The following is a 121,896-nucleotide window of genomic DNA, read 5'->3' as shown; positions in this document are numbered from 1 at the left end:
CTCACAAGAAAACGTCCGGCAAACCCACATTAAGGATCATTGTACAAAATAACCAATCAGTACTGTTCACAGTGCCAAGGTCTTGAAAGACTAGCTGTCACAGACTGGAAGAGACAAAGGAGGCATTAACGACTAAATAAATGAATGCAGTGTGGTGTCCAGGACTGCTCCTAGAACAGCAGAAAGACAGTAGTGGAAAACAGAAACCAAATAAAGTCCGTAGTAGACATAGTTAACAGAACTGTCCCAAGGTTAATTTCTGAATTTTGACAAATAAATGCCACAGTTTACATAAGGTGTTAACTTTAAGGGAAGCGTGGGGAAGGGTAGAAGAAACATCTCTGGACTCTCTGCAACTTTCCTATAAATCTGAAATTATTCTGAAGTAAAAAGGTCATGAAAAAAACATGTAGGAAAGCCACAGCACTGAAAGCACTTAGCACTGAGGTGCTGTATTTAATACTGAGAAAGGGACTTACAGATTATATACACATGTCCACAGTAAGTTGATCAACACCACAGTTTATTGTAAACATATTATAAGGTGTCAATAATCAAATTGACAACACTTTATACATTTTGTTGTATAATATTAACATCATACCAGAAAACAGTCCACTGTACTCACTTACAGTTTTGGTACTTTAAGATCTTTAAATACAAACTGTATTTGAAACACTGAACATAAAATAGAAACATGAATGGCAGAGAATATTGAATACATCAAGTAAAAGAAAAGTGATACTCCCCCCCAGAAAACAAATACAAAATCATCTGATTACATACTTAAAATGAAAGAAAGAAAGGAATCAAGAAAACCTGGTATGTTTGTAAATGACATAAAGTTGTATTTCTTTAGACCCACCTGAGAGGTTAATCTGGACCATGCTAAATTCTATGTCCTCTGTGACTTCGTTTTCTCTTGGTTTCTAAAGAACGTTTCCCATGGTTTAAGCTACATTAAGGGGGGAATCGAATGGGGAGGTAGCACAAAGCCAAATGAAATTACTTTAGAATTCTTTCATAAGTCTTCTTTGGCAAATAATAAAGTCTGTATTTAAAATTTAACATGTTGCTGAACTGGATCAAAACTTGTAAGATTTAGGAGATGCATCTTTACATGAGTTAACATATGAATGAAACAAAGCCAAGTTCATAAAGCAAAGCACAAAAGCAGCTTTCACATTTTACTAACAGCTCTACGAAGCAGATTCTCCCTCCTTAAACATATGAGAGGTTTCCAGCTGGGAATCAGAACTTTCTCCATTCACCGGAGAAACCAGAGTTGTCCACATGTTTTCCAGTATTTTAAAATTCATGATCACTGTTAGGTTCTATTTCTTCCTCTATTATCTCTCAAAGGTAATATAGCAGCAAATCACTCCCATATTTTAAGTTTTCAATTAACCACCGACTGGGTTCACTGCCAACAACTACAAATTATTCGATTCTTTATTAGTGTACATGTCATTACAGTAGGCTTAGATTGTTAATACAGGAATAAATAAAATAACTACAGTTAATATAAACAAAGCAAATGAAAATGAGATTAAAGAGCCCTGATCAAATGAAACACTTACAACTTTCAGTTGAAAAACTGTAAGTTACATACATACCTAATAGCACTAGGAATGTACAATATCAATTATTGGAAAAATAAATGAGTGATTCACAGTCATAAGAAATTATTTTAATATTAGTATGTATTTTTCCTTTTATAGACAAACATTTATAACATACACTTGATTTCTACCTCATATAAGACAAAGTAGAAAACTAAACGTTACTGCACTTACCCCAAACACAGCACTGACCATGTGCCACAGGTAACCTGCTCCAAGATATTCGATTCTATAGGTAGGCCATGGTATTGAATGCATGGTTATGTTAACAGTTTTAAGAAAGGCATATATTTCCAGAAGTATGTTAAATACACAAATATCAGTTCTATAAATGACAAAAAATTATCAGCAAAAATGTTTAGGTTATAACATTCCCAAATTTTCTAATGCTTTAAGTGTTTTTAGATATATGTTGTTTGACCAGTTAGTTTGGTTACAGTTTTAAACAAGCAAACCGTTATCCTATGAGAAGAGCTACACTAAACTAGAACACTGCACAAACTTCCCAAGGAAGGCAACTTAAAAAATCTAGAAAGTGATTCCAATTATTCTAATTAACATTTGAGATCTAAAAGAATTAATGATTCGAGAAACATTTTGAAATTGCTCAATTTTTCTTTATCAGTCCCTCCAAAACTATTCACATAAATTTAAGGTCCAGATTGCCTAAGAATGTCTTCAAAGTAGGTTTATCCCCAAGTGTTTTGATCAGAAGACATATAGCCTTAATGCCTCTAAATATGTAATTCTAACCTAAAATCACAATCCTTGGTTTTTAAACACCAAATTCGATTTCATAACAATTCATTGGTAAAGCTACTAAACAAAAAATAAATGAGGGTAAAAACGTGCAGCAGCCACAGTTACAACAGTGGAAAACAAATTCTATTTTTCCATAAAGACTCTATGAAAATATAAAGCCCAAAGTGAGTGACGACAGAAGTCCACATATAAATGTTGTTTAAAAATAGAATGTTTTCCAAAGCTTCTCATGAGATGTCAATGTATAGTCAGAGTCTGAGTTAAGACCTTATAAATCAAGGTTAGGTTATACATAACTATGCTGATTTACATACCTTCAACAATGTTCAACTCATATACATAATTTACAGACATCCACAGAAATTCTTAATGCCCCATCATATCATCTCTCAAAACTGGATGTTTATTGTTTTATAGTTTTGCTACTTTTAAGTACCAAGAAGCCTTTTCAGAGGAAGAGTTCCACCTCTTCCTGTGATCCCCTAAAGAGTAGGTAACAAAATATAAAATTAAACAAGATTTATGTTTGATAAACTAACATATAAAATTACCACTGCAATATTCATAGTGACTGCTTATAAACGTAACAGTCATCATAAAGCCTATAAAGTATATCCTCAGTTTTATAAAAGAAATGCAGATTGTCTCAAGGTAAAAAATACAGTGCAGGCTGCTAAAAAGCTCTTTGTTGCATTAGGAGGTGCAATAATGAGGAAAACTTTAGAAAACATGAACATGTTCCCCAATCTCTTCACATCAGTTAAGCATGAAGTGCACTGTAGCAGCAGGGTGCTTCTTAGTGGCGGGCACTATAAAGCTACGTTAAGAAAGAAAAAAAGGCAGAAAGTGTGAGCAATGCATGGTGGAACGAAATTATTGCAAATGGAGATTAGCAACAAGAAGTGAGGAAGGTGACCGTCCACTCCACTCTGATAAGACACCATCTTTAAATATTAAGTTCTTTGCAGGAAGCGGAACTCCCGTGTCGGCACAGGAGGACTGTGAAGGCACACTGGAAAAGCTGGCCTCTGTGTGAACATCCAGTGTGGAAGCACCTTCCTAGAAGACCAAGGAAGAGAAAAAATCCCATATTCGACACTTTACCAAACCACGGAACATAGCTAGTTACAAATACAGGCTTTGACTGCCCGAGAAATGTTTCTGGGATGCAAAGCACTGTGGGAGATGCCAAGATCTACGTCATAATCCCCAATAATCAATCAGGGGAATTATTGTATGCGGTAATGACTGACACAAGTCACACCACGATAAGCGCTTAGAAATAAACAAAAATAGGCTAGGAGGCCAGAGGACAAGAAAAAAGTTAATTCTTAAGCAATCTCTAAAAACCCCTCACGTAACATTAAGCACCCGGAACACTCCATGCGCTCCCAAGGCTCTCAGATTCCCGTCACCTAGCACAGACCTCTCCCCAGGACTCCAGGCTCAAACATGCACCGAGCTGACATCTGCTCCTGGGTGTTTCGCCACACGTTCCACACTTACCATGTCCGTGACCTTAATTCTCCAATTCCTCACCAGCCTTCCCTACTCCACACACGAAGCTAGTCCAGAAACAGGAGACTCATTCTTGAGTCTTCCCTTCCTCACCACACCCTCAATCTTTTCCTCACATTGAGTTAATCAGGTCAATCCGTCTACATCCAACGTGTATCCCAAACTGCTTGATACAGTCACCAGAACCCGCCACCCAGTCTGGGCCAGTGGTCTCCAAAGTTGGGTACTCACTCCAAAGCAGGGCACGGGACTGTCAAAATCTTACAAATGCTCTATCGACTATTACATCCTCACAAAATTTCTATTTTTGTGTATGTTTTATAATATCATTTGTTGATATAACAGTATATATGTGCAATCAACCTTTATTATGGACACATGCAAACTTTGGGGCTATTTTTAATGAAAAGGGGAGCTCAGCTACCAAAAATTCTCACCTGGGCTATTGTAACATTCTCTGAACTAGTCTTGTTTTTATGCTTGTCCCTTTTTCATCTGCTTTCTGAACAGTAACTAATTTTTTAAAACAGGCAATCAGAAATAATGTCATTCCTATTTAAAAGTCTTTAACAACTGGGGCGCCTGGGTGGCCCAGTTGGTTGAGCATCTGACTTCGGCTCAGGTCATGATCTCACAGTTCATGAGTTCAAGCCCCGCATCCAGCTGGCTGCTGTCAGCACAGAGCCTGCTTTGGATCCTCTGTCCAGCCCCCCCTTCTGCCCCTCCCCCGCTCGCAAGCCCCATCAGTTAAAAGTCTTTAAATAACATCTCTTTGCACTCTTTGCACTTGAGCATGACATGGAACTGCTCTGCATCCTATAAAGCTCTATGCAAATACCATTTGGATTTTTTGGGTTTTGTTACCTGGAATGAGTGAACAAAGTTAAGGACTTGTAGAGAGAGTTTTCTACTGGAATGTAAGAGGTTCTGAAGGCTGAAAAAAAAGGAAATTTTAAGACAAATATAATTTTAATGGCAAGAACTAATATCTCACAATAATTTCAGCAATTTAAATGCATTTATATGTGTAAATACATTCTGCTTAATCACATAAAAAATTAAAACATTTTTCAGTGGTTCTCATCCGTGAAATTTCTGCCAGTTTTAAGAGTAGGGAGTTTAACAGTGCATAAAAAGACCATTCTGAAATAAAAAACCATGTATAAAACGAAAACTGAGAAGTTATTGTCAGGAAGAGTTTAAACTATTAGCAAATATAAATGTTAAATGAAAGAAAATTTTTAAAACGAAAATTCAGGCAGGAATGACAATTATGATACAAACTTCAAATACCCAATGTAATTTTAAAATACATCCTGATAAAAAGCCTGAGAGATTTCATACACATCAACCCACCTAAATCAAATATTTTTCAAATATGCAAACTGGTAACAATCATGGTGGCCATCTTTAAAGCTGTTATTAGTGTTTCTACTTTTTACTCATGTATGTTACTTTCAGAGAATTGCTGAAATTATTTGTTGACTGAGCACCTTTAATCTTCTGATAAACTATATTAAGCCAATTAAATGAATTACTTCTACAACTTTGTTTTCTAAAAGAAGTCAAGGAGACCTGTGGACATCAGCTCTCTCAGCCACCCTACCAAGACAATGAGACTGAGGAATATTCCCATATGCTCCAAAGTCGCAGAACTTTCACAACACTGCCTCTTAGCAACTGCTCCCAACAGATCAGAGTAGGCATGGGAAACAAAACCTACAGACCATCTCTGAGAAGTAATACGTGCTCATTTTAGAAAACATGGAAATTTGAACAAAATTTAGAAATTCAGCTATAATTCCACCGTAATAGATAACCACTATTTACATGACATAATTTGAACGTGTGTTTGCTAAGAGTGACAGAAGTGCACAAGGGAAATGTTCTAGACACATACATATTACAAACACTAGGTTTATCATCTCATATACCTCGCCAGACCTGGTAATTCAGTTAACATAACTAAAATTAACCAAAACATGTGTCCCAAATGTTTGCATATGTCAGATTTTTGAGGTGCTGAAGTTTAATTTTGAAAAATATAGCAAAATCCTTAATTAGCAATCTCTATTCAATCAACAAATATACTCAAGGCAATTACCATGCTCATGTGTGAAATAAAAGAAAATAAGATGTAGCAACTGAGAGCCTAGAAGTCTCACAAATGAAAAGATGACAATGAATATAAACCCTCACCTCTCTTTTCTGCAAAGGCCATGTGTCGCAATTTTTCTACAAACTTTCCGGTTTAATTCAGAACTAAACAATGGAATTCCAAAGCACAGCTCAAGAGGAACCCAATCCGCTTCTGTTGTGGCAGCTACAAAGGGCACACAGCTGTTAGTCACATAGGTAGTCATATATATTATGACTGACCAGGGTTTCTTAACTGAGGCTCATAAATTTTCAGATTCCTCCCACCCCTGCGGTATCCAGCAACGGGCTTAACAGGGGAGAGGATTCAGAGAGGTCAGTGAATCTCTGAAACAGGAAAGAATCTTTCTTGAGTATGTACATGCTTCTGGGGAGAAGGTACAAAGCTTTCATCAGATGTTCAAAATGGTCTTTTCCCCCCAAAAAAGATATCGTAAGACAACTACGGATGAAAGAATTTAACATAGGAAAAACGCAACTGAAGTCATTCTCAGATCATGTTTTTATAATACTTTAATTGTTATTCTAAACATAAAAAAATGTTTCCTGGTAAATGCTTACTAAAAGGCCCATTGTGGATAAACAGAGTAGACAAATGCCATCCAAATGATGTAACAGAAGAGTTAAACATCAGAAACTAGTCTAAAGCTACAAATTAATTCTTAAAACCTTACCAGAGTTGTGTTTTGTTGCCGAGTCTAGAGTTGCTTCCTCAATGACCATTTCAAATGACTCTGTGCTCCCATTTACATCTGAGCCAGAAGCCAAATCAGGGTCTCCTTGTAATTAAAGGACACACACAATATTAGGGTTTAGTAGTCGGCACAAGTCAGTAAATCGGTTCTAACGGAAGAGAAGACTCCAGGAACAGGAATGACAATGGAGGATAATGAACAGTCTTCAGCCTAAAGCAGTTCCCAAGGAGGGGGCAATTTTGTCCCCCAAGAGACCTCTGACGATGTCTGGAGACCTATGCGGTTGTCGTGAATGGGGACAGGGATGCTACTGATATCTAGGGATGCTAAACATCCTACAATGCACAGGACAGTCCTCCAAAACAAACAATTATCCTGCTCAAAATATAAATGGCGCTGAGGTTGTAAAACCCTGGCCAAAGGAAACAAGGACTCAAAAGGCAGAACATAAGTTTATTAGACTTTCACTTAGATCTTTACCAAAGTCGCTTCTACCCCCATGGAAATACGCAATCTGATTATGTTATTCCTCTTCAAAATTCTTTGACTCTTCGTATCTTCCAGCACTGAAGATCCTCCAAGATCTCCTGATCTTACCAACTTCTTTACTCTCATTTTCTACTACTTTTCAACAAATTCTTTCTTTTTGCCAAGATGAGCTTACTCTACTGCTTGATTCCCTCTGCCTGAAAGGCTGCTACCCTTCAAATACACAGCAACCATCTTTTACGTACCCAAATCCTCACTTTTCAAGACTTACTTCAGGCTTTACCTGCTCTAAGAGGCCTTTTCTGATAGCTCAGTTGGCCTGAGATATGCCTTCTCGGCCCTACGTCAGCACATGGAGCCGATGCCAAGCTTTGGCACAGATTTTAACACTATGCGGCAGGCTGACTCACCTGCTTGTCTCCCTTTCTAGGGTTTCATTCCTTAGGTCTTACTAATTTCTATCTTTCTAGCACCTCGGCAGGTACTCCATAAATGCTGGTGGAATGAAAAAATAAAACATGGAAATGCCCCTGTGATACGTGGCAGTCAACTGTTAAAATTTACTCACATCTTCTGGCCAAACGTAAAGGATATTTGCGGTGGATATTTAACTCAGAGGGAGCCAATCCGATCCACTGGATGGCTAGCACATCAATCATATCTACTCAGGATGGCACACTAAAAGGCTCAGGGAATACAGTCAATCAATGACAGACGTTTGAATTGAAATGTTTTCTAGAGTCATGGACCAGAGCTGGCACTATGGCCACCAAAGCCACATACAAGCCAAAACTAGGCCAGAGTGGAAACAATCAGTGAGCATGAGAAGGTGACATGCAAATAAATTCTTTAATTAAAAAAGTAAAGGAAAACACTAACTGTTGACAATGTGCAAGATGGGCTGGAGACAGAGGAGAATGAGGCCAGGAAGGCTAGGCAGGAAATGGCTGCAGTGATCCAGGATTACAGTATTGAGACGCAGGTTAGAAGGACAGTTACAGAGAATTTCAAAAGAAATGACAAGAGAAGAAAGGATATGAGAGACACTTCTAAAGACTAATTCCCCAGAACGTGGAAACAAAGTGGACAGCGTGAAAAAAGAAGGAAGAGGCAAAGACAAGATTTTAGGCCTGGGTCATTGAGACAGTGGTGCCTTTGACAGAAAAAGAAAGGCTGAATGGGGAAAAAAAAAAAACTGTTAATTCTACTTTGGAAACCTCTTTACAAAGAGACTCAAGTTCTGAAGCCATCACGTCACAGAGGAACTTAATTTAAAGCCTATTACCACAGAGCCAACAGTAAAGAAAGGGCTAAAACCTAAAAACCACTCCGTACTCTAACCCCAGGTCAGTACTTCTGTATTTTCTCCATCTGAACAACTGATATTAGTCCAAATGATGTCACAGAATATTTTCTCACCTTAGTGAAAAAACACTAAGTATTACATAATTCGACATCCCCACAAGAGTCCCTGCTTCTTAAAATACTAAGATTACAATAAACTCAGTACAACCACCTTAATTCAGAGAACCCAACCACTGGCTGACCTCTCTCATCAGAAGCGTCACTGAGTTTTCTGTGTGCAAGGCGGCTCGAAGCATTCAACACGGTGACATAGCCACAAAAATGCTGCAGATCCACTTTGTTCCTTAATATCTGCAAGGCTTTGTGAACACTCATGTTGACGCGAGTGAACTCTAAGAACAAAGGGGTGACGTTACACTGTAAGTACATAGTTTTGTAACATAAAACAACATCAAAAATGTAAATATACCTTTATTGAACAATTCTCAGAACTCCTTTTATACTTGAATCTATCAACACTGATTCCAACAAAAACCTACTTGTGAATGGAAAAGGCTGGCATACACAGATTTATTTATAGCCTCCAGGAGGCATTTACGGTATCAGAACAAACTATGTGCTAAGCAAGCAAACAGGGCCCGGTCAGGGGCACCTGGGTGGCTCAGTTGGTTGAGTGTCCAACGTCAGCTCAGGTCATGATCTCACAGTTCGTGGGTTCAAGTCTCACATCGGGCTCTGTGCTGATAGCACAGAGCCTGGAGCCTGCTTCAGATTCTGTGTCTCCCTCCCACTCATGCTCTGCCTCTCTCTCTCAAAAATAAATAAACATTAAAAAAAATATATTTTTTTAATAAAAAAATAAAATAAAAAGTTGGGCTGGTCAGTGGCAAATTCTCTAGACTTCTCTTCGTGGTTCTATTCTGCCTCAAATGCTTCCTTGTTGGGCTTCTATGTACTACATACACATTACATTTTTGAAATGTATTAAATACACATTATATTTTTGAAAACCTTTTTAAAGTAAAATTATTCCTATTTAGACTAACGCCAAAAAGGACTTGAAATTATATCCTTAATAAATTATTTAAATACCAGTGCAAGTTTTATAAATACATGAACTTCTATAACAGAAATATGCTCTATACTCAGATATGAAGATTCTTTTATAATTGACACAATCTCTCAAGGCAAGAGAGCTATTAATCAGTTTTTGAGATTTTGTATAAATTTTAAGATCCTGTTGTCACTAGCCTGTATCTTCAGGTGAACTAATACTTTTCCACAGAATTTATTTTTGTAAAATGTTTATTTTTGAGAGAGACAGACAGAGAGAGAGAGAGAGAGAGAGAGAGAGGGAATGTGTGCAAACAAGGGAGGAGCAGAGAGAGAGAGGGAGACAGAGGGTCGGAAGCAGGCTTTGCACTCTCAGTGCAGCCTGATGTGGGGCTCGAACTCACGAACCATGAGATCATGACCTGAGCCTAGGTCGGATGCTTAATCGACTGAACCACCTAGGCGCCCCTCCACAGAATTTATAAAGTATCAGAGGATTAAATAGCAAAGTTTAATTGCAGAGAAGTACTTATTGAAAAGGGGCTATTTTTTGGAAGAGAAAACTCTTCTCTAAACTTTGTACACATTTATTCACAACAGGCAAGAGAGAGAACTTAATTTCAAACATGAGGCTTCCGCAGTCTGGCTATGTGAAAAGGAAAAAGATATTTTAAAAATCTTCCTTTCCCCCACTCTATTATTTTGGGAGAACATTAAGTTCTTATATAAACTAACAAAAATTAGATTACTTGAACCATTCACTGCTCTCTAAAAATTCAAGCAAGGTGGCTCTAAGAACCAGAAAAATAAGATTATACAACAGCAATTTTACATGGAGTAGTGCTATATAGATATATGTTAAGTTTTAATCGTATTATTTTTCTTTTGAACATATATACCTTCCTAATATTTGACAGAGAAAGGGTCATCTCCTATATTAAACAAAAGGAAGAATAAATTTGCTTTTAACAGATATTCTCTGAACATCTTATACCAAATGTACTTAGTTCACATCCAATTCTAGAAAGAGAACACTTTAAACGGGTTTTCCCCCTGCCCTTGATTCTAACTAGCTTTATTTAGTTCAAACTCTATAATCCACTCAAATCCTAATTGCAAAAAGTAACATTTAACAACAAAATCAAATGCTGAAAGAGGAAATACGTGCAGGTACTCTGTAAACCGTAAAGTATTATACCCATATTCAATGGCATGTATTTCTAAATCACCTAAAAAAGCTCCTGGGTTGGAAGAGGGAGGCAAATAGTATGTAACACTGGGAAAGAAAAAATTGGCTTTCTAAGGGTAAAAAAATTCCCTATGAATTCTTCTCCCCCAGCCTCCAAATAAATAATAAAAGAAAAGTAAAAGGCTAAACAGAGAGGAAAATCTAGTCTTTCACCTAAACAGAGACCTACTGATTCTCTTCATCTCCAAGGCAAACTAGTATTCCTTCAAAGGTCCTAAATAAGTCTTATTCTACTAGTTCTTTATGGGAAAAGGCACATGACAGAAAACGACCTTTGCTGTTGGGATGAGCACTGGGTGTTGTATGTAAGCGATGAACCACGGGAATCTACCCCCAAAACCAAGAGCACACTTTATACATTGTATGTTAGCCAATTTGCCAATAAATTATACTAAAAAGAAAGAAAGAAAGAAAACTACCTTTGCCAATACTCTTTAAAAGTGGCAACGATAAGACCCTAGAACTAGGGTGTCTAGGTGGCCCAGTAAGTTGAGTGTCTGACTTCGGTTCGGGTCATGATCTCATGGTTCATGGGTTCGAGCCCCACCGTCAGGCTCTGTGCTGACAACTCAGAGCCTGAGACCTTTCAATTCTGTGTCTCCCTCTCTCTCTGCCCCTCCCCAACTTATGGGCCTGAGCTTTCTCTCTCTCTCTCTCAAAAATTAATGAACATTAAAAAAAAAATTTTTTTAAAGACCCTTGAACTCAAAGTTTTAAGAATTCACTTCCTGCTATGTTTTCTACCAAACTGTTGACAAAGATTAATGATAAAGAACTCGGATATAATTTAAAAGCAAGATACCTCCTTGTAGTTCTGTTTCATCAAATGGAAAAGGTATGTGGACAGTTTCTCCTATCCCATGCAAACCATGTCCCTAAACATGAAGAAACACAGTTGAAAGTTATACAAGAAATCTGTATTTCCAGTAACAGTCAAACAATAAATAAGACTGTGCCATGTGATGGCATATTCTACACTAACATACCATCAAAAATCTTTCAACAATTTTTAATTTTTCTCAGCAAGCAAAGACCTTAAGTGTGTATTAACTTATAGGACAATGTGTCTCTAAATGAACGTACGGCTAACGAGAAAGAGAGGCCGACTGAACAGGTACATCAGGTGTGAGACAACTGAAGACTGAAATCAGGCACACTCATACAAGGGTTAGCTGCAGGTCCAAGAGAAGAAAAGTGGTGAAGGAATCCCATCATCAGTCACCTGGCATATCATGAACTAGGAATGCAAAACTCAAACACCTGTACTTAGTGACATATTCAAAATTATATGATTATGAATGCCCCCAACTGTGGTTAAACAAATCAACGTATGTATTTTCAATGCAGCTACCAAAAAAAAAAAAAAAAAAAAAGGAAGCTCCCTATGAACGGAAATGGAAAGGTCTCCAGTTGCTAAGTGAAAAAAGCATGGGGATATAGCACTGTGTGTTGGCTTGCATCTGCATAAAGAAATTCTAGAAGAGTACAGCAGAAACTAAAAATGTATCTGGTTAGGAAAAGAAATGGGGAGAACTGGGCAGATAGTGTTGGAAGGGTAGTGATACTTTCCTCCATGCATCTTTTAACAGTGTTTTATTTCTGAATCATGCGAAGGTTCTATCAACTCAAAAACTGAATTAAAAAAATCTGAGTCTAACCACCCCACTCCCATGCTACAAATAATAATTTAGTTTTATCTATTACTTTCAATTAATGTTCATTTCAATTTTGTTAGTTTTAAAGGGTTCTTTTTTTTTTTAAATTTAAATCCCCAGGTTTATTTTGGTTTTATAACTGTTTAAGAATAATAAGAATGAAGAACTTAATTTTATGTTTATGTGTATTTAGTATCGCTACAAGAGAAAATTTAACACTGGGGATCTATACATTTTTCCATTGAAAAAACCCTTTGCATTATTTAAATTCAAAGTACTCTGATACACAAGAAAAAAATTATTTCAGAGAAAAACTGCACTCATTTCAATGGTGCGTATAACAACCCGAATGTATTTCTTCTGGCAGCCCACTTTTACCTCATCGGTACCATTATGATTTATACCCCAATCAAGGCCGTTACAATGAAAGCGTGGTTTTAATCAAAATTGTGTTTTAAGTTCCAGCAAGATGAATTTCTCCCACAAAACTTAAAATAAAAGAGGCATTCTTTTTTAGCAAAAACAAAACTCCTCATAAACACGTTAAAACTGGGCCACATCTGCTACCACTACCGCCACACGGCTAACGCCTTCTGGGACCGTCCCGTGTGCTAGGCACAGGTACAGGCATTTTATGTAGATGGTGCAATTCGGTCATTCATTTCAACGACCTTAGGAACCATTATCTTTAGTTTGCAGGTGAAGGAATTCAAGATTATTTAATTTGCCCAAGATTCCTAATAAATGGTGGAATCAAGATTTTAACTTAGGCAGACTGACTCGAGCCCACGTCTCACCCATCCTATGAGGTCATCTGCCACCACTACCCCTGCTAGGTGTCCCCCCTGCTGGCGAACGCACCCTGTTCTTCGTGCTTTCAACTACCTCCACGTGCTGATGCGGACACTCAAGTCAATGCTTCCTGTTCAACTCTCGTCTGGATTTCAAAATGTTTTCCATTACCGACTAGATAGCCCTACCACCCAAATGTCCCACAGGCACCTTAGACTCAGCCTGCCCCAAACACAACACACATCATCTGACCCCCATCAACCGGCTCTTCCTCCTCTGTTTGCTCAAGCAGGGATATCACCATTCTTCCACCTTCACAAGCCAATCCCCCAGGAATCCTACCCTTCCTCTTCTCATAGCCTTCTCAGACATCTGATCAATTCTATTAATTTTAATTTGTAAGAATTATTGAACCCAGTTCCTCCTTTCAGTACTTATTCTTCTAATCTAGGCTGACTTCCCCTCTTATCGGGACTCCTACACCAAATGCTAATTGGTCCTCTTGCTTCAAGAATCTTACCTTACCCAACCCTTCTCAGCATACTCTCCAAGCCGATCTTCCCAAGACACACTGACCACATAAATCCCCTGCTCAGCACCCTTTGCTCTCTTTCATCAATCTATAGGGTACAGCCAAAGCTCGGCAGCAAAAGGGTCAAGGCACACTACTCTCCAGGGCCTGCCTACATCAAAACACTCGCAAGTAGCTACTCTGAGCCAGGTGCTGTTGTAGGTACTAGGGAAATAGCAGTGGAGGAAAAGAAAAACATCTCTGCCCACAGGTTTATTCATGCTAACCCCTGTGCCTGACCTGGCTCTCTTCTGTATCATCCTTCTGTATGCAGCCTGAGTCTCATTTTCTCTGAGCCTTTCTCCTTGCCTCAAGGCTGAACTAGGTACTTCTCTCTAATGCTTGCAGCGTAGATAATTCTATTCAGCACTCAGCAAAAAACGGAAACTGGCTGCTTATGCAACTTTTCCCACCAGACTTAAATCCCTTGAACACAGGGACCGTGACTTATTTGTGTATCCACGTTAATTAGCACAGAATATGGCACATAACGATTGATAGTTGAATAAACCACTGAAATCTTTATCGAGAACCTATTATGAAACAGAAAGTGTGACGCACACTTCAGCACATTCTTAATTCATTCTCTCAACAATCCTAGAACTATAAATTGCTTATCTCGCCATTAGCTGCTACATTATTTTTTGTTGCTATACAGTAAATGTCACCATCTCCGTTTCATGGGTGGGAAACTAACAGAAGTATCTTCAAAATGTCACACAGCTCATTAGCATGTGAAAAGAGGGCCCCACCACCAGGCATCAAGAAAACACAAATCAAAACCACTATGAGATACCATTCACACCCACCAGGTGGGTTCTAACTTAAAAAGTCAGATAATACCAAGTGCTGGTGGGAATGGAAAGTGGTGCAGCAACTCTGGAAAACAGCCTGGAAGTTCCTTAAACAGTTACACACAGAATCGCCATATGATGCAGCATTTCCACTCTTAACCACATACCTAAGAGAAATGACAATACGGCCACACAAAAACCTATAAATGAACAGTTGTAACAGTGATTACTATGATTCTTAATAGCCAAAAGGTGGAAACAACCCAAGTGTCCGTCAACAATGAATGGGAGAAACAGATCGTGGTATATTCGTACAAGGGACTTCTTATTTGGCCATGAAAAGGAACGCAGTAATGACTCATGATGGACTGGTAACACGCTACAACATGATGAAGCTCAAAAACATTCTGCCAAGTAAAAGAGACCGGTGACAAAAGACCACACATTACGTGACTGTGTGTGTGTGAAATGCCCAGAAGAAGCATTCTAGAGAAAGAGCGAGTAGGTTAGTGTTGTTTGGGGCTGGGGACTAGGGGACTGAGAACTAAAGGTTCGGGAGTTCTTTTTGAGGTAATGAAAATGTTCTAAAATCGAGCTTGATGACGGCTGTGGATACCTGCAACTACACTAAAAAACACTGAAGTGGTTTTTGTTCACCAATTTAAATTGGTGAACCGTACACTACGTGAATTATACCTCGACAGAGCGATTACATGTATCAAACAATTACGGCCACGCAGGTAGCAAATGTGAAGCTGGAATTCAAGTCTGGGTCTCACTACAAAATCCATGTGGTTTCTGGGATTCCCACGCTGCCGGACAAAGGCCAGGGCAAAAATCCGTATCTCATCTCTTATGTTTCAGCTTTACAAATTTCAAATCACCGACATCTGACTGTGACTTAACAAATTAGAATCTTTAAAAATAAAAATCCAAAACCGGTTGTTTCAAACAAAGCAACTGTACCTGAATCAAAACTGCCGAATGTGTTAAAGCGTCATTCAGCATCGTGAGCACGTTGGACGTAGGGACTACCCCAGGGTCATGACCCCAAGATGTTATTAGTAATCGATCATAACCCTACGGAAAAGAAATGAATGAAGATAAAATGGCATTTAGAAATTTTAAAAAACAAACAAAAACTAAGAAGATCTCAGTTTATATACAATGCTATAATGCTGCTTACCAATCTCTACCCTCCTCAAAACCAACCAGAGAAACAAACCTCACACAACATACCTGGAATATATCTGGCAGTTTTCGAAGTCTTGTACCTTTGGACAGTAAAAGAGATGGTGGTCCTTGCCCAGTGATGTAATAAATGTATAGTTTAAACCAGACAGAACTGACTTCTGGGATAGCTGGTCCAATATGCTGTAATCGTAAAACGAGTAAGATAAAGTTATAATACTTCTCAAAAGCAGCCAAATTTCACAAGGGACCAAGGATGGTCTTACAAACAGCTAATGCCTCACATAAATGTTCACTGCTATTGTTCTTATGAAAATAAATTTTAAACACTCCATCCAAGAGGTTTCCATGTTATTCCAGAATTGAGAAAGCACGTCTTATCACCGTAATTGGGAGATGGACCCTGAAGGAAAACACCAAGGTCTGAATCTTGGCCTCGCCCCCCTCGGCTGTATCACCTTAAGAAGGTTACTTCTTTGCTTTTCTGTAATGTGGTGACAAAATATCTACCCTGTAAAGACATTGTACGCTTGCTCAAAAGGGTTTAAAACAGTGCCTGTCAAATAATAAGCTCTATTTCAAAGTTAGTTATTGTCATTAGTCACATGCAATTCCTCACAAAGGGACTATCTAACCTTCCATCCATCTTACCATTCCTTCAGTTCATGGATTCCTACTGTGCCTAGAAATCGTGTTACAGAACAGGAGGAAATGTGTATATGGGATAGGGTTGGGGGGACACACAAAGAATTATGAAAAAAAAAAAAAAAGTTGGTCAATGTAAAATCTGTAACCACTCCTACCGAACAGAGGAAGAATTTGGAGGTGAGGGAGGTGTGCTCATGAGGGCAGCTAGAACAGCACAGCAACGAAATCAACCTTATACAAGGATCCCTTCCTTTCTTCTACACCATTAACCTTGCATATCTAGGAAACCAGGCAGGATGCAGCACTGAAGAACAGCTATGTGATCCCGCCTCTTTGAAATGGCATCCTTGCAAAGTACACAGATACACAACTGATTACACTGAAAAAGTAAAAGAGCAGCAGTAATTTTCACAAGTCAGTTTCAGAGATAACTAAAGTTCTAGCTTTCAAGCGCAATCTTTCCCGTTTATTTACCATCATAGCCCTACTTCTAAAACATTTCATTTTTCCTAATTGACTTGATCCCTCAAGGCGATCCAGGCTTCCTTCCTAGAGCATCCAAAACATTCTCTTTAAAATACTGCATTCATCAAGAAAACTTCAATGTGGCACCAATCACGAGATGATACATGAATAAAATGCACCAACTCTACCCAACGAACTGAACTTCTTACAACAGCATAAAATACAAAGCTGCTTCCTGATCCCTGATCTTCATATTTGGTATCAGCAAATTGAGATAACACAATCAAACCGGAAAGCCTCTTCTTCAAGTCACCACGAGCAAGTCTGAAATGCCACGGCTAGTGACACTCCAGGTGGCTCTTTACCTGAGGGGTGCAGCTGCTCACAGGCCGGATTTCGTTGGTGAGAGGAGCCATGGAGACGAGTAGTGTGTAATTTTTGTTCAGAACTCTGCTACAAGTTGCAGGGTCCAAACCAAGAAGGCTTTCACAGCGTAAGAGATCCAGAGGAAAACCTGAATTATGATCAAGCATACACATAGAGTGAAAGACTGACAATGTGAAGCAAAAATGTCCAAGACAAAATATTGGTAAAATATTTAAATATTGTAAATGTCTAAAATAAAATATTGCCTTGATATTTAAACATTGTTTTCACAGAGTTATCTCTATTAAAAATGCCCAATTTCCTTGGAGACCACTAAGACACTTTAAGACTTAAAACTAAGGGTCTTTATTCCCTGGTCTAGAAAGATTAATGGTCCACTGGTGTTTTGTGAGGCCACCTCTTCCCTTAAAAGTATGTGCTTGCTCCACGTTGCCTCCTCTCCATCCCCAGCCACGCCAGGGCAATGGCATATCATGAAGACCTAAGCGCCACAAAAAAAGCTGTCACCTTGCCTCCCCCAATTTCTGATTTCTACAAAGAGCTTCAAGACCAAGTTCTGAGTATGGCATAGGAACGAGTTCCTCAGCTAACAATATGTACCCAAGACTGCCGGTCCGTAAAGCATAAACTCACTCAGCACGCAACAGATTTTAAGTGTTCCCATTCTTAATCCTTTCGGAAAGTACCAATTCTGTTTGCCCTCTAAAAAGAGATATTTAAGGCTGAAAGAAACTTTGGAAGGTCAAGTTGGCCCATCTCTCACTCAAGCCAAGAATGAATCAAAAAACACATGGCCTGCTGGAAGGGCACAGAAGTACTGAGCACAACTAGCACCAGGACCTTGGTCTTTAATATCATACCCTAGTATGAGAAACCAGGCTCCTAAGAGAAAAGGCTGATTCCAGGAATGGGACAGAAGTACAAGAGAAGATAACACTGTTTTGCCAGAGAGAAAACAACTGCGACAAAAGTAAAAAAAAAAAAAAAAAAAAAAAAAAAAAAAATTAAAGGATGGAGGCATGGCACAAGAAAACAGGAGGCAGCTTGAAGGGGAACCCACTGGCAAAATCTGAGACAACTGCAGCATACGAATTAAGAGAGCAATGACTGATTATAAGCCACTGAAAAAAACAGGAATTCATCAATCCATACTGAGAATATAAAAGAATGCCTAGTCCCAGCTGTTACTGGAAGAAGTGCTGGAATTGGAAAAAAGTTATCAATCTGCAGCCATCACAGTAAAGAATGGTTCAGACAGGACCATCACTGGATGCTCAATCTGAGAGGAAATACTGATGAGGAGTAGGATACGTGCATGGTCTTCAAGTATTTGCCCACACATTACTTAGTAGTTGAGGGTGGGGAGAATAATTAACTGTACAGTGGAAATATCAGAAAACACATTAACTGGGTGATCAAAATTACCATCACAATGGGGGACAGATGGAAATCACATGCATCCAGATGTCATACCCTTAGGACATGACATTACTTACATGATACTCTAGACTTGAGCGCACAACCTGAATCTACTAATCACAATGAAACATCATCTACACCCCAGGTGAGAACCTTTCTGGCAAAACCAACAAAAAGGGACTATATTCTTAAAAAAGAATGTTCTAATGGACTAAAAAGGTTACAGATTTGTTCCAGAATAAAGGAGATAGAGGAGACATAACAATTTCATGCAGATCTGATCTTAAAACAGATCCTGCACTTGAAGGGCGAAAATGCTATGAAGGACATGATTAGGTCAACTGATAAACTGGAATACAAATGGTAGATTACCGTATCAACATTACATTTTCTGAAGTTGATGTGAGGGCATAGCCCTATTCTTAGGAAACATACCCTGAGAGGAGGCGCCTGGGTGGCTCAGTCGGTTAAGTGTCTGACTTTGGCTCAGATCACGATCTCACGGTTCGTGAGTTCGAGCCCCTCGACAGGCTCTGTGCTGACAGCTCAGCCTGAAGCCTGTTTCTGATTCTGTCTCCCTTTCCCTCGGCCCCTCCCCCGCTTGCACTGTCTGTCTCAAAAATAAACACTGAAAAAAATAGAAAAGAAACATACCCTGAAAAATTTAGTGGAGTTAACACCATGATACTTCACTTACTCCCAAATTCTGGGCTCAAAGTAATTATACTACTTTTATTTGTTTTAGTAAATTTAAAATATTTCCAAATAGGATGTTTTAAAAAAAAAAAAAAAACGCAGGGAGTCTGTGATTTAATGTTAATGGAGGAGAGAGAGTCCTACAGATGTCAGGAAGAACATCGGGTCCACACCTCTGGCAAACAAAGTAAAGACAGAGAACCGAAAGCAGCTATAAGACAAGACTGGCTGGACCCAGATGTGATGTTCATTTTGAAGTACAATGAGAGGTGAGCAGTTGGCTTAGGAAAAGGAGAGAAGGGGAAAAGTTCTATAAAGAGTAGAGAAACTTATGTTTGATTAAGTACAACAATTCAAGAGCAAATTTAATAAAATGGAGGAATCACAGCCACGAGTGAAAAAAATGATAAAAAAATCTGAGAGAGGAGAGACTAAACAACAAAAGCTTTAACTGGTACCCAAAACCCGTCAAGTATCAAGCCAACCTCCGAGGTTAGAAAAATAAACTTAACTACTTTCACACAGATAAGGTTTAGGTTTTCCCTTTAACATACATTCTGGTACATAAATGATTAATGGTGAAAAAGTTTAGTCCAGATTACTAAGTGAGAGGTCGTTTATGAATAAATCAATAAAAAGCTTAGTGCCTGGGGTACCTGGGTGGCTCAGTTGGTTGAGCATCCGATTTCAGCTCAGGTCACGATCTTGTGGTTTGTGGGTTTGAGCCCCGTGTTGAGTTCTGTGCTGACAGCTCAGAGCCTGGAGCCTGCTTTGGATTCTATCTCTCCCTCTCTCTCTGCCCCTCCCCCCCACTCATGCTCTGTCTCTCTCTCTCACTCTCTCTCAAAAATAAATAACATTAAAAAAATTAAAAAAAAAAAAAAAGGCTGGTGCTCAAGAGAAGTTAATAAAAGGGACAGAGCCAAAAAAAAAAAAAAAAAAAAATTCAAGAGACATGGATTTAAGTCCCATTTCTTCCACTGACTGATCATACAGACCATAATGATTATATGGGCAGGAAATCTGACTGAGACAACCTTCAATTTCTTTATCTATAAAATGAGTTAAACTTGCCTGGCCACTAGCACCAACATTCCTGCATTCTATCATGAGCACGGAAGGATGATTTATTTTAAGATGGTTATAGCAGAGTATTTCAAATACTCTAACCTGTTATTTCCGTAAGTCACTAAAAAGTCCCGGTAACTTTTACGTACAAAGACATCTTCAAGATTGTGCTGCTCATCGCTTAGGTCACATGATCTAACATTTGGTAGCCAAAAAATGGTTACTATTAACAAACACTTATGAGTAAGTGCTTTGGTCTCTTGGCATTTGATTTAATATTCTCAGTTTTAACTATTTACGAACAATCTCAAAAAGAGCCCCAGCATGGGACCATTCCTCTTTCTGCTCATGTCTGTCTCTGCACCCGACACGCAAAGGTTGCAGAGCCCAGTCACAGGAAACTGAGCGTGTCCAGCCTCACTCAGCTCAACCACCTGGCAGCTTTGCAGTCACCTCCACAATCACTTTTGTGAAGTGACAACTGATTCCGTCCTTAAATTTTTTTAATTTTTTTTTTTCTTAATGTTTTTTATTTATTTTTGAGACAGAGAGAGACAGAGCATGAGCGGGGAAGGGACAGAGAGAGAGGGAGACACAGAATCCAAAACAGGCTCCAGGCTCTGAGCCGTCAGCACAGAGACCGATGCGGGGCTCGAACTCACAGAGTGTGAGATCATGACCTGCCGAAGTCGGACGCTCAACCGACTGAGCCACCCAGGCGCCCCCGTCCTTAAATTTTTAAATGGAGTTGAAAGCCAGATGCTAGTGAAAGAAGTAGAATGAAAATGGATGTCACTAAGAAACTCGACGGTTCTTGGCCAGAAAACAGGACTATCAAGTGAATGAAAGAATGAGTGAGAGTAAATATTATCGTGGTGCCAAGATTTCACAGACTTCCGAGATGCAGCTCCTGCGAATGTCTGAGGACCTGAGCCAAATGCTCTTCACTGGTGCCCAGGCCACGTCATCTTTTCAAAACATATATTCCTGGATGGCGCTGCACAACGCAGGACCTACCATCCACTGACCCCCAGTTTGGGAACCCTCGTCTATCCCAACACTGACAGCGCATGCCAGGTGATCGCCACAGTAGGGCTCATCACAGATTACAAGTGTCACTACCTCTTTTACTCTTTAAAAAGAGGTTCTCCGTCCTCTTTTTTATTTGTTAAAGTAAAATACTTTAGTAAATATTACAGCAGCATTTCAACAGGAAACTCCTGTTTATTATTTTTATACAATGGAATCTTTCACTCATGAAATTTTATGCTTCTTAAAACAACTACATTTTGGCACTTGTTCACCCCTCAAACTGAGGCCTGTTCTAAATTCCGTCCAGCCACTTAAACAAATTAAACACTCCAACCCTTCTTATAGGTACTGAACAGACTTAACTGCTACAAATACTACAGTGGCACATAAGAAAGGAGAAAGAGTAAAATCAGGTAAGAAAGAGTTCACGAGCAAAGAACTTCACAAAACAAGCCTTTAGTTGCAAACTCGACATGCCATCTACACAAAATGTATTAAATAAGTGAGCGTGACCTGTTTAATTTCTTAAAGAAGTTCCATAGGATCATGTCTTCAAAATCAAGTACATTTATCATACCATAATTGGGCTGGTCTGGCTGTGCAGTTTGTGCAACTAGATCTTTATTATGACGCAGAAACAATATTGTGTTTCTCAGAGTAAGTGCATGATCAAAATATCTCTGTGCTTCTCCTTCACCAGTGCTCTGAACCTAAACCAAGAGAAAATAAGTTTTGCAGTACCACTCTCAAACCATTCATCCTAATACGTAACCATACAGTAGAGATATTAAGACATTAAGAATCAATAAACCACAAATTTGCCCAGGCAATACTGAAACAAACATTAGCTTAAATCTCAGTTGAGTTTCTATTTGAATACATCCTTGAAGATGATAGAAATTATCCCAGCAAGTAAAACTAACACACCAAATAATGTTAAATTACACCATTATATAAGTTGTATGTCTCACGTATGATTCAAATGGAGTGCTTAAAAAAACTCTAAGATCCACATTCTACATTCTGCTTCTTCCAGAAGAGTACTCCAATCCATGGTCACCAATTACGCCCCTAATTCTCATCACCGTGTCCACAGTTCTGTATCACTGGCTGCAAGGCTCAGCGGAGTATGTGATTCAACACGGCTGTTTCAACACTACTAAATATACAGCTTAAATTCATTCAACGAGGATTCACTGAGTTCCTACTATGTGCTATGGATGACCTGTCTAGGATGTATGGATTGAATAGTGGACAAAACCGCTGTGCTCACTGGACTTCATTTTAACGCATGTTCTTCTGACACTGAGTCAGGTACTTGTTCAATACGTAAAAACACATATATCCCAGAAACAACACACAAAATGGAAAGACAGGTCTATAGGGGAAAATGACTAAATTAGATCTGCATTAAAAAATAAGATAACCACTTAAGCCTCATCAAGATGAAGCTTCTTAAAAAATAGCTAAGAAACTATTTTTAAAAACTAGACTTCAGACTAAAAGGCCTTCCCAAAAATAACTATGTGATATAAGAGAATATAGATATATAAAAAATAAAGTGATCTTCCAATTTGCTAAACGTGATAAAAGACTAGTGGAGGTGAGAAAAATAAAAATCAGAAAAACAGAACTTAGAATGTGCTAGAAAATAAAAAATTTATTGGCAAATTTGCCAAGATAATACACAACAAGAAATGGGGTTAACAAGGTGTTAAAAGTATTGAGGGAATAATGGATGTATAAAGGTAACAATAAGAGACCAATTAATAGCAAGGATTATCTCAAATACATTTCTGCCTTAAAAAAATGAAAAATTTATGGAGAAGGAAGAGTGAAAAAATGTCATGGTCTTTTTCTTAAGATATAAAGGATAATGGAATCATAAAATCCTCTAAGTAGCACATTTAATACACAGAGTTCACCACGAAAACACAAAAGGTACCAAAATTATTAGTCAAGTAACAGATTCAGCATAGAAACTATTTGCAGAGAGGAAAACAGAGGACAAAAACAAAAACGAAAACAAACACACAACACACACACACACACACACACACACACACACACACACACCCCTCTACCACACCACGACCACCACCACCAAAAACCCAAAAAACCTAGGAAATGGAAAACCCCAAAAGGGCAATCCAGATTTAGAGCTAAGGCCAAGTAGGGCTGTCCTCACGGAGAAGGTGGCTAAGAGCATTGGCTGAAGTCTTCCAGATAATAAAGGGGATGGTGAGAGTGGACATAAACATGATACCCAGGGACACTGTTTCAGATTTAAGATAAGGGGAACAAAAACTTCAAATAAAACAGCTGAAAGGAGATCTTGGAAAATCATACTAAAGAAAATTAAAAGCTATTTTAGAAAAATGTACAAAAAATTACATAGACTATTTCTATACCCCATTTCATTAAACCAAATCACGCTAAGTGATAGATAAGGTCCACAAATCACTTTCTAAATCACAAAATCTGTTCATCCACTTGATATTCTAAAGTCTAAATGACTGTTGCAGTATTAAGGTGAGGAATTAGGCAGGAATGAGCAAGAATATATGAAAACCTATACAATCAATAACTGATGTTGTATCAAGAAATGGTTCCAAATGCCCTGACATCCCATACTGACCAGTCCAGATTTACCTTTTCTAGTTCTATAAGAAAGCTGTCCAGAGACTCATCTGACAGTTTGCCAACTTCGAACATTGTGACAGCATGGCTTTTCAAGTTCTGTAATACAGAAACAAAACAAAAAAACTTAAAATGGACCTTAAACACCTTACATGAGTCTATTGTTCATAAGTCCTAGTTTTCTCTTCTTATATGAAGCATTAACATCTCACATTTATATTACGCTGTCTAATATAATTAAACTTAAAAAGTGAGTGACATGTGAAGCTGAGTCTTCTGATTACAGAAGTAACCCTCACTAAAGAGTTACTATGCTCCTCTAAGGAATATAAAACAAAGACAGTTGCATTTTGCATTTTTAGGAATTAATCTAATTCTTAAAAAGGGACCTAAAAGCATGAACTATTTTAACTCTAATCTTTAAACACTGTCATATTTAAACAAGAATTTGACTTACTGGTGAAAGATTTCCCATCATTAAAAAGGCAGTGAGAGTTGAGTCAAAGAGAAAAGCAATACGCTTTGTATATCCTGTGGACAAACTCAAACTGCTTACACTGGCTGTGTCAGCTAGAAAAAAAAAAATCAATGTAAAATCGAGTAAATGAAAATTATTCTTTGCTTATCATTTAGAATGAGAAAGTATTTCTTTTCAACTTTGATAATTAAAAAAATTACATAACTAAATGTAAGCCAATATTGCAGTCCCAAAAGGTCCCAGTCCCACCTATCTCGAACTAAAAAAGGTTAAAAAAAATTTTTTTAAAGGTACTTGTGTAGTAAATTTCTTTTGTTGTTGTTTGTTTGAGAGCAAGCACGCGTGCGAGCAGGGGAGGGCCAGAGGGAGAGAGAGAATCCCAAGCAGTCTTCACGCTCAGTGCAGAACCCAAAAGCAGAGTTCAATCTCACGACCATGAGATCATGACCTGAGCCAAAATCAAGAGTCGGGACACTTAACTGACTGAGCCACCTAGGCACCCCTATAATAAATTCCTTTCCTTCTTTTTTCTTTTCTGTTTTTTAGTTTATTTATTCATTTTGAGAGCGAGCGAGCAGGGGAGGGACAGAGAGAGAGGGAGAGAGAACCCCAAGCAGGCTCTGTGCTGCCAGTGCAGAGACCAATGTGGGGCCAGAACTCACAAAACTGCGAGATCACAACCTAAGCCAAAGTCCAAAGTCGGATGTTTAACCAGCTAAGCCATCCAGACACCCCATAAACCAAGACTTGATAACTGACAGAACATTAAGACTAGCTAGCCTAAACTCTTCAGACGAGTCACCTGGCTCAGATAAGAGGCTGGGATAAGAATGAGAGCCTATGCTGTGCTCCCCTCCCCCCACCCCAACATAAACCACATGTAGCCCCCTCGTCCATTAGCTTTGCCTCCCCTTGTGCTTGGCCCATACTGAGGCCTTCCCTCACTCACCAGCTGGCAGGCTATTATTCATTTTTAGCCCAACTATCCTCCTCTCCAGGAAAGCTTCCTGAACCTCTCTAGGCAACAAGGGAGCACTTCCCCTCTGCTCCCACAAGCACCAAAACACTTCTCACGTTGCTGTGGGTTTTGTGGTTATCCTGCCTTCTCTCTCCCTAGACTTAATTCTCAGAAGGAAGGTACCATATTCTTGTCAATTTTATACCCTTAGGACCTAGCACAGTACCCAGCATATGGGTAAGTACTCAATGACTATGTACCAAACGAATGATACTGAGAACAAAGCTAGGAGAGTTAACTCTGTGAGTGTATGTATAGACACAGGCCATCATCTATAAACACTCTAAATTAAAGTGAGTAAGTGCTAACCTGGATCTTCTTGACTGTTAGTATCTGTGTCAGTAGCCGATGAAGCTTCTTGTACAGGACTCCTACTTTCCCCACCATCCCATGAGAGCAGCATCTTTTGTGGATCTAAAGTACTCCTATTAACAAAGAATACATCCACATTTTAAAAGTCATATAAATTATCTTATATAAAAATAGCTACTAAAGTCAGTACTCAAATTATGAATATCCATCCAAATCCAGTCTCTTGTTCAAGCCTGAAATTGAGACGTAGCCCCCAAATGCTCTGCCCACATACGGCAATGGTTCTTAACTAAGACCCATGGACAGGCTTCAGGGAATTTGAGAACTCTTTAAAACTATATGTAAAATACTAAAACAAACAAAAACAAAAAAACTGTATGTAAAATACTGTATTTACTTTTCTCTGGGGAAAGGGTTCTTGTTTTCATCATCCTAAAGAAGATTCATCACACAAAAAAAGATTAAAAACCACTAATATATAGGGTTCACCTCAACTGACAGGTTGGTAAGTAAAATTTTTGTACATAAAACAATATTTTTTCCTAAGAGGAAACTCTAATATCTCATACTAAATAAATGAATTACTTTAATCTGTTTACGGATGGAACATTCTTCCACGATGAATGAAGCTGGTCCAAATTTATTACTTGTCCCTTCTTATGGGCAAAGCCCAATCGGCAATACATTGAAACGGCATTCTGAAAGGAACAGAAAGGAAATTAGCATTTACAATGAACCAGACATCAGAATGTTTGTAGAGAGAAAATATCACCACGGACTATGCTAACAGTGATCCTCACACATTTTCATCCCATAACTAGAAAAAACCATTTTTCAGTAGGCCTGTTCATCTGCTAAGGTCTTCACATCCGTAGAAGAGCGAATGCTCCCAACCCTCAGGCCTGCCGCTGTCTAGGAAGCAAGAGGCTGAAGTGGTGCAGTTTAGCAGAAGTTGTTGCTTTAACTGACCTCCTTACTCCTTACTAGACACTGATCATTCTGCTTCCTGCGTGCACGGGAATGTGAGTGCCGGCTTTCACTGCATGGGGTGAAATTCCACTTCAGGATCCTTATTTCTTTCTATCTTTGCAAGGACCCCTTTACTGTTCCCACTCCCTTGGAGAGCGATAAGAATCTCACTGTCTCTATTTCTCAGTAGCTTATCAATGGCTTATAATAAAAGCCATTCAGTATTTATAAGTAAAAAGAGTATAAAAATTACATACCTTAACCAAAGATAAGTCTATTTCAAGGACATTTGCAAGCTGGAAGATAAAAAAAAAATTATTTACATTCCTAGAATTATCAATATTACACAGCTTGTAATAAACAACTGAACCATAAAGAGCAAAATTTTAAATTAAGAATAACTGAAAGACTGAATAAATTTTGAAATCAGAACTTTCTCCTTTCCTTATGTCTAAGATGTTTAGAGTAGTAGGAGTCTAGATAGTGACCATAACAATGGGAGATTCTTTTCTCTTTAATTGAGTTTCATTTAAAATAAGAAAATGCCTATATCGATCAACAGCCTACAATCCTTTTACCAAGAAGTCATATAAAAAGTTATTTACCAAATTATGTTATTTCTAAAAAAAAACTCAATATGTATATACAAAAAGTAACATAAGAACAGTGACATAAGTATATTAATGGTCTATGCTCTACCATGTATAGATTCCAAAAACACTTTAACCATCATTAAATAACTTTACTTCACACAAAGATTATTTTATAATCTTGAGGCCAAGTCTTTCATCAAACACTGTTCATACTTACCTCTGCAACATTAGTATGCTCATCTATTGAAACAAATATCTTATAAAGTAGAGTTTCAAAATAATCACCTTGCACCCGATTCATTACAAAACCTTCAAGAGGAGGAACTAAAACAAAATAGACTTAGTTTAGTGATACAATTTTATAACATAAGAAAGCATAATTCAAATATCTACTCAAAAAGAAAAACCTCTACCTTAGAGATTGAATTCAGCTTTTGCTTTTATCCACTCCACAGCAAGTTTTCTAAAACCCCCAAAGTTAAGGACATTTACAACCCAGTCTACACAGAGGACTCTGACAGTAGAGCACAAATCCTACAGAGAGTTAATTTAATTTAATCCCATGGACCTCTCAGATTACTGAGGCAAAGGAAGTGCTGGAGGACACGAACTTGGTAGAAAGGCAGGGGCACTGGGGCTGCTTCCGCATGGGGAAGGCTGCAATGGGTGTGTTGTAATGCCCTGAGAGACAGCAGGGGTGACTAGGCTAAGGCAGAAAAGCAAAAGACTGAGAGACTATACAAAGACTGTACTGGCTGCCTTTCTCCCACCATCCCCGCTCCATGCTGAGAAGAGAAGAAATTCACCTGCACGACGGCCACTTTTACCAGCAATCACTAACTTATTCTTTGGGGCTTTCTTTCTATACCCTCTTCAGTGGCCTCAGTATTAAGAAGGGCAAGACCTTCTTCATCACAGGAGGCAGCCTAGCAGGTGCTGTTCACCTGAAAGTGGATTCATACTCATTTCTCTCCATCTCGTTGGTCCAGAAACTCTAATCCAATTTACTAGAGCACTCTGCCCAGCTGATAATAAAGAGGCACTATGCTTTCCTTTACCATTCTCCACTGTGCACATTTCCCTTGAAAATATCCTGGGAAGGAAGAGTATTCAGGCCATCAAAGGACTTGGGGGTCCTGTGTCTCCTGGACCTAATACCATCTATTGCACCCAAAACCTAAATTATTCCTAACAAAGAGAAGTAAGACAAAACTTAAGTGGTCAAAACGAAGACATTGCAAAAAATCACAATGACAGATTATTCACTTTTTAGATCTGGCTCATGTCACTTTTTTTTTTTTTTTAATGTTTATTTTTGAGAGAGACAGAGGCAGAGCTTGAGCAGGGGAGGGGCAGAGAGAGAGGGGGACACAGAATCCAAAGTAGGCCCCAGGCCCCTGAGCTGTCAGCACAGAGCCCAACGCGGGGCTTGAACTCACCGACTGTGAGATCATGACCTGAGCCGAAGTCGGATGCCCAACCGACTAAGCCACCCAGGTGCCCCTCAGGTCACTTTCTAATTTAGTGTTTCCTATAGTTCTAGTCATCCAAGTACTTTTAAGGATCAATGGTTTCTCTTTTGAAATATTTTAGAAACCCCCTATTTGATATCCTTAACTCTTTTCCTACACTATCAGCTGTGTGGATAATAGCAAACATTTACTGAGCACATACTAAGTGCCAGGCGACTTCCAGGTACTTGACACACACAATTTCATCTAATCCTCTTAACCTCATGAGTTGTCTAATACTATACCTCTGTATTTCAGAGACGAAGAAACCAAGACACTTAAGAGGTTACAAACACACAATTTACATCTAGGTAAAGAGATACTGAATAGTCTCCAATACAAAGTTAAAAAAAAGTATGAATTACAACACACCACCTGCGTAAAACAAAAACCATACAAAAAAGGATATATGCATACATGCCTATGTGCTTAGCATACTTTTGGAAAGATAAACTAAGAAATTTAAGAGAGCCACTGAGAGAGTGGCCACTAAGAGAGAAACTGTAGCCAGGCACAGGGGTCAGAAGCAGATGTTTTTATAATCTTTTATAAATTTAGAATATTATATCATAATATTGCCTACTGAAAAATATATTGAAAAAAATCAAGCTAACATACACAGAGAACAAACTGGTGGCTGCCAGAAATGAGAGGTAGAGGATGGGCGAAATGGGTAAAAGGAATAAGAAGGTTCAAAGTTCCAATTATAAAATAAGTAAGTCATGGAGATGTAACGTACAGCACAGCAACTATAGTTAACAATGCCACACTGCCTATCTCAAAGTTGCTAAAAGCGTAGATCTTAAAAGTTCTCACCACAAGAAAAAAGATTTCTGCTTTTATGTGTGGTGATGGATGTTAACCAGACTCATGATGATTATTTCACAATATAGAACTATCAACATTATAATTTATATCTGAAACTAACACAGTGTGTATGTCAATTATATCTCAATATGTTAACCAGACTCATGATGATCATTTCACAATATATATAACTATCAACATTACAATTTATATCTGAAACTAACACAGTGTGTATGTCAATTATATCTCAATAAAGAAATAACAAAATAAAAATTTTAAACATGTTAATAAAAATTAATAAGTGTAAAGAAAAATACCTGAGAATAGCCTAGAAAGTTTAAAAAAAAAACTCACAAGGAAGGCCTGGCCGTAACTAATATATTTTTTAAATTTTTTTTAAGTGTATTATTTTTGAGAGAGATAGAGACCATGCTAGTAGGTGAGGGGCAGAGACAGAGGGAGAGAAAGAGAATCCCAAGCAGGCTCCCCATTGTCAGCGCAGAGTCTGATGCAGGGATTGAACTCATGAACCGTAAGATCATGACCTGAGCCGAAACGAAGAGTCAGATGCTTAACCGACCAAGCCACTCAGGTGCCCCTGGCAATAACTAACATTAAAGATTATTCTGAGTCACTGTAATCAAAACAATATGGTATAAAAATAAAAACAGATCTGTGAAGACAAAAGACTATCCGAACTAGCTCCAGTGGAGAGGGGAATTCAATGTATGACAAAAGTTACATTTCCACCCCGTGGTAATGGGTTACTGAAAAAACAGTCCTGGAATTTACCCAAATGCTATTGGTTTTCCAAACAGAAAAAAACCAAGTTGGACCCTTATTTCACATCAAATACAAAAATAAGTTCCAACTACAGGTCTGAATTTGTATGACAAAAGTTTTTAAGAATTTTTAGACTATTTACATATATGTGCACATATATGTGTACATATATACACATACACACACACACATATACATACACATATATCTTAAAAGTACTCTATTCAAGCATAACAGAAATCTAGAATCTATAAGCAAAAGGGGAGACATAAATTGAACAAGTATACAGTTTGATGAATGATGGACTAAACATATTTTAACAATAGACCCTTTAGGGTCACCTGAGTGGCTCAGTTAAGCGACCAACTTTGGCTCAGGTCATGACCTCGCGGTTTGTGAGTTGAAGCCCTGCATTGGGCTCTGTGCTGACAGCTCAGAGCGTGGAGTCAGCTTCAGATTCTGAGTCTCCCCCTCTCTCTGTCCCCTCACCCCCCCTCTTTTTCAAAAATAAACGTCAAAAAAATTTAAAAAACAATAGACCCTTTAGTGACTATTCAAAGTATTTGTCTCCCCCAATTTATTTGTTCCACCAACCACAGTGCTTGTTTTGTTGAAACACAGCAGAAATGCTTTCTCTGAAATCAACTGCAGGCATCTTTTGTGCTGAATTTGATGGCTTCCACGTTGTCAAACTGCTTTTCATAGGTTATTACAATTTGGTGAACATTCCATGTTCCACGGTGATAAGGAAGGTAAATTCAGCAGTAATAAGAGCCTGAGTCTGTCCGCACCAGCAAACATTGCTAGACAGTAGGTAAAGCATGGCAGAACCCATCACTGTTAATAGAGTAGCCATCCACTTGGCCCTTCTGACTACATCTTTTAAATGCACTTAGTGCTAACGTGAGTCAATATTCAAACTATCAATCAACAGGGACTGAAATGAACTAATCAAAAACCTATCTTTTCAGGGGATTCTCAAATGAGTCAATATCAGTTGATCGACGACAGTAAAGACTAGAGTAATGCCTTCATATTTTCCCATAGTGACAGGAAACCACTACCAGCCCTGTCCTCCAGAAATCTCTTCCTTGTCAAAACCTTTCAAATTGTAAAACTAGTATTTTATTTGCTATAGCATCAATTATATAAACAAGAATTAGTATCTCATTACTTTTTGATTTTCTTTCCAAATTTAAAGAATTCATGTATGTACATGGTTCAAAATCCATTTATTAAAGAATTGCAAGCACATGGTAACACAGATAAAGGTCAGGATACAATACAGCATGATAACCTGTAAAGATTCAACACTGACATGAGGGAGTGTTTCTGCAATAAGCCCCTACCATCACTCAAAGTCATTCCCTGGAAATTTTTGACATTTATATTTGATTACACAAATATTAAGTATCTTAGTATGGTAAAAGATACCAACAAATAAGAACGATAGCTCAGGGGCGCCTAGGTGGCTCAGTCGGTTAAGCCTCCAACTCTGGATTTCGGCTCAGGTCACGATCTCACAGGTTTGTGAGTTCTGGCCCCACATCAGGCTCTGTGCTGACAGTGAGGAGCCTGCTTGGGATTCTCTCTCTCTGCCCCTCCTGTGTTCCCTCTCTCTCAAAATAGATAAATAAACTTAAAAAAAAAAAAAAAAAAAAGAACCATAGCTCAAAGATATGCTGGGAAACATAAAAACATACCTGTAACACACAACCTAAATTTGTTAAAAAATCTAACCTATAGGAAAAAAGCTTCACTGTGTTCAAGGATGTTAAGCACATCACTACTACAGGAAAAAAAAAAAAAAAAAGAAAGAAAGAAAAAGAAAAATTATAAGCAACCTAAATAACCAGCAATAGGAGAATGTTCTAATAAACTGATACATCCATAAGGAAATACACAAGGGCCTTAATATTGGTTTAACTTAGGGAATGGATGAAGGATGAAGGGAGGAGTAGATAAAGACAAAAAAGATGACTTCAACATGCCAAAATAAGACAGGTATGTGGAGTTAAAATAATAGCTATGATAGGACTGAACATCTGTAAAAACAGTTATGCACTGAACAAAGACTAAAAGGACATAAATTTACGAAAACATTAACCTGATTTAGGATGCGAGAAATTTATTTCAGACTTCCATTATTTTAACATAGCATGTACAATAACGTGAAGATAAAAAATAAGGAATTTAAATAAAACCACCACAATGTGTTACAACATAACAAAAGAGAAATGTCTTTCTTTGAAAGATTCTAACATCATAGATCCTAGATTATGTGTCTAATTTATTAGGGTGATACATGCAACGTGCAGCACCTAGTAACCATTCAAAAAACCCTGGAAAGTGTTAGCATATACTTACCTGCTATACAACTGTCATCAGATATTGGTACATCCAGATAAATAAATCCTTTGTTATATAAGCCTACAGAAGCAAAAGTAGCTGTTTTAGATGGAATACTAAACAACAGTAAATTTAAAAAGAAACCAAAATTGATTCCTGATTTTCTGCAAAGATTCTTACAACTGAATACTAGGTAAAGGAGAAAAAAAATAAGCAGAAGAGGAAAAGAATTAATTCAAGTTTTCAAATCTGTTTCCTTCACATGCTCAGAACTACAAAATTAAAAACATTTTTTTACCTATGATTCATTTGTATAAATTTGTAGTGTATGTGAATAAAAGATTGATAAAAATTACTATTAATTGTTGCTGGTTTAAAATTAGTTTTTATGTTGACAAAAGACCACTTCTACTAACCACTTACTATGTACTACATTGTAATCTAGTGATCCAGACAGCTGAGGGCCTGCATCGATGATCTTATCAATAGCACATTTCTCAGGCAAAGTGCATATCTAAGAAAAACAAAATAATTTCAATTAAATTCTGTCCAAATTAATTTATAAGTCTCTTGAAATCTCTTCATGTTTAAGACAAGGATTATCCTGATGACTATTATATATGATTATATATTATCTATTATGTATGCTTATAAATATTAGGTGCCATTAGCTGAATGTACTACGTATTTTTTTTCTCTTATTGCTCTGGAATTCAGAAGAAAAACCTATGCACACAGCTGTCGATTAAGGTGCCAGAATATGCCACCAACAGAATCGAGGACAAATTATAAGCACCAATATTTGCTGATAAGCAGTAAGTGTTACCTAATAAATACCAATATTTAATCATCTTCTTTGAATGGGAATCAGATCCATTTGCTGATTCTGAATCTCTCAGATCACAAGTTTATTCAAATTCCACACGGCTATTATCAGCACAGGAAGTACATCACTATAGCTCTGTTCTCACACTGAAGCAAAATTTCTAAGCCTTCTGCTCACTGGATTTAATCTGTCCTCTGAAGTAAAATAAAATGTAAACTGAAAAAAAAGTCCACCTGCTCACTTCCATTTCTTCAACCACAGAGAGACATGACCTAGTCTCTAGGCCCTCTGGTCCACTGCCCTGCCTCTTTCCCTCTAAATTAGCATCTCTTCTACCATGCGTAAGGCTTATCTCCAATGCGGTCTGACCACCCCTTGATCTTGACACTATCCCCCATCAAAGCTCCTACCTCGTCAGCACGGCGCTTCAGCAGAGTGATCAAGAGCACAACTTGCATAGCAACTGCCTCACTTAAAATCCTGGACGTTCGCTACCACTGTGACTTGAGCCGTTACCTTATTTCTCCGTGCTCACTTTCCTCCTATGTGAAATGGAGTACGAATAATACACCACTCTGGGGTGTTGCAGGAATCACATGAGACGCTATAAAAGTGCTTGCAGGAGAGCTGGTGGAGCCGGCACACAGCAAGCGCCCGAGAAGTGTTGGCCGGTGTCATGGCAGCATCACATCACTTCACATGAAACTGCTAGTTAAAGTCCCAGGATTACTGTACGTGGACCAAGTCAAGTCTTCCTCATTATTAAAGAGTGTCTTTCAAACCCACCCATGTGCTACAGTCATTTAAAACTTTGAACTTAAGTTTAATTTTCTTCAGGAAAACCAAACAGTGTTACTTCTTAGAAAAATTACAGAACTATGATGAAGAATTACAATTTAAAACATAAAAGTCATGTCTAATTTCTAAAGGGACCTACCTTTATGTCATCTTCTGTGATATACCCAGCCTGCACCACCCACCAAGCCTCTATGGCAATTTCCACCGGCTTCACTGGCAAAAGATCACGAGCTGTTTTCCTTCTGAAAAATTTCTGCAACGGTACAAACATTTAAGAATTTGCAGTCAGCCTGAAATCACTACTTTCTTTTTTATTGATCACAGTGTAAGACTGTTTCCAACAGGCTAAATATCTTTTTAAATTCCCACGTTTTAAAATCTGAAGTACTCTAGATGTACTGAATAGAAAAAGTCATTCTTAAATTATTTCAAAGTAAATTACTTCAAAACACAAATCATTAAGTCTCAATCTAAATCCAGAAATTCAAAGGAAATCTAGGAGGTGAAAACAAATTTGAAAAATGTGTACTCATTTCAACCATTAAGTGAACCCTGGGGAGTGGAATCAGCAGGTAAAAAGACCAGCAGAGCAAAATTGATTTTTTTTTTAATTTTTTTTAACTTTTATTTATTTTTGAGACAGAGAGAGATAGAGCATGAACTGGGGAGGATCAGAGACAGAAGGAGACACAGAATCTGAAACAGGCTCCAGGCTCTGAGCTGTCAGCACAGAGCCCGACGTGGGGCTCGAACTCACGGACCATGAGATCGTGACCTGAGCCGAAGTCGGACGCCCAACTGACCAAGCCACCCAGGCACCCCGCAAAATTGATTTTTAAGAATAAATGTTTTACTCCTTAAATGTTTTAATTCAGTAATCGCATAAGCATAACCTAGAGAATACCGAAGAGGTGTTTTTGGTATTTTTTCTGTATTATGCATATTTTACTTGATCGAAGAAATTCAATTCATTATTTTTACCACTTAAAACAATTAATGAGACTGTATGATAAGGAGGAAGAAACGAGAAAGGAAGGAAAACAAGTAACTCACTTTTGATGACCGACACTGATTCATCAGATCAATGTACTGGTTTCTTCCTATGCCAAGGAGCCTTAGACCTGAAAGAAAGCCTTTCCTTTAAAAACACGTAATGCATCTTAAAATGCCAAGACACTCAGGTCTTTTAGGAAAAAAACCCTTGGCTTTTGTTCACCTTTTGGTCACTGATTGATAATCAATATCAAATTAAAAGGAATTCCCAAACGAAATATAAAAGAAAACCCAAACTGGGAAAGATGAACTCAAGCTGACACTTGTGACAATGTCACATGGGCCAATTTTTACAGAGCAGAAGCCCTCCCGACTTCAGGAAGTCAGGACATCCTTCTCAGCAAAAGTTTCTTCCTACACAACAGAACTGTGTCACATGTCAGATACACACTTCCTTAAAATGAGCATAACACAGCAGGTTGTATTAGTAAAAACCGTGTGTCAATGTTGCAAAACCACTGTGCACAAATCTTCTTCCCTCATTCGGCACACTACACTGCCCAAGCATCAGGAAGAATTTCACTTTCTAGAAATACAGAGATTAGTCTCATTTTTCTCCTTCTACCACTCCAAAAAATTCCTCGTAGACATTTAGACTACATCTTACATTTGACTGGTATAAAACTGATAAAACTCCTATCAACAGTGGTGCCTGCTGTTCCCATGTTTCAAGTGTTTTAGGTTAAAAACACACATGATGATACGGACTATAGCATGCACACAGAAAGACAGACTCTAATCATTACCTTCAGCATAATTAAATACTTACAGTCGGCAGCAGTAAAATTGGGCAACGAATCATAACTTTTCTCACTGTTCATAATGTCCTTTCAAAAAAAAAAACAATTAAAAATCCTAAATGCAAAATATCCTTAGATAAAAATCTGTATAAATATGTATTACTACAGCCAAACAGAATAATAATTAATTATTGGCACGAAGGCCTGAGATTCGAGTTTGCAACCTAAACACGCATGCCACATTGTGGTACTCACTATGTGGTTCAAACCTAGTAACTGAAGATCGGACTTTCAGGTCTGGATTCTCACAGCACTCTCTATGAATCCCAAACATTTGCCCTGTAACCTCTGCCCTGTGGAAGCTGTGCCAGGAATACCACATTTAGAGCTCTGGGCTCCAGCCTCTCCACACCTCACACCCAACCCTAGAGGCGTACCCCGAAACAAGGGGCATGATGGCTCACAGCTCCATCAATATGCATCTGACACATGCGCTACCAACCAAGATTTTAACCACTTAGTCATCTCTGCTCCTACGAGACCCAACCAGCAGCAGAGTTAAACGCAGTATCCAGCTTTTTTCAACTCCTGCTTGTTTCTCCAACAGCAAACCAACTGTTTACTGTGGAGATAGGGCCCATTTTCAGCCCAGCAGCTATACCCCATGGTGTAAAAACAGAAACCAGAGAGCAACAAGCACGTGGATGTAACCGAAAGCGGGTAACTGAGGAAAAACCTCCCTCTATTTTCTCTCCTAAACTTTGTGGTCAATACCAGCAAAATAATAAAGAGACAGCCATAACGATGCTACTTACTGATTAGCTACCGCCTCCATTATGCTGCCTTGGTTCTAGTGAAAAGGAACTGACAGAAACCTGGGCTGTCAGGCCTCAGTATTTCTCTAATGTTTCCTTCCGAATGGGGACGCGGGAGACGCAGGGCAGCATAAGTGCCCGTGAAGAAGGGGCTCGGGGAGAAAAGCAAAGGGAGATCTTGCAAAGGAAGCCCCATTGGAAAGGAACCTCACTGTTACTCGTAGGTTCCCAACTCCTTCAGTTCTAGGCTTCTCTCTGCTCTGGAAGCGGTGAGTGGGCCCAAAACAGCAGCACTCACATAAAATTAAGTAGCAAATGAATACTACATAAACATTGCCAGTCTTTACATACAGCTCACTTAAAAACAGTATATAACTGGTATTTAAAAAACTGCTTTTGGAGGAAGGCTAACATCTAAAAGTTAATAATAAAGGAAAGAAATTAGAGGCCGGGACTAGAAACATATTTCTGTTTCTGACACACGTATTGCATCATTAATTCTTTCTGTAGTCAGTGAAGAGTTAAATGCATTGTTTTTCTGAGCCCGGTGGTCAGTTCCATCAGCTGCATTTTCGACCTTCATCATGTGTCAAAAGCAGTCTGTTTTACAGAGACGCTGCTAACATAAATCATTAATGCTACAAGAGCACAAAGGGTCAACAAATGCCTTCGAGAACCCAGAAGAAAAACAGATACTCTTCCGCCGTGAACACCTGGAACTTCCAGCAGCTGCTTAGATGAGTGTGGCGCAAGCGGTTAACTTGTTACGAACACTCCCCTCTCTGCTGTAAACTCAAGAATGATGGCCAATGTGGCGGAGATGTGCAGAGCCGGTCACTGTCGGCAGAGTCCCTGACGAGTAGCCCGTGATGGCCCATGTACACTGCCAACTCACCTCCATGATCCCAGTATAATACGAAAAGGGTGTTATCCTCAGGCCCTTTACCATAATATCTGACAGATGGTAAGGGTACAGCATGAGATGATCGCGACTGTACTTGAGGAGCTCCTCATAGTATTTGCGCTCATCTTTCTTGACATGTTTAACTGGGGAAAGAGAAATTATCCAGTTTTTGTCAGGTGTCTTACACTTACATATAATTACAAATGCAATAGGAACTACTTCATAAACCAACCTTAATAAAAAATAAAAGCACAGTAGTTGGAAGAGAGCAAACGAAACACTCCAAGTTGGAACAAAGAAACAATCAGGCCACAGAGTGCGAGCAGGGGAGGGGCAGAGAGAGAAGGAGACACAGAATCTGAAGCAGGCTCCAGGCTCTGAGCTGTCAGCACAGGGCCCCAATGTGGGCCCACAAACCGCAAAATCGTGACCTGAGCCGAAGATGGACATTCAACCAACTGAGCCACCCAGGCACCCCAGTACAGAGCTTCTTAGAGTCTGTACATGGAATACTTTCAGTACTGTGAAACATGTACTGAAAAGACAGGATGGGGCACCTGGGTGGCTCAGTTGGTTGAGCGCCCAACTTCGGCTCAGGTCACGATCTCCCAGTTCATGAGTCTGAGCCCCGCATATGGCTCTCTGTCAGGGCGGAGCCCACTTCGGATTCTCTGTCCCCCCCATTTCTGTCCCTCCCCCATTCGTGTGTGCTTTCTCCCTCTCTCTTTCAAAAATAAGTAAACATTAAAAAAGAAATTTTTTTAAAGATAGGATTAATGAAAATGGTAAATCAGCAATAGTCGTTTCCACCTCAATATAAAAATGTCTCTACTTACCTAAGTTATTTCTGTATCGTAACTGATTGCGGATACTGTACAGAACAACCTGCTTTTCATATTCTCTCTGTGAATTTCCAAGACTCTAAAAAAAATAAAATAAAAAATTCAAATAGTTTTAAAAATAGCCTCTGAACTAAACAACAGTACTTTTTCCTCATACAATTTCAAAACCACTCCCTCTAATTTTAATCCTCATACCTCTAATTTCCAGAACTGAATACAGAATATTTTCTTAAATGTTATTATACTAATTTTCATGCTATGACATTAGAGCAAAAATTCAATGTGTTTATTATTTTTAGCCTGCCTTCCTAAAGGACTTACTGAAATTACCTAAAGTGCTTATCAAATAAAAGAGCAGTCTGAGAGCATATAACTTCATTAACAAAAAACTAAGTTCTATTTACAAAGACTTCTTTCCTGATTGTTCCTAATTCGTGCATTGAATAGACAGATGGATAAATGGACGGATGGCTTCATGCACCTACATTTTTCTAAAATGTAAGACTGTCAACAAAAGACCTTGTCTGCTAATTGTTTATAGCTGATGGCTATAATTAGCAAAAATTAACATTTCTGGAGAATGTACATTTCAAATGTACCTCTAAATGATATAAGATAACTTCTTAAAAACATCATCTCCTTATGGCCTCATTAAAAAATATTTAGGGGCGCCTGGGTGGCTCAGTCTGTTGAATGTCCAACTCAACTTCAGCTCAGGTCATGTCTTGGGGTTTGTGAGACTGAGCCCCATGTTGGGCTCTATGCTGACAGCGTGGAACCTGCTTGGGATTTTCTCTCTCCCCTCTCTTTCTGCCTCTACCTACCCCCACTCGCATGCACGTGTGTGTGTGTGTGTGTGTGTGTGTGTGTGTGTCTGAAAATAAACATTAGAAAAAATCCAGACAATTTTAGAATTTTGATGTTTTTTAAAGAGCAAAAAACTTTCCCACTGTGCTTTAGTGTTTTAAGCTCAAAGATTCTCATGAAAGCAAAGCATAAGTGTGTCTGATTACAGTCAACATTATATTCAATGTGCGACCATAAACTTAATATATGACTGCTATCCCCCTTCTAATTACTGGGTATGATCCTCCCAACACGCTGTAAAATAAAATTAGACATCACAGGAGACTAATGGCAAAAAGATCAGAAGATTCAGTTATTATACTTCCTACTCACAGGTTTGAAAGCTGAGGTAAACGTCCACACACACACACACACACACACACACACACACACACGCTTTCACCAAAGGCCATCTTACAAGACAGATAAAACTCACATTTAAATAAACCAGCACCTAACTGGACCCACTGGTGGGATGTATTTTAAGAAAAAGGTGATGTGAGAAAACTAACATCTCTCTTCCTTCATCTAAATTAATTAGTTTATCACAGGCTAAACCGTGACTCATTTTACTGCCTGAATATATGTGCTTAAATTGTTCCATTCTTCTTTAAAGTCACAAGTGGTTAGTAACAAAGTTTATTATCGAGAAACCGCTCCACATCCTCCACCCAGCACCAACGCCAGGGTCAGTAATTAAGATGTTGAGGGGAGTTAAACACTGGGCTTGCTGTGAAATTTGTAAAGGGTCTCCTCCAGCTCCGCTGCCACATAAGTCTCCTTCTCAAGGAACACAAAACACACACACAGAGCACCACTCTGCTAGAATCTCAGCAACCTCAACATGAGGTTTTGCGCTTCTGTTTTAAAATAAATCTCTTCATTTATCATGACTTACAAGCATTTTCTCCCTTTCTAACTTCATCCCTGGTAACTCGAGAACAAAGAGTGTAATCACGCCGCTCAAAATGGAAGGGTCTGTTATTTCTAAGCTAGTTAGAGAATACAGTGTTTAAATGCCTAAGCCTCTGTGCCAGGCATTCAAAGTAATGACTGGTCCTGATCAATCAATACATATGTGTACCCACAGATATCTAAAAACTACATTAAAAGTTGATTTTATTCTTCACTACCCATATACATAAAATATAATTGCTTTGTTCACAAAGATTCTTTGGCTTCCCTCCCACTCCTACCCCAAATTTCCCACCATTCGCATACTAAAACACTGTTACCACTACAGGAGGCAAACTAAAAGAAAGGTCATTTTACTCTGAGATGCGCTGACCCTGCAGAAATACTGACCAGATCTGACAAATGAAGCTGAGCTGCATATAATGGGAACTATAACAGATTAAAGAGTGACATAGGTACTGGTTATAAAATACCCACTGTGCACCAGATTTTGCTAAAAGCATAAGGAATTTTTTTCTACGGACTTTTCTCCTACAAATCCCAATCACACACACACACACCCCCAAAAATACACCAAATCTTTAACTGACCTTTCACACATGACACAGAACCTCATAAGACTTCCCTTAAAACACCTATAAATTGTTTTTGAATCATGAATACAAAATACTGATAAACTACAGAAATATCCTGAAATAATGGCGTTATCTATAACTTTTTAATGTACTTTTTAAGCTTTTGTATAGCCATATCACATAAAAACATTTCATCCCACCCATATAAAAACTAATGGCTTTACACACATTTTTTAAAAATCTGAAATCACCTTCTGGCTTGACATACCTTTTTTAAAAAAATCTGAAATCACCTTCCCCCAGTTTTCAGAAGTGGGAAATGAGTCATTTCCAAATTAAACTCATCAAAGCTTACTGGAAATGCTATCAAACTACTTAGTATTATTAATGGCAAAAAACAAATTCTTTCCATACAAGGACTACTTCCCACTTTGAAAGTGACTGAGCTTTAGCTCCCTGAAAAGAAATCTCAGACTGATACCATCACTCATTCACTCCAAAAATGTTTACTAAAAGCCAACCACATGATAGGTGCTCAAAATGCAAAAGCAAAAAACAAGTAATGTATGCAGCAAATGCAACACAGTGGGGTCAGTGCTGTGGGTGAGAAACACGGCGCTGTGGAGAATCAACTGCTCCACATGTAGAAAGTCAGGGAAACCTCCCTGGAGAGTTCTGACATTCAAGAAGCTACAAGTAATCTCTAGGAGGAGACAGGTAGTGCAGGACTGAGCTGGCATTTAGAAATCTCGCTCCGGTGTAATGTGAGGAATGAATGGGAGAGAGTCCCATCCTGCGGACAAGAGACCAAGGAGAAAGGTGATGTAGTAATCAAAGGCCAAGCTTGACCTAGGCCAACAGTGGCATGGCCACATGAAGTCCAAGGAAGCAACATGTACAGATGGGTTTTCCAACACCTTCTATAAGCGGAAGCTCCTTCTAAGCTAAAATGGCTACTCTTTTTTAAGTGATCTTACCAAAACTAATTTTAATTTAATGTCACATCTGTACCTAATTATAACTCTGATCTGTGATTATTTTTAATAGTCATGACTGAGTATTAGATATGCTTTTGCCAATACAAATTTAGATCAATTATTCATGCTGAACATAATCGAATCATCCATCTTTCTTCCATTATGCTACATTTATTTCTGTGAAAAGAAGAGTAGAGAAAAGATGGAAACAAAGAAAAAGATTGTTGGTTCCTCCAGTTGTCTTTGAATACACCACAAAACCCTAAAGAACAAAAGTACCAAAGCCCTCATTCAAGCTTAACAAGAGAAATTTACTCAAGTTTAGAGCTTTGTTCTTTCAAGTCAAGATAAGTGCCACATGGGCAGCCACTGACAACCAAGAATTCCTCCTCTGTCTTTCTACCTTCTAGTTTTTTTGGGTATCTCACAGTGAAAGCACTTTCCCTGCCACATGACGCATCACCAGAACCTTAAACTATTCATTTCTTAGAACTAAGCCCCCAAGCTGAGGGAAAAAGCAAATAATCCTTATACCATCACCACCACCACCCGAAACTCCGATTATAACTCCCCAGCACCAATGGAAACCAGAATTTCACTCTCAACCAAGTGGAAAGGGAGGAAACCTGAAGGTCAATCGATGGTCTATGGTCTGAGAAACAGTGCTTTATAGGCAGCATGTGTCACTACCTTCCTAAGATTCACCACCACCTGCTGTATTAGGCTCTTGTTCATTTATTTGTTTACTGTCTTTCTTTACTAAAATGTAAGATCCATGAAAACAGGGTCTCCGTCTTGTTGACTGGTGCAAATTAACCACCAGCACCTACAAGAAGGCACAGTGTGCAGGTGTTCAATTACTATCTGTTGAGCACTGAACAGAAATGGCACTCAAGCAGTTGAGAATTAACCCTCAGAAGAAAACCTCCTGTCAGTCTCCTGTTGCAACATCTCTAATAAACCTATCTTGCCTAGAGGATAAAGTCCCACAAAGCCAAGTACGAAAGCCCCTTCAAAATCTGGCCCTGCCTGCTTTTCCAGATTCATCTGCTACAACCTCCACGCACTCACAAAATCCCACCTCCGAACACCAATATACCCACAACTCCACCTCCCGTGATACTAAGTTGCTAGCTACTCTCAGAACACGCTCTTTCACTCGTGCGAGCCTCGTAAAACAACTTTCCCACTTCCCGGAAAATCTTATTTCCTCTTATCTCTCATTCGTCCTCTAAGGCCCAATTTCAATGCCTCCACCACACAGCCTCCAGACACTCCCTGGACAATTTCTTACTCCCTCCTCTGTGTGCCCACATATACTATAATACAAGTACGTATGAGCTGCTATCATTCTGTAACGCATTTATTTAACGTTCGTCTATTCCCCACCATCCTAAAGTTCTGGAGGTCAAGAACCGTATTAAGCAGATTTCGCAAGCGCCTAGCCCAGTGCCTAGTTTAAAGGAGGCTGCGGGCAAAGGTGCCAGGCGAGTCCATCCCTTTTAGCAACGGCCCCATCCTGCCCCTGTGGCCCCAGAGCCGTCCCTCCCTAACCCTTGACCTGCAGGTCGATTTCCCCGAGACCGAGGCGGGGGAAGGGCGGGATTCGGCCTCGAGGAGCAGCGCCGGCCCCGCGGGCACGGCGAGCAGGTGACGGCAGGGCGGGGCCCGGGTCCCAGGTTCCGGCCGTACCTGCCTCACGTTGGCCGGCAACTTGCTCCAGGGGTAGTTGTGCCGGATGTGGAACTCCACGTCTATATTCATGATGCCGGGAGCCCGGGCCGGCAGCGGCGACCGCAGCTGGAACGACACCTCCCGCCTGCCCGCCCTCGGCCTGTCGGGGAGCCCGCGGGAGGCCTCGCGCCTCACACTGCGGAGAGCCGGGGCTGCCCCATGGCCAGGGCTCCCGACAGCTCCGCGCTGCCGGGCCACGGGGCACAGGAGCAGCGGTGACCCGCGCCAGGAGCGCCTCTGCAGCTCCAAGTTTCTTCCTAGTTTCGGCCCGCCGGAAATGGCTTTGGACTTGCGTCACTTCCGCCCACTGGCGCGAGGCCGGAGGGGCGGGGCGCCGAAAGGCCGCCTGCCCCGCCCCCTGCCCTCTGTGGGGCGGGGCAAGAAGGTGGTAAGGAAAAAGTAAGGGGTAACCGCCCCCAACCCACGTGCTTGGCTCAGGCTGTCAGTCTCCGGATGAATTGAGATACATTCCTGGGTCTGCATTGCCATTGGATGTCTTCATTTCCCCAGTGTGTGAACCCAGGTAGCTCCAGTTTCAGGCACAGGGGTAAGCTGTCTGAGAATGATGGGCTTGGGGAGGGAGTCATAGCTGGCTTCAAATAATGAAAGAGCAGTGAGCTCCTCCCCACCCCATTGCCAACCCTGAGGAATCTCTTCAGTCAATGAATGGTGCTGGGAAAACTGGAGAGCCGCAGGCAAAAGAATGAAACTGGACTAGTGTACACCATACACAAAAACAAATTCAACGTTGATTAAAGACTGCTAGACGCGAAACCATAAGACGTGGGCAGTAAGGTTTTTGACATCAGTCTTAGCAGTATTTTTTTTGGACCGGTCTCTTCAGGCAAGGGCAGGAAAAGCTAAAATAAACTAATGGGATTACATCAAACTAAAAGCTTCTGCACAGTAAAGGAAACCATCAACAAAACTAAAAGGCAGCCTACTGAATGGGAGGAGATATTTGCAAATCATACATCCAATAAAGGGTTAATGTCCAAACTATATAAAGAACTTATACAACATTGTATGTTTTTAAAAATCTGATTAAAAAATGGGCAGAGGACTTGAATAGACGTTTTTCCAAAGAAGACATACACATGACCAACAGGCACATGAAAAAAGGCCCAGTACCACTAATCATCAGGGAAATGCAAATCAAAACCACAATGAGATATCAATGCACATCTATCAGATTGGCTTTTATCAAAAAGACAATAACAAGTGTTAGTGAGGATGTGGAGGAAAAGGAGCCCTAGCTTGTGGGAATGTAAATTGTTGCTGCCACAGTGGAAAACAATATGGAGGTTCCTCAAAGAATTAAAAACGGAACTACCGTGGAATCCAGCAATTTCGGGGTATTTATCTGAAGAAAATAACAGCACTAAATCAAAGAGATACATACATCCCAATGTTCACTGCAGCATTATTTACAATAGCCCACATATGGAATATTACTCAGCCATAAAAAGAAGGAAATCTTGCCATTTGTGACAACATGGATGGAGTTAGAGGGTACTATAATTACCTAATAACAAGTTAGAGAAAGACAAATGCCATATGATTTCACTTGTATGTGAAATCTAAAAACAAAACAGATGAACAAATAAGACAAAACAGAATCAGACTCATAGGTCCAGGTAACTGTTGGTTACCAGAAGGAGGAAGTTGGTGGGGGCAGGCAAATTAGATGAAGGAGATTAAGAGTTAGAAACTTACAGTCAGAAAATAAGTAAATCAGGGATATAATGTACAGCATATGGAATATTGTCAACAATATCATAATAACTTTGTACTGTGACAATGGTAACTAGATTTATTATCATTTTGTAATGTATAAAAATATTGAATCACTATGTTGTACCCCTGAAACTCATAAGCTATTGTATGTTAATTATGCTTCAATAGAAAACACTTAATCTAATTATAATTGCATTAAAACTTCTTAACTTTCTATTCTTACAGCCCACAACCATTGTTAGAAACATGCAAAATAAAGAGAGAGAGAAATTACCTATTCTTAAAGTCTTCTAAAATGTCCAGATTTCTTCATGTGCACATTATTGGGAACTCCTCATGGGTACAACAAGTAATGCTAAACATAAATCCCCATATTCTTTAATTATGAAAATTAAATTATAACATAGCACATGTAATCAATATATTTAAATGCTATAAACTTTATTTTTTTTTTAATTTTTTTTTTAACGTTTATTTATTTTTGAGACAGAGACAGAGCATGAACAGGGGAGGGGCAGAGAGAGAGGGAGACACAGAATCTGAAACAGGCTCCAGGCTCTGAGCTGTCAGCACAGAGCCCAACGTGGGGCTCGAACCCACGAACCGTGAGATCATGACCTGAGCCGAAGTCGGACGCTTAACCGACCAAGCCACCCAGGCGCCCCTTAAATGCTATAAACTTTAGTTAAGTCTTCTGAGAAATTTGATCTCTTGCAATTAGTGAGAAAATATTTTAAGAAAGCGAGAGTTCAGAAATACAACATTTATTTCGAAACAAACCCAGATCTATTCCCTATTTTAAAATACAAATGTGAAAAGTCCCACAGCAGCACACCCCCTTCTCCCACCAGTCAGTGAAGCTGAGGACAGGTAATCTGGCTCAGAGGGAACATGGACTCTCCCATGGACCACACTCCTGACTCTTTCCTACCACCTCTGTCACGGAGACTATCAGTTGTGAAAATATCCCACTTGCACTGTATTTATTTTGGAGTGGAGAAATATTTCTGTATTATTATGTGTTGAAAGTTGAAAAGACAAGAAAAACACTGAAAGACTCAGCTGTCCATCCTCTCTCGCATTTTACACTTTAGAAACACGAAGACATTTGCCATTGCCTAAATATGCCAAATACAATAACCCCTCTCTTGTGTGCGTCCCCCTACTTGATTTACATTGAAAACTTCTCATCCTGACACTGTGAACAGAGTACTAAAGAATCAAGAGGCAAGGCTGGAGAAGCAGGAAGGGGCAAGAAAAATGTGGGACCATTTTTCTCTACGTTAGGGAGTTTCTAGGATTTTTCCTCCGCAAATGTTGGACAGCAACTGAGAGTTACAAGTCTGTTTTAGAGAGAGGCAGAGTCATAGAGCCTGTGAACGATTTATATTCTATATTTATCTATAATATCGGAAATGACACATTTCTGCCATCCGAAGTCAGTCTGCGTTTAGAACATGTCTAGTGTGGAAATGAACATTCCACACAATTAAAACGCTGAACTATTGTAATAGTTAAAGTGCCCACTAGGGGCTGATCTCACACAACATTTCTATACCTAAAACCTGCAAATTCTTCACTTCCTTTTTTATTGACTTTTACCCAAACCAATCTCTCAGGCCTGAAAGTCCTTTAAGTTTTTCATTTACTGGAGCTTTTCTCCCATATCTGATAGCACCAAATGTTGTCAGTTCTTCCTTGGAAATTGATGCAGTGAGGACTGTGGGGCAGTGGTCCAACTGAGGTTTGCACAATCTCAAGGGCACCCCTGAGCCTCAAGTTTTCTGCTTCGTGGTATAGGCCAGGGAGACAAGAAAATCCATCAGCTACAAAGCATGGTTTATCCTTAATTGAAAGTATTTTCATGGTATCCATGATGAGGAGTAAAATTACATTTTGAGTGAATAGGATTTGTGAATTGGTATCAAATTCTTTTATTTATTTATTTATTTATTTATTTATTTATTTATCATCTATCTATTTTTGAGAGAAAGCACAAGCGCTTGTAAGCTTGGGGGGGGGGGGCAGTCAGAGGAAAAGGGAGAGAGAGAATCCCAAGCAGGCTCCATGCTGTCAGCGCAGAGCCCAATGCAGGCGCAAACTCACAAACTGTGAGATCATGAGCCGAAATCAAGAGTCTGAGGCTTAACTGACTGAGCCACCCAGATGCCCCTCAACTGTATCTTTTTAAAAAGGTGGCACTCGCTGGAAAAATAAAGAGGTCAAAGGGAGGAAGTCATGAAAGCCTATGAAAGTGAGAAGCCATCTGGAGAGCTCTTCTCATTTTTTGTCCCCTTTACTTCATCAAATAAGTTCATTTACGTATGTGGGTAAGATACGGAATACAAGTTTTTAAATGCCAGATTTTGTGTTTTTTCAATGAAGGGAAGGGAGTAGTCTTAGGAGCATGAGCATGACCTGAGAAGTGCTTAAAATTACCAATGTCCGGGCCTCACACCAGATCAATCCTATCGGAATTCCTCAGTTGGAGCCCAAATGATTCAACGAACAGCAAAGGTTGGTAACCACTTATCAGGGCTTTTCGGGCTTCAGGTAATCAATAAGCAATTTGTTGAATTTATAAAATGAGGAGAAGAACAAAGATGACATCTAACACACATTCTAACTCTACAACACAATAATTCCATGACCAGCCAAAATAATTTACTTTGCATATGCAAAAAAATTCTCCCAGTCTGCCCCAGGCTTTTTTGTAAACAAATACACACAAGCATCTGTTCCACATTCATATAGACTAAGGACGTAATTTCTCTCGATAATGTTGGGAGAGCCCTGAGAGAAATAAAGAATTACACACTCTTGGACTAATGGAAATTATCTGAGTTTGTGTTACACCCGGGTCCATCTCAGATAGTTTTAGTTTATTTGGGTGTATTGTCACAGTGGCTTAGAACTTGGCTGAGATGAAGTATTTTTTGTTTCCTTTTACATTAGGTCATCCAAATTTTATACCTTTAGCCACATGTAATCTCTTGACTGTCTAACAATAAAGAAGAGTTTATGTACTAGTGTAAACTGTGATCAGGGATTAAATTCACATATGGTGGAACTGCTTCATGACCGAGATAGATACCTTCCTGGGTACATCTCCAACTGATCCCAGAACAATGTAAATCATCTATTTCTTGGCCCAGGTCTTTGTAAACATTTGTTCTCTCACTTTGCAGAAATGTGGAATTCTCTTTTCTTTTAGAATTCGTGAAGATATAGTTAAATGTAGTTAGTGACATGTCTTCTTAGACTTGGTATAGATTTAATGCATAGTGATTTTCTTTTCTTTCTTTCTTCTTTTTTTTTTTTTAATAGGAAGCCAACTGAACCATGTACCCGGTAAAAGGTAAAAGGTAGGCCCAAGAAAGCAAACGTCAGGGGAAAAAAATCAATTAAAAGGCCAACATCATCCATTTGCCTTTGAGAAGATAAGGATTACTACAAAGAAAGGGAAAGAGTCAAGGTTCACCATTGGAAATAAAAAGTAGGATTTTTGAGTGAGCAAGACAGTAGTAGTCTTGGAAGCTAGGCTTGGTTGAGAAAGGTTTTTTAAATTATTTTAGTTCCCACTGGCATATCTTGAGGAAAAACAGAAGGGGAAGATGAACTCTTCAAGGTAGAGTATTTCCGGAATAGTCACCCCACCCCCTCCCCCTCCCACCCCAGGGAGATGACTGGACTTAAACAGAAAGAGGTTGATTTAAGAGCATCTTAATTAGTAGATTTAAGGCCCCACTCCCCACCCCTAACACTACCCAGTGGGGTGAGGATGTGAAGATAATAAAATCCATCTTCAAAAATAAAACAGCTACATTTTCGTTGTCTGTAAAGTCACGTGTGAACATTTTCACCTCCCAAACACCTGCCAGCTTTAATCCGAGCCATGATTTACTTTCTGCACATGGAGGATAAGAAGGAGCAAGGCTGAGCTGGAGGGACTGTCCCTCACTATCTGCCTTCCAAGATAGTATCAGTAGCCACATATTAGGATCCCAGGTAGTAAACAACAGCAGGGTTTGTCAAGAGGGGAAGCATGGCGGGTTCCATGGGCCACTGAGAAAGTGGGATGGCTAAGAAGGCCCCAACTGTGACTTACCAAGGGCCTGTATCTAAGGGAACTATGAGAGTCCTTTGAGGGATTGAGTTCCTGTGGCAGACAGGTTGTTTAGGCAGACAACCCTGACCGGGGCTAAAAGAGTATAGAGGGCAAGATTGCTTCATGGATTCGATCAATGGAATTAACATGAAAGACTGCAATTAATTCCCGAGTGTCAAAGAAACACAGAGCAAACAACAACTGGGACTAAAGAAAATCCCAGAGGAAAATCTCTCACTCTGTACATCAGGGAGAAAGATGGGAAGATTCTCCGCCTGGATCTCACCACCCTCCTGATTCTTGCAGCCCAACAACAGAAATAGAGTTAGTAATTGATTTTTGTCCCACTGCCAAATATTGATTTCCGATTCTGGAGAAATATTAATTTAACAAAAGGATACATTCTTTCAAGAAAAATTTGCCAAGTGCTTTCTATGTGCGAAGAACTATGGTAACTATTTGGGAATAGAGATGAATAAAGCATGATCCTCTCCCTTAAGTGATTTACAGTTTTGTAGGGTTGAGAATCCAGGTTCTTAATTTGATGAAACCAAAGTAGAATACAATGATGACTATAAGACAATAAAGGGTCTAGTGGAAGAAAGTGGCTCTTCTGATTAAGGATTCTGGAGGCAATCACAGAGGAGGTAGTGTTTTTGCCTGAATAGATCCTAAGGGATTGGAGGGGAAGGTGTTTGGGCTGGCAAGAAATGGTATGGAAGATGCCATGGAGGCCAGAACACGCTAAAATAAAAAGGATTGAGTGATGCTCTTGTTAGACCCTGGTGACCAGAAAACCTCACTTGAGGGAAGAGCTGTCTTTCTTTAGCTCTTCAGTGTTTTATGCTATATTAATATATCACGATCGTAATACTGATCTTTGTATTGAAAATACTAGTAAACAAAAAAACCACAAAAACTCAATAAATAAATAAAATACTAATAAACAAATGGACCTAGTTTATAATCTGTCCCATTTTTACAGAGATCCCCCCTCAAAGAATTTCTAACACCCAGTCAAAGAAAGAAATGTGTAAAGAGATTGAGATCACTTGTAGTTTCCTGCCAAGTATAATGCCACTGGATTCTAGAAAAATAAGAAGCTGGCTGTTCATTTTGTAAGTAAACCACACAGGTTTATCACATACGGCATTAAAAGGATGATAACTGGTACAAGCTGGTACTGCATATTTCTGATATGAGAAGGTAGACACACCTGCAAATAACAAACAATGACACGATATCGTGCAACAACACCCAGGAGAACATACCAGAACTGCTTAGTCACCTCATTTCATCCTGTGGGTATTATCTCCTCACTGGGATACTTCAGAATTCTCAAGACCAGAAGTTCTCAGCCAGGGGGCCATTTGTGCCCCCAGGGAAGATCTGGCAATTTCTGGTTGTCACAACTGGAGATGATGCCACTGACCTTTGGTGGGTAGAGGTCTGGAATGCTTTCCTAAAATCCATAGGTGAGCCCCTCCCCCATACACACACAGAAAGAATTATCTGGCCCAAAATGTCAATAATGTCAACATTGAGAACTGTCCCCTAGACTACAAACCACTTGGAACAAAAACGAGTACTCTAGGGGCACCTGGGTGACAATGTTTTTTTGTGTTCCACATAAGATCCACATAAGATCACTGGGAGACGTTCCATTCTTCGAGAGCCAACCCCTCTCTAGTAGACTTTTATCATTCATTTGACTGTTGAATGTCTAAACATTACGGATCTTACTTAGAGGCAGAGCCCGCCTCCCATCAGAGGAGCTATAAATGCCAAATATTCTCCTTCTCAGCTGCCTTTGCAGCTAAGGTGTGAGCATGAGCCTTCAGCTTCAACATTCAGATGTGCTCCTGTCTGGGTCTGAATCAGCAGCTGGTGACCAAAAGAAGAAGGCATGGGGTCCATGGGCTCAGTCTCAACAACATGAGCTCTCATGGCTCCAGGTGCATCCAGCCCTGGGAGGTTAAGGGGGCAGAAATGTTCTCACTACTTCAAGTGACCCAGTAGTAAGTGAATGCCCAGAATTGCAGACTTAAATGCTAGAAGAACTTCAAGACGAATGTGGAAGAGAAACGTAAGCCCAGTCAGGGGGTAGTGAGGACCCTGTCAGCCTGAACATCTGCACTTCACCTAACAAAGGCACCTGCTGATCAGATCCATGTGGGGATACAAACCCTGTGCTATCTGGTCTGATTTTTCAAGGGAAACAGGAATTTAGAGTTTTGTGTGAATCTGATGGGCAACCCATTCAAATTAGACAATAACCCATGGTGTGGGCAACACTGATGGGGACATGCCTATCAGTCAGCTTCATTTGTCAGGCCACCATATGCAAACTCCAGGGTATTCCTAAATGCTCTCACCTCTTACTGTGTCCTCAGTGGAAGATTTAACTGAGAGAGCAGTTAAAGCAGCCTGTCTCTACTCCTGCAAAATCAGTAATAATACTATTAATTATAAACATTATTAAGTAGCAGTAACAATAATAAATAATCAATATTAGTAAGACTTCAGAACTTCCAGATTTTTTTGCTAGCCTTCCAAGGAGAAACTTTAGTCCCTGAGTATAACACAATTCCATGTCTCTGTCCTTTTGCTCGCGTTGTTTCATCCTCCTTTATTAACCCCACTTTGCCCAATGATACCCTACTTTTCCTTCTAAACTCTGTTCAAGGGTTACCTCCTTCTGGAGGCCTTCCCTGATTTCCTCTCCCTTTCCTTCCTCCCCTACTCATTCACCTTAGGTTAGGTCCCCCCATAGCACCAAGGGATAGGATAATATTCCAGACCTTTAAAAGACAATGTCTTAGCCCCAATTCTATAGCAAACAGGTGAATACAGTGCATGCTAACACTTTATTGGGAGTACAATCCCAGGGCACTGAGAGTACAAGAGAAACAACATAAGGCAGGAAAGGCCAGAAAGCAAATATAAGGAACTGTGTTCCTTCAACAGGCCCACAGCTTCTCAAGGAAACACAGTGAGTTGCTTAGTCCTGTGTGATGCCTCTCAAGAAGCAATATGAAACGACTGTACCTCAAAACAGTTACTGTGGGGCAGAGCGGTGAAGAATCTGTTAGCTCCTTCCTGTCTTCAGCCTCCCATTGGTCGAAAGCGGAACCAGGAAATAGTGACTCTCCCAAGCCAGGAGTGTTGGAGTTTGCTGGAGCTGGGGCTGGGGCTGGGGCTGGGGCGGGGCGAGTGGGGGGCGGGGCTGGGGCTGGGGCGGGGCGGGTGGGGGCGGGGCTGGGGCTGGGCCCGCCCAAGGGCACTGGGGCTGCAGTGAGTGCCATGTATGCTGTCCACTTCCCAGCAGGCTGCAGGCACCATGGGCCAGCACAACATCACCTCTTCCAAGACCATGCTGGTGTTTCTCAACCTCATCTTCGGGGGGGGGGGGGGGGGGCAGCTGGCATTTTATGCTACACGGGAGGCTATGTCTTTATCACCTCCAAGGACTACAACCGGACCGTTTCTTTGAAGATGTGAACTCTCTCATCCCCGCCGTAGTGATCATAGCTGTAGGAGCCCTGCTCGTCATTATTGGGTTCATTGGCTCGCGGGTCACGATCCGAGAAAGCCATGCGGACTCGCCACGTTTGTCATCAACCTACTCTTGGTTTTGTCACAGAAGTTGTTGTAGTGGTTTGGGGATACGTTTACAGAGCAAAGGTGAAAAAGGAGGTTGACTGCAGCATTCATAAGGCCTACAGTGGAACCAACCCCAGTGACACTAGCCCGGCTGCTGATCACGTACAGAGATAGCTGCACTCTTGTGGAATTCACAACTATTCAGACTGCGACAATCCAGACCGGTTCAAGGAAACCAAAAACCAGAGTGTCCCTCTTAGCTGTGCAGAGAGACCACCAGCAGCTCCAATGGTCTGGCCCACCGCTCCGACCTCTACGCCGAGGGATGCGAGGCTCTTGTTGTGAAGGAGCTACGAGAAATCATGATGCGTATCATCTGGGTCGTGCGGGCATTTGCAGCTATTCAGCTGCTGGGCGTGCTGTGTGCATGCATCAGATTGTGCAGGACGAGTAGAGATCCTGCTTCTGAGCTCCCCATCACCGGCGAAACCTCTGCCTGGTGCAAAGTGCAAGCCTGAGCTTTTAAGTCTTGTTGTTCTGATTTGGAAGGTGAATTGAGCAGGTCTACTGCTGTTGGCCTCCTGAGTTCATTTAGTTAAAGCTCACGCACACAGGTGTTGGACAGATCAGCATGGCTCTACATGTGCCCACCTACACCCCCCCCCCACCACCTATGACTTTCTTTCCCCCTATTCTAGCTGACTCTCCATGTCCCTAAGTTTTTTTGGTTTTTTTGTTTTTTTGTTTTTTTAACCTGAATTTTTTTTTATTATATGAAATTTATTGTCAAATTAGTTTCCATACAACACCCAGTGCTCATCCCAAAAGATGCCCTCTTCAATGCCCATCACCTCCCCACCCCTCCCTCCCACCCCCCATCAACCCTCAGTTTTTTCTCAGTTTTTAAGAGTCTCTTATGGTTTGGCTCCCTCCCTCTCTAACCTTTTCTTTTTCCTTCCCCTCCCCCATGGTCTTCTGTTAAGTTTCTCAGGATCCACATAAGAGTGAAAACATGTGGTATTTGTCTTTCTCTGTATGGCTTATTTCACGTAGCATCACACTCTCCAGTTCCATCCACGTTGCTACAAAGGACCATATTTCATTCTTTCTCATTGCCACGTAGTACTCCATTGTGTATATAAACCACAATTTCTTTATGCATTCATCAGTTGATGGTCCATGTCCCAAAGTTTTTAAGTATGGCGGTATATGTTCCAATTTCAGAACCATGTGCAGTGTGGGAGAATCAAAGGAGGGCCCGGGCCTGCTTCTGTTACCACCATGCTACCAGAGTATCATTGGGCCCTTTCAGTCTTCACGACGACGGAGAACTCTTGGCCGAAGATTTTTGTGGAGAGGGGGCCCAAGCTGTGGTTGAAGTTAACACTGGATGGTGCCCCTAGTCTGTGTCCTTTTAAAAAAACATATACTGCAGTCCAAAAAGATAGCAACTGGACAAAATGGCTGAAATAGATTTTAGAATCATACAATGTGTATCTTGGTTCATCTTCAAAACCAGACTAATCTTTGAAACTAGAGGTTTTTCATCAAAGCTGGCCTTACAGGAGTATGTAATGTATGTACTACTGTTTTAAGATAATTAGTGAGTGAGTGTGTGTTTTTTATGATTGAGCCCATTCATAGTAAGTCTAAACTCATTAGGATTAACGTACCCATGTAGACAAGCATGTAGATATTAGCTCAGTTGTGAATAGAAAATTCTAATTTGGGGCACCTGGGTGGCTCAGTCGGTTGAACGTCCGGACAACTTTTGATTTCAGATCAGGTCATGATCCTAGGTTGCATGATTGAGCCCCATGTCTGTCTCTGTGCTGAGTGTGGAACCTGCTTAAGATTCTCTTTCTCTTTCCTTCTGCCCCTCTCTCCCACTCGTACTCTCTCTTTCTCTCTCTCTCTCAAATAAAAAAAAAAGATTAAAACAAAGAAAAATCTAATTCAATAAACTCGGTGTCACCCCTCAAAAAAAACAAAACAAAACAAGAATAATGTCCAGATGTACACAGGCCTCACAGCAGGACAGCCTCCACGTAGCACTTTCCACATCGTGTAAAATGATGCTTACGTGTCTCTTCAGCAATTGTGCAGTGACACCAGTAACGTCTTTATCACCTATATCTTTAGCATTTGCACAGTGCTCAGCATATAGTAGGGAGAGAGTTGGGTTTGCTTGGGTTTGGCAGACATTTATAAAACATCTTGTGTTGTCAAGTTGAATGAAGCCTAGGGGTGGGTGATAATACCTCTAATTACCAAAACCATGAGTCAACTCAGTTCTGTGTGCTTTAACAAAACTCTGTAAGAGTTCTCCAGAAACCAAAACAAAACTTTTATTGAGAGTTCTCCAGAAAAACAGAATCAATAGAAAATATACATATCACTGACCTATACACACATACACACATATTATATTATATTATATTATATTATATTATATTAATTGGTTTACACAGTTATGGAGCCCAACATGTCCCACAAGTTGCCCTCTGCAAGCGAAGACTTAGGAAGCCAGTGGTGTAATTCAGGGCAAATCCAAAGGCCTGAGAACGGGGAGCACCACTGTCCAAGGGCGGAAGATGGACATCCCAGCTCAAGCAAAAAGAGCAGAAATCGGCCCTTCCTTTGCCTTTTCTATGTGGTTGGCGGGGAGGAGGGGGAGCACTCAACTGATGGGATGATGCTGGTACTCACCTCAATGAGGGCAGATCTTTACTCAAGTCTACTGAGTCAAATGCTAATCTCTTTGGGAAACACCCTTCCAGACCCACCCAGAAATAATGTTTTGCTAGCCATCTGGGCTTCCCTTAGCCCAGTCAAGTTAAAACATAAATTTAACCAGCATACTTTCCAACCCAAAGTACACTGACTTCTGGCCTTCCTCTCCATTCCAGTCCTCTCTGGCCTCGCAGGCACCTAGATTCTCTTCAGCTACCACAGTATAATCTTACCTGGGGTGGTTGCTGTGGACAAAATTCTACCAAATTAAAAAAAAAAAAATCTGCAACATATACAATATCTATAATTAGCCACCCGGGGTTTCACTATTGTTGACCTTGAGTGATGTCCACATGTCTATACAATGCAGCTGAGTTTTCTACAAGGTTTTTGTGTATCTTTTCAGCCAAATAAAAATGTTCCTTTTAATAGTCTTTATTGTGGTAAGTAGTTTTAAACACTTGCCTCAGTAGGGCTCCCTCCAACCACCAGAATTCTCCTGATGGCACTGAATCAACAACAAATGAATATTATTACATAGAAAAGGATTAGAAAAAATCCGTATGGGATTTTTATATTTGCTAGCAGGGCGGGGGGGCGGGGGGGGGGGGCGGGGGCGGGGAGTGTCTTTTTCAATTCTTACCACCATTCATTTTGTGCATCTACTTAGCACATAATCACTTTGTCCATGTGTTGGTTTTCTCAGCTAGCTCTTAAACATCTCTGGGTGATTAACATCTGGCTAGGTATCTTCCCTCACTGCTAATTTAAAAGGTTTCATGTTTTCTAGCCACTTACCATGCACGCCAGAAATGAAACACAAAATTTCAACTTGCTCTTCTCGGGGCAGGGCGGAGTGGGGGGTGGGGTGGCTGATAAATGTGAGTGGAATGAAAAGGGGGAATTTTAAAAATGAAATTGTGGAAAATAAAATACATCGTTGTACCTAATTACTAATTAAATTCCCCGTAACACTTGATTCCATTGTTACTCTGAGAATTCCATCTCTGTAAGTAGTCTTGACTCTCAGGAAAGGTTAGAAAGACTTAGTTATCTATTAAAAAGTGATGTGTAACCTTTATCACTTCACCCTTGGCAACTATGTTTTCTATGGCATATTGGTCAGCAGGTGATTTATTAGCTTCCTGTTCTATTAATTATTTATCCGCTATTGCTATGCATAACTAATACCACAATGTTCTATAGCATTTATTTAAAGATAGATCTGGAATATTCGAGAGATCTGAAATGCAGGCTGAAAACAATTTTTATGGCACTGCAGTAGTCTACCTTTGGCAGTGTGTACATCATCAAATAAAGTTTACAAAGCTCCTGAGGGGAGCCCACACATGTTGTGGTCCTTGAAAGAGCAAAGGGCCTCGGAACAAATAACTTTCAATATGTACCTTTATAAAAAGTTCAGGTCTTGAAGTCAGCCAGGAAAACAGAGCCAAAATGTGGGTGGGTGGGGGGAGCAAAGACATCTTATCTCAGGTATCTTAGTCACTGTGTACCTTATAAAGCACAATTTGATTTCTAACATGGAACAGGCTGTAAGATGGCATGAAAGTAATAGGAGTCTGCTCCTAAATAGGCCACTGCTTGGCCCAGAATCACGAAATGAAAAGTCAGAAATAAAAATATTCTTTTGCACATTAACGCAGGCAATGCTAACAGATCAGCAAATCTTTGGAACAACACCAACAAAAGTTTTTTCATTGATGCTAGTACATTTCGGTAAGAAAGGACTAAATAAATTGCCCTACCTGAAATCTTATAATCAAAGTAGTCTTTGATTATAAGATAGAAGGAACCTTACAAGGTACTGGTCTAACCCCCTTGCTTTACAGTTATAAACACAAAAGGCCATAAAGACAAAAGCTTATTCCAGAGAAGCAACATGGTGCAGAGTGCCTCGAGGGTGAGGTGGCCGGGGACAACTATATGTCCTTCCATGATCTTGTGAGACATTATCTGCTCTACTTGAACCCAGTTAGACCGACTCGGACTGTAATCAAATCTCTTTACACAAGTTAAAATAAATTTACTAATCTTTAAAAATTAAATTAATTCAATAAGAATCTATTTATTATTAATTAGTCATTAAAAACTAAAACTGAGGAAAGATGGCTTCCAGTCAGGTGACAGGCATATTCCTGAAAACCCGTAAGGTGAATTTGTACAATTAAAACGTATTTTAGACACTGGTTTGCTTCCTATTTCTCTCAGGTGCGTTTAGCATCGTTAACTACTTTCCCTCTTGAAACATTCTTGCCTTTTGAGACATCACAGTCTTCCAACTTTGCTCTGCTCTTAGTCTCTGCTCCTTCTGTCTCTGTTCCTCCGATGAACCTTCTGACGTCTTCTCACCACCCTCCAAATGTGCCTCCCAAGTCCTGACCTCAGCTTTCTATTCTCTTTCTGCTTCCTTTGCCCACACACATCTCAAGACACTACCATCCCTCTGTGCGGATGGATCAAACAGCGCCATCCCTGACTTCTCAGCCAAATCCAGCGCTCTTCCTCCTCCTGCCCTGGAAACTCTTCTCTCTGCAGGCTGTCTGGTACCTGGGTGCCCACATTGCCTCCTAGAGCAGCTCCATCCTACACAGTTCCATAACTAAAGATGGCAGCACTGAACACCGGCAACTCGCACTTGAAATCTTGGATCTTCTTCCATAGCTTCCCCTTTGCAAGGAATTCAAGGGCAGGCATTCCCATCTAGATTAACTTCCCAAGCTCCTCAGCTTGCTCCTTGCCCCTCTGGCCACCTCCTGCTCATTCCCTACTCATTCACCACTTCCAATGCCATCCCCTCCATGCCCTTCCCCTCAAGGCCCTTCCAGCCCTGGCCACTCCACATTCCCAGAGTGAGGCCCATGACCCCATGAAAGCCTCCCTCATTCCTTTGGGTTGCCATTTCTTCTCCCCCAACTCCTGTAACCTACTAGTTACAGAATAGCCTGTATTAGTCTGTATTCGTCTATAAGAGTCTATAATATAGTCTGTAGTAGTCATTTTGTACATCAATTACATCCTGGTTTCCTACTATTTTTTTGTATCTTATTCCCTACAGAAAGGTAATGCTAAGTTTTTGGAGGGAAAGCACCTTGTTTTCTACCTTCCTTTCTTCTGCCCCGTGGAGCTTAGCACAGCGTTATAATACTCCCAATGTAGCAAGTGATACATGTGCTAATGAATGACAGTGGAGTTCTGAAATTCTGCAGTGTAGGCCAAACGTGGTGGCTCATCTTCACGGAATGACGGACAGTGGAGCCCTGTCTATCAGCCAGCACTGAAGCAAAGCTCACAGGACAAAATCCACAGGAAGGATGGAGCCATTAGAGAGGGGGCATCGCACGGGTGCATGGGCAGCTGTTGAGCATGTCCCTAGCAGTGGCCAACCACAGGCAGGCTGCCCAAGAGGATGCATAAAAAGTTGTACCAGAAGTGACAGCTCCAAGGGAAGGGCACTTTGTTCCTCTTTTGGAGGCTCTGGTGTCGCATCTCAGCCTCTCACTGGGTTCAAAATACTCTGGGCTACTGTTTCCACCTCTCTTCCCATCCTCAGGATCTCTCCCGTTTCCCTTTCATTGTCTCCTCTTGCTTCCCTGATGCTGCTCTGTTGGCCCTCTGCAATGGGCATCTCTTGCTTTAAGCAGTCTACCATACATTCACCCTTCTTTCATTAAGAGCACACAAGTTTTCTCTGGGTGCCCACCCCTTCTTCCACTCTCAGACCACATGGTTTGGGTGGGGTTGACTCCTCTCTCAGCTCTAGAGGTGACGTGAAATCCAGTCCTCACTACGTCCCCCCCAGCTACGGTGGCCAGCTCAGAGAGAGTATGAGTACTAATTGGCACCAGGGATTCAGATCAGGGTGTGTATTTGAATTTGGAGGAAAGGAAAGTTCTCATTTTCTTTTCACTGGATTTGGAATTGTGAGGAAGAAAATGTGGACCCACCGACGGCCATCTTGCCCTTGAGAAGGAGGATCCCTCTGAGAGGGAAGCAAGCAGAACTGAGAAGTGAAGAGAGACCATAGATCCTGGGGATATATATTGAGTAGCTGGATCCTGCTACACCTGAAGCTAACTAACTTTTCCAGTTGTACGAGCCAATAAATTCCTTGTTTGTTAAGTTATTATGAGCCAAGTTTTGAGTCACTTGTAACCCAAAGAGTCCCAATAGGCCTTCCTAATTGTTCGTAGTATTTTAGGTCTGGAAGTAAATGTAGAGATGAGTTCAATTCTTACATTTATATAACAGTAACCGAAGAACCAGAGAGAGCGTGACTCTAATATGAGCACACTCCTAAGTTGTAACCGAGACCACCCTAGACCCAGGTCTTTGCTCTCCCAGTGCCATGGTGCTTCTGCCACAAAATGCTCTATCAAATCGAGGCATTTTTTCTTCCATGGATGTTTTATTTCCCCTACTAGAACATAAGACCGGGGCACCTGGGTGGCGCAGTCGGTTAAGCGTCCGACTTCAGCCAGGTCACGATCTCGCGGTCTGTGAGTTCGAGCCCCGCGTCAGGCTCTGGGCTGATGGCTCGGAGCCTGGAGCCTGTTTCCGATTCTGTGTCTCCCTCTCTCTCTGCCCCTCCCCCGTTCATGCTCTGTCTCTCTCTGTCCCAAAAATAAATAAAAAACGTTGAAAAAAAAATTTAAAAAAAAAAAAATTAAAAAAAAAAAAAAAAAGAACATAAGACCTATGGCCTACATTGTCCACATGTCCTTAGCTTAGCACAGTATCCTGCCTGTGGCAAATGCACAAGTACAGGTTAACCAGTCACTGAGTTAAGAAGACTTTTTATACCTTGAGATGTTTGTTTTTATGCTTGCCGGACAATGTGTTACTTTCAGGGTCTTTTTTTTTTTTTAAGTTGTTTTTTTTTAACATTTATTTATTTTTTGAGAGACAGAGAGAGAGCATGAGTAGGGGAGGGACAGAGAGAGAGAGAGGGAGGCACAGAATCCCAAGCAGGCTCCAGGCTCTGAGCTGTCAGCACAGAGCCCCATGTGGGGCTCAAACTCACCAACTGTGAGATCATGACCTGAGCCGAAGTCAGATGCTTAACCAATGGAGCCACCCAGGCGCCCTGCAGGGTCTTTAATACTAGAAAAGTAGAAGAGTGTGGAAATACAGCTGTTGTCAGCAGCTATAATCACTGCCTGCAGATGCCAGTGTTTTTGTCTCAGTCAAGTAGCCATTCTACACAGACAATGCAAAGACTCGCCAAGCAACAGGCCTGCCTCTGCACTTGAAAATGTATGAACTAATGTGGAGGGAAAAACAACTACAGACAAACACGCCGAAAAGACAAACATTTTTTGGCTTTTTTACATAGAGGAAAATATCAGTCCAAAAATCAACAATAATGTTTGGGTTCTCTCTAAGTGACCAGACGTCCATAAAATACTGCTAATTATCCCTGTAAAAATGTGCAACTTGACTGCTATCTTTAGAAAAGTAGCATCTGTGTGCTTTTGTTATTTTAATGAGCACGGTAAGCCTACAAAATAATCTGAAATACTTATGGTCTTTTGATTACATAATATGAAATTCTCCCAAAGTCTTTCTAAACGGAAATTTTATTAAATACAAATTCTACAGCACAACGTGTTGCGGTAATCGCAGCAGCTGGTGAGTTTGGGTTTTGTTTTTGTTCTTTTAGAGGTTTTATTAGTTTCCCAAGTCTACTATAACGAAGTACCACAAATCGGGTGGCTTAAGATAACAGAAACTTACTGTCTCACAGTTCTGGAGGTTAGAAGTCCAAAATCAAGGGGCTGGTAGGGCCGTGCTCCCTCTGAAACCTGTAGAGAAGAATACTTCCCTGCCTCTTCCTGGCTCCTGATGGTGGCTGGACGTCCTTGGCGTCCCTCACCTTACACCCTAAATCCCGCCAACCTCTGCCTCCATCATCACATGGCCTTCTCCCTGTGTGTCTGTGTCTTCACGTGGTGTGTTCCTCTTCTTTTTTTTTTTTTTAATTTTTAACATTTATTTATTGAGAGACAGAAAGACACAGAGCATGAGCAGGGGAGGGGTAGAGAAAGGGGAGGGTAGAGAGAGGACACAGAATCTGCAGTAGGCCCCAGGCTCTGAGCTGTCAGCACAGAGCCCAACGCAGGGCTCAAACTCACAAACTGTGAGATCATGCCCTGAGCCGAAGTCGGTCGCTTAACCAAGTGAGCCACCCAGGCGCCCCCATGTGTTCCTCTTCTTATAAGGATGCCAGTTATAATGGGTTCAGGCCCACCCTAAAGGGTTCATCTTAACTTGCTTACATCAGCCAAGACTCTATTTCCAAATAAAGTTATAGGTACTGAGGATTAGGATCTCAACTTGCCTTTTGGGGGATACAATTTAAACCATGACAAATATATAAATGACATTTTTTAAAAAGTGTTTATTTATTTTTGAGATAGAGAAAGAGACAGAGCGTGAGCAGGGGAGGGGCAGAGAGAGAGGGAGCACAGAATTGGAAGCAGGCTCCAGGCTCTGAGCTGTCATCACAGAGCCCCACACAGGGCTCGAACCCACAAACTGTGAGATCATGACCTGAGCCGAAGTCAGATGCTTAAAAGACAGAGCCACCCAGGTGCCCCTATAAATGACCTTTTTAAAAAAAATGTTCATTTATTTATTTTGAGGGGGGAAGGCAGAGAGAGAGAGGGAGAGAGAGAGAATCCCAAACAGGCTCTGTCCATGCTGTCAGCATGGAGCCTCATGTGGGGCTCAATCTCATGAACTGTGAGATCATGACCTGAGCTGAAATCACGAGTCAGACACTCAACCAACTGAACCAGCCAGGTGTCCCATAAATGACACTGTTAAGAAGTGTTAGAAGCTTAACCTTGGTGGGTGATACAGAAGGAGAGACTTTCTTTGACAAGACTGATCTATGACTTGCTATGGAGACCCATAAGGTTAGAAGGAGATTAGAACTTTGGCTGACATCACCACTTTGAAAACCACCAAAGTTCGGGGCGCCTGGGTGGCTCAGTGGGTTAAGCGTCCGACTTCGGCTCAAGTCATGATCTCACAGTTCGTGAGTTCAAGCCCTGCGTCGGGCTCTGTGCTGACAGCTCAGAGCCTGGAGCCTGCTTCACATTCTGTGTCTCCCTCTCTCTCTGCCCCTTCCCTGCTCATACTGTGTCTCTCTCTGTCTCAAAAATAAATAAACATTAAAAAAAAAAAAGAAAACCACCAAAGTTCAAGAGATGTAAATGAACAGACCTAGTAGAGGTCTAGTAGAGAAAAATATGAGGCACCTGAAATAATTTGGAATCACTAAATCTGTAAGATGATAGTAAAACAAACAAACAAACAAAAACCCTTCCCTCACTGTTCTGTGCCCTCTCTCCTAAAATGTCTGCTTACTCTTCTTTCCCATCTTTCCCAGGCAGATCCTCTCCTTTCCCGCTGGGCCCCCAACCATGACAACCTCCCAGAAATGACCTGGGGTCACAGGGAATTCCCTTTCCTTCCTCCTGCTGCTCTTGCTGGGAATTATTCCAGCCACCTTCCTGTGGGCCCATCCAGCTGGGGAAGCAGAAAGAAGATCACACTAGAACAGCTCTGTTCCAGTCAGATCCAAACTTGAGCAGGGGCAAAGTGAAATTATCAAGAGGTGGCTATAGTGGTGGCATTCTAGAAAAATAAAAGGGTCTGTCAACTTCTCACTTGGCTTCTAAGCTTTCTATCTCACCTCCCTGGGGCCATAAACTATATCTCTACTGTACCAGTTCCTGTGAGCCCTAAACAGAACTTATCTCCACTTCGATCATTGCACACGAAATTGCCCTGTTCCTCCTGAACTTTGAGCTTTGACAGCCTGGGGTAAGGGAGGAAGGGAGGGAGGGAGACTGCACTGATCAAGCACTCTAGGAAGGGTTAGTGACGCAGAGGGTGGTTCCAAACCAGCAGAGAGACATGGAGCAAGACAAGTTGTCCCTGAAAAGTCTGGGGCTGGGAGTCCCAATTTGGGCTGCAGAGCCCAAATTAGACACTTCAAGGCCAAAATCATAGAGAATGGTCAAAGTCTAAGTTGCTAATTCATGTCTTCTTGTCATTCCCCTCCCCCCACATTCACTGCAAATTCCTGGAGGAGGGTTTTGTCTTGTTTGCCTCCTGCACCTGTCCCCCCACCTGGCGCATTGTAGAATCCAGCCTCACTCACCATCTTTCTTTTCCTGCAATTAGCAAAGCTCTTTCTTATTTCTGATCCTCAGCGTAAACTATGAGCATCTGATTTAGAACACTCTCTTTTCAAATGATGGGTTCCTTCTCATCCTTTTGTTCACAGCTTAAATGTTATCTCCTTGAAGAGCCTTACCTCTTTTTAAAGTAAATTACACACACACACACACACACACACACACACACACACACTATCCTCTATCATAGCATCCTGTTGATTTTCTTCACAGGCTGTACAATATGTTGTAATGGTTTGTTTTTTGAATAGCTCCTCCATTGGACTATATTCTAGGAAGAGAAAATTCAAATCTATCTTGCTCCCCGTTATAGTCCTACCAATTAGCACATCCAAGGCACTCAATAGATAAAGGTGAAAGAACAAAAGTATAAATATATACAATCAGAATTTAATAAACCTACCAGAATTTTTAACACTATATTATATGGGAATTTAGCATAAAAAAATGGAATCTTGAAAAAAATAAATAAAGATGGAATCTTGGGCTAGATGAAGAACAATGAATTATTTAATAACTATCTAAGCTTTATTGAATAACCAAAACTAAATCTGAATCCATTCTTTCCTTATTCTACATCAAGTCAATTACAATGGATCAAAGATGTAAGCCTTTAAAAAAGAAGCCATTAAAAAACTTGAAGAAAATGTACAAGAAGTTTTGACCATCTCAATGTAGAGATGTTTTTCTAAGCAAGTCAATACATCCATAAAAACTAACGCTTTTTGCACTCACACATATATGCACAAAACACACTCAAACAGAAACAAAAGACGAACAACAAATTGGGGGGAAATAATTGTTACATTTGACAAAGGCCTAGATCTTATTATAAAATGTTGTTATAAATAAATAACGAAAAGACTTATAACTCAAAATAAAAATAAAGGACATAAGGAGACCACAGAAAAATTCATGCAAATGACTTTTAAGGGAAGTGATATATAATATCAAGAATATCAAAAGAATGTAAGTGATCAATGACTAAATTCTGCTCCTGAAAACAGTATTACACTATATGCTAGCTAACTAGAATTTAAGTAAAAATTTACAGGAAAAAAAAATTAAAATGATGCTATATAGAAACAAAAAGAATATCAAAAGAAAGGAATGTACATTAAACACTGAGATAACCATTTTTCATCTTTGAAATTGGAAGAAATGAAAAACTCTCATAATATTTAGTGTGGCCAGTATGTAGAAAAATATGGACACTGGCATATTATTTTAGGGGGATATACATTTTGTCTTTAGAAAGTCAGTCTCTGGGGTGCCTGGGTGGCTCAGTCTGTTGAACGTCTGACTTCGGTTCAGGTCATGATCTCACAGCTGGTGAGTTCGAGCCCTGCGTTGGGCTCTGTGCTGACAGCTCGGAGCCTGGAGCCTGCTTCGGGTTCTGTGTCTCCCTCTCTCTCTGCCCCTAACCCATTCGCATTCTGTGTCTGTCTCTCTCAAAAATAAATAACCATTTAAAAAAAATAAAAATAAAAAAGTCAGTCTCACAAAATAATTAAATTAATTAATTTTTAAAAATGAAGTCAGGCTCATGGGTTAGCTGGACTTTGAGAGTAGTTCAATGTTTCAATACCTGTGCAGAGGACAGCTGGGCAAGATCCATCAGAATTGTAAATGCATTTACTCTTTGTCCAGCAATTACATCTTTAGATTTTATTCTATAGATAAACACGCACACACAGGCAAAGATGTATAAATGAAAATACTCACACAAAAAACCCAAAATGACCTTGAATAGTGGACTGATGATGTAAGGTTTGGTTCATATTCATAGTAAACTACTATGTGGTCACTGAAAAAGAAATGTGTCCGTGTCATATTATGTCTTTAGTATATGAAGCATACAAGGCATGGAAAAGAATGCATTGTATAAACCCATGTGTTGACAACAAAGCAAAACAAAACCAAACAAAAAAACACAGTCCAGAGAAAGAAAGAAAGAAAGAAAGAAAGAAAGAAAGAAAGAAAGAAAGAAAGAAAGAAAGAAAGAAAGAAGGAAAGAAAGAAAGAAAGATAAATAGACAGGCAGACAGGGCTGTGTATGCAAACAATTTCTGGAAGGACTCACAAGAAGCCACCAGGAGGAGGGCCTGGGAAGTCAGTAGGTTTACTTTTCACAGTACCTTTTCACACTATTAGAAAAAAAACTACCATCTGCACATATTACTTTTTAATTCAAAAACCAGCTAGATTATAAAGATGATGTTAACATAACTCAATTTTGCCCTCAAAAAGATTCTGTGTAATAATAATGGTGATATTAGTAAGATGGTAAGATTTTTCAGTCTTGTTTGGTTAATGCTATTATTACTACAAGCTATAAAATTTTAAATAAACACCCGAAATAAACAAATTATGACCCTTTCAATAATCCAGAAGTGAGACAGGTTTAGCCCTTTAGTCGAAAAGCAGCTCTCTATTCAACTTAAAAAGCCCATACTTGATGTATTAATAAATATTTTATTTTAAAAAGATGGTCTACAAAGTAGCTTGGGAAGCTTAAGCTCATTTGTAGCTATCACCACTCCCTACCCATCCCCAATAATGTATTCAAATTCAATGCCAAAAGTTACTTATTAAACACAAGAGATATTACGCCCTGGGAAAACTATTATAAACTTGGCCTGAAGGAGACCTGATCTCTTAATGAAATACAGAACAACTATCTTAGAAAAACGAAAATGGGCAATCGTCATGTAAGTATTTATTTTCTTTGGGAATCAAACAAAGTTTTCATTTTAGTTAGCATGTGGAGAAATTTGAACTATGAAATCGTGATTAATAATTTTGCACTATACCATTGTGATTACTCTTCACTGTTGGTTTTCACAACAGCATACCATGCTTTTAAAATGCATTTGGAATATATTTTTTTCTCCATTGGTCAAAAATCTCTCAGGAGAGGCTAAAGAGAAGTATTTAAAACAAGATAGTAAACAGTGCCCCACAGAGAGCAAATGGTTAATACGTGTTTGTGGAATGTATGATTAAAGCTGTTAGTTGTAGCAAAGTTGCACAAAATCTGGTAGGCTCTGCCCATAAGGGTTTTGTGGGGAAGACAGGTTCATGTTACAAATATCTGTAAACCAAGGTAAAAGTACTCCTATGAGGCCAAGGCCATAGAACTTGGACTGAAAAGTGAAAATATTATTTCTAAGCAGTATTAGTTCTAAGCAGCATCAAATATTCAGATATTTGCAGATATCCAAGGAATGGACTTAACATTTAGGTTTTTATTCTGAAATGTCTACGCTCATGTGAATACTGTGTCTATAAACTATTAATGACTAAAAATTGACTAAAATACTACCATTTGAAACCAACGACACACAAGGCAGGTCTGAGTTAAATTGTGATTTTTTTTTACATTGAAAAGTGTATATCTAAAACTGTTGCAATGAAAATTTTAATAAGGTTTTACTGCACCAACTGTAGCTTCCCCTGGCAAGAAATGACTTATTGTATGTAAACTAGAAGCAAAGACAAAAAAATTCAAAAATGTTCTGTAAACTATCGCTTTGTTTATGAAGGTTTTTTCCCCTTTGCTATAAACTAAATTTGCACTCAATGGTTGCAAGCCTACAAATATCTTCTTTGGGGAGGTGTTATATTTAAAATCTTCTGTAGATAACATTTTCTTGCTAGTCAAGATTATGAGCCTTACATTCAGTATATCTTTCAGAGAAACTGAAGCCTACTTTTTTTTAAGTTTATTTATTTATTTTGAGAGAGGCAAAGACAGCGTGAGTGGGAGAGAGGCAGAGAGAGGGAGACAGAATCCCAAGCAGGCTCTGCACTGTCAGCAGGAGCCCAATGCAGGGCTCGAACTCATGAAACCGTGAGATCGTGACCTAAGCTGAAACTGAGAGTCGGGCGCTTAACCAACTGAGCTACCCAGCTGCCCCTGAAGCTTACTTTTAAGATATTGCTGATAGCCACAGAGGGCCTCAGGAATAAGTGGTCCCTGCCATAGCAGTTCAGGAGGACATTTTCATCTTTTGAATGTCAACCCCATGGGGCCTCTGGCTTGTGTGAGTGGTCTAGCATTTTTATGTATCTCTTTTTTGAATCTTCAGAGCCAGTCTTACTCCCTCTCAGAAGGTAGTCAACATTTGCCCAAAGGGGACATCCAACCCTCAGCAGCCGTGAAGCCTCTCAGCCACGCACCAGGGAATGGAGAGCCAGAGGCCCAACAGCCTGTAAGCACTGATTTTCCCTCCAAATCATAGGTATGACTGGGCTCTCTCGTGGGCCCAGTATTATTCACCAATGACTTGTCACAGTGGATCCTCCACAATCCTCTGGCCTGAAAATGTCATCATCAGGCATTACTTCCAAGCAAAGAAATCTTTCCCCACACAAACAAATGTCTGTTTCAATGTTTGTAGCTAATGTAAAAATGTAATCTAGGAGCTCAGTTTCCATTCCCATCGGTGTCCCCTTAATAGTGCCTTACAATGGAGAGCATGGTGCTATAGTATGGCCAGTAGGACATTTTAGAAAATACTAATGGAATTTAACATTGCACAAGGAATGAATATGTTCTAAGACTGTGTTTCAAAATAAGTAAATGCAAAACCTTTTTGGACAGAAAACCGTCCTGGTAATGACTTGAATTACTCGTATTAGAAAGTTACTTGAACATGTACAAGCTTCAAACTATAATGCTGGTAGTTTTGAAGCAGTTACATAACCAAAACAAATATATAAAATTAAATACTAGTAAAATACAAGTTGCTAATGTGCAAATAAATGCATGTTATTGATTTAGCATAATAGACCATGTTATTTTGCCGGGATTAAATGACTACACTCAATGTTAAAATGGTCCTGATGGCTATAATGTGGTTTCTTCTGTGTTGCAGCATGTCTAAAATATGATGTGATTTCTTAGTTTTACTGTTATGTTTCTCTATCCAAAACTGAGAAACTTTTGTTTGTAAGACTCCCTATAAAACAATCGGGGCTTCTCTTGGCTAAAATGTGTGATTTTTGTATTAAACCTCCCTCTGTTCTCTGTTCTTTTATCATTCGCTTGCAACAATTAAAATATGGCTATTCGGCATATACACATTCATAAATAGAAACACAAATGCAGGCGTTGAAATCATGTGCTAGCCTCGGTCATCCTAATGACTCAATATGCTTTATATTTAGTTTTTAAGTTATTACCAGCAGTAAATACATATTTTAAAAGCCTACTAGGAAAGTTACAAAGTCCCAAGGATATGTCCACAGACCAGGATGCACAGACAGATGCTTGACAAACAATACTCCAAAGCCAGTAGGATATTGGCCAGGAAATTACATTTTCCAAGGTGCTGTGATACAGAGGGCTTCCTAGCCAATTCTGAGAATTGAAAATTTACTTTTTTGTTTTGCGCTTTCCCCCAATCCCTTTGCCATCATTAATGATTCTTTTCAACTGAAGACATCGTGTTTGTGATTAACCTATTTGGAGCAGTAATAATCGCGATTACTATCATTTGCTAATCAAGCAATATTCAGAGTTTGCTTAGCCTAGAGGACATGAACTTGTGCTCAGTGAGCTTTGTGCATAGACAGAAAAATAAGATCCACAGGAAAATCTGCTCAGATTTAGCTAGATGACTCTTCTCTTGTGTGGGTTGTTTTCAGAAGAATCGCTATCTGGAGGAAAATAGAAAATTGAAATCAATAGTGAAATCCCTTCACCATTGGAGTGTGGCTGTGGCGTATGGGCAGAGCAATAGGGAGGGAGCCATGGACAAACTCAAGAGGACACATGATTTCTGGAAAATTATTTTCAAGGCACTAGGCACGACTTGCCTTGCTACTCCAAGTGTGGTCTCTGGACTAGGAGTAGCATCTACATGGCCTGGGTGCTTGTTAGAAATGCAGAACCCAAAGCTCCTGAAGACCTACCGAATCAGATCTGCGTTTTAGCAAGATCGTCAAGTGATTCTTATGCACAGTACAGTCTGAGAAGCACCAAACTGGGGAATGAGTGCTCACAGTTGGCCGCACATTGGAATCACCGGGGGAGTTTTAAAAAACACCGAGGCCTGAGTTCTACCCCCAGAGAGTCTGAATTACTTGGTCTGGTGGTTGGCCTGGGCACTGGGATTTGCAAATGCTCCCCAGGTGGTTCCAAACGTGCAGCTGTGTTTGAGAAACGCGGAACTGGAGCATAACACTATTCTTACAAGAACAGAGCAGCATACCGCCAATGAAAGCGGGTGTCATTATAAATGTCCATAAGTGAAAACCGACTGGTAAATGTTAGAACATCTGCTCAGCGATCTGCCACGGTGTTTGTGAGCATGCCACATTTTATGACTTGCTTGTGCCAATATTTAGCCAATGGAAACATTGTCTAAAATGGAAAACAGTTTGGGACTTGGAGCAGATGAACAGGCAAGCTCCGAGGCAGGTGGATTAGGAACACCCAGGAGCCACACACGAGGTGGGAATAGGTCCAGATGCCTGGGAAAAGAAGGTAGGCTCTGGAGGGAAGTAAAAATGTGGCTGGGAGTTTGGGATCACGTAAGTATGGCTTTAACCGAGAGTGTGCATTGAAGTGTGATTCTCAAACCCTAAAGAAACCACGAAAGAAACTAAGACCACACAGTCCTACCTCTCCCATCAGGAAATCGTTTATCCCCCCCAAATTAGTCCTGAACACCACCGTGGGTATAGAAGGAAACAAAAAGGGCCTCTGATGTCAAAACAGGGCATGCACTAAAGCAAACCTTCTTCCTTTAAAAACAAGCCTCCCACTCAAAGTTGGCTGCATTTGAGACACAATCACACACAATGTTGGCTTTAGGGGTTTCTTGTCTCTGGAAGATAAAAAGCAGTCATTTGAAAGTCATTTAAATTTTTTTTTAACGTTTATTTATTTTTGAGACAGAGAGAGACAGAGCATGAATGGGGGAGGGGCAGAGAGAGAGGGAGACACAGAATCGGAAACAGGCTCCAGGCTCTGAGCTGTCAGCACAGAGCCCGACGCGGGGCTCGAACTCATGAACTGTAAGATCATGACCTGAGCCGAAGTCGGCCGCTTAACCGACTGAGCCACCCAGGCGCCCACATTTTAAAGTCATTTAAAGGTGGGGGTAAAGTTTGCCAAGGACAAATATACCAATGGAAGGAAGAACTTGCAAACTGAAAAACTGACACAAGAGCTTTAACGCTGTAGGAGCCTGGGAGGGGCGGTTGGCCACTTGGTGTAGGGGATGGAATCTAGCAGATGCTTGCCCTGCTGTACAGCAGCCAGAACTCAAATTCCCAGTGATGGCGGGCATAACTGGAGGCTTCAAGGGGGCCTTCTGGAAGGATGATGAGGATAACTGACATTTCTCAAGCGCTTGCTAGACTGTGAGCTGCTCTGGGAGCCCGGGCTGTGTGCATGAACTCTGAGCCCTTGACTCTACCAAGTCCCCCATGTACACGTGTCCTTTTGGTCCTTTGGTCCACACATCTCTGTGAGGGAGACAGGATTATTATCCCCTTTGCAATCTGGGGAAAGTGAAGCATGGAGAGATGAGGTAATTTGACCACGGAGAGGTGAAGCATGGATTTGGATTTAGGTAGAAATTCTTCACATTATACCAACTAGATGCTAACCTACTGGGATTTCTAAATCTGTTGAAGTGGACCATTATCTCCTCTTTACCCCCGATCCTGAGCTTCCTCCTCTTCCCCTAGATCTGATGCTCCCCTTTAGTGTTTCCATGCTACTCTGTGTACAATGTCATCACTCCCCTCCCACAGGATTTTAGAACTAGCTGTTCACACATCCTCCCCAGACTGGACTGATGGCTCACTGGGGCTAGGACAGTGTCTTGTTCATCTCTGTATCCCCATTACTGACACAAACCCTAGCACATAGCAAATGCTCAATAAACGTGTGATCAACTCATCAGTTCATTATGTTTTATGGGAAAGGCTTACTCAAGCCAATGTTTTACTCATTTGGAGTCCAAATCCCTATGACCAGTTACACCCCCCACCCCGACCAATGTGTGAGTAAGGTTCTCCTGTATCTGTACTTTTTAAAAACTCCACAACTAATTTCTAATGCACCCAAAGTTGAGAACTATGGGTCTTATGTCATGTGTTCCTCTAGTGCAGGGATGTGCCCAAATGTGGCCCCCAGGCCATCACTGGAATAACCTAGGATCTGTTAGGAATGCAAATTATCAGGCCCCACTCCAGATCTATGGAATCAGAACCTCTGGGGCAAAGGCCCAGCAACTGCACCTGAACAAGCCTTCCGGGTGATTCTGATGTACACTCAAGTTTGAAAATCAGTGTTGAGGGGCACCTGGGTGGCTCAATCAGTTAAGCATCTGACTCTTGATTTTGGCTCAGGTCATATCTCACAGCTCATGAGATCGAGCCCCACATTGGGCTCTGTGCTGATAGTGTGGGGCCTTCTTGGGAATCTCTCTCTCTCTCTCTCTCTCTCTCTCTCTCTCTCTCTCTCTGCCCCTCCCCCGCTCCTCGCTCCTTCTCAAAATAAATACATAAACTTTGGGGAAAAAAAGAAAGGAAGAAAATCAACTTTGAAGCAAAAGTCTCTCACAGGCGTAGGCTGGAGCTGTGCCCCAGCTTTGAACCACTCCCATCACTCAGCCTGCAGAGATGCCCGGATGATGGCTTTTAAAGCCTACTTAGTCCCACACCCTCCTCCAGGGCCTTTGACACCAAAAGCAGTCCAGGGAACTGCCCCATTCTGCCCCTTCCACTGACCCCAGGCTGCAGTCTCTCCCACAATTCATCCTAGCGCTGCATGGAGAAAAGTAAGCTCGAGTCCCTCTGCCAACAGAGGAAGGAAACCACTCTTCATCCTCGTTATCAGTTCAACACATTTTTTTTTAAAGAAACTCCCATGAGCCAGGTGCTGTTTGAGGCACCACTGATAAAAAGAGGAATAAAAGAGCACAGTCCATGCCCTCTGAATGGCTCACAGTCTAGCAAGGGAGGCAAACAAGTAAACAATTACAACGATGTGCAACGAATGCACTAATAGAAACACGTCCAAAACTTAGGGGAGAGAGTGATTCTGTGTGGGAGGAAGGAGTGGGAGAGGCTTCCTAAGGTGCAGAAGGGCAATCTTTATGGTGCCAGAGTACGTGCAGAGAGGTACAAGAAGCCTCTTGCCCTGCAGAGCACTGAATCCGTCAAACATCACCTGCCTGTGCAGCTGCTAGCCCCTCCCCCTGGCCGGGAGCTTCTGCAGGGCCCGCACTGCCACCGCTCATGCTCATCAGGGCTCCATCACTGGGGCTTGACACATAACAGGCGCACCACGCATATTTTTGATAGATCACTGATCAGGGAGCAGCGACTCGGATGCACAGGGGCGTCCTAAAGGCCCTTGTTTGCTATGCAAAGTGTATTGGTATCCTAGGGCTAATATGCAAAGGACCACAAACTGGGTGGCTGAAAGCAATGGAAATGTATTCTTTCAACGTTCTGGTGTCTAGGGATTTAAAATCAAGGTGTTAGCAGGGCCACCGTTTCCTCTGAAGACTGTAGGAAAGAATTCTTTCTTGCCTCTTTCAGCCTCTGGTGGCCCCAGGCATTGCAGTCCTTGGCTCAGGGCAGGAGAGTCCCAATCTCATGTTCCCATGTTCCCATGGCCCTCCCCTCTACTTCTCTTCTTCTAAGGACCCCAGTCACTGGATTTAGGACCCATTCTAAATCCAGGATGATCTCACCCATGATTCTTAACTAATTACATCAGCAAAAACTCTATTTCCAAGCAAGGTCACGTTCTGAGGTTCCAAGTAGACACGCATTTGGGGAGCATACTATTCAACCTACTACACCAAGGAAATTGGGTTTTTTTTTGCTTTAGGCCAGTAGTGTTTTCTAAACGACATACATCAGATTCCTTTGGAAGGTTTGTTTAAACAGAGAGCTGGGCCCTATCTGCAGAGTGTCTGATTCAGTAGAGCAAGGCCCCAAATTTTACATTTCTCACAAGTTACCTGATGATGCTAATGCTGCTGGTCCAGGGGCTACACTTTGAGAACTAGTATCTTAGGCAATAGAGGAGCCATAACTAATCTCAGACAAGGGAATGACAAGGTCAGAGATGCACTTTGGATGGACCATGCTAGAAGAAGCTAGTAGAGAAAGTTTTGGAGAGATTCCTGACCAAAGGCAAATGAAACACTTAGGAGGCAGTAGCCCTGGAGAAAGATGATGAGCCTGTGTTCCCAACTTAAACAGTGGCAGTGGGATCAGAGAGAAGAGGACTGATGGGAAGGTCAAATAGATGTAACTGGCTAAGTGGACAGGTAGGTGAGGGACAAGGAGGACTACAGAGTGATTTGGGTACCTGGCTTATGTACCCAGATGAATGGGGTGCGTCCTGGGGATAGAACAAACTGGAAGTTTGCTCAATGCGAGGATGAATTTGGCTTTGGGATCTGCTGAGTTTGAGATATCCATGGGACACCTGGGTTTAACACCTAGCAGGTAGCTGGATCTGAAACTCAAAAGAGAAGGCTGCACTTGAGGTAATTTGAGGAGCACAAATTCATAGTTGTTTTGTTTTCAAGTCAGTATGTGAGTACAAGCAGTAGACTACAAGACTAAGAGTGGCTTAAGTAACAAAGACATTTAATTATTAGCCTTCACACGAAGTCTGAAAGGAGGGGATTCCAGTGTTGGTTGAGTGGTTCAGTCACATCATTAAGGACACATGCCATGTCTACCTTTCCATTCTGCCACCCTTGATGTGTTCGCAGCAGCTCCCCTCATGGGTACAAGATAGTGGTCTGTGTTTAAGTTCATGATCACACGCGATAGGATCACAAGTAAGAGGGAAGGGGACAGAGAAAAAAGTACGTTTCTTCTTACCACTCCCCTAGCACTGAGAATAATCTTTTTGGAAAGCCCCCAAGCAGGCATCACATCCCATCTCATTAGTCAGAGTTGGTCAAAAGCCTGTCCCTAGACCAATCACTGGCCGAGGGGAAGAGGACAGCCATGAATCGTGATTCATCCCTGGGGCTGGAGATATCATCTTGTCAACTAGCACGTTCTTCCTCAATCTCACTCTCTCGCTCTCTCTCCTTCTTTCTACATGTTGGGCTCATTCTCTCCCACTGAAAATGAACCTTTTCTTTTTCCCCAGTGGTGTGGGAAGCAAAAGTTGTTGGTGAGAGGGAGGCATGGCCACAGATAGTTTGGGCACCACAGAGAAGGCCATGGCCTCACGTAGCTCCACGTTAACAACATCAAGGAAAAGAGGGGTTTTTTTCCCCCCCTAAGTTTCTATAGCATGTCAGGGAAAAATTCTGTTTGACTTGGGTCATGTACCTAATCCTTGAACTGCCACCGTGGCAGAGGTTGGCTTTACCAATCCTTGGGGCTTGGGGATATTGCTTTATCATATTGCTTTCTTATAACTATGATTTTTATTAATATTACTACTGCTGTGTCTGCTGCCATATTGGATGGACTGAAATAGAAAGGGAATGATGACTCAAAGATAAGACAGAAAGGCAGTCAAATAATTCACCCTTCCTGTAATGGGGGTTTGGATGGTTGTGGTGGAAATGAAAAGGAAGATTAAAATGTTTAAAAGAATTTTAAAGAAGTAATTAATAGGATTGGATCCAATGCATATTTAAACTCTTACCAGGGGAAAGAATAACATTCATTGTTTTGATTCTGTTGGAGACAGAAATTTGCTCAAAGCAAATTTAGCTATTTTACCTTGTTTCCTTTTTAGCAAATCAAAACTTGTCCACATACTGTTGGCTATGCCTTTTACACAGCACCATTCAATGCTGTAATGACCCAGCTCAGCCCCCAGTATTTTCTCTTTCCAATTCCGTCTACCCACTTATCATTGACTCTTGAGGACCCCAGAGTACACTTGCTTCTTTTTTTCCTGCAAGCAATGAATCCCAAGTTTATACTCTCATTGAATTGGCAGAAAAACGGCCTTTGGCAATAGAAGAAGGAAATGGACAGTTCTTTTCTAATGAGAAAAGTGCTTCATTTTTCATAACTCTTGAAGGCATGGTTCCTTTCATGGTTGAGGAATGACCATCATCTCCCCACAATCACCTTATCCTCCAAGTTCACTTTCATTGATGCAATACAGCAGTAATTGGATATCTGGAGGTTTAACACTCTTTAGAGGTCTCTGACTCCCAAAACAATCTGTGGACAACCTCAAAGCAGTCACTTTCCCCCAGGATGCAATCTTGTTTCCATACAGGGCATGTAATTCTATCTCTAGTAGAAGCTCTAAGCTGTCCAGCCCACCACAATACTAAAGGGCCCCTAAGAATGAGTCAGCTGAGGCTGCCTGATGAGGCCCCTTCCAGCTGAGGCTCTGAAGCCTACAACTGTGATGCAGACAAAGAACAGAGGATGATGACAGGATGATGACCAACTTTAAGTCAGATTCTTCCTCCTAGTTACCTAGTTACCTTTCAGATTTGTCATCTAGTTTCTTTGAAATAAAATTAAAGGAAGAAAGACATCATGGTCCACTTCTAATCCTCCCTTTTATGTAAGCACAGCAATTCGCTCTTTGTCACTGGGGACCTTGCCTTTGTCAGTACCTATGTGCCATTTGCACCAGAAGCCCAGCCTTCTCAAGACCTTTTAAAGAAACATGTTTATAGCATTGTTGCAGTCATTAGGCCAGGGTGGTAGACACTCATCATGTTAGATCTTGGCACTACTGATATTGGAACCAGAAAATTCTTCTGTGAGGGGATGTTCTGTGCCTTATATGATGGTTTAGAGGAATCGCTGATCTCTAGGATTAGAGATCAGTAGCACTCCCTTACTTATGACTACAAAAAATGTCTCTAGATACTGCCAAATGTCCCCAGAGAGACAGAATTGCTTCTGAGACACAGACCTTAGGGAAAGCAAGGCAATAGGGCAGGAGATGACCCCATAATGTCTTTATCTGACTGAACTTCTACCTGCAACCATGTATTCCTGCCCCTCTGGCCTAGATATTCCCTCACACTGATTGCCTTTCTTATCACAGGGTAGAGCCAACCCATCTTCAAGATTGACCCTTGTCCTCCTGATAGTGACAACAGCAGGCGAGGGGCAGCGGTTTCCCCCTAAAAGACTGTTAATCCATAAGTAACTCTGATGGCCAGAGTGAGAAAGGCTTCTCTACAGAAATATCCAGCATTGAGGCCGTTGAGCTGAGCAAAGTTTTCCTGCCCAGATGAGCAGTGCTCAATGAAAAGTCACTGACTGAAACAATCATGAGTCCATTTGTTCACCTCTCCTCTGAGTGTAGTCCCTGAAAGGACTGCCCCATATAGTCTCCCTATATCAGAGCTCAGTGCATGGTGGGCCAGTCACATTGTTTGTACTTCTGAATATATTGTCAGTACCTTCAGAAACGATGGTGCCCACCACCTTAGGGCGCTAGATGTTGGAGAGTCTTAAGGTCAGATCTCCTTAAGGTCAGGTCCCCACCTTCTAGTCACCTTTTGATAGGTGACCAACTCAAGGTATCACACCAACTCAATGCATAATGCCAACTCAACTCACACTAACTCAATGTATAACACAGAAAGCATAGCCTGAGAAAGTTTGTCTTTCTGGAAAATGATCTAACAATATCAATCTTCATTAAAAGTGTTCTCAAAATGCCAACATATAGATAATCCCACGTTTAGAAGACAGGTCATTTATTTTAACCCGAAAAGTTTCACTCATTTTTCAAGAATACACAGTCAGCATACATATGTAAATCATATCAAGATCTGATTCAAGTGGATGTTTTTTCTATTTTCAGACTTATTTGCCAAATGATGCAAATATTCCTATCCATTTAGAATGATGGCCAAACACATATTTCATACATGTCACTGTTTTTAAAAATTTTTTAAATGTTTATTTATTTTGAGAGAAAGACAGACAGCATGAACAGAGGAGGGATAGAGAGACACACAAAATCCAAAGCAGGCTCCAAGCGCTGAGCTGTCAACACAGCCCTGATGTGGGGCTTGAACCCACAAACTATGAGATTATGACCTGAGTCTAAGTCAGACGCTTAACCGACTGAGCCACCAAGGTGCCCCTCGTATGTGTCACTTTAAAATTGCATCTCTGAAAGGATAGATCAATAGTGTAACAGTTCTATGTGTTCTTATCACCTTTTAAGGTTAGCCTGAATTCTCAGGCTTCCTACACACTGACTGGCTATCCTGTTGACCTCCTCGATTAACAGATCTCTGAAAGGGTCCAAGTGGGCAGACGGTCTAAGAATGGAGGAATCAGCTTTGCTGTGACCATGGAGAATGCTAATAGAACAATAAGTACATGGTGAAATACCAAATACTCTTATACGATTGAAACTGTGTTTAAATAGACCCCACAGAGTACAATGCAATATATATATTTTTTCTAATTAGTAGTCTCCTTTTTGCTCTATAAGCATTTAAGTAGATTTTGATTTAAAACAACAACAAAAAAGCAAGATTTAAAAAAAAAAGTCAAATGTATTGTTCCAAGGAAACCATGCCTAAGAAACAATCAACTTAATGAAACAATATGCCACTATCACCCAAGATTCATGTTTAAAGATGTGAATGGCCCCTCTGTTGTGTTTCAAATTGCCCATCAATGTCTACTAAACATGCCCGTGGAAATGTTGCCAGAATCTTTCTGTTTCTGAATTCATGAATAGTACAATACTTTGCATTCATGCTAATTAGTTTCAAAGTACAAATGAGTAACCAGTGAGAGGTAAAAGAACATTGTCCTGAGAGGGAGGGCTCCAGATTTTTCCATAAGCAAGTAAGTGACCCTGTGCAGATGACTCAACAATTAGGCCTCAGTTTACCTGTAAAATGAGGGGACTGGATACATTCAATGTTTCCCAAACTTCAGATTTAAATATGACTTTCATGAATGTTGCCAAACACATATGCTGTCTATGCTGCTAATAGCTCTATTATCTCTTTTCTTTAAATTCACTCATTTTGTGACATAAAAAATTAATCTTAAAGAGAAACTTTATGTTAGAATCATAAATGGAAAATCAATTATCAGTTGATATAAATGTGGATAACTAAATGAAGGCAAAAAGACTATATTAAATTCTAACTAAATACTACTGCCAGCTGAAGGCTCAGATTCTGTCATCTGTTTTCTGATTAAAAAAATCTATTTGCATAAAGAAGAGAAGGGGTTGGGAAAATAATTATCTCAGCCTTTGTGTGCCACACAACCTCTGTTACAACTATTCAACTCTGCCACTGAAGTGTGAAAGCAGCCTTTGACTAAATGTATATGAGTAGGTTGGCTATGTTCCAGTAAAACTTTATTTATAAAAACAGATGATGGGCCAGAATTTGACCATAGCCCATAGTTTGCCAATCTCTGGGTTGAAAGAGTGTGAAAGACATACTATCACGAGGCAAAGAATGACTCAATATGATGAACGGAGAGAGAATTTTAAAAAGAATTCCTTTTTCAGTTGAAAGTCCAACAGGCTTTAATACATTCAGTGTTCCATGTCACCCATTTTGAAAACCCTGGGTTGAATTTCTACCCTCAGAATCTATGATAAACCTCTTCCCTTTATCTTTGGCTCCTTTAACAAAGGCTAGGATTTCTTATTTGTGTAAAGCCTCAGCACATTTTTAAGTTGTCTTTCTGATTCATTGGGATGTCAATGGGAAAGTTTCTAATTTCTGTCAGACCAGTGGGTCTTAACCCTGGTTTCACGTTGGAATTATCTAGTAAGTTTTGCAAATACTTACATCAGAGATTCTGATTTAATAGGATCAGGTTGGGACTCAGTCATTTGTCTATTTTAAAAAATCTCAGGGCGCCTGGGTAGCTCAGTCTGTTGAATGTCTACCTCTTGATTTCAGCTCAGGTTATGATCCTAGGGTCATGGAATTGAACCCCACATCATGTTCCACACTGAACAAGGAACCTGCTTAAGATTCTCTCTCTCTCTCTCTCTCTCTCTCTCTCTCTGTCTCCTCCCCTGCTTTCTCTCTCTCTCTCAAATAATTAAAAAAAAAAAAACAACTATCTCAAATGATCCTGATGTGTATCCAGGGTTGAAAAGCTATCCATCTGTGTTCAGGGCATCTTCCTCAGAGTCCACTATTTCCTCCATAGGTCTTAAGTCTAAGAGCATCAAATTCTATTTAGCTCAAACTATTCCAGACCTAAAAGCCTTAGGCATTCACTTCCATTTGTGTTTCTTGTTAAGCCTCCAGGTGAGGTCCAGTTGAGCTCTCCCGGGTGTCCTGGTTAAGTTTACTGTTCCTTTTATCATTCTCTCTGCTTCATTACCCTAGGAGGCTTGACATCATTATCAGTTCAAGATGTCTAACTGGATAACTCCACTCTCCCCCTCTTCTGTCCCCGCTCTTGCCACTGACCCCTGACATTGATACAAACTAGAGTGAGGCCAGGATGCAAAGGAAAAGAGATGTGGCATATTCTGTAACATACAAAGGAAGAAGATTCTTCCGCCTCTAGAAGGGAAGAGAAATACCCTATAGCTGCAGAGAATTCAAATGAGCTTCCATCAATATGTAAACATTTACCAAGTGCCTATAATGTGCCAGGCATTATGGTAGGTGCTGGATATGACAAGGAATATGACATGGTTCTTGGTTCCAAGAGGTTTACAATCTAGGGAGGGAGATAAATTAGTGAATAAATATAATAATGTATCTTAAGAAGATCTGATAGATGTCTCTAGAATGGAGTATAAGCACAAAAAAGAAACTGGTGTGCCAGAAAATGTTTCACAACCAGCTCTTGGGGCAGGGGAGGACAAAAACCCAATTTGTGCCATGAGCCAATTTCCATAGTATGAATATGAAATCACAGCTGATTTCAAGTTACCAACATGACCTCACTGAACACAGAGTTGGAAAGAGATGCACACAATTGTCTCTTGAAAGCTTGCAAAGTCAGCTCCAGCTTGGGTGACCAACCATCCTGATTAGCCTGGAACCATCACGTCTCAGCACTGAAAATCTCACATCCTAGGAAACCCTGAGTCTTGGGCAATCAGTTGGCGACCTTAGGCCCAACTGGCAGAAAGTCCTCAATCTTTCCCAAGAGGGTCATAAGTGGTTTCAGAGAGGAGATATAGCTTCAGCAAATTCCCTTAAGTAGATACATTCTCCACTGTTGCCAGTGGACTCAACAGTGGGCAACCAGGTGTTTAAGAAATGGAGGAGCATGAGGCCCGTCAACCCCCAAACCCCTTGGCCCTCTGAGGACTCGGGAAGTTACAGTGAGGAGCCTGCTTGCAGTACCCCTCCTCTTCTTCCCCCACTGAACATTCATGGACCCTTCCTAATAAGGTAAATCTGCAGTCAGTGTGCCTAGATTCCTGCAGGTAGGGAGAAATGAAATTTTACCTATGAAAACATGTGACAGTTTATCAGGCTGGAAAGCAGTCACCCCTAAGAATAAACATGCTGGAAACCTTGGTCATCCTGCTGGCCTCATGCTTTTCTGTCTTCAGACTGCCTCTGCTAAATTTCAACCCCTTGGCACACCACAGTCCCTTAGCTATGATCTCTCTACTACTCAAAGGGCAAGATGTTTTAGTAAACAGGGAACAGGAAGGTTTGAGGTAAGATGGGGAAGGAGGAAGAAAAGGAGGAGGTGTCCTGACAGCCTGCTAGAGAAGGGCAGAAAAGCCAATTTCTCCCCTGCCAGCTCTGGATCATCATAATGAAATCTCCCTGCCCAGAACCCTCACAATATATTTTCATGTGGCTTTGTTGAGATATAATTGACATACAACATCACATAAATATAAGGTAAACAGTGTGTTGATGTGAGACACTTATATATTGCAAAATGATTACCACTATAACCTTAGCTAATGCCTGCATTATGCATAACTACCATTTCTTTTTGTGGTAAGAACATTTAAGATCTACTCTCTTAGTAATTTTCAAGTATATAGTACAGTATTATTACCATAATCACCATGCTGTACATTAGGCTCCCAGAATGTATTCATTTTATAACTGGAAATTTGTACACTTTGATCAACATCTCCCCTCTCCCCCACCCCCATTCTAGTCTCTGTTTCTGTAAGTTGGCTTGATATTCATTTTGTGTGTAAGTGTAAGTGTGTGTGTGTGTGTGTGTGTGTGTGTGTGTGTGTGCGCACCACGTCTTCTTTATCCATTCATCTGTTGATGGACACTTAGGTTATTTCCCTGTATTGGCTATTGTGAATAATGCTATAATGAATCACATTGTCTTATTTCATCTTCCCAAGGTTTTGCTACATAGGTATTAGTCTTAGTTCACAAATGAAAAGCAGAACACATGATTCCATTTGACTCAAAAAGATACTGAGAGCAGAATTTGACAACAGTGCCTTTCCTACACTTTTGCTCTGCTCACAGGGAGAGGCTATCCATTTTGCCTTGCAAATAGTGGTAGCTGGCCTTCATTTTCCACTTCACTTCCTATTGTCTCATCAAGAACATTTCTTGATCTCACAGCTATGCAAGGGGTCCTTGGCTTCCCTGATCAGTGGACAAATCACAGGTCTTAGCTGGCGTATCTATAAAATACTAGCATTCTGAGGGTTGGACTGAGATTTTCTACCATTAAATTTAAAAATAATAATTTTGAAAGAGACAAAAAAATTAGTTAATGAGAAGCCAATGGTGGAATTTCTAGATCCAGATTGTGTAGGTTTGAATTCCATCAGTTAGTAACTGTGTGATTCAGATAACTTATTAACCTTTCTGTTTCTTGGTTTTCTCAACTGCAAAATAGGAGGTAATAATGCTTACCTCATAGGGTTTTTGTGAGGATTAAGTTGTTTGGGCCAGTGCCTGGCACATAGTAAGTGCTTTGTATTTTGCTGTCATTCTCATTTTTAAGTGTTAATCCCTTAAATTTCTCTTCAACGCTTGGCCCAGCTTACTACTTATCTGTTAAGTACAAAATGGTTTCTGATTTAGGACGAAATTATGTAATCAGTTATTTTAAAGGTGCCACACAAAGTAACATGTCAGGGGCTCATTCAACACTCCATAGGAATCAGGTCAAGATGGAAGGAAGTAATAAAAATAACACTGAACACTCACCATGTGCCCAGCTTCCCGCCAAGTATGTTTGATGCATATCCTTGTAACAACCCCCAAGACCTTGTTATCTTTCAGATGGAAAAGAGACGCTTAGAAAGGGTAAGGAGAGAAAAATAGCATCATGCCAGGTTCAAGGGTAGACATCTTTGGGGGGATGGATACCAATGTGACCATGAAGAAGTCTCTTTCCCGAACTGGACCTCAGTTTCCCTAACTCTCTAACGACTAAAATCTATGCAGGTTTAGCCCAAATCACCAGCACTGGCTCAAGGTACCATTAACTAGCAGGGGCAACGGTCACTGCTTATGTTGGGCAGAATTCAGGCATGTCTGAGGCTCTCCCCGGCACAACCTTTGCCTGCCTCCACCTTGCTCCTGTTTAAAATGCCCAGGCCACCACCTGGTTCTAATCCTGGCTCTCATTTTTTTTTTTTTTTTTTTTTTTTTTTTTTTTTTTTTTTTTTTTAAATTTTTTAACGTTTATTTATTTTTGAGACAGAGAGAGACAGAGCACGAACGGGGGAGGGTCAGAGAGAGGGAGACACAGAATCTGAAACAGGCTCCAGGCTCTGAGCTGTCAGCACAGAGCCCGACGCGGGGCTTGAACTCACGGACCGCGAGATCATGACCTGAGCCGAAGTCGGCCGCTTAACCGACTGAGCCACCCAGGCGCCCCCTGGCTCTCATTTTTAACCTCCTCAGCCTCCTCCTGATTTCATGTTGGCTCCAAAAGCAACACCATTGAGATCAGTGTAACAATGAGCCCTCTGCTCTCCAGCGCTTCCTGAGAGTCCTCCTGTCTCAGAGCCTGGATACCAAGCAACCACTTTCAAATATTTACCGAGCAAATTGCAGCAAGCCAGGGCTTCTGGGGAACTGCACTGGAAAGAGCAAACAAAATGCCACTCCCGTTACATTTTGATAATACTTCAGGGCTTACAAATGACCCCTACATCCTTATGTCACTGAGCACCTCCTACGTGCCACCAACCAAGTGCTCACTGTAACCTGGCACTACATCCCCAACACGACTGCATCCAAACCTCACGCTGCCCATGCACAGGTGCACCTCGACTTTAAACCTGAGACAACAAAGGCTCAGAGAGATGGGTCAGCTTGCCTGGGGCGCGGGTCGTACAACCGGTAAGGAGCAAAGCATAATTGAACGCTGTAGGTCCCACTCCCAAGTCCACATTACATCGTTGTGTATTGTTTAGATCAATCATGTCCGTTCTGCAGTAGTTCAGTGGCAGGTCACCCCTCCTTATTTGTGTATGTATGTATGTATGTACGTATATATGTGTGTATGTACATACGTATGTATTATGCTTGCCTAACTCATATTTCATGAACGAGCACAAATGTCAACTTCTCCCTAAAAATTCCCCTTCTTCCTTTCAGCGATTTGCACCCAACATGCATGCCCCATTATAAACGGAATTGTCATTGATCTGCTTGCATGTTTACTTCCCTGGGGACAAGACCTGCACTTCATTGATCAAGTCCCCCTCACCAGGGCAGTGCTGGCCCCACAGCAGACCCTCACTACTTGTCTGTTGAAGGAAGGGGAGGGAGGAAAAAAAGAGGCGGAAAGAAGAAGGAAGCGGGCAGAGAAGAGGAACCATTCAGAGGAGATTCTAATTTGCCTGTGGCATATTGCTTTTTAATTAATTCCCATGTCTCTCGTGAGAAGTATATTCTTATTTCCCAGTCTTGATGCTCTTCAAATACATCAGGTCACCAGGACTGATGAGTGGGAGTGGCCTTAAATAGGAGTGCGCTTAAGGCTGGGTCCTGGAACATCCTGGTTACCACATAATACATAGCAACAGTCTGCCAATCATATCCCTCAGCTAAATTTTCACAAACTCCATCCCCAGAGTTTGCTGCAAGCTAGAGGAAGATTTTCTTAAAATGTTCCCTTTGATCCCAAGAGTTAAGCTTTCCTTGACCTGGACCAGGAGAGAAGCCTTTGGTCGGCTGTCTGTGTCACCACTCTGGCCCTTGTGGCTGGTGGGGCAGGGTAGGGGATGTGGTATCTGAATTGGTACAACAGCCAACCTCCCTCCTAGGCACTCGATGTGCTGAAGTTGGCCAGTCTCTGAGTCATTTCACAGAGTGGGTGTTTTCGGCATTCATTCTGCCTCCAGGTTCATAGCATCTCAGTTCATTTTGTATAACTCCTCCTTCCAGAAAAATGGATCATTCATTTCCTTGTTTAAGATGCAGGAACATGGAGACACAGAGAAGTGACAGGTAGACATGCTGGAAGGAAGGAAGCAAGCAAAAACAAGACGGAAAGTTCCCAGCTCATTTTTGCACCAGGCAGTGCCTCTTGTAGAGTTCATGGTATTCGCTCCCATTGTGAGCCTGACTGGTACGTTGGCAAGTGACCCCCCCCCCCCCCCCCCCCCCGGGCTGTATCTCAGTGAGATCCTCACACCCCATGAGGTGCCAATTATCACACTAATCAAATGAGGCAGTTAACAAAATGTGGTGTTGGGTGTCATCCCAGGTCACCTGACTCCGTGCAGCCTGAATTGTGAACGACTTCACTGCCTGGTGTGAAATATGTGTCTGGAGCTTTAGATCCAAACTGCAGGTGATCAATGAAAAACCAGTCCTTAGAGTGCCATTTACAAGGTAGAAACCCTGTGAGCAGGAGACGGTTTCAAATATTCTAGAAGGTTCTTTGCTGATCTGCCTTCCATTATTAATCCTTTACATTTTTTTAAGAACATGCTCTCTGCTACGCTTCATTTAGATGTTTGGTATGAATGACTTCATTTAAATTCTCGTAAGAGACCTATGAGTGGACACTATTGTTGGCCACATTTTGCCATGACAAAACCACAGCACAGAGGGGCTCCCAAACTTGCCGAAGGTCACATGAGTAATAGCAATTATTTCTGGGATTCAAATACAGTTTGGAGCACTAGAGATAGATCTACATCTTACAATCTCAAGTTTGGAAGACATCTCTCAGATATAGATAGATAGATAGATAGATAGATAGACGTAAATCTTTCAAACTTGTCAAGTGGAAATATGCAGAATTGAAAACCTAACCTCACTGTAAGGCAAAAAACCAAGAGATGGCCCAAAGAAGCAGAGGGAAAAATTAGCAGTTCTGTGGCTCCTTATCTATCTGGCCTTTGAAATGTTATCTCGCATAAGCCTCAAATCTTACAAGGCAGACATTGCCCCCATTTCACAGGTGAGGAAATGATCACTTAGAGGTTATTGGCCCAAGTTCACATGGCTGCTAAGGGATAGAACCACATTCAAACTTGGATTCATGTGGGCTCAAAGCCCAGACTTCTATAATCATTTTTATTAACATCTGACATCTTGTCTTTTTAATGTGTCCCTTGAGTGTCAGTGTAAATGCTGTTAAACAACAAATCAAAAGAAAACAAAAAAGGAATGTTGTTCTGCCTCTATTTCGCCTAAAGTTGAAAGCAAGTGGAACATTGTGTATTTGCTCAAATCATCACAGTCCTATCTGTCCTCATACTGGAGTCCCCTGTACCCTCATTTTGTGCCTGACTCATATTCCTGCAGACCTGCTTTATGTGGAAGTTCTGCTCCATGGCCTCAGGTTTCAAAAATGAAATCTGATGGGCAAATGGGCCTGAGGTCCCAAAGTCAGCTGCCTGGATCACTAACAATGAACAATGAACGGTGGAATGTCCGCTCCGTATACATTCCAGAGAAGATGGTTACCCAGCTCATTAGAACAAGCCAAGGACACCCCTTGCATCAACACTGGGTGGCACTGATGAATAATATGTCCTTTGTGGAGGCAGTCCCAGCCACGCAGAGGGGGAAATTCCTAACAGCCTATTTTCTCGCCTCCCTCCCTGCCTTTAAATAAGTCCCATCATGTGATCTCTTTATTCTGACATCAAATAGCCTGCTGTTATGAGGAACAAGACTCTTTGGATTAGGAAAGATAACCAACATGGCTAAGAGTGGTCCTTAGAAGGAACCTACGAACTCCTAACTTCCACCTGCCTTGATGGCAGATTGAAGTGTGTCAGATGCAGACTTGTACACTAATTTTTTAAAGATGACATAAACGTATTGCCTTATAGTTCTATAGGTTGGAAGTCCAACAGGGTCTCACTAGCTCAATGCTGCATGTTCAGTTAAGCAAAAAAGAAAAAGTTGTCTCCACGTCATCTTTGCTCCTAACGTGTAGTTCAACATTCTCCCACTGCCCTCCCCACCCCCACCCCCCCAATATCACTGTTATTTGGGGACTAAATGACACTTCATCTTTTGGCCTTGGATAAACTAGATATGTTCAGAGGGTCCCCCCCCCCTTTATTTTTGGCTCCTTTAACTCTATTTTTGTATCAAGGACCCACCTCACTAAAACAGTAAGGGGATGAAGGACGGAAGTGTCTCTTCATACTTGACAGAACGAGTCTACCCCTGGCTCCCCCGCAGCCATCACCTGGCCAGGGGATCTTAAGCAAGTCTCCACAGGGCTTCTGCAAGTCCTGGCTGCATCTCTGTGCAACTGAGGAAAAAATGTGTCTCTCTGGGGGAGAAGCAGCCCTGCTGGCTTAGCAAATGTAATCCCAGCTGGACTCCAGCCCCCCTGCCCCTCAGCCAGGGCACAACCTCCCTAGCTATTCACAGAGCCCTGTGCCTCTGTTTCAATTTACGTGAGGTGGGGCAAATATAAGTGTCCCACCAGATTCTTTGCCCTGATGAGGCTCAAATGACATCAGAACGGTTTATGAACAGCTTATTAAGAGGAGATGTGTGCTGCTCTGGTTCAATGGCACCTCACTCCCCGAACCTTCCACAAAATCCTTCTAATGAAAAGCAAAGACACCATTCACTCTTCTGAGATTGCCATTTGCCACTCTCCCACACTCAGAGAACTTGATCAACAGGCAGGACGGGCTCCATAGTGTTAGCCTGTGCAGGTGCACAGACCCAGCACTCAGAAAGGCCTCGCGCTTGCTTTAACGCTCTGATGTCACCATCTTGAAGTTCTAAATCCATTTGGAACAAGGACCCTACATTTTTATTTTGCATTGAGCCTTGAAAATTCTGTCGATGGTCCTGCCAGCAAGCCTTCAGTGGCACCAGATAGCTTTCTCACACCACACAAGAGATTTGGAAAGAAAAAAATGCTGCACATAAAGGCCCCCATCCTACTTAGAGCACGAGGCAGGATGGTGCATGGGACTGAGAGCATGGGCTTTAGGAGGCAAACCATGCTGGGCTTGCCGATATCCCGCAAGTGTTCAGACACCTTCCTTACTTAACCTGCCTGATGTCCTTCTCTGTAAGTTTAGACTCCTAATGGCTACTCTTCCGGGTTAATAATGAAGAAAGGTCTGTAAACGAAGAAATTGTCTGGCATGTGGCAGGTGTTCAAGAGATGTAAGTCCCCTTCCCAGCATGCTTCAGAAAGAGATACTTCAAAATGGGCTGTGCAATGGAGGGATCCCATAAGGCAGAGAGATGACTGGCGGCCCTAGAAGATCCCTTTGGCTCTAGGATTACATGAATCTCTATTAAGAAAGGCCTAGAAGTCAGCCCTCTTCTATTCTGTGGATATTACTCAGAACACTTTTGGTTGCAAGGGCAGAAACCCAACTTACTAACTTCGAGAAAGTCGTAGTTCATTAATGAAAATGGGAAGAGCTAGGAAACAGGCATTGCTGCGTCCGAGGATTTATACAGTGGTATTCAGTCTCTCTTTCTCTCTCCATATTTCCACTCTTTTTGTCTCTGCCTTGCTTCACTCTGAACTCATGTCCCTTCGTGCAGAGGATAAAATGGCAACCAGCAGGCCTAGACTCACTCTTTCAGCTGAACAAGCCCAGTCAGAAGACATCTCTTTCTCTCTCTATCTCAATATCAACCAAAGAAAAGACTCTGCTACTGCTTGGATTATACTCTACTCCTGAACCAGTCACAGTTGCCAGAGTGGCAGGGTTTGTGCCCACCCAAGGGCGGGACAAGGAGGCTCAAGCCTCATGACTGACAGCCCCCGTGAAAACACATAAAATGGGGGAAAGGGAAGCCCTCCACCAAAGGAATAGCAATGCCAGACAAATAAGTACAATATGTCTACTGTGCTTTATGTGGTTTATTATGCCTTCCCAATGGGGGCCAAGGAAAACGAAAGGCGGGAGAGGGGAATTGGGTAGGTGGTGTAGACAGTAGCATGATCACTCCTTCATTGAAGGGTGGGAAATAAGTGACACGTGTCATCAAAGATAATCTCTGTGAGGAAAGGGAAAGAATTGCAAAAACACAGGGTAGGTTCAAAGCTAATAGTTGTGTCACTGCAATTAACCTCACATCTTTAAATTTTTAATAGTGATGCATTTATTTTTATGTTGCTTTTGTTTAGGCAACCAATATTGTTTTTCCATTTTAGTGCTAATAGAAAATTTCCTTTTAAAAATAACTTTAAGTAAAACCCAGCTAAGTCAGCTGAAAGAAAAATTGTAAGCAGATAATAATAACATAGACTTAGGTAGCTGTGGACAAATTAGTGCATCTATTATACCAATGACTGAAGTAAAAGGAGAAGCCCTAACTTAGTATACGAACAGAACTTTCTCTCCCCGAGGAACAGTAAAAACCAGTAACTCTGCTATTTCTGGTCAGTAGGTGTCTCTGGCAAACTAAATGTTATGTCTCTCGTTGTGTGGATGGCAAAGCTTTAGCCCAGGTCACCAAATGGATGCATCTGTCATAAAATCTTAGAACCCTCAGCTTCTGCCTGGCAACACTTACTCCCTAGACACACTTGTGTCTCATGACAAGAGGGTAGAACCAGCATTCCAGGACATTGGCCCACTGTATTATTCTCTGTTTCAGAGGCAGTCACACAAAGGTAGGCTTGATGTCCAAATGTCTCAACCCAGAGATGGCCAGGCTGATTGTCCTTATGAACAGAGAGGCCCATTCTCAGTGGTCATCCAAGGCCAGCTGGCTCCAAGGAGTACCAGTCATCTCTCTGGGGCCAGAGTTTCCCAAGCTGATTTCCGCATGTACCTATGTATAAAGTGGCAGCTGGTCCCTCATTTGGATGACTTCTTCATCTTCTAAATAGCTGCCAACAGCAGCCAGAGATAATTCAAGAATGCCCATATTGTCCAGTCCACTCACCTTTTCAATTATTTTCTCCAGGCCAAAGCGAGAAGTCATCAAGGTTTTGATGTGGATCAGGATGCCAAAATGCTGAACAAAGCCTGCAAAGGAATGGGTATGGAATCTATTTTGTTTTTAAATTTACTTTTGAAGTTGATTATATTTGATCTCTTGTCCAACTTTCCCATGATCTTAGGAAGATGACCTCCCACTGATCTTGTACATTCCGAACTAACCCAAGTTAATTACCTCTAGGGTTCTCTTTGTAAAAGATACCCAAACTATAATCAGATCCTAATGCTTTTCAAGGTCCAATAGGATAGTTAAAAACTGGATACTATGACATTGAATCTGACCTTAAGGTGAAAGAAACTTCATGAGAAGTGTAGTTATGCAATCCTAATGTCATCCAAGTCTCTCTGGTCCCTCTCATGAGAGGTGGTAGGGCATTAGGTCTGATGAAAGCTGGATTAGGGATCTGGAATGGCATCTAGAAGTAGATCGAGTAAACATAAAACAGTGGCCGAGGTCAAGAATCAAGGGTCAAGGCCAGGGAAACTATTTACATCAATGCCTCAGGTAAGTGCATAGCCAAGAATAGGAGACTGAGAAAGAGATCAGGAATAAGGTAACCCCAGTAACAAGGTAAGATGAAGGGAAGAGCATCTAGGAATAAGACCATGAAGAGAGGCTCTGAGACCCAAGGAGATCACTGATGAAAAATTTCCTAGTCCCAGAAATCTGGGCTTTAGTATATGCACAGGATCGATAACAATCATTATTAATTCCAGGACATTTTCACTGCCCCCAAACGAAACCCTATTTCTATTAGCATCCACTCCCCACTCCCCCCTCCCTTCAGGCCCAGGCAATCATAATCTACTTTCTGTCTCTATGGATTTGCCTATTCTGGACATTTCATCTAAAGGGAATCATGCAGTGTGTGACCTTTTGTGTCTGGCTTCTTTCACTTGGCATATTGTTTTGCAAAAACAAGTGCTAGATTTTTACTTAGAAGTAAATCAGTGAAGATTTACTTTCCTAGGAATGGGTACTTGTGGTAGAACAAATATGACCGTAAATTCTTTGAGACTCCACAGAAAGAACTAAGTTCTAAGAAGACATATTTCGCTTCAACATAAGGAACTATCTGAATATAGAATAGTCTGTCTTGCCCAAGAAATGTTGGAGAAGTCCCAAGGGAGCTGGGGCTGGAGAAGACCCTGTAGGAGAGTGGTAAAAGGGATTTCTATATAGTAAGTGTTTTGGAATAAATCAGAGGGAGAGGGAGCTGGAAATGAAGGATGACAACTAGCTTGCTTGGTTTGGGGGGGCATCAGAGAAAAGCTCAGCAGAGAGAAGCTGTTTCTTGCTCATATCCTGACCTGGCTCATGTTGTATTTGGACAACAGCTGCCGGGAGCCATGTTTGCCTGGAAGTGGCAGGATGTTTATAGTTCTTAGTTTTACTGAGTGGCTGAGCCAGCCTCACAGGTGCTTCCCTGCTGCCTCTCAAGTGAGGTCCTGACACCTGGATGTGGGTTGGAGACAGGAGCAAAGTGGGTGTGGGAATAACTCAGCTGCAGTTAGTGATACATCCCTGTGCTTTTAGCCACTCAGTGCATTCAACATAGAGTACCTACTGAGTGCCAAAGCCACCCAGTGTTTTCTTCTCCCTTTTGGATGTGGCTTGAAGGTGGGACCACTGTTGTGCTGATTACTGCTGTAGAGCCCCTTCTATGCGCCAAGTGCTAAGCTGGTCACCGCATACACATCACCTCGTGTAACCCTTTCAACAACCCTATAAAGTTGTATTATAACAACTTAACAGAGAGAATGCTGAGGCTCAGAGGTTATTCTCTGAAGAGAATGCCTTAAACCTGACAGCGTATGGACCCGACACCCATTATCCTTTCTGAAATGTAAAAGGATGCTTGTCATTCTCCCTCAAAGAAACACAGAAACAGTCTCTCTGAAGGAAAAGTTGCCATGAAGATTACCTTAGTTCTAGTTCATGACTTCCTAAAATGTAACGTGCTTTTGAGTCGCCAGGATGTTAACACGCAGATTCTGACTGGTAGCTCCGAGTGGTTTCTGAGATCCTACATTTCCAGTAAGCTCCCAGGTGATGCTGATGCCGTAGATCCTGAGACCACGCTTTGGGAGCAAGGTCTAGTCCATCTGAGAGCCACAGAGGTTAACGCTTCTCAAGACACACCGGAGTGGAACCAGACCTAGAACTGGGATCTGGTAACCCTGAGCCCAGTTCCCTTTCCCCTCACCAGGCATGGGAATGAACTTCGGACCTGGGTTTGAGCCCCTGCTCTGCTACCTACTGGTGCCCCATTTCAACTGCAGAATGGGCTAATAATGCCTCCTTGCAGACAGGCGCTGAGGCAGAAGGCAGCACTGTCTCAGCACGACTCTGGCCCTCATTACATGCTAATCTGCTCCTTTTAAAGGATAAGCTCAGATCCAAAATCCCCACAAAGCCAATTAGATCAGTATGGGCAGCAAAGAGCACCCCCACCCCCAGAGTGGCCTTTGCTCTTTACTACTGAGAGTGTACCAGGGTGAATGGTGCTCCCCCCAAAGATATATCCACCCAGAACCTGTGAATGTGACCTTAACTGAGAAAAGGATCTTGGCAGAAGTAATTAAGTTAAGGACTTGAGAAAGGATGAAGCTGGATTACCTGGGTGGGCCCTAAATCCATTGACTAATGTCCTTAAAGGAGACAGGAGAGGGGCACCTGGCTGGCTCAGTCAGTGGAGCACGAGACTCTTGATCTCGGGGTTCTGAGTTCAAGCCCCACACAGGGTACAGAGATTACTTAAATAAATAAATAAAGATTTTAAAAGGAGAGAGAGCAAGAGAGGCAGAAGCAAACACTCAGGAAGAGGCCACGTGAAGCAGAAGCAGAGAGTGGAGCAATGTTCCAGATGCCGAGCGAGGGACTGTCCGCAGCCTCCGGATGTTAGAACGGGCAAGGCACAGATTTGACCCCGGAGCCTCTGGTGGGAGTGTGGCCGACATGATTTCACACGTTTGGCCTCCGAATTGTGAGGGAGTATATTGCTGTTTTAAGTCACAGGGTTTGTGGTGATTATTATAGGAGCCTCAGGAAACACAGTAGACAAGTACCCTCCTTGCCACGCAAGATTCTCCCCCACTCGTTGCTTCCCCTGCCTTCCCTGCACTCCCATTTTCAAAGGAGACACTGAGGGACTGGGAAGCCCACAGCCTGCCCCCCCTCCGCAGCTCAGCCAGGCCCCTGGGGCTGGCATGAGGGGCCTGTGGGGAAAGCGGAGACCCCCACCGCCGCCCACACACCACTCAGATCACTCACGTGGCACATGGGCCCCCGGTGTGAAGCAGAGGGCGTTTCACACCCAGCGGCCTCCATCCTGCTGAAACTCAGCTGTCTCCTCCCAGAAAATTGCTGGGAGTGCAAAAGCGAGGAGGCCCTCTGGCACCCCCAAGGCTAATTATCACCCTGGGCCTGACCTCTACTGTATAATTACTCTGCAGTGTCCAATGTACAGTTGGGGCAGAGGTTCCTTCTTGTTTTCTAAAAAGTCTTTCCCAGAACTACTGGGGACTGGCCCCAGTGCCTCAAACCATTGTAAATGTTTACAGGAAACCGTTCAGCAGCACAGACTGCTTATATGACACACATATTGTGAAATGTAAAATGAGGTCATTGTTCAGTAAATCGCTTCTTGGTCGGGTAGTGGGAAAGGCTCCCAGCATAAACCTGAGACCAGATTCAAAGAGCTTGAGGGAAATCTAGTCATTTCCAGGCTCTCCCCCCAACCTCCAGGGTGATGCTAAGCCATCCCGGGACGGCGTTGGTCTCTGGTCTCACTTTCTAATGCATTCCAGGAAGGAAAATCTAAAAAACATTATTTTTAAAATTTTAATTCAATTTGCCTGAATTATCCTGCTATGGGTGGACTCTGGCATCAGAGTAGATTTCCTATTGATCCAAGCAGCAAGCGCAGCTTACACGAATGCAGGGACAAGGTTCCGTCATGATGCTATGCAAACGTCTCATTCAATCATTCAATCATTCACATTTATATGCATGAATTTAAATATCCATTCATTCAACAAGTCATCTGATGAATTTTGAGAGGCTTCTATGTGGATACAGCAGTGAGCAAGTCCCTCCTCTGTCCCATGGGACTTGCAGTGTGGCATGGCAGAAATGGGACGGAGAACAGACCATGTGAGGGACATAGAAGGTGGAGTGACTCCTCCGTTCCAGAAAAGTCCAGTGAGTTGAGTCCTGAACGAGGAATGGAGTGAAGGTGAGGATCAAAGATAAAGGTGTTCCAGGTAGAAGGAAGAGCCAGAGGTGAGAAAGAAAAGTGTTGCCTGTTCTAGGAGCTGCACGTGCTTTATGGAGAACCCAAAAGAGCATGAGTGGGAGGGACATGACTTTGAGAGGCAAGTAGGAGCTACTCTAAAAGGCCTCATACGCCCCACTGAAGAGTTGAGACTCTATTCTGGGTTTGTAGGGCCCTTTATTACAAGCTTTGATACAGGTGAGCTGCCCATAAGCAAGCACATTCTAGGGACAGTGCATGCCGGCTGGAAAGGTGTGTATAAGGCAGGAACCCCATTTAGATATCAGTAGTTCCGCTGAGCAATGTGACAGAGGTGAGGGTGGAGAGAAAAGGGTGGATCTGAGAGATATCAAGGAAGTAGAATAGTGAGGTCTTAGTGGTAACTAATTGGAGTGGGGTGAGGGGAAAGAGCGAGCCAGGGATGAGCCCCAGATTCTGGCTGGCACAATATAGCGAATGGGCCACCTGGGAAGCAGGAAGGCTCCTTTTAGGGATAACACCTGTAAGAATCCAGACCTGAGATGCAGAGGCCCTGGACCTGGGCAGGAGCAGCCCTCACAGAAAGAAAGGGATCGATTCAAGAGATTTTTACCAGAAAAAGAAACCCCTTCTGAGGTGAGAATTCTGGCACTCAAAAGTTAAAAAAAAAAAAAAATGTCACAGAGGAAGTAATTGGATACCCCTTGTAAAGCTGAAACAGCAGGAAAAAATTAAGAGGAACAACATAAATAACAGAGCTGGAAATGAACCAGAACGAGGCAGGCAATTAATCACTGCTGTTCTTATAGGTGAGCTCATCCTAGAATTTTCTATTTCTCCATTTGGAATCAAACAGCTAGGTCCTCCCAGAATTATAAAGGTGGAACTAATCCCTGAGACTAAGTGAATAGTCTGAGGACACAAAGTTCATGGCTGTGCCAGGACAAGCACGCAGCTCTCTTATCCCTGTCTCCCCAAATACTGCCGTGAGGACTGATACCAGAATCGAGGCAGGGGTAGAACACCTCAAGCCTTCACCAGCAAAGAAATAAGGGGAGTCTCTTTGTTCCCGTCCCTCTGTCTGTGGTTATGTCCCCCTTCCACAGTTTCCCCACACCCATGACCCAGATTTTTCTTCCTCCCAACTCTTCTATGAAATGCATCTACCATCTCTTGTTTCTTGGGGATCCTGAGCTCTCAGCTGGGTAGGAGCGATCACACAAGTTCAACTAAGTCAGTTCCAATCAAAAATGACCAAGCACATGCTAGTTAGTCACAGGGAGCGGCCATTAGGAGTAGGGCTGGGAAAAGGCCAATGCAGGATTCTCCAGACTCTGGCTGTGAAGACCTTCTTGAAGTCTTGAGACACTGCTGAGGATAATGGGTACATTAGTTTCCTAGGGCTGCCATAATGAAGTACCACATACCAGGTGGCTAAAAATAGCAGAAATTTATTGTCTCCCAGTTCTGAAAGCCAGAGTCTCAAGTCAAGAAGTCAGTAGGCTATACTCCCCCCTGAAGGCACTAGGAAGGACCTGTTCCAGGCTTCTACCCTGCTTCTGGTGGCCTCAGGAGTTCCTTGGTTTATGGATGCATCTCTCCAGTCCTCTGTCCTCACATGGCACTCTCCCTGTGCCTTTGTTGCCAAAGGTCTACATTCTGTAGCAGGCTTTCAAACCCCAATCATTCAGCTACCACCTTCCATGATTTTTGTCAACCTGAGCACTACTGAGTCAATCTACTCATTCAACCCCTGTCCTTTACAAAATATCAGCAAAATCATGGGTTTAATGACTCAGTGATATCTATATATAGTTGACCTTTGAACAAAACAGGTTTGACCCTTGAACAACACAGGTCCACTTATATGCAGAATTTTACAGTACAGTACTGTAAATGTATTTTCCTTATGATTTTCTCGGTAACATTTGCTTTTCTCTAGTTGACTATAATAATATATGATACACAAAACATACAAAGATGTGTTAATTGACTTTATGTTATCACTAAGGCTTCTGGTTAATATTAGGCTATTACTTGAGTACTAAAGTTCTGGGGGACTCAAAAGTTATACATGAATATTCTACTTCAAGGAGACTTGGCACCCCAATCCTTGTATTATTCAAGGGTCAGTGGTATATACAGTCAATGCCATATAGTCCATAAGGGTAGAAGAATTACTTGAATCCAGGCTGAAGAATCTAATTCAGGGTTTGCTGGCTAAATAGACTTTCTCATTCCCACACCTGCAATCCCTGGATCAGCTTTCCAATCCTGTCTCCATGTTCTTGAAAAGGATATTCTCCCCTTATTTCTTATTCATTATAGTTTTTGATACTGATCAAATTGCCTACAATGAGCATGTGGTACTTTTGGAACATCAGAGGAAAAAACTTTTTAGAAAGAGTGTAATCTAAAAATGTAAGAGTCAGGGAGCACCTGGGTGGCTCAGTTGGTTGAGTGTCTGACTTCGGCTCAGGTCATGATCTTGTGGTTCATGGGTTCGAGTCTTACATGGGGCTCTGTGCTGATGGCGTGGAGTCTGCTTCAGATTCTCTCTCTCTCTCTCTCTCTCTCTCTCTCTCTCTCCCTCCCTCCCTCTCTCCCCACCCCTGTTCATGCTCTCTCAAAAATAAATAAATATAAAAAAAAATTTTAATGTAACAGTCAGGAGCTTAAAGAGACAGTTAACCATCATGGTCCCAATTTGGACTTCTCTCTTGACATTGACAAGTTTAAGGGTGGGCTTCATATTGTAGCAATGTGGACCTATATTTTATTCTCTTCTACTCAGTTTTAAGTACCTGGAGGCCAAGGAACAGACCATACTTTTTTTTTTTCAGATTTTTCAGTTTTATTGAGGTGTAAATTCACATCCCATACAATTCACCCTTTAAAATGTACAATTCAATGGCTTTTAATATACTCACAGATATGTGAAATCATCATTGCAGTCAACTTTGAACATTTTCATCACCTCAAAAAAGAAACCTCCTACTCTTTAGCTGTCACCTCCCTACCCAGCCCATCCCCAGACACTAATCTCCTTTTTATCTTTATAGATTTCCCTATTCTTGACTTTCATATGAATGGAATAATATATATACGTGTTCTTCTGTGACTGGATTCTTTCACTTAGCATAATGTTTCAAGGTTCATTCAAACTGTAGCATGTATCAGGACTTCATTCATTTTTCTGGCCAAGTAATATTCCGTTGTATGGATATACCACATTTGTTTATCTGTTTGTTCACTAATGGACATTCAGGTTGTTAGAAACCTTTCAGCTATTATGAATGATGAAGAAACAAACATTTGTGTGCAAGTTTTGTGTGGCCATTTGTTTTCATTTCTCTTGAATACTGGGAGTGAAATTAAGGCCATACTCGTTTCTCTTTCCACTGCAATGTCTAGCACTGTGCTTCATGCCATGTGAGGCCTCCATGGATATTTGTCAAGTGAGTGAAAAGAACACACTTTTCCACGAGATAGTAAAGCTAAGGGATGCATCTAGGCTCCACTGAAGCCTCTAACCAATGCCCCAGCTTCCTTGGAATTGAGTAAAATCAACCTCCATCTTCTTTCTTGTTCACTCTTGGCCTTGTCTCTTTCTCCTGCACTTTAGGAACCGATGAAGCAGCCATCATTGAAATCTTATCAAGCAGGACATCGGATGAGAGGCAACAAATAAAGCAAAAGTACAAGGCAACGTATGGCAAGGTGATTCCAAGCGTCCCTGAAAACGGGCACACAGCCTTGGCCTTGGAGGTCTCTGCTTTCTCTACCTTCCCAAGGCAGCAGAGAATATCTTTAAAGCTTTAATCAGTTAGCTCAAGAGCAAACAAAAGTAAACTACTCTTTACAATTTTAATTGATTTCAGAAAAACTGAAATTGCCTTGTTAACTTCATAGCCTATATAATCAATATTCTTTAACTCCTTTTGAAAACTGACTTCCTTTTCCTAGTAATCCCTCTGTCATTTTCCCATTGATAATTCTACATACTAACTTACAGATAGGCCAATAACTTGAAAATCAGTTTTCACAGGTGGGTCTTTATACAAGAATTCTTCATTTATCCATCTGTCTTCAAGAATGATATGTTCTTCATAAGTGATTGTTATAGAACACTGAAAAAAACCTCCATTTCGTCAAGCATGACCGCTTTTTTCTTTCTTTATGTGTCTTTTCTTTCATTTGTTTTGTTGTTGTTGATGTTATGTATCGATTTTTTTAAGTATGCAGTAGGCTTTCTATTTTCTTTATTAATATAAGATGAACACAATTTAACCTTTTCTTTTTTTTTAGGTTTTTTTTTTTTTTTTTTTTTGAGACACAGAGAGAGGGAGAGAGAGCAGGGGAGGGGCAGAAAGAGAGGGAGAGAGAGATCCCAAGCAGGCTCCGCACTGTCAGCACAGAGCCTGATGGGAGGCTTGAACTCATGAACCATGAGATCATGACCTGAGCTGAAATCAAGAGTCGGATGCTTAACCGACTGAGCCACCCAGGTGCCCCTACAATTTAACCACTTTTTACTGTCATTAGAATTATCAGCGTGCAAAATGAATATTAATTATCATGCTATATTCTAATACATGTTTATAAAACCTTTACAGTTTCAATCCCTCCATGTATAAATAGATATAGAGATGGGTTTTCTTACTTATTTGACATTGGGCAGACAATAATCTCTTTAGGCCTTGGTGTCCTCACATACAGAATGAAATGTAATTCTCAGGTTGCTGAGAGAATCGAACAGGCTAACGGCAGCACGTATCAGTAAAGGGAAGCTATCCTAGGTACGATTGTTTCCATTTTATAGAGAAGAAACCTGGAGCTCCTCTGTTTCCATGACTCAAGCAAAATCACACACTTAGTAAGAAAAAGAACCGACACTCCCATCCCAGTCTTCTGACTCCAGGGCCAATGTCCACTCCTGAAGAACTCATTGCCACGAGAGGAGCTATTTATTTCTACACTAAATGGCCCACATGGCTGCACTTTTATAGTTTTTCTGCTTCTCTCTTCAGAATCAGGCTTGTCAGTGTCATTCCTTGATGACATTGATGAAAGTCTGTGAATCTTCAGCTCAGCTGCATGGAATTGAATTGAATGATGTTGAACTTTTATGCTTGTCGGCACACCTAACTGTAGCAGCCTCTCAAGTGCTATGTGTACCCCCACCCTACTGACATGGAAAGTCAGATACAGGCTTCTTAAACTTGAGTGGAAAGCAGAGTAAATGAGTTCGAGGTGAGGACTTAGGCGCTCTGCTAAAGATAAAGTAGGCATGCTCTAGCACCAAACTTTGCAATACCAACACGTGCCAATCTTTGCTTACTTTCCAGTTCGTGGCTGTTTCAGACAGTTGAGACTGCCAAGGAGGGGGTCTAGAATCACATCTGAAGCTCAAAGATGTTAGAAACAGGCAAATCAAAGTCCCCATGGCAACCGAGCTCCAAAGAGAACTCGCATCCCAAGGTGACACCGCTAGTGAGCCGGAAAACCGGGATTAGAGCTGAGATATCCTGAGCCGGCTTCTGTGTCCAAACAGAATGTAAACACACAAGGATCTGTTTTCATGCTTGTGGCTTGTAAGAGTAGGCAGCTGGGGTTTCTCTTCTCTGAAGTTCTACGCAATGCCCATCTGACCTGAAAAAAAAAACATTTCCAGTCTTTGGATGGATCCACACTGTAGAGTACTGACCAAAGGCTGCCTTTAGAGGATGCAGCGTTAGATGGAGCAGCTGCCTGAAGACAGAGGCAGTGATACCACGGCCCCCACATAAGACTGTAAACCTCACTCATTAGGCAAAATCTTCCGGGTTTTTTTCCCAGGCTCAGAGCTCAGAGGTTCATAAAAGAAACAGTTGATTAGCCTTCTCTTAGAAAGTTCCTTTCAGGGTGGAATAATAGTAATACCCACTTACTGAACATTTAAAGTGTTCCAGGCTTGGGCTTTGTCTCAGTTAATTCTCCCAACAACCCTGAGTTGAGTCTATTGGGGTGCCTGGGCTCAGTCGGTTGAGCGTTGGACTTCCCCTCAGGTCATGATCTCACGGTTTGTCAGTTGAAGCCCAGAGTTGGGCTCTGTGCTGACAGCTCAGAGCCTGGAGCCTGCTTTGGATTCTGTGTCTCTGTCCCTCTCTGCCCCTCCCCTGCTCGTGCTCTGTCTTTCTCTCTCTCTCTCTCAAAAAATAAACATTAAAAAAAAAGAGGTGAGTCTCATCAGACCCCCATTTTTCAGAGAAGGAAACTGACAATTGGTTAAAGTACATTTCCAAGGTCACATGGCTGCTGTGATCATGTCATTAGCCATCATGCCACATTGCTGAGTGGCCACACCTACTCTGTGATGTAATTTGAGTTCCTAAGCTGCTGACTGCTCCGTGAGTCCCCAGTCTGACCCACATCTGGACACGAGGTTCCCTCTTCAAGGTCCTTCACTAAAGTTGGGACATTGGCGACACTAGTTAGACTGAACACCAATTTTTGTCCCTTTTGTCACTAACCCATCATGTCAGAGATACACAGGTAGGAGCAGGCAGTTCACCTATAAGACTGCACCTCCCAAAAAACATCCTTGAAGATGGACACTTGCTAAAAACAGATGCCAGTGGGCATTTCATATACTTCATTTCTTCCTTAATGTATTTTCATTTCTTCTCCCTACCTGAGTGCTTTCCCACGTGTGTCTCTGTCCAGATTTAACAAGTTAACCAAAGTGACTACACATCTGGTTTGCCTAGGGTGGCCCTCGTTTATTCGTGTTATGCCACTGTAATTACTGCTAGTTTATTATTTCCCCCATTCACTCTCAAAACCACCTCAGGGGGGGCCTGGGTGGCTCAGTCAGTTGAGCGTCTCACTCTTGATTTTGGCTCAGGTCATGATCCCAGGGTGTGGGATCAAGCCCTATGTTGGGCTCCATGCTGAGCGTGGAGCCTGCTTGAGATTCTCCTTCTGCCCCTCTCCTCCACTCACTCTCTCTCTAAAACAAAACAAGAACCATTTAAATTTGGATGACAAATGATCTGATCCCCCAGAGACAACAAACTCATGTTTCAGGCCTTTCTAGTCGCGCAAGTGTTTGGGGGGGAGTCCTTCATTTTTTTGAGGTCAGTAAATAGAAATGATGCCAATACCTCTCCCCTCTCCTGCCAGGGCTATTCTGGAGTTCAGCGAGAAGGCTCTCTGAACCCTAAACTATCCAGCAAATGCTGTTTGTTATTGTGATTCATCTTTGGGGTCTCCAGCCCTGAGCAAGGGATCTTCTCTGCCTCTCTGCCAGTCCCAGAGGAAGTCACAGTGACGACTGTCCTCCAGAGCAGGTCACTCATGTCACTAGAGCTCTGCCCAGCTCACTCCCCTTCCCCATGTGTCCTTGGCAATCTTCATGTTGACCCTGAGGCCATGCAGCGGGAAGCCTGTCCTCTGCTTTGGGCCATTCCCCAGTCAGGGCTCCCGCTATCTTCCTCCAGGACCTGGAGGAGGTGTTCAAGAGCGAACTGAGTGGAAGCTTTGAGAAGACAGCCTTGGCCCTCCTGGACCGCCCCAGCGAGTACGATGCCCGCCAACTGCAAAAGGCCATGAAGGGTCTGGGCACAGATGAGGCAGTGATCATCGAGGTCCTGTGCACAAGAACCAATAAGGTGAGTGCCAGCCAAGCCCTCAGCCCCAGCCCCTGAAGGAACATCCAGATGCCCATCAGAGAGGGTTGCAGCAGCCAGAAGGAAAACTACACCTCACATTCCATTCATGAGGTGAGCAAGTGTCTGGACAGAAACATGTCTGTTTGGCACGTGCAGGAGAGATCTTCCAATCTTCCAGCTGTCAGTCTTCGTGTTTCCACCTCTGGCTTGACAGAATAGATCCTTCCAGAAAAGCTGTGTCAACGCAGATTTTGTATTTGTGAAAGGAATGCATAGTTTTATATGCAGGAGGCAAGATTCTGCTTTCCTCCACCCAGCCTGACTTTGCAGGTCTTCGGCACAAATAATGCAATAAATGGGCTAAGCGTGTTTGTGCAGCTGCCTTGTCCATGGCTGTCATCTAGCATAGAGTACAAAAAGGACCATAAAGAGGCAGGGAAGCAGTTGGTGCAGAGGGGATCCCCGTGAACACCTCTCGTGGCTGCCAGCACCTTCCTGGAGGTTTCCATCTACTTCTATCAGCAGACCTCTCCCCCTGTCCCTGGGCACATGCTGCCATTTCAGGAGCTGAAAAGAGCCTTTGTTAAGGCTTTAGTCAAAGCTCATTCATCTTTGGTTCCAGAAGCCACGAGGGCCAAGGAATTCATCACGAGTAGAGAGGGTCCACAAATCATTATTTGGAGACCCCCACTCTCTGCTGCAACCACTCATCATGTAGAATGGGGGAAGTCCAGCAAGGAAAAAGCCAGAAAGTCCCCAACATCCTTGAGGCCTCCAGGTAGGAAACAGAAGCAGTGTTTGGAGCCAACAGCAAGGAAAAACTTCAACAGATCTCTGATGCTAGAACAATACTTTAAAAGCCTTGCATGTAGATGACCTTGGGTTGGTTCCTTCTGCTCAGTCTGTGGGGTCCAGCACATTTCCCCAAACCCCTGAACCCCTTTCCTCAGCATCCCTGGACTTCTTTTCTTTCCACAAGATAATAAAAAGCCTCCATTTCAAGGAGTTTTTGTTCAGGAAGGGTCAGCGAAGGAGGATGGTATCAGTCCGGTCCTGCAGTTATACGGTGTTCCCAGTCGAGGTCCCCCACCTTCCAGAAGCTCCACAGTCCCAGCCAGGAGGCGTCCAATATTAGGGTAATCGGCAGGCTGCCTTGGCGAGAAGGTTCTGATCATTATTTTTCTAATCTCACTTGACCACATGTGGTTCCCCCTCAGCCTAGTTTCTTCCAAGCCCTGCTCTCAAACAACAAACAAGCTCTTTTTCTCCCCCACAATCAAATCGATCTGACAATAAAAAGAACAGTAGGGAGAGAGCAGGCCCTGGGTCCAGGCACATCCTGGAAGTGGGTTAGAAGGAGAAGAACAGAAAGAGCTTCACGGACACAAGTGGTCAGCCCCCAGCAACTCCCACATCCTCCGGCCCCCCAGGCTCCCCTCGTCCCACTGTCCCCACTGCCTTTTCCCTGGCCTGCTGCTAACTCTTAAACAGTTTGCCAGTGAACATCTGGGGAACGCCTTCTCCTAGACACTGCTGGCCTAAATGTAAACTGAGGCAGCTCCTGACGGGGCCACTCAGCCTGAGTCATTGAAACACAAAGCACATCTTCCCAGGACACACCCCAGAGAGAAACTTGCAGCCCTGCACGCAGCACATTGTTTACTGCACGAAGCCTTGTGTCAAGTAGGGAAAAAAATTGGAAGCAACCTGAATGTACATCCATCCGAGGCTCGCTAAATAAACCGTGGCTTGCTGGAGGCCGGGACGTTTTGTATCCACCTAAAAAACACTAGGTGACTACGGATAAGCGTAGCTGGATCCCCAAGACACATTACTGAGTGAAAAAATAAGTCCAAGAACAACACATACAGTATTCCACTTTGGAAACACATACACAAAACAATTCTATATGTTTTCAGTAGCACACCTATCTGTATACAAATGCAAGGACAAATGCTTGGGAAGATACCCACTGTGTGACACTAGCCTCCTGAGTAGAGATGGGAGCGTGAGATGGAGGGAGGAGGCAGCAAAGTAAGACATTAGCTTAGCTGTGGTAGTTTTGCTTTTAACTAAGGAGAACGTATGCGTGTGTTTGGTGTGTGGTTTGAGATGTTTGCACCCGGGGGCTTCTTCACACCTCCAGAGACCCGCCCCAGGCCTAGGCCCTGAGCCATAGGATGGCTCTCTTTGGAGGAAGTCACGAAGGCATCCTGTGTCTGGAGACAGGTTCTGGCCACTTCCCTGTGTATCTCTGTGTCTCCTACTGATCAACCCCACCTTGGAGTATTGATTTTTGTTTTATTACCCTTCCTAGGAGATCATGGCCATTAAAGAAGCCTACCAAAGGTGTAAGTGACCTTTTGTTCTGACTTTGGATAAAGAATGTTCCTTTCAAAATACCTCTGGGAAATGAAATCATCTGCTTTCTCTCCTCCCTTTTTCTTCTTCGAAAGTGTTTGACAGGAGCCTTGAATCAGATGTCAAAGCTGATACAAGTGGAACCCTAAAGAAAATTCTGGTGTCCCTGCTACAGGTAAGATCAGGCCCATCAAGGGGAATAAATATCTCCTTTGATCAACACAACTAATTACAGACCTTAATTGCACCTGTAAAATCTCCTTTTTGTATTAACATAACATAACATCGTGGGAGTGACAGCTTATATTCACAGGTCTTAGCCGCACTCAAGGGAAGGGGGTCATATAAGGGTTGAACCACTCAGGATTCCGCTGGCCACACAGGGCTCAGGTTAGAATTCAGAACCTTCCATGACCAAGTTTCAGGGTTCTTCAGCACTGGGAACCCCCGAGAGGTGAAATAAGATATTTTGAAAGGATCACTATTAGCTTTCCAATGGAGTCACTCCAGGGAACATCACGAGGTTGCTTTCAGCCTGCTTAGAGGTCAGTGGGGTTTGTGAGCCACCCTGGTTTCTACGAGAAAAACTCAAGTGTTGTTTCAGAAGCTACCCTGTTTATCAGTTGTGCCTAAAGATGGCAGCAAAGAGCAACACTGCCACTTTGCCAGGTTCCATCTCCTCCAGACCACCCTTCTGAAATCACCCCCAGCTTTCCAGGACTTTCTCTTTTTGTTTTCTGTGGTCAAGTGGGAACTCAAGTTAATAACAACGTGTCAATTTTTCTAGGCTAATCGTGATGAAGGAGATGAGGTGGACAGAGATCTAGCTGGTCGGGATGCCAAGGATCTGTATGATGTAAGTGTGCAGATGCACCAGTCCCCGCCAATTCTTTGTCCTTTTTAAAGTTTCTTAGCACTATTTTCAACAAATATTCCTCTGTTTCATGCAAATGGGAGTTTCTTGAGAAAAAAGCATGATCTTTAAAGTATTTTCAATATATACAGTCTTTGTGAACCTGTAAGAATTGTTCCTATTCTTGGGGCGCCTTGGTGGCTCAGTTGGTTAAGTGTCCGACTTTGGCTCAGGTCATGATCTCATGGTTTGTGGGTTCGAGCCCCACGTCGGGCTCTGTGCTGACAGCTCAGAGCCTGGAGCCTGCTCTGGGTTCTGTCTCCCTCTCTCTCTGCCCCTCCCTGGCTCACAGTCTGTCTCTCTCTCTCCCTCTCTCTCTCTCAAAAATAAATAAAAATTAAAGAAAAAAAAAAAGAATTGTTCCTATTCTTGCATTTCAGAGTTTACTGCTTCAGGTCCATTTTGGAACAATGAAGGTATAAATATTATAAATAGATGTGTGAAGTAAACTCTCAGGTATAGTGCTTAGTTGATCAATTTGACTTCTATTCAGTGCATATTTTATAACTGCCTGTAAGCAAGGCCTGGTCATAGAACAGTATATTCAGTCTTTTACGCAAAAGGCTTTTCCAAAATGTTTGCATTTGTCCTGCAGGCAGGGGAGGACCGCTGGGGCACTGATGAGCTTGCCTTCAATGAAGTCTTGGCCAAGAGGAGCCACAAGCAATTACAGGCCACCTTTCAAGCCTACCAGATTGTAAGTAAACAAGCACCAGGGCAATGGAGTTCACACCAAAACTACTATTTCCAAAAGAAGTCCAGATCAGGGATAAGGAACTGTGGGGGTGTTTTACAACAGCAGCTCTTAATCAGAGATGATTTTGCTTCTTCCCCACCTCAAGGAATAATTGGTAATGTCTGGAAACATTTGGGTTGTCACCTTGGGTGTTGGGGAGGCAACGCTAAGAGCATCTAGTAGGTCAAGGCTATTATACATCCTACAATGCACAGGACAGCCCCGCAACAAAGGCTTATCCAGCCCCAAATGTAGTGCCAAGGTTGGGAACCCCTGCTTAACAGCAGAGGCTAGGAAAACAGAGGAGTGTCAAGCTGAAGAGCAAAGCCCTAGAGTCAACATCCAGGTTCAAATCCATGTCCTATCACTGGCAGACTCTCTGTCCTCATTTGTAAAATGGGACAATAATCTTCATCGTCACACCCTCTTGGGCTTCTTTCAAGAGTTAAATAATATAGAGGAGCCCCAATGGCTCAGTCGGTTAAGCGTCTGACTTCAGCTCAGGTCATGATTTCACTGTTCATGATGAGTTCGGGGCCCCGCGTCGGGCTCTGTGCTGACAGCTCGGAGACTGGAGCCTGCTTAGGATTCTGTGTCTCCCTCTCTCTCCGCCCCTCCCCTACTCATGCTCTGTCTCTCTCTGTCTTTCTCTCAAAAATAAACATTAAAAAAAAAGTTAAATAATAAATGTAAAAGGCTCAGAATAGTACCTGGCATGTGGTAAGCACACAAATGTTCTCTCTTACTATTATTCCAGTTCACAGTTGGGTTAACAGAGTGCCTACCACTCCCAAGACAGATGAGATATACCTCAGAGATACTCCTGAAAAGATGTGTATAAATTGCTGTTTACAATTATTTTTTATCTGATGATAATCTTAAGCCAACAAGATGAGTTAGTTACTTCAAAGCATTTAGTGGTGAGTCCTTCCTTGAAAATCAGTCTTTCATTGCAAGAAGCCTTTTGTGGAGTATCAGATTTTTTTGGTCTCCTATTTTATATTTGTAGAGTGCTTTTAACTATTCAAAGCACTTCTGTGCCCTGTATCTCATTCCAATTTCACAACAATCCTGTAACGGTAATGTCGGCTAAGCAGCCATTGTTACCTACAACTGCTGGACAAGGAAAGTCTGTTACGAGTAAGGCGCCATCTGTAACTTATCAGGACCACACAGCAAGCCGGTAGCAGAAAGTGGATGAGAACAGCAAGATTCCCCAGCCCGAGCTTCTACCTCGGCGGGAGCTGGCCACTCCTCACTCGAAATAGCATTTCCTATGTGTTGCCAGCAGATGAAAAGACAATAAAGCTTGGGAATTTTATCATTACTGTATATAAGCCTGGAGGGCCTTTTGCTTTCAAATCATGCCCAGAGTCATGATCAAAGCCAGCTGACCCTGCGTTCCTCTGGCCTCTGCTCCTGGAACGGGGTAGACTCTGAGCTGGAAGACTTCTCCATGACCTACACCCTCTTCCCACGTGGCTGGAGCCATGGATGGAGTTTCTGGGGATGGCTGCCATTGGTGATCACTGTGGAAACACACATACATGTTAGCGTGCATGTGTGCGTGTGTGTGCGTGTGTGTGTGTGTGTATACACGAACTGCTAACGACCTACAAGGATATTCTCCAGGCCAATTGTTCTCAAAATTAATCCCCAAATAGCAGCATCAGTATCACTTGCGAACATGTTAAAAATGAGAATTCTCTTATTTAAAGAGAGAGAGAGAGAGAGAGAGAGAGAGAGGCACCTGGGTGGTTCAGTTGGTTAAGAGTCCAACTCTTGATTTCGGCTCAGGTCATGATGTCACGGTTGGTAGGTTCGACCCCCACATTAGGCTCCATGCTAACAGTGCAGAGTCTGTTTGGGATTCTCTCTTTCAGCCTCTCACTCTGCCCCTCCCCTGCTGTCTCTCCCTCAAAATAAATAAACTTAAAAAAAAAGAGAGAGGGAATTCTCAGCCCCGCCCCTGGACCTACTGAATCAGATGGAGTCCTATAGTGTATGTTTCAACAAGTCTTTCCGGTGATTCTGGTGCCTGTTAAAATTGCAAAGGTCTGCTCTAGACCCCTAGCTCTATGAGCCAGAGCAAGTCATTAAGGATTCCGGACCTCAGTTTCCCCAACTGTAAAACAGGGATAACGATGGTACTTACTTCATAGGGTTAGTAAAGGTTAATGAATTAATAGAAATAAAGTGCTAAAAATAAAGTGCTGGCATGCCATAGGTGTTCAGTAAACACCAGCAACTGTTAGTTGTCTCCTTATGTGAACCAATAAAGCCCAAATGGACAATAAAATAATTTATTGATTTAGCGATTCTTTACATGAAACTAGCTCTAAAATACTACCTGTTCCTCTACTCCCAAAACTTCCCCAGAACATCATCTGTTTTGATTCTTATCACTGATTTTTGTGAGTTCACCCTGATCTCATGACCCTAGTTCATAAGTTTTCACAAGGGTCTCTGGCTAAAAGCAATAAACCGCTAGCATGAGATCATGGGAGTCTATTACGTTGCGTAGCTTGCCCTGGCATAGAGATGAATTTTTATTTTTGGCATGAAAACTTTAGGGTTTTGCCCTCTAAGCTTGAGTCTTAACTACTGACGCTCCCAGAAATCCTCACCAAGAAACTGCGTTTGCGGCCCTGCTACACCAGGCAGGAATATCACCGTCCCGAAGGTGACCAAACATGAAAGGCTTGTGCAGCTATAAAGCTGAAGGAAGTTCCCTACCCAGGGCTTAGTATGAATTGTAGGTACACATACCCACAGCGCGGGCACACTGCGTCCCCACCGCATCAGTCACCACTTCTCTCCTGTCCTCTCCTGTCCTGAGCTTGTTCCAGAGCCTACAGTCCTGTACCTTCTGTGGCCAAACCCAGAGGGCATAGGATTCTGCTATGAGAATGCTGTCACTATGGGTGAATAGGTTTTGAAAGAAAGAAATGTCTCCCCTATTCTTCTAGTAATCTCCCTACGGTCAACGCTACCTGGTAACGAGAGGCCTTTGAGGCTTGTGTGGAATCTACCCCAGTGATGTTTTTTGTACTAAGATCAGAAAACCTGATCTGTCTAAAGAGCCCCCTAAGAATTAAGTGTTCCGGGAACTGAAGTGAAAAGCCTGCCATTTGCAAAGGAGATTCACTTGGGCCAGTCGATTGTTTTCCATTTGTGTTCTCTGGAGCCCCTGGAGGTGCCTTGATAGCTACCAGGAGGGGAATGTGGGCAGGAGGTTGATAGAGAAGAGGGGGCAATGTGAACAGTGCCCCCTGGAGTTGTGTGGCAAAAAGACTGAGAAAGCAGAAACCTGGCAATGCTGTCCCAGCACTAACAATAGAAACAGAAAGCGGTTTAAAGTGAGGATTATTTTTTTAGTAAACGCAGACCCGTGTGAACAAGATGTCCTCTTGAAATGCAATCTCAGCCTACAGAACAAGAACGCTGTTCATGGGAAAGTGGTACCAGTCCCTTTCGAAACACCAGCTCCCACATCAAACCCAAGAGAGGCCAGGAGCAACTAAGGAAGGGACAGAAATGAAAGCCCCCAGCCAATCCCCACCGTCTACGTCCCTTACCCACACCAGACCTCTAGGTGTCAAACCACGACAAGGAGACCGAGAAACCTCATTACATCTCGACCTCTCTCCCCCCCACATCAATTGTGCTTGCATCAAAAAGGATATTTTGTTTACTAGTGTTTTCAGAATAAACTACGTACACTCTGACTGGTGTGTCCTCAAAGGCCCCAACTATTTATGGAACTACCGTTGTGTCATAGCCTCAAAAAATAACTTCTAAGAAAGAAGTTTCTGTATTCTTAATGCTTAACTGCACTTCCCCAAACCCAACAAAGAGTTCTCCTTTCTTTTATTTGCCTGCCCTGAGTTTGGCCCAGGTGGTACTTGCATTAAGCATTGTCACAATACACTCTGAACTTCAGCTTCTGTAAATATTTGGAAAGAAACCCAGCGTGTAATGCTGTGCAGAGTGATATGTGAGCCGGTGGTGAATATAGGATCATTTAGAATCACCCCCAGAGTGAAGGAAAGTGACGTTTTGACATGGTCAGCCCCCTGGCTTCCAGCCCACGCAGCCCCATTCTATCAAAAACGTTGGAACAAGTCCTTACCGTGAACTTCACAGCCTGTACTACTTATGTCACCCAAACTGTGGGTGGCTGAGTCCCCAGTCCCAGGACATGGGAGATGAGAAAAGTGTGGGTAAGATGATTAATAACCACAACCTCCTAGAGAATTGGAAATGAAAAGAATTTTAAGAACATATTGGAAACTAAACTATTATAGAGATGTAAAGAATTATTTTACAACATATATTCATTGTTCTTCCACTCCCAATTTTACAGGTGAGGAAACTGAGGCCAAGGGAATTGTCCTGATCCAAGGAAGGGATCAAATCCATTAGGGGTCAAAAGTCATCAGCCATAAGAGCCCCCACTCAAATGTAAGGCACGGAGCAGGATAGGTTCCTTAAAGTCACGTGACCAAATCTGGAAGAGTTTAGTGCTTTTTGTAGAGAAGTGACCCCAGGAGTGCCAAAGCCAAGAGCAAGACCTGTGATAATGGCTGGCCTTTGATTGTCCTTCCAGCTCATCAACAAAGACATCGAAGAGGCCATTGAAGCAGAAACGTCGGGAGATGTGCAGAAGGCCTACTTAACTCTTGGTAAAGTAAACCTAGCAGAGTCCCTGACTTAGGGTGGGCTCCCTGGAATCAGGCTCGGAGTCAGAGGTTTGCATGTGGGAAGACTTTAGGGAATAGTTCGGGAACAACACACCTCAGCAGCATTGGGTAAGGGAGAGAGTAAGCATGACGCAGCTGTAACGGGGGGCGGGGGCTTTGCTGGTCCCCCATGGAGCCCTGGAGCCAGGAGGCAAGGGGGCAAGGTGTTTAAACCACACACCAAGCAACCGGTGGATGCTGGCCGCAACCCCGGAGCATTTGCCATGGTGGGTAAGGCAGGGCCTTGGAGGGCCATTCCTGGGGAGGGACTCAGCTGTGAGCAGCCAGTAGGCCGCAGATGGAATGAGTGCTTTGGTCCCAAAGAGGGCCTCTGGGCGATGCATCATGGCATCCACTACAGTCTCATTAAGATCGTGGGTCAACGAGAAGAGCATCTGTCAACAGGCTACAGCATTGTCTAGTCTCAGGGAGCCATATGTGGTTCAGCCAGGTTTCCAACCTATGAACAAGTTTTTGCATATGCCTGATGGCTCGAGGGTGTTCTTTTCCACTTGATTCCCTTCAACATTTAGAATGAATGAGGTCTCTTGAGAAAGAGTGGGGAGGGAGACCAGATCTTTATTGTGCCAAGCAAGCACACCAGCACCTTCTCTCCAGGTGTTGCCCATAGGCAGGAAAGAGCAGAGAGACGGGCATGGGGCTGTGTCTGGCAGGCTCCTTTCTTCCTTTCTGCAAGCCCCGGAATGAAGCCATTGTCCATTGTCCATACTCTCCTTTGGCGAGGAGTCGAGGGCACCATCTCAAATAGCACAAGAAACGGAAAGACGGATCCCCGGAAGAGGAAGAATTGAAAAAGTAGTCCTGGAAGTTAAAAAATGTGCTCTACCTGCCAAACTTTTTGTTTTGCTTTTTGTGGGGGCTTTAAAAAAATTTTTTAAACAATGTTAGCAATTGATTTTTTTCAGTCCGTCATCATTTTGCATTCAAATTAGCAGGGCCTCTACTAATTTGACCTCTACCATGATGTACAGAGGCCTAAACATCCCTAGTGTCACTCCTGACCCCAACTGGACATACATGGACGACTGTCCTTGGGGCTTAAAAGATGAGTCTCTTAAGTAAATGGAGGGATCCACTAACAGCCTGACTCAAAGGCTCCAAATTCTTCCTTTCTGTGCTGGCAGTGCAAAGAATCAGGAAAATACCAGAGTTCAGTCAGAAGATTACACCAATGACGATAATCCACTATCAATATTATTAACAGTAACAAAACCATTCAATTGTTTAACATTTAGTTAGCATCTACCGGGGCTGGGGGTTGCGCTTGGTGAGGGGATCAGAGGTAAATAGGTCCAGTTCTTGCTCTTAGGAAGTTTCAAGTCCATGGTGGAAACAAATCAGCAGATTAGGTTACAGTAAAGATAAAAACAAAAACAACCGGAGTGAGGAGGGTACAGAGGAAGGAAGGGCCACATCCCTGGAGACGGGGAACATAAAATGCAGGACTTAGGTATGCTCCGGTGGTAGGAAACTTCAAAGTGATTAGAAACGACCTTAAGTATAAACCACACAAGCTGTAGAGCATGACTTTACGGTTGTATTTTCGAGACACCTCCCACACCCACTCATACCTGACTCATAAAGATGCCGGTTTATGGTTAAATTTGAGACCAAATGAGTCCTACCACTTGCATGCTCTGGGGCAGCACTTTTCCAGTGGGGTCCAGGGCCCACCTGCACCAGAATCACCTCTAGAGAGGTGTGTGAAAATACAGATTCCTGGGCCCCATCTCAGGCTCCCTATTAGAATCTCCAAGAATGGAGCCCAGAAGCCGCATTTTTACAAGCTCCCCAAGGGCTTGTCTTCTCCTCATGATGGCTGGCTATCCTGCCTTCCAGATACCACAGGGTATATGCCCACATTTTCCCTGGCTAGCCCTATCCAGACTCTTGAGGGATTCTTTCGGCAGCTAACAACAGACGTTATTCACCAGGCATAGATTGCATACAATAGAAAAGCTGAGAATTCTCTTCCCAGAACATCAGGAAGAAGGAATGTCAGGGGAGAAGACACCTATGAAGGGTTGGAACACACGGACATTAGGCATTTCAGCATCAATGTGTCCTGCCTGGGAGGGGGTCTTAAGTGAGTCTCAAGTATGCCACTCCCCAAATTGACAGGCTCCCCCCACCAACCACCACCAATCCAGCAGCTTTTTGGATTGTTCTCAGGATAAAGAGGTCAGACACCTGGGGCTGGGCTTTTCTGTTCTCCTGAAACTCTGGTGGCTTCCACATGGCCTATAAAAGAGACAGACCCCCAACCTAGACGCTACTTCCCTAATCCTGTTCCCTTCTAATTCTCGGAAGCATCAATCATATAGGCAATTACATAGAAAACAAGAGTTCCCATCCCAGGACATATCAAGGATGCACATCCCACACTTCCGCTCAATGTATTACTTGCTATCAATCACTAACATCAAAAATGTTAAGTGTTCTAGGTAAATGCCAACACCTAAAGAGTAAATGGTTCGTTTCCCCAAAGTGTTTGTCCTGATGGGCCTCCCTAAGCATGGGAGGAGGGGAGAGGAACAATGATTTCTCCCCAGGAGTAGAGAGGCACTGTGCTTCACTGATCTGTGGATTAGATCAAAGCTGGCAGGCAAGGGGAGGACCAGAAAAGAGCAGCTAGCAAGAACACAGGAAGGTGGTCTGTAGACAGCATCGAACATTTCATGAGGCCGCATCCCAGATGGAGAGCTCAGACTGTGGGGCACTTGGAAAAGATCCCAAGATGAAACTCACCGAGCAAACCCAGTGAGGAAAAACAAAGGGCGGGAAAGATGTTTAGCACATCCTGGTGGCAGTCCAGCTGAGTGAGTCTTCGAGATTCTGAAGTTTTATTACAGCAGAGTCCCCAGCCAATCTGTATTTCCCCTCTGAACCCAACGCCAGCATCAGAGATTTCATTCAGATAAGAAAAGTTACTCCTGCTGGTAAGAACCATGAACTTGGCAGGGAAAGCCTGAGGGTGGCCGCAGCGTTCCTCCTCCCCTGAAGGGTCTTCAGGGACCAGCAGAGGGGTTTTGACTCAGTTCTTGGTTGAAGAGCCCAGGTGCCCTGACCCGGGGGAATCTTCCAGATCCCACTAGAGTGTGAAGTCTGCTCCTTTCAAACACCTGTCTCACAACTGAGTCAGCTCCAAGGACAGCCAGGTGATACGGGGGGCCAGCTCTGTTCCTTCGGAGGGTCTCCATGTTCTTCAACAACATGTAAAAGCCTCACCTTCTCTTGTCCCTCGTCCTGCCCAGTGAGGTGTGCCCGGGACCAGGAGGGCTATTTTGCTGACCGTCTGTACAAGTCCATGAAGGGTGCAGGCACCGATGAGGAGACACTAATTCACATCATCGTGACCAGGGCTGAGGTAAGACACACTCCACTCCCAGCATGTGGGCCACCACTTCTCTTTTGGCCACCGCTGATATCATCAACAAAGTTTTTCTTAAGGATTTATTTACAGAAAAAGTGAAACAGAGACAGCCCTCGTCTTCCCAGACTTTGTGGAAGACCTTGTGCCATGCTTCAATCTGTTTCTTTTTATAAAAACACAATAATGATACTTGCTTCTATTTTTGCCATGTGTGGCTCCAGAGAGCTCGGGGCCTGTGCAGGGGGACCTGGGGGAGTGCAGCCCACGCTCGGCTCCACTGTAAGGAAGACGGACCAGAGACACTGAAAGGATGGGGACGGACGAGGTCACCCAGCAGCAGAGACAATGAGCAAATGACTGCCTCACTCCCCAGCCAGGCCTTTAATTAAACACACCACAGAAGCACAGCTTTGCACAAAAGACACATCAGTACAAGACAGTATTTCTCAACCTTTTAAAAAAATTTTTTTAATGTTTATTTACTTTTGAGAGAGAGAGACAAAGCACGAGCAGGGGAGGGGCAGAGAGAGAGAGAGAGAGAGAGAGAGAGAGAGACAGATCCTGAAACAGGCCTCAGGTTCCGAGCTGTTAGCACAGAGCCCGATGCGGGGCTCAAACTCACGAATCGCAACATCACGACCTGAGCGGAAGTCTGACGCTTAACCGACTGAGCCACCCAGGCGTCCCTCAACCTTTTTTAAAATTATTAGTAGTAATCGTCCCACTAAGGAGCCTTTGGGGGCCCAGTTTTTTCCTAATTGCCACTCCCCCAAAACATGAACACCACAGAGGGACTTTGTATCTGTTTATGTTCCGTTTACACATATTCTGTCATATTCTGTATGTATATATTGTGTTCTGTAAATACATCTATAGATTCTGTTCTGTATGCATGTGCGCGCGCGCGCGCGCGCGTGTGTGTGTGTGTGTGTGTGCACGCGCGAGCTTTGACATAAAAAGATTAAGGTTCTTTTCACCCTCTAAGAATGCATTTTTGCCCTGTTGGGAGCGATATCGCCCACCTTTGGGAATGCATGACTGTAAGAAAGAGGGAGATGAGCACCCACGGCCTGTGAGCAGCTGTTGAGATTCAGCACCGATGCTCTAGCACACGGGTCACAGAGGGAAGAAGGGACAAGTGAAGGGGAAATGGCATCTCGACCACAGTGGGAGAAGCCTTGGAGAATGAAGTGTAACTGAGCACTTGAAAAACCACAGACATCTTCCCTCAAAAAAAAAAATTGTTAAATGAAGGGGGACAGATCCCAACCCAAATCCTGGCCCATGGCTTTGACAAATAATACTTAACATCTGACACCATTTTTAAATATAACTTAGCAACAAGACCGTTCTTTCGTTTTTATTTCTATTCCAGGAATTTCTCCTCCCCCTCCACTGTTCATAGTTTTCTTCTGGCTTACTGTCTGTTTCTCTTGCTCTCCCTTCCTTCCCTTCCTCATCTCTCTGCCACTATCCTGAGTTCTCTCCTCCACTGTCTCTCCAGATCTCCACGGTCTCTGTCTGTCTCTTAGCAAACCATCCCCATCCCCCCATGCTCCTGCCAAAGTCTCAAGAGATTCTGAGGCTCATAGAAGCATGTGCAACACGGAGCAGGGTGGGGATTCTGAAAGACCCCAGAGGGTTGGAACATTCTGGAGGGCCCACCAGAGCTCTGTCCCATCTTAGTATTGGCCACATGTCCTGGGATAGTTTAGGAGACTAAGCATCTCCTTGGAATGCTTCAGGCCCAGCCAGATATATTGGCTATACCCTAATCTCCCCCAAAGCCCCATAATACTAGAACAGAACCCCGGTGTGCCCCATCCCACCCCCGCACTGACCCACACCGTCCTGCCCCCTCCCCCAGCCAAGTAGCGGACAAGTCGGGGGACGGGGAGGGGGCACAGGCAACATCCTGCCGGAGCCTCCCTCCTGCTCAGCATCCGCTTGGCACAATCCTTCATTTCCCTGCCTTCTGCTCTCATCTTCTTTCTTAGTTCATGCCTCCAACTGGGGCAGGAGGAAAAAGAACCAGAAGGCTGAATGATGGGTTGTGGATCTGTCTGGAATGCACGATAGAGTCTAAAGTTTTAAAAATTATAAAAAGAACACAACTCCTGGTTAAAGAGAGCTCTCTGCTTCCTTTACGAGACACACTGTGTTCTCTCTGTACTTACATCTTTTCTGTTGCCAGTATTGTCTCCCTCACTAGGTTCTAAGAATATCTGGAGCGGAACAATCTTTTTATTTGTTTTTCTTCTGAGTCCTCTGCCCATTTCCAGCACCCAGGTTTTTCAAGCTTTCAATGAATTAGGTCGAAAATAAGTCCTACAAATTGGTATTGATTTGAATTTTATTGATTGGCATTAATGGTCTTGCTGATCAGGGTACAAGAAGGAAACAAAAGCTTCATTTCAAATCTCTGTGTTGATAATTTTCTTAACCCTATACCAAGAGTCAGCAAATTGTGACCTGCAGGTGGGCCGGTTTTTATATAGGCTTGCTACCTAAGAATGATTCGTTTTTAAATGACTGTAAAAAACTCAAGGGAAAAATATTTTGTAATACATAAAAATCATATGAAACTCAAGTTTTTGTGTCCATAAATAAATTTATACTGGGATATATACATATATATATATATATATGTATATATATATATATATATATATATATATATTCACCTCTGTAACCGGAGCTGGACTCGGCTTTCCTTTTCCCATCCATAAAATAATAGTAATAATAGTGATAGCCCCTACCTCCAAGGGTTGTGTTGAGGCATACATGAGCAAATGAGCGTAATGTATTCAGAACAGTGCCCACCTGCATTCATAGTGAACACCCTATAGATGTTCTTGTCCTCACTGCTGTCGTCATTTCTCCTACAGGTGGACCTTCAGGGGATAAAGGCAAAGTTCCAAGAGAAGTATCAGAAGTCTCTGTCTGACATGGTTTGCTCAGACACGTCTGGGGACTTCCAGAAACTGCTGGTGGCCCTCTTGCACTGAAGCAAGCCAGAGCAGTGGAAGGACAGGGAGGGGCCACCTTTGTCAAGAGTCCATTTCAAACCAGATTTGCAAATGTGACTCCAGCACAAAAACTACTGAAGAGTTCTGGCTTATTTTCTTGCCAGCTTGAATACTGTAGCCAGGCCAAGCTGTTTAGGTGAAGGGCAGCAGCCTCAAGACACTTGTGCAGGTCACCCTGAATGCTGGCTTAGCAAGTATCTGAGCTGCCTTTCAGCTTTCCTTTAGCGTGGCAACCTGAATGCTTTCTGAGCACAAATGAAATTCGCAGTTGATGAAAACACTATACTTGTAATAAAACATTCAGAAGAATATGTATCAAATAGAGGCGGGTAAAGACTGAATGGTTAAGGTACAGGGAAGACAAAATTAACCAATTCATCAGTGTTCCTTCTGTGCATTCAATCTCAAATGTTCAATGTTAATTAAAGTGGATTATGCCCCCATCAGCTGCTTTTCCAAAGACTGGGTTGATTCGTTTTGGCTCTTGTCCTGGAAGTATATGACTTGTGAAATTCAAACATATGTGGGAAATGCATATAACAACTTTAATTAATAACCACCAAAGATAACAATCAAGGCTAGCAGTAAGGAAACAATTGAGGTGCCCATGTGGAATGTAACTAGGGGTAAGATTCATGGCTACCTTGTATAAATGGTTCTTCTTATTTCTCTAGACATTTGACCCACTTGAGCCTTACCTCTGATCTTCAAATACAATTAGGCTGGGCATGGTGCCAACAGGATCAAGGTCAATGGTCTGACTCTCAAACGGATTGGTTCCACACCAATAGAATCTCTGTTCAAGATGTTTGTCTCACAGCCATGAGTTACTAGACGTAGAGGGGTCTGTCAAGAGAACATGGACGCTTTGATCCAATAATTACAGTTATCATTCATTGGGCGATTATTTGTGTCTGGCACTGCTCAGTAGCACACTTTCATGTCTAATCCTCTCAACAGCCCTATAAGGTTACTATTACTCCCATGTATCAGTTGAAGAAACTGGAGAGTTCATTCCCAGGCCAGTAATGTAGACCGATGCCTCTGTATTCAACAGAATGCTGCAAGTAAGTTAATATAGGCAGGTAAAGCTCTCTTCCCATTAGCAAAAAGACGGTACACACAGGTCTGCCTGAAGGAATTGGGGAATAATTCACAGAGATGTATTAATGCTGGATGTTGAAGAATGTGGAAGAATGTTCTCCAGAGAAACAAAATAAGAAGGGTAAAAGCAGAGGCTCAGAAGCATGAGGGAGCAGGATATGTTCAGGAAGTGGTGAAATCCATTCTCCTGGGCATAGATGCGGTGAAAGGAGGGAGAGGGTTGGGGAGGCAGGCCATGAAGCTACTGAAAAGTTTGTTTGGATCACATTAGCAATGGTTTTGCCTGCCAAGCGTGGGCCCGGTCCTTTGGGCAATGGGGGGGGGGGTCACTGGAGATGTTTAAGGAGTGAGAAACATGATCAGTTTGGGGCTTTAGCCATTGACCTGGTGGTGCAATCAACATACAGCAAATAGCCCAAACTCTCAGTATAAAAGTATATATCATGGTGTGCCTTTCTAGTGGCTATAAAATGGTGACTGACACATTAAGAAGTTATGATAACATCTGTGTCCTCCACATGCTGCTTCATCAGTCTAGCAGTCATTGTTGTCATTATGAGCTTTAACACATAAAAAGGTTTTCTAGAGCCAAGCTCAGTGATAGAACATACTCATGTTTACTTATTTGTTGCCAAAGCTGCTTTTAAAAACAGAAACAAGACAACCAGTTCTTGGGTTCTGAACTCACGGTAAGGATAGAAAAACAAACCAACAGAGTGAAAGGAGATCTATTAAAAACAGCCACTGTTGGAGATTGTTGAAGGCCATCACTCACACACAGAGGAGAGGAAGGTATTTCACAGGCGAGGAAACAGGCTGAGCAAGGCTGAGGGGAAATGTCATTTACTTGCTTAAGTTCTCGCACAGGAAATGCCGGAATTCAAACCTGCGTTCTTCTGACTCTAATGCCTGAGCCCTTTGCCACACTAGCTCAGGTCCACAAGTGCTCTCTCCAAAATTTTGCTGAGCAAGGCACTGGGTACCTCCTTCTGTAGCTGCTGAAAGCTGTTCACTGTTCACAGCAGAAGACCATTTCTGTGTGCTTGGCTGGGGGCTGCCTCAGGAGAAGTCTGAGCTGGTCTGTCCCAGGAATGCCCCACCCCATGGCAGACCAGGAATTTCCTGCTTCTCCTCTCCACACACCCTTGCCCTGCGCAAGTCCCACCTCACCGTTACCTAAGACCCCTGTTCCCAGAGCTGTCAAAAGGCAGGGCTTGCCTGTGGAGGGGGTTCCGGGGAGAAAGAAAGGACAAAGTTAGAAGAGAGAGAGGGTGAGAGCAACATTACCTTGTCACCCTCCCACTGAGTGACACTGTCCCCCACCCCTCACCCTTCTCCTGAGCCACAGCTCCTCCCCAGATATTTGGATAGATGGGGAGGAGTCTGAACACCACCTGTGGAGCTGCATCAGAAGGGAGCAGGTCCCATGGGTTCATGTGGTAACCTGCCAAACTTTTCCCCATGAAATTCTGTTCCAGTCCCCATTGGGCTCCATAACACTGCTCACCCAGCCTGAGTCACCCGGACATGGTAACATAGACCTTGGGGGCGCTTGCTTGAGTGAACCACTGCAGAAGCTGATGTTCCTTTGAGGAGCAAAGGAAGTCCCCGACCAACCAACATGGGAGATCCAGCCTCCCAGTTCCTCTCAGGATCTCTGGGAGTCCCAAGTGGTTCTCGTCCTGTAGGCCCACCCCTAACATTTGTGGGTCCCAGCCCATCTCCCTGCTTTTCCCTTTTCTGGGGGAGTGGGAGCTGATTTATAGCATTTGCTTATTTCTGTGGCCACCACGGTCAATTTCAAGCTACTGACATGATGTCACTGAACAGAGTCAGGAGACGAGCGGTAGCACACCAGTATGTACGATGTCCGCCATACGGATACGATAGATGTCAACAACTGCAACAGCATAGATGATAGTAAAATAGAGCAAATAATTAGGAAGTAATAAATTTTGGGTTTTCACTACATTTGTATCAATATAATTTAATTGTAAGTTTGTATACTTTAATTTTTAATAATCACTAGGCTTAATAACTAACTCATAAAACTCCTGAAAAGTTAATAATTAAACCTCATGAACCAATAGGAGCCAAGTCCAGCACTCCACTTGGGATGGGTCTTAACCCCTTTCTTCCAGAGGACTCCCAAGACAATTTGAACCCTGATTCCAGGTACTCACATAAGAGGTGGTTATCCTGAACACTCTTCCCTGCAATGGATTATTACCTACCATACATTCAGGGTCATAATGAATAGTTGTTTATGTTGTCTACTGCACAAGGCTGACTGGCTGAGGAGACATTTGGGACCTGAAATCCAGTCCTAATTTCCCCATCAGATTTTGCCTGCAGGGCTGAAACTAGAGAGGTAGCTAGCTGCTGCCTAGAGAGGGTACTTCCTGCTAATTTGCACAGAGCTACCATATGGAGTGGTCCTGGAACGGTAAGTAACCCCTTTTACCTAAGAGGGGACATTCAAGAGATCTTCCCTAGACAGAATGCCTTGTTATCAGCTTCTAATTCTAAACACTTTAAGTTCTGCCCCTCTTGGTACCTTATACAGCCATATAATCAATCCTCGCAAATCTATTCTTTTTCTTAAATATTTTTTAAACATTTTTTTATGTTTATTTTTGAGAGAGAGGGAGACAGAGTGTGAGCAGGCGAGGGGCAGAGAGAGAGGGAGACACAGAATCAAAGCAGGCTCCAGGCTCTGAGCTGTCAGCACAGAGCCCAACGCGGGGCTCGAACCCACAAACTGTGAGATCACGACCTGAGTTGGACACCCAACCGACTGAGTCACCCAGGTGCCCCGTCGCAAATCTATTCTTAGGAGAACACTTGAAAGCAAAGATTAAGAGGAAAAAGGAGATGGGAATAATGCTCCAGAAGATGAAACAGAGGTTTTATCACATTCAAGGAGATAGATGTTG

General features: G+C 42.1%; 2 protein-coding genes and 1 pseudogene across 3 annotated transcripts; 2 read left to right on the top strand and 1 right to left on the bottom strand.

Annotated features, from left to right (window-relative positions):
• Nucleotides 1-506: 506 nt before the first annotated feature.
• FAM91A1 (family with sequence similarity 91 member A1) lies at nucleotides 507-44,315 on the bottom strand. 2 transcript variants are annotated; one of them, XM_042923167.1, is made up of 24 exons: nucleotides 44,012-44,315; nucleotides 39,001-39,085; nucleotides 38,156-38,307; nucleotides 36,475-36,532; nucleotides 35,706-35,773; nucleotides 34,792-34,905; nucleotides 33,452-33,542; nucleotides 33,047-33,109; nucleotides 27,796-27,902; nucleotides 27,243-27,281; nucleotides 26,602-26,714; nucleotides 26,014-26,129; nucleotides 24,666-24,778; nucleotides 24,221-24,307; nucleotides 22,146-22,278; nucleotides 17,332-17,480; nucleotides 15,902-16,036; nucleotides 15,629-15,742; nucleotides 11,653-11,725; nucleotides 8,791-8,940; nucleotides 6,734-6,838; nucleotides 6,102-6,225; nucleotides 4,767-4,836; nucleotides 507-3,443 (listed from the first exon to the last, which is right to left on the bottom strand). In XM_042923167.1, exons 1-24 carry the CDS (start codon nucleotides 44,081-44,083, stop codon nucleotides 3,258-3,260), a joined length of 2,517 nt encoding a protein of 838 aa, XP_042779101.1. In that variant the 5' UTR covers nucleotides 44,084-44,315; the 3' UTR covers nucleotides 507-3,257. The 2 variants fall into 2 exon arrangements, with proteins under 2 accessions (XP_042779101.1, XP_042779103.1); XM_042923169.1 differs by lacking the exons at nucleotides 34,792-34,905; nucleotides 35,706-35,773; nucleotides 36,475-36,532; ... (1 more) ...; nucleotides 39,001-39,085; nucleotides 44,012-44,315 and adding an exon at nucleotides 34,265-34,781.
• Nucleotides 44,316-53,238: 8,923 nt separating this feature from the next.
• Nucleotides 53,239-54,019, top strand: LOC122210607 (annotated as a pseudogene).
• A 13,139-nt stretch (nucleotides 54,020-67,158) lies between these two features.
• On the top strand, nucleotides 67,159-117,835 carry ANXA13 (annexin A13). Its single transcript, XM_042924236.1, has 12 exons — nucleotides 67,159-67,173; nucleotides 68,554-68,676; nucleotides 90,739-90,814; nucleotides 98,655-98,749; nucleotides 102,511-102,681; nucleotides 104,999-105,032; nucleotides 105,138-105,217; nucleotides 105,830-105,898; nucleotides 106,551-106,652; nucleotides 111,301-111,376; nucleotides 114,709-114,821; nucleotides 117,716-117,835. Exons 1-12 carry the CDS (start codon nucleotides 67,159-67,161, stop codon nucleotides 117,833-117,835), a joined length of 1,074 nt encoding a protein of 357 aa, XP_042780170.1.
• Nucleotides 117,836-121,896: the final 4,061 nt, after the last annotated feature.

The sequence above is a fragment of the Panthera leo genome, chromosome F2, assembly GCF_018350215.1.
Source record: "Panthera leo isolate Ple1 chromosome F2, P.leo_Ple1_pat1.1, whole genome shotgun sequence".
Lineage (NCBI taxonomy): Eukaryota > Metazoa > Chordata > Mammalia > Carnivora > Felidae > Panthera > Panthera leo.
The sequence above is the reverse complement of the archived record's forward strand: the minus strand, read 5'-3'. Positions and strand labels throughout refer to the sequence as shown.

Bases quoted from the DNA above. Each gene is read 5' to 3' on its own strand.
- ANXA13 (XM_042924236.1), top strand. The intron at 90,815-98,654 runs GTATGGAATCTA...CCTGCACTTTAG, and splicing joins CAAAGCCTGCAAAGGAATGG to GAACCGATGAAGCAGCCATC. The intron at 105,899-106,550 runs GTAAGTGTGCAG...TTTGTCCTGCAG, and splicing joins ATGCCAAGGATCTGTATGAT to GCAGGGGAGGACCGCTGGGG.
- FAM91A1 (XM_042923167.1), bottom strand. From the start codon at position 44,083: ATGAATATAGACGTGGAGTTCCACATCCGGCACAACTACCCCTGGAGC. The intron at 15,743-15,901 runs GTATGTTGTGTG...TCTTTTCCGTAG, and splicing joins AACTGCCAGATATATTCCAG to GGTTATGATCGATTACTAAT. The intron at 6,839-8,790 runs GTCAGCCAGTGG...TTTAATTACAAG, and splicing joins TGACGCTTCTGATGAGAGAG to GAGACCCTGATTTGGCTTCT.